At 44.7% G+C, this 144,179-nt stretch overlaps 4 protein-coding genes across 7 annotated transcripts in view; 2 read left to right on the top strand and 2 right to left on the bottom strand.

Moving 5' to 3' along the window:
- slc27a6 (solute carrier family 27 member 6) overlaps positions 1-19,757 on the bottom strand; it is a 21,045-nt gene extending 1,288 nt beyond the window's left edge. The window contains exons 1-10 of the mRNA XM_049018692.1: positions 19,158-19,757; positions 17,226-17,435; positions 15,236-15,394; positions 14,373-14,497; positions 8,161-8,355; positions 3,826-3,916; positions 3,320-3,518; positions 3,100-3,197; positions 2,038-2,168; positions 1-1,380 (exon numbers count right to left, since the gene is read on the bottom strand). The exon at positions 1-1,380 is cut by the window's left edge and continues 1,288 nt beyond it. Coding sequence (XP_048874649.1) covers positions 1,204-1,380; positions 2,038-2,168; positions 3,100-3,197; positions 3,320-3,518; positions 3,826-3,916; positions 8,161-8,355; positions 14,373-14,497; positions 15,236-15,394; positions 17,226-17,435; positions 19,158-19,644 — 1,872 coding nt within the window. The 5' untranslated portion in view covers positions 19,645-19,757 and the 3' untranslated portion in view covers positions 1-1,203. The remainder of the gene's footprint in view (positions 1,381-2,037; positions 2,169-3,099; positions 3,198-3,319; positions 3,519-3,825; positions 3,917-8,160; positions 8,356-14,372; positions 14,498-15,235; positions 15,395-17,225; positions 17,436-19,157) is intronic.
- An 8,620-nt stretch (positions 19,758-28,377) lies between these two features.
- On the top strand, positions 28,378-43,188 carry LOC125745655 (long-chain fatty acid transport protein 6). The gene is made up of 10 exons (XM_049018693.1): positions 28,378-29,036; positions 31,575-31,784; positions 33,575-33,733; positions 34,389-34,513; positions 35,219-35,413; positions 36,000-36,090; positions 36,186-36,384; positions 40,619-40,716; positions 41,193-41,323; positions 42,199-43,188. The coding sequence occupies exons 1-10, from the start codon at positions 28,559-28,561 to the stop codon at positions 42,373-42,375; spliced, it is 1,863 nt and encodes a 620-aa protein (XP_048874650.1). The 5' UTR covers positions 28,378-28,558; the 3' UTR covers positions 42,376-43,188.
- Positions 43,189-49,763: 6,575 nt separating this feature from the next.
- LOC125745653 (fibrillin-2) lies at positions 49,764-133,910 on the top strand. Of its 4 annotated transcripts, none has more exons than XM_049018687.1 (65): positions 49,764-50,331; positions 51,454-51,536; positions 52,405-52,503; positions 54,211-54,306; positions 55,398-55,493; positions 67,548-67,745; positions 74,813-74,938; positions 76,554-76,679; positions 86,492-86,644; positions 88,280-88,462; positions 88,544-88,681; positions 89,026-89,145; positions 90,016-90,141; positions 91,450-91,572; positions 92,213-92,335; positions 92,421-92,573; positions 93,037-93,090; positions 93,273-93,398; positions 96,016-96,141; positions 98,845-98,964; positions 99,280-99,417; positions 100,207-100,257; positions 100,535-100,660; positions 101,328-101,555; positions 102,836-102,961; positions 103,324-103,452; positions 103,979-104,104; positions 104,675-104,800; positions 104,908-105,030; positions 106,335-106,460; positions 107,595-107,720; positions 109,428-109,550; positions 111,299-111,421; positions 111,498-111,623; positions 111,982-112,104; positions 112,665-112,787; positions 113,049-113,210; positions 113,308-113,376; positions 113,652-113,777; positions 114,149-114,274; positions 114,369-114,521; positions 114,991-115,062; positions 115,197-115,322; positions 116,098-116,223; positions 116,941-117,066; positions 117,222-117,338; positions 117,463-117,591; positions 117,678-117,797; positions 118,267-118,389; positions 119,062-119,214; positions 119,333-119,398; positions 119,657-119,782; positions 120,257-120,376; positions 120,838-120,960; positions 121,338-121,469; positions 121,861-121,986; positions 122,455-122,661; positions 122,760-122,885; positions 122,984-123,106; positions 123,678-123,794; positions 124,208-124,336; positions 125,025-125,144; positions 128,862-129,093; positions 129,477-129,663; positions 130,404-133,910. In XM_049018687.1, the coding sequence occupies exons 1-65, from the start codon at positions 50,168-50,170 to the stop codon at positions 130,758-130,760; spliced, it is 8,595 nt and encodes a 2,864-aa protein (XP_048874644.1). In that variant the 5' UTR covers positions 49,764-50,167; the 3' UTR covers positions 130,761-133,910. The 4 variants fall into 4 exon arrangements, with proteins under 4 accessions (XP_048874644.1, XP_048874645.1, XP_048874646.1 ...); XM_049018688.1 differs by lacking the exon at positions 49,764-50,331 and adding an exon at positions 51,166-51,302; XM_049018689.1 differs by lacking the exons at positions 49,764-50,331; positions 51,454-51,536; positions 52,405-52,503; positions 54,211-54,306; positions 55,398-55,493 and adding an exon at positions 65,074-65,252.
- Positions 133,911-139,106: 5,196 nt separating this feature from the next.
- LOC125745792 (solute carrier family 12 member 2) lies at positions 139,107-143,859 on the bottom strand (the record flags this gene model as incomplete). Its single annotated transcript, XM_049018991.1, has 7 exons — positions 139,107-139,517; positions 140,026-140,093; positions 140,619-140,754; positions 141,223-141,309; positions 142,463-142,574; positions 142,885-143,004; positions 143,812-143,859. Coding segments are annotated over 7 exons (707 nt in total), but the record flags the coding sequence as incomplete, so codon positions are not given.
- Between the last annotated feature and the right edge of the window lie 320 nt (positions 143,860-144,179).

The following is a 144,179-nucleotide window of genomic DNA, read 5'->3' as shown; positions in this document are numbered from 1 at the left end:
ACACACAATAGGCAATTTTGGGACACAAGTTCACCTGACTGCATGTCTGCTTTACACTGACTGGAGGAAAACCATGGTATCTCACAAAATACAGGGAGGACATGCAAATTCCACTTAGACACACATGGGGGTAGGATTTACACCCACAGCCCTGGTGGTGTGACATAATAGTGTTACCCAAAGAACCACCATACCAGCTGTGATTCAAAAAAACAGCCATGCATCTTAAGTTGATGTATTTAAAAAATAATAATAATAACTTAATTCAATAAAGCTGATTTCTATGCAAGCAACGTTCTGGTCCAAAAACAACATACATAAGTTTCCATTAATCAATTCCAGTACATAACAGTTACATAATGCTTATTTCTGTCTTATAAATAGTTTTGTTTAAGCATGAAACCTTGCAAATAGTTCAGAATAAATTTTACCTGAAATAGAAGGTGAAACTGTCAGCAAAAAAATTCAGTCAGTTCTAAGATATTCTGCGATATGTTAGTAATGAAATGGTTCTCAAACCTTATTATACCCCATTCTGAGTCTATGCAACAATACAGTAATCATTTCACATCTTTCAACTGAGACCATACGACTTCATGACAAAAGTCACATGTGAAAAACCCAAATCACTGACATGACAATAGCAGGAAATGACAGGTTGTAATAAGTTCACTGGTCCAGAAGTCATAATGCCTGCTGTCCTGGGTCTGTTTCACAACAGGAGCGAGAAAGTACCACTTGGGACATCAGTAATGTAAAAAATATGAATAAATAGCCAAAGCTTTAGCTTTAGCTCAGAGCTTTAGGACTGTGGCTCACTTATGGCTACTATAAACTTCACTCAGTTATCTCCACACACACGTCGGCACAACATTATTATTATACTTTAGTACTTCATTACTCAGAGCAGAGTCTGATAGTGATGGCCAAATGAAGCTTCATGAACCATTTGCTGTATTTTTTTTATCCCACTTGATGGCAGTATTGGTTTGCTTTGAGTCCTTTTTCTGAATAGAGAGCACCATCTAGTGGGGGTCACAAAATACAGCAAATGGTTCATGAAGCTTCATTTGGCCATCACTAGCGTCTGGATATTATTTTGTGTGACCTTAAGCCTAGCATTACAAGTGTCCCACCTTAATAGCTAGTACTTTCTTGAGGAGTGAAATCCAACAAAAGTGTTAAGGTGTGTTTTTGATACTGCTATAGCTTCTGTTGCCCAGACACAATGCGATTATACACTGCATTGGTCAGTACGATGTAGCTCTTATCTACATTGTCCAGGACATAAAGTGGGTCAGAGATCACTGAAGGACTGAAGCCACTATCTACTAGTTTAAACTTCTGTTGCTTGAAGGTTCCAGTCAGCTCCATCGATTCCTGCAAAGTTGAAAAATATATACAAGGAATGTTTGTGAATTACATTTAATTAACAGGATTTTATCTTTGGAAACTTGCTCTTCAAGCTTGATTCTTTGAAACCCCAATGTAATTCTAACTGAACGCTTCAGGGTCCACCCACAGAAAACTGTTCAAAGACAATAATTACATGCGCCACTTTGTTGTTTTTCAAGGATGCTACCGTGTCTTTTCATGTCACACATTCCTTCCATCTCACACCAAACCTGTTCCCATGTCCTTACCCAATAGTGCTGCAACAGTAATTCTTAAAATATTTAGTAATGTTTGGAAGTGTGAATAAAACAGAGAATTTTTCTGGAGAGTATACAAAGTATTTTGTCCTTCTATAAATACTGTGCATTTCCCTCTTTTCATAAATACACCATCTAATCATTAACATTACTGGCACAAAAGACTCGAGATTAGCAAGTTAGACATGAGACAGTAAAACATACACTGAGCTCTGGCAATGAGAAGGGGGTGAGGCACAGCTCAATAATTTAAAAGGTTTATTTTTTAGGGGGGGAGGGTTGGGAATGAAACCAAATTAAATATTTGGGGTACACGTCTCCCCTGACCCCTCAGTTCCTGCACCCCTGACATTTGGAACGAGATACAAGGAGAAACTACAGATACCTGAATTCTAATGAAAATCGGCCGAGCATAGCTTGGTAGGTGATCAAGCACATGATGGAATAGCTTCTTTCCATCAAAGTTGCTCCCAGGTCTGATAATGACTGCTGCCATTCCAGCTCTCCCTTCATGTCCTGCAAACACAGAGTTGCTCCTCATTTAATATCCGACAGCCCCCCCTTGACCTCCCCACCACTGGCAACAAACAAGCAAGAAAACTTATACTAAGTTGACGATACATAAAAATCTTTCCCTTTATTACTTTGTGTCACATAATCCTATATAGCGGATAGCTCAATTAAAGTATTGAATGCTTGGATGTCAGTCACACCATTATCCATTCAGAAATATGAGGTAAATAAGGAAAACTGCAGACTACAGCAGCAGTTAGTAACTATGAAGAAATGAAGGGAGTTAACACACAGTACAGAAAGTGATGATATTAAAGGACTCCAGAGGAGGAAGAGAATCACAGTAAAATACATTTGTTTTCATATTGAATGCAAAAAAAATAGTATATATATATATATACTATTTATATTACTAGTGTATATATATATACCAACCACTGCTCAATGGAAATTGAATATTATGGACATTGATCAATTAAAAGATATCTAATAAGGTTACATTTTTAGGTCAAAAGCCTGATTAATTAGCAGATTTATTTACATCTAGAATGATTAATCATTGCTTCATTGTAATATTTATACATACTATTTTTTTGCATTCGTCTTTATTAATAATTAATAAGTTTCACTATTCTTACTCTTCACTATAAGTTGGCTTTTATCATCTCACCCTAATTCTGGATTACAGTTCATATAAAAAAACCTGGTACTGGGATCTGGTCACTGCCATGTGGCCGTATTACAGTAGCTGGAAGCTAAAACATTTTGTTAACTGGTATCGCTTAGTGGCTGGGGTACTTTGACTTTGCATTTCTGTTAAGAAATTTGTCATGTGATCAGAGGCTTGCTAGTTAAAGTCCAGTGAGGAAGAAACACCATGATTTTTGTGTGGGTTTTGACCATACACTGGGCGGTGCTCATGTTTAGCTCCTACCTGGGACTTCCACACCATAAACATTGGCCTCCTGGATGAAGTTCAGAAGCCCGAGGATTTCAGTCACTTCCGTTGTGGCCACATTCTCCCCCTTCCACCTGACATAAATGCACTCTTTCATGGGCACACTCATGACAGAAATTTTCAGAACTTGTTCTGTGCATTTCATCAAGGATATGATCAACACCGAGATGGAGACTGCTGCAATTCCATGACGTACCTGAAGGTGTCGCCAATTCTGTCCTTGAAGTAGATGAAGTCCTCCTTATCTTCGGCCATCAGGTCGCCCGTGTTGAAATACATGTCCCCTTTGGCGAACACGTCCCGCAGCAGCTTCCTCTCTGTCAGCTGCTTGCTCCCGGCATAGCCGAAGAACGGGGTCTGTGCGTTGACCTTGGACAGGAGCAGACCAGTTTCACCTGGTGAAGGTGGTTGACGAAAAGTGGGTAGAGGTCAGAGGAATGCAGAAGTGCGCAGAATGCAGCCATGACATTTTCTTTGTCTAAAACCTTTGCACAGTATTGTACACCCAGGTATGTATTGGTAAAACTAAACGAGAACCCAATGATAGTGTTTACCACCACTTAAACCATGCATTTGTTTGCTGCCCCCCCTCCCCGAGGTTTGGAGGCCCGCTGATGGCCATAAAATTATAAATGCTTTATTCCTTTTCCAAAACCTAATGTTATCATTATATTACTATCAACACAGTTACTATCTTCTCACCTTTTGCTACAGGTATGCAGAATCCATACTTATTGCGTACAGGTTCATCTCTGACTTTGTCGTACTTCACAAGGACGTATTTAAAAAAAAGCTACAATGGGTGAACAGGAGAAAAATGACCAGTTAGTTCATACAAATTTATAACCAGGCTCTTCCCAAGGTTGCTCTTCTCAGTCCATACAGTTAATGTCCAGATGACAAGAACAGCAGTTTACAAACAAAGAGCAGAAATATTGTTATAATGTCATAAGGCATTACTGATGCCCACTGTGAAACTCTTACAAGTCTGTATGAAATTATTTTAATTATAATTAGGGAGTTGCCTCTAAATATAGGCATTACTAAAACCTGCAAGTATCACTACAAAAATACAATTTCTTTCATTTATAGATAAAATTTCAAGGTAACACTTCACTTAAGGGCATGTTTTTAATAATCCATCCATCCATTCATTTTCTAAACCGCTTATCCTACTGGGTCGCAGGGGGTCCGGAGCCTATCCCGGAAGCAATGGGCACGAGGCAGGGAACAACCCAGGATGGGGGGCCAGCCCATCGCAGGGCACACTCACACACCATTCACTCTCACATGCACACCTACAGGCAATTTAGCAACTCCAATTAGCCTCAGCATGTCTTTGGACAGTGGGGGGAAACCGGAGTACCCAGAGGAAACCCCACGACGACATGGGGAGAACACGCAAACTCCAAACACATGTAACCCAGGTGGAGACTCGAACCCGGGTCCCAGAGGTGTGAGGCAACAGTGCTAACCACTGCACCACCGCCCCTTTTTAATAATTTATAAACAAATTTATAATGCAAAATAATGGATTCCTAAAGCATTATAAACATGGCTATAAATATTTATAAAAAGGCATAACACATTATAGCCATGTTTATTATGCATTATGACTGCCTAACTATTCTATGCATCTGCAGTGCATTATAGATGAGAGCTTCATAAAGCATTCATAATGCATGATACATATAACTATAATGTGTTAAGCCTTTTGATAAATAATCACTTACCAACGAGATACGTTCCAAATCACCGTTTGTAACTTGAAATGTTCATAAGTCATTATTCAGCATCATGTTACAGGTATACGCAGGTACAAAGAACTAGGATGCTGGGAGTACGTACACTACGCTGCTGCGCGGCGGGAGTCATACTCGGCGGAATTGGTGCACAGAAAAAAAAGTTATGTTACAGACAGGAAACGGGAGCCCAATGAACACAATTTGGACTTACAGTCCTCTTCGTTCGTATGTCTGAAAGTTCGTAAGTTGAAAGTTCGTAAGTAGAGGAGCGTCTGTATATAAATTACTAAAAATGTGGCCTTAAGTAAAGTGTTCCTAGTCTCCATCTTTATATGAGTAAAACAACAATTTTTTTCAGAGCTATTATTTACAACTGGCTTTTTTGAATGCAGTACTTCCTTGCCTTGTTAAATATATTTTTTCCTTCCAAAAAAATATATTTTGTTAAAAACAAAACAAGTCAGCTTGGTTTCCCACATGAAAGAAGCCAAAAATGGTGCGTAATGATTCTGGAACCTTCTTCCATTCCATTCTTCATAAGCGAAGCTTCGCAAAGCATCTTTCTCTGTTCATAATAAAATGCAAAGTGCCATCTTTCATCCCTTTCAGTGTGCTCATGCCAAAGTGCCAATGACTTAAAGACAGGAAAGATCTGCCATAATAATGTTAATGCCAACAATAAGGTGGCAGGCAGTAAAAACAATACTAAAAATGTATAAAAGACTTCCTGTAGCTGAAGAGTATTCTGTGCTGATGAATAACTCAACTGTTACTGAGTTTATTAGTAAGTTCGTGGCCTCAGCTGACATGGTACTACCTCAGCTAACACAAAATTGCTAATTAGCGCCTATGAAACTAGCATGGCCACATGCAGAGAGTACAAGTACTAAAGTTTTAGCATCCTGTTGCTAAAAACAATGAATATTTTGACACAGAACTCTGGGCTCTTTAAATCTCTTTCTGGGTCTACAACACGAACAAGGGAACTGTGTTTATGATAAGAAAGTGGTTAAAGAGAAAGAGATTATCCCTTGTAAATCCTTCCAACTGTAATATTGGAGAGGGGTGATTAGACAGAGTACACTGACTGCTGCTAGAAAATTCTGATGAAGTCACTTCCTGTGTTTTCTTGGATTTGTGCACTTCTGTGATGGCTCAAGGGAGACCGTGGCCTAGTTTTTCACTAGGTTTTTCTGCCTGAAACATAATATATTGGACAGCAAGAGCCACACATTTGAAGGGACTCTTATTAGCAGTTCATGAGCAGGAGACCCAGGAGAGGGGACAAAATTCCATGTGGTGGTCTCCCTGCTTTTTACTGCTTCACAGCGACACCACCTGGACACCTATAAGACTGCAGATGGAATTGCACAAATGCTACAGGTACTCTCCAGGTGCGCTCCATAGAAGCCAACAGATAGGCAAGAAGGAACCGGCTAACAGTGTGTGGGAGGGATGCATGCACTAATGTTCACAGCTAATGAGTTGGTGTGAATGTTGTCCTTTAAAGGGAAGACCAGTAAAATCTAATAAATGGTCAACTGGGGAAGAGAAATGATTGCATGGGCTACACCTTGGTTAACAAGTAGAGACTTTAACCTGCAATAAGACATATTCTGCTCTGTTATGCCCATATGAGTCATCGCATGTAGTATCCATTGTATCCATTAAATGAATATAATGTAAACCGGTGATTACCATATATATGTTGCAAATTGAGAATGCAGCAAGTGACAGAAATGTATTAAAATATTATTACTGTAATTCCCACACGAAATGGTACTGGAAATAAAGCAGGGTCTTGGTGCTGGAAGGCTGACAGCCAACGACTCTACCGGCAGCCCTACCTGCTCTGCCAAAAACAACATCCTATGCAATAAAACCCCTTCCTCTGTGATTACAGCGTTCTCCTGATGTATGCTATTGTAAAGTTATGACCACATTGATAAGCTTACATAAGTTATAGTACACAATATATCTATGAAAATAGTTATAGGGCACAATATCTAAGATATCCTCATGTTTAAAATGCGCGTGCACACACACACACACACACACACACACACACACACACACACACACACACACACACACACATATATATTCACAAAAACTTTATTAGCTAAACACTTTCTTTAAATATGTGTTTAAATAGATATATACATGTAGTTATTGTCATTAATGCTTATAGATATATGCATACTGCCTAAGTATTTTGTGTTGCAGAGAGTGTATATCTGCTGGGTCACTCAAAATAGTCCCTGCCTTGCTTTCCTTTGCCATCATGCTGTAAATGGAAATGAATCCTATGTAAACACAAATACAAAGTCAGCAGTGTTGTGGCCCAGTATAGTGCTGTGGCCCAGTATAGTGTTGCACACATGTGCCTCAGGATGCCCACGGTCCCAGTACATGGCAGGACAGTACAGCAGTGCAGGCCTCCACGTTTCAACTTTTCTCTATAATTATGCTAAGCAAGCCAATGGTAATAAATATTAGGATGCAAAATATTATTTTTGTCAAGGCAGCAAAACTGAGGAATACGTAAAAAAAAAAACTATAGCCGTTTTCCACATTTTTTCCGACATGGGAGATAAAAATGTGCATTTTATGTCCGTGCACGGTCCGGCAACCTTTAACTTCTGCTCTTTAAAAATGTCTTAAGAGCTAAAGACTTAAGCACAGGAAACTTCAGCTTCATAGATTTATGTTTGTTACCGTTATACGTTACTCTTCTAAACTGTGCATCTCCTAAACTGTAATAATTGTGGACAAGATATTCTTTGAAGAGCCATGGGAACACAGTGCCCGTGCATTCTGGCCCTTACCGCAGCCTCGCACATACACAAGGCATTCACAGTGCGAGCACGGCACGGGGAATGCGAACGTGCAAAGCTAGCCGAAAAACGTCTTCCATACTTCCATACAGCTGACACCATGTGACCGACGTCTTCTAATAACAGACTCAACAACACTATTTTCAACAAAAAAAAATCTATTTCCTTTTACTTGTTAGTGTCATATATTTAAATGATATTATTATATGCAAAACAATCCCCTTTAATTTAGAAGATGTCCCAGTGCTGAGACTTCATTCATCTTCATTCATCTGTAGCTAACCTCTAATAATATAAATAGTTTGGCTTCAGCACAAACAGTGCAGAGCGCAAACCCAGATATCTTCTGTCCCATTTGTAGATACAGCTGTCTTTTCATCATCCCCCAGCCCAAAGCTGAAACGAGGCGGCTCTTGCGGCCAGAACCATTTGACCGGTGAAGGGTGGGAACTCACCTTGTAGAAGAAGTTGGACCGGCCCACAGCGCCGATCTTGCCCACGTGGTTCATGAAGCAGAGGTTGCCCTCGGTGGAGCCATACAGTTCGCACATGCGGATCTCGCCGAAGCGCCGGTGAAACTCCTGCCACACGTCCTGCCGCAGGCCGTTCCCCACAGCCATGTGCACTTTGTGCTGCCGATCCATCTCTGACTTTAAGAGCGAAAGAGCACATGGATTTGCGGCATCAGGACACAACAAGGACAACTTTGGTTGAATATGCAGAAACTCTGACTTATCAGCTGCAGTAGCTCAACAAGTAAATGTGGGTTTGAATCCTAGGCAGCATGCATAACTCGTAACCACTCCCTCTACTGTAAGTCACATTCAATGAAAGTGTCAGATAAATGTAATTGCCATGGCTCTGCTCATTTTCCCTGTTGCCATGGCTCCTGGCCAGGGTGACTGACTCTGCCCACCTTCCCTGTAACCATGGCTCCTGGCTAGGGTGAATGCCTCTGTCCTGACTCTGCCCACCTTCCCTGTAGCTATGGCTCCTGGTCAAGGTGAATGCCTCTGTGTAGACTCCACCCACTTTCCCTGTTGTCACGGCTTTGGGCCTGAGTGTTTACCTGTCGCAGCTGGCAGCAATCAGGGGCTAATTACAGTCTATTTAAGCTCCTGCAGTTCTTGCGCAGTTCTGAATATTCTCTGCTTGTCACTTAACCCATCCTGTTGTGCCCTCTGTCCTTGCCTCCATTATTTGCTTTTGTTGTCTTGTCTTCGGCCTTCGTTTTTTATTCACGTTTCAGTCCCCTCGTATTGCTTTTCTGTGTACTAGCCTTGTCAGTGTTCCCTTGATTAAACCCCAGCACAGTCACATCTCTGCTCCTGACTCCCTTCCTTGCCATAATGGTAATGTGACAGATGACTCGTCAGGTTCAAGATCTGCAGCCTTCAGGTCTGGAGAGCCGGATGTGTCAAGATTGCCCACAAACTACAGATCAAGAGTGACGACCCATGGATTGGTCACCTGGCATGGCATCCAGCACATCACTGGTTTCAAAAGCAGAAATGACTATCCCCACGCAATGATGCCTCTCTAGCAAAGGACATATATAGTTTAGCCTGCTTCAACAAAAGTAACAGAAACAATGTAATAGAAGCCCCACCGACAGCAAACAATGGAGCATTCATATGCATACACAATGCTAGATCCATGCTGCGTGCCCTGAATGCATGATAGACAGCAGGCCTGGATGGACTGTGCTAATCAGCTAATGCAGGTTTCCACTAGTATCCACTAACATCATCACTCGTTCTCTATCCCTAGTTAGCCATCATTGTACCAGGGTCAAAACTAGGGATGGGCCGATCCACATTTTTTCAGTTCGGATCCGATTCGGATACACTACAGCCCAAGCGGATACAGATTCCAATACGAGAGCTCTTCTAACTTTAATATTTTCATATAATAATGTATATATTTATAATTTATATATGAATATTTTTCAAATAGTAAATACAAATAAAAAAATGTATGTCAAAAAATCTTTTGTTAGGCCAATGGAAGCATATATAACATACTGTCCACCTCATTTGTACACCTTGTTTAAAGCATTGTTTAGGCACTTTGAGTTCTAATAATATACTGTAAACAGTTCTTCCAAGCAAGGATATGCAAGTGGCAAATGCTTAAAATGCTCCACAATTTTCCTCCCACTGGCAAAAGCATCAGTTACACTTCACTGCGATAGCAGCCCCTCGTGTATCACAAGCTCCTGCGAGCGGACAAACAGCCCAGCAACTCACAAATCATAGATTGCATTTTTCATATTACTCTCGTTATCTTGCATAATTGTGTGCACTTTCTTTAGTGGGATTTTGCACTAAACGCTACTCCCACCTCTCAAAACTCAATATGCCCACCAATATTATTATTATTATTATTATTATTATTATTATTAATAATAATAATAATAATAATAATAATAATAATTCTGGTAGTACTTTCCCCAGTGTGTGTTCATGTACTGTCCCCTTAAAAACTACCGCATGCTGTTACATGACTCCGCCCCTGTCCAGTCTGTGACATAGAAGCAACATGGAGAAGATCTCAACAACCAAGCAACTCCAGCGGCTTGTACCAAGGAAAAATACTGCCTATGGCGTTTGGACACATTGTGCCTTTAGGGGATACAGTTTCAGCTACCAAAGGTAATACCACCAATCGGTATCAGCACTAGCAATATTTAAAATGATGTATTTTGTTTGCAAGAAATTAAAAAAAGGATTTTTTTTACATTTTTAGAGAACTTCCTTTTTGCATTAAAACTGAAATGTTTTTCATGAGATGTTTTCATTTCAAGCTGTATTTTCTTCGATTAGTTTAAAATCATGAGGATAAGATATACACTCTTTCATTGAGAAAAAAATCCCAATTTAAATAGTTGAGCACACTGCACTTGTAGTACAGACCTTGTCAGTGAACGATGAGGGGAAAAAAACAAATCATTCATTAATCGCAATCAAGGTAAAATGTTCAATTAATCGTGATACAGATTTGAGATCATATTGCCCGGCCCTACCTACTGGGCATATTTATGGAGGACGCCATCTCCGCTGCCCTTCACACTGCTCCACCCCACCTTAAACACCAGAGGGACATTGGTGAGGATGCTATTCATCAACTACAGCTCTACTTTCAACATGGCCGTCCCGAAAGGAATGGCCTGAAAAATTACTTGACCTGAGCCTCTGCCAGCCCCCTTCGCCGCTGGATTCTTGATTTCCATACTAACTGTCCTCAAAGAGTTAGTGTGTAGGATGCCATCTACCGTCGACCTTGATAATTAACACTAAAATACCCCAAGACTGTTCTCAGCCCTCTCAACTTGTAACTGCACTCTCACCTACACCATAAACACTGTCCTTAAGAGTGTTGATGACATAACTATGATAGGGCCGTTCTCTGGAGGTGATGTGTTGGCTTACACAATGGAGGTCCAGAGCTTATCAAGACAGTGCTTCGAGAACATTCTGACACTCAGGCAAATTATAATCAAGGAGTTCAATAACTGTTCCTGTTACGCACGGCTCGTCCGATCCTCGTGTGTGCCACGCCCCCTGATTATCCACGTGTGCTTCCCCGATCTAGCCCAGCTGTGTCTGATTATTTTCACCCAGTCCTGTCTATTTCAGTTCATGTCTTGCCTTAGTTCTTTGTCCGTCATTGATGTTTGTTAGCGTCAGTAGATCCTGTTCCTGATCTTCGTTGCCCTGATACCTTTAATAAATCCCCGTATTCCGCCTGCCTGCCTGCTCCTTGCCTTCTCGTGTGACCACCCATTTCACCGGCGAACCTAACAGTTCCAGGAAATATAGTAATGAGCTTGCTCCAGTCTACATCAACAGACACTTGGTGTAGAGGGTCTCCAGGTTTCAACATCTAAGATGACCTCTCATGGGAGGCCAGCTTCACCATCATGGGTTAAGAAGCCACAGCAGCAGCTGTCCTTTCTTAAGACACTTACGAACGTCAGCAGCAGCTGCCGATAACCTTCTAAAGCTGCTCGGTTGACGGCAACCTCAACAAAATTACAGGAAACCCAACTCCCTACCCTGAGGGACAACTGCTGCCAGTGCAAGGCCAATCACATCACAAGGACCATCGCAGTCCTGCCAATCATCTCTTTGTACTGATATCATTAGAACGGCACTACAGGACTATTTATACCTGCAGGTCTAGACAGAGGAACAGCTTCTTTCCAGAATTATTACTCACCTGATAAACTCTGTTCATCATTCTCTTTTATCATCAGAATTACTATTACAGCCATTAACATAGTAATATTATTATTATTATTATTAATATGACTACTATTGTATATTAGTGGTAGTCTTGAAGTGCACTATTGTCACTAGTATTATACAGCTGTCATATATATCTGTTGTGGAACATGGTTTTTGCCATACTGAATGACAGTCGGCAAAATCACCTTAGATTTTTAAATGTACATTATATCTGTATATTTTACATGTATTATCCAAGCATTATTCTAACCACTCATGGGGTATCTACTTTATATTTATATTTATATTTTTTATTTCACTTATTTCACCGAATTTCATTGCACTTGCTACCTGTACAATGTATATATTTATAATGATTACAAAGATATTCTATTCTATTCTATTCTATTCTCAAGAAAGTATGGGAGGACACAGAATGCTACCAAGTCTCTTCTCATAACTGGATAATATCAAACTCACCCAGAGAAGATGGTTTTTCCCGTCCAACTTCTTTCACGCTTAATTAATGTACACCTGGGTCCCGATTTTTATTCCTAAGGCTTATAGCCATGAACTACCTTAGCAAAGGGCAGGTGTTAGTAGTTTGATGAGGAAAACTTGTGTGTACAGGCTCTTCTTTTCTGAGGAATACGGCTTGCACGCCTAGATGATAGCTGGTAGGCCACGTTCTTGCATTTGCCTCATTGCAGTCCTGCTAGTGGGTGGATGAAACAAGGCCCGGATATGCTGGAGATCCACAATGAAGCTGTGTGCCTCATGCCCTGTTTATGCACATCGTCCCCTATTCTTATGTGTCATTTGTATGCATCATTGATAGTGTCGCACCACCCCAGCGGGCCAATAGGGTGGTCTGTGCCATGGTGGGGGCCTGAAGGGGGGGGGGGGGGTACTTTGTGAAATGCAAATGTACTGGCAATTCTGATTGGTTTTCACTGGCAAAGATCATTGTAGGAGTTCATTGATTTATATTCACCCAGATCATCTTGGCTAATTTGTTATTAAATAAAATTTCTTCTAAATGCTCAGGGTGTGATCATAATAATTGTCATTGTTATTATGATCCATCCATCCATCCATTTTCCATAATTTGTTCGTTACTGTACCTGGTCAAATTCTGGAGTCTTTCTATAAAAGCACGGGATGCAAGGCAGGGGACATCCTGCACAGGATTCCAGTCCATCAGAAGGCACCATGGGAATTTTGAGAGAACAGCCCTCGTGGGTGTTTCTCAATATGCATACTTAGCCACATTTGTGTTCTCGTGTACCTGTTTTACCTCATCTTTCATGGCCGAAGACCAGTTCCAATACTAAAGAATTAAAGTGCAGAGGAAAATAAAAATTCTCGGATATCGTTCTTGCCTGCCCCAAATATCAAGGGCATATTGGTTGCATCCTGGCCAAACGAGACTAATCCCATGATTCACTGTGACCCAAGTTCATTCTTGAAAGGCAAGTTAGCAAGACCGATCATGCCAAGACCACAAGTATGATCTTTGCCTTCTTGATATTGAGAAACAGCTTTTCATGCATGGGTTCCTCGACATAGAGCCAGCGGCAGAAAATTCCATACGATCCATCGATTGGTGCAATTGCTACAACCAAAGAATCACGCACAGCTGAGTGTTAGTGTGTGAATGTTCTCTTTGACATAATGTGAGTTGAAGGCTAGCATCTCCCAGCCTACGCCATCATGGATGGATAAAAAGGACAAAGAGAGCTTTGATAAACTGTGCTTGTTCAGCAGTGGCCAAAGAATGCCCTTCATTTGGAAATGGGTTCAGCCTGATAAGTGCATCTTAAAAAACTGAAGTGTTTCTCCCAGCTCAACCATGAAATCCTGGCAGAAAACATGTTTCTTGAGTAAAGCTCCAACTATTATTGCAACCATGAGCACAACATACATGTGTATGTAGAAAGTATTATCCTTAAGACCTACTGAGCAATACAGAAATCATAATAATCTAAACCATCTTTTGCTGAAAGTATACCATCCATCCTTCTATCCATCCTTCCATCCATCCTTCAAAGTATCCAGTATAATATCACAATAAGCCTGGGGCCTGTACTAGAACCTTAATTGCCGGGGACACCCAAAATGGGATTCCATCTCATTATAAAAGAACACATAGAATAAAGTGCACAAAGTGTAATTCAGGTCATAGACGTTATTTGAGAACCTGAAATCTACAATTACATAAACACTTGGATATTTTGCCGGATTTTTTGTAGGTACGTAAGTCATAATTAGCAGAGAAACGTAGCCTAAAGGCCATAGCTTGTAATCACATATTTTTTACCACAATGTTGGCAATTAACAGTATTTTATTAAAACTATGAGCTCGTCATTATTTCCAGTTCACCCAGGAATCCCCACAGAACCACAGGTAACCTTAAAATGAATGAGCGATGAATGACCTTGGGCTGACTGCAGAGGTACCGGCAGAGCTCTCCGATGTACTGGATGATGGTCACGTTGTACTTTCGACAGTCATTCCAGAACTGTGAGGCTGAGAACTTCTTCTTCAGAACACAGGTCGCCCCTGTGTTAATAAAACAGAGAAGATAAGGAACAGGGTCCGAGATGCCTTCACTGCCAGCTTCATATGCAGATGACAGCTGAATGTCCCACTAATGATCCATCTTCCAACAGCTTATCCAGCACAAGGTCAATTTACAGGCAGCAGTTCACCTAACCGCATGTCTTTGGACTGCAAGTGGAAACCTTAAACATGAGAAAAACAGACACACACAGAGTAGAGACAGGATTTAAACCCCTAAACTTGGAGATGTTAGGAATTAGTGCCATTCCACCAAACCACCATGTTACCCTGGACTAATGCAGGGTCACGTGGGTCTGTAGTCTGGAATAACCCAAGGTGGGGCACCAGTCCATCACAAGGTACATATATCTCTTCACACTAGACAATTTTGGTAACTCCAATTAGCCTTACCAGGGGAGAAACTGGAGAACCTGGCAGGAACCTCACCACGACATGGGGAGAACATGGGGAGAACATGCAAATTCCACACACATGGAGCCATGGTGGAGACTCGAACCCTGGTCTCCAGAGATGTGTGACGATGCTAACAATAGCATCAATATAGAACCCTACATTAACAATTATGCCTCAAATACCGTTTTTTTAAGCAGTATTCAACATTAACTTGACCTCCACCAACTCATCCAAAGCACCTATCCATACGTATCACACGACTGTACTCTCTCAATTCATTAGCATCATTAGCATATGACTGCAGGAGTGTCAGATGCGTCCTACCCATCTCGATGGTCCCCCCGATGCCAATGAGTGAAGCAGCGCTGTGGTATAGGGGGAGTGGGATGTAGATGATGTCATCCGCATGACCGCCGTATGCCCAGAAGCCCGCGGCCGCCTTCGTGGACTGCATGTGCGTGACCACGGCCGCTTTAGGTAGCCCTAAGGACAGGGTGGAGCGGAACAGGTGTGTGGGTGAGGCTGGGCGACGTGAAATGTTCTACACAAAGTAAATCTGCGCTTCCAAAAACCACAGGTTACCAGGGACTATTCAGTAATATTCAAAGAGCTGACTAATACAAAAACACCAGTTATTGTACAGAATTTTTAAAATTAGAACTGAATTTTCCAAACAAGCTTCTCTGCATCAATATTCTTGCCACAATGCCAACAATGGAAAAAGAATGTTAAGTTGAATATACAGGTGGGCGATACCGGTGTGACTTAGCGCGACGACATGGATCAATCTGGAACACTGCCAGAAATCAACAGCCTAATTATATACCGGCCTATTAATAAACAATAAAGCATTTTTTTTCAAGGCTTCAGTTGAAGTCTGAATACTTGTCTTTATATAGCATATGTAACCAGTTTATCTGCCTTGTGTGAATTTTCTATTAAACACACTCTGATGCTGTGTCCTGATAACAAATTAAAGAATTCAAAATAAACAGATTTTGCGTAATTATACACATTAAACAAAATAACCCGGATACACATATATATAGTATCGAATTAAAAAGTGAAACATATTCGCTAAATCAACATATATATGCGTCGCTGCCTTCATGCAAGGTACGTGATATAAGGCACAACTGCCCAGTGAACAAGTTGTGACGACGTGCCACCTAAGCTAGGTACAGGCTAATAAAGTTAAGGTTTGGAATGAGGAATAAAAAAAGACGACTGAAAATGTCAGAACCGGCCGAGGCGTCGACAGGCGAGGAGACTCTCATTCCAAAAAAGGGGGGCACCTCTATTATCTGGTCCGAAACCAGTTCGATTTTAAATCATCCACCATTGAGCAAACTTAAGTATTACGCAAGCTTTGTCGTGATGGCAAACGGCGGAAATATAAGCAACCTGTTCCATCACTTAAAAACACGCATGTCCGTGTACAACAGCTGATGTATTTTTAACTCCCGTTCCTTATTCACTTAGGTTACTCTGCATGACATGATATTTAAATATTTCCATGGCACGTTTTAGTAGATGTGTGTCCTGATGATTTCATTTCTGCGTGTTTGTGTTCCCTGATGCAATTTGACTCACAGCTACCATGTAACCAAAAGGATGTTCTTCTGGAAAAGCAGGACCGGTCATTCAGTTTTGTTGTAGCACATAAGAGTTAAGCGATCAAGATCTTTATGCTGTTGACTCTCTCTTAAGTCTCTCAACTGAAAATGATAGATAAAAAAACACCATCCAAAAAGTGAAAAACACCGTGATAATAATTTTAGGTCATATCGCCCACCTTTAGTTAAATATATCAATCACTGCATAACAACAGCCAAAAATGAGTGCTGAAGTACATGACAAAGTTAAAATACGATGGTAAAATCATTACAATGCTGAAAAAGAAGAATGCCAAACTAGATAAAGCCCTCATTTTATTTCTCTGTATTGTGCTGATTGATTTACATCTGAGGATAAAGGCTGCGCCGTTTTGTCAGCTTTCAGCTTCCTGGCGTACTGTTTCTGAATAGAGGAATCATTGTGTTTGTCTAAATACGGCCTCTTGGCAACCGTAAATCTCCTAAAAGATGTGCTGCTTTCCACGTTCGTTAAAAAATATTTTTTTTTATACTTGCAAGGGGATTTCAGCAAATATAATAGTTATTTTAATTATAACAGTATTATACAGGATAGAATTTCACCCACAACAAAAAAGCATCCAATTTGCTTAGTTTTAACCAGCACCTTTCTAGCATATGTACCCACAAAACTCCATCATTAAGCTACTAGCTACTGTGTCAGCAGATAAGGAGAGTACCAGTGGTTCCTGACGTATAGATATAGAGAGCGGGGGTCTTGAGGGAGGTGACCACCCTGCGTTCCGCTGGAACAGGCCGGGCAGGGGCCCGCTCCACCTTGTCCAGCAGGGTCTGCACCCCGGGTAGGCAGCTCTCCGCTTTCATAGCCCAAATGCTGATGTTGTCCTCCAGAAGGTTGGGCAGAATGTCCTCCAACATGTCCAGCAAGTCTGACGGGTAACATACATAACAAAATGAGACGCATGCCTCACGGCAAAAGATAGCTCAAGCACAGAGCCCCAGGCGAAACATGATTAGCGTGGTTAGGATTAGCACCCTGGCCTGAGATCTCCAAGGCTGAAGGTTCGATTCACACCCCTGGCCTTGCGTGTGCAGTTTGCATGTTCCTCACATATTCTTCACATCCTAGCATGGGTCTCATCTGGGTACCCTACTTTCCTTCCACAAAGACATAAGGGTTTGGGGTGTTTCTAAATTGCCTATAGTGTGAGTGTGCAGTTGAGGTTGTTCTTTGTTTTGTTTGTGCTTTTGTCTTGCTGATATGTTACAATGTAAAACAGTAATAATCAAAGGCACTGGACAAACAAAGAAAGTTTTATAATGAACATTGCAGAGCAGTTTAAACATTTCAGGTTTGTTTAATTTTCAGTAAATCTGTGGACAATCCTCTTTAACTTTGCCATAAAAGTTACATCCACTTTTAAATGTCAAGTGCAATACTCCTATACTCTGCACGTGACCCCTGATCACTGCAGCCCCTTCATTCTGTTTGAAAGCTCAAACTGTAGCGGTTAGTTCTGTGTACATTCAAATTCCTCAACCGGCACCATTTCAACGATAACAATAATTAATCTCCAATTCATTGTGATCATACTGTGAAGCTTCCACACCTTAAACTTAAGTGCTATTTCTTCAAGCTAAGGTGTTCGTTTGAGGAATGCCAAACTCTGCAGCACCAACATGTTAACATTGTTTCCCTATTTCAGTAGTTCTCCTAGGTCTGATAACAATTTTACAAAATTCTTGGAAATTTAAGAATAAAGGGTCATATTGAATTGATCACTGATATAGTAGCTTATTCCAGTAGCCATTACCAGCTTCCCTGTTACAGTAAAATTACTGTGCAGTGTCATTTTAAAGCTTACTATTTACTTTACCAGTTCATTTTGATCACCAATCACAGGACTGAGCCGAAGTTATCCTAAGGCCCAATTCAGGGAAACGTGAATATCTCCAGGAGTAGCAATCTGACGCTCTGCTGACAAATAGCTAAAGATACGTGGAACAAATGTAATCAAACAAATATAACCCTAAATATAATAAAAATATAAAACTAGTAAAATTACAATCGACACTTTTCCAAGATTTCAAAGTAGTTTATCCTGAAAGGCGTATTTATTTTCTTTTGTATTCTTAAATATAGGCACAAGGTTGCTATTGGAGGGAAGATTGATTACCATTCAATTTGAACTCCGTAATTGAAAATCACTAATTATGAATTTATACTCTTGAAGTACTGAAAGTACCTACAAGTTGCTTTCATAGTTGTAGTGTTAAAATATACTTAACTAAAATCTGGAATAAAATTCAGAATGAATCGGCCCTGATCTGTACTACTTGTTTACTGTTTCAAGCCGCATACCAGGCTGTACAACGTAGGATATGTGGGCGGGTCCTGTCAGACTACAGGCCCTTTCGTTACGTGAAAAAAAGATGTTTTTATGACTTTAAAATAAAATTAAGTTTATATGTGGAACATAAACTTGTATTTCGTTGCCTGATTAAAAAGTAATAAATTTTAACAATGTATTGTCTGAGCGCTGTCATTCTGAGCTACTGCATATGAACTTGGAAATTGATGAAGTGCATTAACGATCGAGCTGAATAATTAGTAATAGAGCAGTTAATAGCGGTAATCGTGACATATTCACCTGCACCGACGATGAGGACTTTGGCTCCGCAGCAGCTGAAACAGTGCAGAAGCGATCTGCCCTTGATGTTGGTGTTGAGGAAAGCCACGGCGCAGCCCAGCTTGCTGAGGCCGAACCAGACGTTGATGAAGTCGGGTTCGTTGTTCATGAGCAGTGCTACAGTGTCGCCCTTCTTCGCTGCCCCGTGCTCCTCAAAGACATGAGCGACTTTATTGCTCCTCTCGTCCACGTCTCGATAAGTGTACGGGACCCCATCATAAATGACAAACGGCTTGCGGGGGATCTGCTCAGCCCGCTGCACGAATCGGTCCAGAACTGTGAAGACCCTGCGTCTCCTCTTGTACAGCTCCAGCCTCACGCCGTACTGGATTACTTTCCATAAGTAGAAGACGTCTTTCCAGAAGTAAGGGAAGCACCGCTTCTGGGCAAAATGGACCGCAATGAGCCCAGCCAATGCAGCGGGCACCCATGCTATCGACACTAGCATCACTGCTCTATATTTATTTGATAATTTTTTTTAACAAAAAAAGTTTTGCAGTTTTTCGGCGAGTGACATTATTAGCGGTAATTCATTGATAAGCCATAGTTTGCAGGCAAATACCCTGCCAATCCTGATCAGACGGGTCTATGGAGCAGAAATGAGACTGAAAACGATCATCTCCTCTTCTTATTTATGAAACTGTACAGCGAGTCACGTGACTGAAGTTGTATAAGTATTGCAAGCCGGGAGCGCCGCTTCGGGCAGCCGCGCTTCCACGGAGTACAATGTGCTGGGCGTGACAACTGAATTGTGACAGGGAAGAATGTAAGTCACATTTGTGCATGTTTGAAAGTGGAAAGATAACACCCAAATAAACTGCTAAACTAAGTTACATATTTTGAATACGATCGCTTGCGTCCAGTAGCCTATTGAAATACAGGATAAATGTATAATTTTCATTCAAATCAAGGCAAGATTCACTTACCCCAGTGTTCTTCATTCCTGTTCATGTAGATCTACCTGCAGAGCTTAGCTTCAGCAGAGATGGCTGTGACACCGAGATACGGCTGAAGGGCCTGATTTATCTCTGTCAGGTTTGTTAACTTGAACAGTCCTGACTTAGACCACGCAACTGTCCTGCATTGCTCAATGGAAGGCGGCCTCACTCGGGATTTGTTAATGGGTGTGATGTACAACATGATATCTTGTCCTGTCATGCTTCTATCTGCATTCACACCTATGCTGAGCTACAGGCTTCATGCCACCTTTCATATATGAATCCTTGAGGGTTTCCCACAGGCCCGTGACTGTTAAATGTGTCTAGTTATCCGAGGTTCCACCCGAATGAAGCAGCCGGAATATCCCACTCAACCAACCCAGATTCCTCTTCAGCACACGATCCTGTATTAAATTCAATAAAATTGTAATTAGCTATTTTTGAAAATGTGACTTGTATTCGTTATATGCATGTGTAATAGTAATTTATTATAAATATACCTATTACCATTTATTTACTTGTTTGTTTATGCATTTATTTTTTATGTAGTTGTTTGTTTATTTATTGGCTCTTCTATCTATCTATCTATCTGTTGCAAATTTACATGTGTAGCTCAGCTTGGCGTAGCCTGTGCTGGATGACTGGTTGGACTCTCTCAACGTACCCTGGGAGAAAAACCTATGCTGTAAAATGATTGTGACTGTGCATGTTTCTGCCAGTTTATGACACCTGACACATTACTGCCTTTAAATTGAATGTTAGTTTCTAGCTCTTCTGCCTTATTAAATCCCAACAGGAGATCTGCTTATAGCAGCCCTTTCCTGCTGCTTTTAAAGATCTGTGTTTTAGGAGAGTCTGATCTGGGGCTGGAATGTATTTATTAGGGAGTGAGTGAGCACAAGCGATTTCCTGATTATGAGATCTTTACCTCATACCGAGAGGGCAGAGGGGCCTCGCGCCAGACATTCAGCTGCTCGGTTTCTTGTCGGAATCGCATATGGTATTTTTGCTGGCTGCTTTACATTCTCCAGTTCCCACTGCCTGCGGATAGCCAGTGTCACCTTTGTTTTTGATCTTGTGTCGATTTTCTTCAGATGCATTCACAGATTTTTGAGCATCAGCAACGTACCATTTTCTTACCTGTCATTCTACACTGCAGATGTCATAAAAGGCAGTAGATATTTTAACTTCGGCTAAATCTGTCCCAGTGCTGCTGTTGGAAGCAATGCATTGTCATGCTTTTCCTTGGATAAATCAGTGGAACTTTTAAGTCATTTGAATTCATTAACATCGCGTGCAGAAACTGGAAACTGGTGCCTTTTCAATTGCCTTGGGGTTACGTTAGGGCATGACACAAGGGATGGTCTGTGGGGCGACTCGGTAACAAAAGGGACAAACAAATCATGAAAGGGATCAGAAGAGGTCTGAGCACAGGCAGGTAGACGAAACAAGAACTGTAATTGAAGCTAAACTAAACACAAGGAAAAAAACTGAATATGTCCGGCAAACCACAAGCAAGAAAAAAATTAATGTTTTATTGATCCTGAAGGCATCCAGTAGCTCAAATACATACAAATACACACTATAGCACACATAACAACACACAGAATAACAGAACAGCACTGAGGATTGCAGAGGTACAGAATGTGTCTATGGATGCCATGCAAATGATCAATATATTGGAGAGTTATATGGATCAAAGTGATTATCAGTGCAAGGATAGTAGTTGCTACTCTATAAATACGTATATTATAAAAAATACGAAAAAAGCAAAACTATAGAATATATAACCTTTATACTATTATATACTGACATGGACAAGTTTGTTGGTAGCCTTCCACAGAAAAGCACAACTTGAAACTGACAAAAGTTTAACAGCATCTCATTGTTTATTCCATATTCAACACAAATCAGACTTTGGTTGTGATTGATTCAGTTGAATATTTTATACAATTGAACAAATTAAAATGGCACAGATAAAAAAGATGGTGCCTTTCAATATTTTGTAGCACCACCTTCTGCAGCAATCACTGCCAACAAGCGGTCTCTGAACTTCACAGTGAGGCGTCTGCATTTGCCAGCAGGTAGTCTGGCCCACTCTTCCTGAGTAACCTGCTCAAGCCGTCTCAGGTTTGAAGGGTGGCGTCTCCACACAATTTTCAGATCTTTCCATAGACGTTCAATAGGATTAAGATTTGGCCTCATGGAGGCCATTTAATAGTCCAGTGTTTTTTCTCAGCCATTCTTGAGTGCATTGAGCTTCGTGTTTTGGGTCATTATCCTGTTGGAGGAGAAAAAACCTTGTACATTTTAATAATACTGGCCGCTGTGGGGGGCAGCATGGTGGTGCAGTGGTTAGCACTGTCGCCTCACACCTCTGGGACCCGGGTTCGAGTCTCCACCTGGGTCACATGTGAGGAGTTTGCATGTTCTCCCCATGTTGTCGTGGGGTTTCCTCCGGTTTCCCACCACGGTCCAAAGACATGCCAAGGCTAATTGGAGTTGCTAAATTGCCCGTAGGTGTGCATGTGTGTTTGAATGGTGTGTGAGTGTGCCCTGCGATGGGCTGGCCTCCCATCCTGGGTTGTTCCCTGCCTCGTGCCCATTGCTTCCAGAACAGGCTCTGGACCCCCCATGACCCAGTAGGATAAGCAGTTTGGAAAATGGATGGATGGATGGATGGATGGCCACTGTGGTCACAGGAACATGAAGATAACCATGTTAAAGGTAAAGGCCATAAAGGCTATCTGTAATCTTCTTTCTGAGCTCCCCAGACAGCTCTCTGCTTTCTCTGGTCCATGTTCAGTATGATGCACACAATGATACCAAACAACAGAGTAGCATGTTCTGTCCCTTTAAATAGGCTGAATGGCTGATGAAAAGCTTGAAGGCACCTGTGGTACTAAGTAAGGTTAAACAATTAGGTTGAAACATGATTTTAATGCAAGGATAAATAGCATCTTTAGGGGCACCGACAAATCTCTCCATACTATTTTATCATATCTTTGTAAAATAAACAACATTGTTTGCACAATTTTATTGGTTTACTCTATCACATATGAAAGGCACATTAGACAACTGCCTTTAACTGAATCACTTTTCAGTAGAAATGAAACATTCTTTCAATGAGCTGTGAGGATACTGATAAATTTGTCCACATTTGTATAATATCTACGATATAAATATATAATACTATAATATAATGTAATATATAAAATACATAAAATGTAAATATATCTGAAAAATATGTAAAACATAAATATACACATGTATAATATGTGCTCTATAAAATATACATGCTCTATAAAGATACATATTATTGAAGATAAAAATAAATAAAACAACAACAATAATAATGATATGTCATGCTCGGCTCGTCCGATCCTCATGTGTGCCACGCCCCCTGATTATCCACGTGTGCTTCCCCAATCATGCCCAGCTGTATCCTGTTATTTCGCCCTGTCTTTGTCTATATCAGTCCACGTCTTTCCCTGTCCGATGTCCGTCATTGGTGTTACTAACGTTGTGGTGTTCTGTCCTGCCCGGAGCCGTCTTCCTCTTAATAAATCCCCAGTTTTCCCTGTATTTCTCCTGTCTGCCTCGTCCTTCCCTGCTTCCTGCCCGCCAGCCTGCCCGTCTTTACCCGCGAAACATGACAATGGTATACGCAAGTAGATTGACTATACAAGATATGAAAAAAGCACATTTGTGGTTTGCAGAGGGGGTTAGCTTGGTGAGAACACAGAAGCAATCTCATGTTTAGAAGCCCAATTCACTTTTCCGTCTCTGTGACGCACTGTAGAGCTGTATGATCTGGGGGACAGAAGACTTCCTCAGTCTGTCTGTCGAGCAGGATAGCGACAGCAGTCGGCCACTAAACAAACCCCTCTGCCTGGAGACTGTGCTGTGCCGGGGGTGACTGTCATTGTCCCTGATGATAGGATGTTTGTTTAGGGTTATTCTCTCTACCACTGATGTTTCTCCAGTCCTGTCATTGAAGTCTTTACCATGTCTTGGTGCCTTGCCTGCAATAAACCCCCGTTTTGGATTTCCGTCTGCCTGACGCTGGTTCCCCGCTCCCTGCTTGCTCGCCCTGCGCACGGTCATTACACTAGGGATGGTGAAAGGATCTAAACACAGAGGGAATGGGATGGCCAGCGCCACCTGCTGGCTAAACAAGGACATGACCAGAGCAAGACTGTACTGATCCTCACCCTAAGTCTTTGTTATTTAGTATTCAAATCACAAATAGGTCACTATAAAATAAAGGTAACTATTATTACACTGTGCATGATGTTCATGAAACAAAAACTGGCCATATTGAATATGTGATTGTAGTTGTCATCTTGGCATCAGTTATTTTTTGCCTGAAGCGCTCCTCTTCTTTTTACGTGAAGTGTTCTTTCAAGAATTGTGTTGCTAAATATTTATTATGAACATGTCGCATCTTGAAAGTAACTTGAAAGAAATCTTTCGCGATGGTTTTCCTAACCAAACGAAACAGCGTATGTTTATAAAGTGAAGAAGTTAAATATATACAAGTCACTGACCTTAAACTTCTTTAAACTGACAATGCAGTGAAATGTTCTCAATTCAAGTTTTTGGGGATTGTTTTATAGTCACCACCTTGTGAAGGCCGACAAAAAAAATCATTTACAAATAAAAATGGTGGGTCGTATTTCTTTGTCGTCTACAAATAGCTGTAGACAGCAAGTCTGTGGAGTGATTTCAGGACTGTGGCAACTCAGTAATCAGATGTGACAGCTCCTGTGAGCTCTACAGTGTCATAATTGACATTTTCTGAAAGTTAGCATAGCTTTCTGCGTGTAGGTTTCTGCACTGCTATTTGTTAAGGTGTCTCTCTGGGTAGAGTATAGTTAACACCAATTCAACCTGTCTGTTGCTTGATTGATTAACCAAATGTATGCATTTTTGGAGCTTGGCTATTGCGTCCCAGTTGATGGTGTATTTCTAGCCTCTCTCCAATGACTGGAAAATCCCCAAGCCACTTTGAATTTATGAGTTCAGGGCAAGCATCCAGGTTTGACTCTCTAACTGACATCCCCATGGAGATGTCATGGTGATTGATGACTGTGCCATCCGTGTCGACAACAAATCTCTGGATTTCCTGCCATTGAAGGGGGTGTGGTCTCAGAGTAGATTGGCGCAGTTCCAGGATGAATATCGGTGAATTCATGTCCATACAGAAGAAGCCTCAGATATCATATTTGGAATGCAGAGCACTGTGACTGGCAGATTAATGCAGATATAATTAGGCTGTAGAGAGTAGCATGATTCAGGACCTAGATTTGTATTAAAATTAAAAGTAAATTAAGTTTCTAGATGTGGCCTACTGCAGTATGTGTAGAACAAATCAGGCATGATTTATTGCTTTTATACAATCCCCTACTTCAAAGATGGGTCATGTGGATTATTGTAAGCATTGCAAGCTATGAACCTGTTGCAGCAAAAAATAATAGCATGGTATGCTATAATTATTTGAAACTACTGCAAGCAGGAGATAAAGAAGGTGAGGAATATGGAGTAGAAAGGAAAAATACCCATGGAGATCATCAGAGGCATATCGAAGGAGACAGCCAGGAAAATCTGTGTGGAACATTCTGCAGGTGTCGAGGAATAGATAGGCTATTCAGCAGCAGAGCAGTATCAGTCAGATCAGCACAGCGATGTTTTCAGGATGTGGCAACCATTAAAAGATCATAAAAATTAAATGATTTTCCGGGGACAAGGTTTTGGAGCAGTTAAGAATAATGACTCAATTGTCAATTCAGGTAATTTTGCTAGTCAGAAGAATGTTTAACTTTCCACATAATACTTAATTTTTCTTAATATTTGTATTAGATTTTACCTTTGACATGGTGTTAACATTCCATTTTAATAATTGTCCTTTAACTACATCAGTGTGTTTCTATTAGAGAACGTGTTGGAAATTTCTAGAATAAATAAATTGAAAAGAAAAGTGTGAATTACTAGTATGCGCTTGGTTCCCAGACAGTACACTACTCTATATTATACTCATACTGTTTCTACAGCCAATCAAATGTCTCGTGTGGGACATTTCTGCATGGATTCCTTTATCCTCCATCTACAGCTTAATTTTTTTCCCCACTTGAAGACCTTGGCTGTTTGGATGGCCACAACATTTCCCTTGTGCTATAGCACAGCCACTAGGTGAAACTAGCTCAATAGTCCATGCAGGCTGTGATATTTTACTTGGAAAAGAAACAGTATTTATTCTTGGTCCATTTCACTGATGCCATATTTTTTTGGTAAATGGGCCCAAACCTTTGTAAGGATCTCCTACATCTCCTGCCTCTTATTTAAATGTAAGAGAAGATGAATATGTTGAGTGAAACAGTGAGGAGACACAGGATTCCATGCACTTTCTCCCACATGTTAGATCTGAATGGGATGCTGCGAGCTTGGAGCCAGACACGGACACCAGGAGGGCTGTGGTTTTGATTCCCAAATGCACCATGCATTTATTGCACCTTAACATGCTGCCAATTTCCTCAAATGACAATGTGGGTTACAAACCTCCATCTACTTCTATACATTTGCATGAAGCCTGGAGCCTCTCCCCAGGAGCAGTATTTACCACCACTCCTTTGTGGCGCGCCCCCCCCCCCAGAGTTTGGGCCCCCCCTATTGGCTACAAATAGTCACTGCACTAAATATTAAATTACATGCTTTATTTGGAATATACTGAAGCAAGCGTGTTCTGCTAGCAAGCAAGCTAGCTACAATCTTCTTACTCTTCTCACTAGTAATTTGTGTAATTTTTTTAAACATGGGGGGTTACTTCTTCAGTGTGGCCCCAGAAACAGCAAACCTTCCCCCGCCTGGAATACATGCTGTTGGACACTTATGGATACTTCAGCTCACCTGTCCTCATCTTTGTGGGACTGCAGAAGCTCTGCACTCCAAACATCATCTCACCATCATATCAAATATATCACTATATTAATATATTAAGGGTTTCTTTGTGTTTATGCATATCAACACACCAAGAGCCAGAGAGCGACATAATTAAGATTAAAAATAAACACAAAACCATTCTTCAGTAAAAACCCATTTTACACCAAATGGAGGCCTACTCACACTTCACTAAAGCAAATATTTTGGCTTCAATATTTTGGCAATCATTCGAAGTAAACACGATAATTTTCCACACATTTTCTGTGTTTGACATGGGGAATAAAACCGATATTCATGTGTTAGGTGGCCACAAAACGCTTTTTCAACAACGGGGGATAACAATATACTGAAAGCACTAGCGGCGTCAGGAGCATTTTAAATGTGGGGGGATGCAAACGAATAATTATGAAATATGAGGGGGATACGTCCCCCTCAGATTTAATGGCGGCGACGCCCATGGCTGAAAGCGAAAGAAATACACTTTGCTGGAATCTAAGTATTATGCGCAATTACAAGCGGTATAGTGGTCTCTTGTGGCCAAAAGGTGTCAGGCTTAAGTATAAAGAAGAAAATTAGTGCTTTACTAACTTTTTCTCAGCTTGACTAACAGAAATATACTCCACGTAGCACCTTATACGTTCAATGTAAATGTTTGCGGTAGTTATCAAATTCGTGTTTCCCAAAAAACTATTGTTACAAAAATAAATATTTCTGAATGTTGATGATTGACTTATTAATTCTGGTTGTAAAGGTTAGAGCCTTTTGCTATCTTTTCCTTCTGTTGTCAACCTTGCCATTTCCAAGGATATTTAAGTCAACTGAATTTTGATAAGATTAAGTGTATTAAATGTAGCATTAATTAAAGGTGCCCCCTAAGCAATTTTGTTTTAATTATAATTAATTCGATGTCCTACATTCTACAGTCTTCCTGCATCATTAACTCCGTAATGGTCAAGGACAACTGCATATAAATTACGAAGATGCAAATTAAATCAATATGCTATATGCAGAATCCATTTCTACTTCCATGGTCCCAGTTTTCCTGGAAATAATTGGAACTTTCCTAATCTTCTTTATTTTTACTTTAAATTGAAGCCTACAAAAACTACTGTTATGGGGATTTTATTACTCGGTTTGCCGTTGAAATGTGGAAAAACCAAAGCCTACAATGAAAAACATGACCTGGAAATTCCATGAGAGAAAGTTGCATTTGGGTTCACGGCAATATTGATATTACCCTCGTGTGTGATTTAGGAAAGCAGACATTTTTAGCCCTGGATTTCTTAACAGGGAACACAGAGTCCTGGGAATGCCCGTTTTGCGGACTGTTCATTGAATGCATATGTGCGGCTGCGGTCGTGGAGCTCTCCCTCCTGGGCATGCGCGGTACATGTACAGGCGTTTAAAAGTTGGGGCAAAGATCTTTCAGCTTTAACTTAAGAATTCTTTCTTCGCAGACAACTTTTCGTGCCATTAGGCTGGACGATGATATCAGTGGTGCTGGCGACGGCGCTCGCCGGATTTGCGGCCGCCCTGGTCTTCCAGAGGATGTTTTACCCCTTCTTTTGGGATGATTTGATTTATTACCTAAAAGTTCGGCAAGTCGGACGACTGATGAGGTTAAGGATGAAGAATGGTGTTGTCACTTTCATCGACTGCTTTGTTCACCAGGCGAGGAAAATCCCCGATAAACCCTTCATCCATTATGAGGGTCAGGTTTTAACATATCGGGAGGTAGACATAAGAAGCAACAAAGTGGCACAGGTATTCAGGGAATATAGTGGCTTGAAAAAAGGAGACATCGTCGCGCTCCTGATGAACAATGAGCCCGATTTCATCTGCGTTTGGTTCGGACTTTCCAAGCTGGGCTGCGAGGTCGCATTTTTGAACTTTAACATCAAATCAAAGTCCACTCTTCATTGCTTCCAGAGCTGCGGTGCAAAAACTCTCATCGTAGGCGCAGGTATTGGAGACCATGTGCGTTGTTCTTCACACTGGCGTTAAGTGTCCTTGTCGCAACATTGTTGCATTGTCGTGAGCTGGAGCGGATCAGCGAAGCTGCAGCAGAGGCGTGCTACGTGCAGCTCTCTGGCTACATGCGGGGGTGTCTGTGGTGCGCACGCGCGGGTCTTTAAATTTGAAGCCGCGTGACATTACTTTGACATGTGTATGAACATGCGTGATGGCATAAGACAATTTCAAAAATGTGATAAGGATTCTGGGAAGTCTATGCGCAGATTGTTATTGACTGTTCTCTCGAATCTAGGGCTGTTTGTATTTTAAATAATAAGCTAACAGCTAAGTAGTAGACAAAATTAGTAATTATAATGTATCTATATCAGAGCTAACAGCAGAAAAGTAACTTGCAAAAAAACAAAGTACGAATTCTTATAAAATATCCATTGATACAAAATAACACGACTATACAGAATTCTATTGAATTTAATTACCATGCCACTTACATTTAATCAACACTGAACAATTTACGAAGCAAAATGTATTGTTTCTATAGATTTTGTCAAACTTCTTACATACGGCCTGGAGCTCATTTTAGTTTTGTTTAGTCTTTTATGTATTTTTTTAAGTAGCGCCAGTGAATGTGAAGCCATTAGTTGACACATTTTCCACTGGAAATTGATAATGTTTAAGAATCTAGCACAGTCCAGGAGCTTGATGTCAGTCTAGAAGTATAAAAAGTACATATACAAAACAATGAAGGATGATTTATTTTACACTGGAGGCACCAATAGTCTCGAGTAGGAAACGTATTTGAACTGATCAGCTGTATTGATTAGCTGTATTGAAGATGATTACCTACAGTGTCCGCACAATGCATATCTGATTGTGGGTCTGAATCTGTCACTTAATCTGCAGTGTTCCACGTGCATGACAAAATGACTACGTGCCATTAAGAAGATGTATCAGTTAAAGGGGCCTCAGTGTTAAAGGTGTTACGCAGGATCCATTTAGTCTATATATCGTGCAGTGCATGCATGCTATGAAATATCATATCTGGGAGCTCACGGTGCATTGTGGGATAGGTTGTGGCTTCAGGTGGTTTGTGGCTGCCGTTTCATCATGGTGTTTCTCTTGGCTGGGGATAATACTTGCTGGCACAAGCCTGGGTGCATTATTTTCCGTATCATGATTCTTAAACTTAACACAGTCCTGGATAAGCTTCCATTTCCCATGGCAAGTTTACTTTGGGATTCTGGCCAATGATATTAAAGCAGGATTTTGCGCATTGGTAAATAACTATACTGCATTTTGTATGGCCTGCTGAAAAATGCTGGGTGTGTATTCTTCACACTGCCCTAATCCTGCTATGCTTTAAATGGCTTTAATTATAAATGTCTATAAGCATTTTCTTTCCGAATGTATTCATTAAAAATATGTTAAGATTAAAACCACAAATTGCTGAAAACAGGGACAGAAAAAAATAAGGTAAAGCAGTTCATTCTGCAGTAGTCAGGTTTTTTTTTTTTTTTTTTTATAAATAAATGTATTCAGTGGCCACCAGGGGGAACCTCTTGCAGAAATGAAATGTGGCTTCTTCCGTTACTGAATTATTTATAAAAGCACCATGTAGCTGTGAAGTGTAAAAATTCAATTCAAAAATGCAACAGTAATAGAGTAATAAAAATACCACGAGAGCCTGAGCCAAAGGAGCTTAAAAATTATTTATATATCTATCTGTAGATTCTTACCTTGAATGTAACAATGTAGATATATTCAAAGACACAAGAAAAAATATGCAAGGATAAAACGCAAAAAAAGGCACGATTTGGAAATGTTTTAACTGATATTACATAAGTCTTGCAAAGTTTAACTCGTCATATTTTATTCTAGAAAGCAAGGGAGACAGTAATAATTATTGAAGCAACCCAGAGAGGAAGCCATGCCTAAGGCCTTTTGAGTCAGTGAGCAAAGCATCCTGGGAGATTCAGTCTGCCAAAGTCATTAGCATGAAAATATCTAAATGATGAATTTGCGAAGCAGTACCCTTTGACAGCCTTAGGGCTAATTTTGCGCCCTTTGATTGAAAAGCAGCATTGCAGGCAATTTGTTTATTAGAATTATTAAGATTAAATTATTAAGGAATAATAAGGGTGCAATATAGAATCATAAAAAACTAAGTCAACCCTGGACTGTTTATCCTTCCCGGCTGTATTCATGAAGCAAGCTTGGGGAAATTCTGTAGCTTTGACCTTGTGTATCTCAGTCCCTGTGGGACAGGAGCAGGAAGCAGCCATTGTGCACAGGCTGTCTGTCCTTTTCAGGCATGTAGGAAGAATATTGAGTTTGGAGAATCCGTCACATTGAATCAGGTCATGTTGAAACAGGCTTTTTTCTCACCTGTCTGTCTGGTTTTGTTTTAGCTGACTGGTCATGGCACAAAGAGGAAACGGATTTCTGAAAATCTCGTTGTGGCTGCGTACACTAATGTTTTAACAGAGTTCGACAATAAATTATTATGTGCTGTGTCCTGTCTTCCCCGCAGATTTGGTCATTTGCCTGGGTGAACTGCTGCCCTCCTTACAGAGCAGTGGGGTTGACTTGTGGGTTGCAGACACCTGCTCGCCTTGCCCGGGCGTGAACACCTTGCTGGACAAGCTGGAATGCGCTTCAGGCGAGCCACTTCCCGCAAAGGGCTTTCCTCCCGCTGACATCATGACCAACTTCCTGTTCATCTTTACCTCAGGAACTACAGGTATACAGTTTATGCTTTTTCTGGGTGGGGTTTAGGTAGGTGCTGTGATCTGCTGCAAGGGATCATTCAGTGAAAACTGTGGCTTTAAATTTGTTTTGGGGTTTTCTGGCCAGTAAAATATTTGCACTTACGAAAGTCAGCTTATACGTTTTTGTCCACTTGATGGATTTTGAATGAATGAATGAAACTTTGTTGTCATCAAACATTCAGTACAATGAAACAAACTGAAATCCAGGGTTAGGGGGTTATAAGTAACCAGAGCTGGCAAATGTTAAATTTGTCATTTTACTGACAAGCCTGTCTGTTACTGTCATGCCATATTTTTTGCTGACACTCTGTTATTACCTCTAAAATGTTTAAAATACTCCCCCTACAGTGCAGAACCCCTCCCTTGGTTGCTATGGTCATACATATTCACATTTGCTTTTTATTCAGTGCAATGGAAACTTTTGTTATCTTTAATTATTGTCTTCACAGTTATTAATTCAAGTTAAATGAATAACTGTCACTGTCCGTACAAGCAAGGAAACTAGCTATTCCTGACTGCCGTGTTCCTGCCCTTGTGATTCATTACTTGTTCCTTCTGTAGTTACTTAGTAGTTCCTTCACTAGTTCCTTCAGTAGGTGACAAAGGTTTACATAATTAACAGATATAGTAACAAATATAGTAACTGCTTGAGATAAAAGATGTGTCACAATTCGTTGATGATGGACGAGCATGTGATCGGTCTTTCACTTATGTTATTCCTTACTTGTTTCTTCAGTAGTTCTTTTGTTAGCTAATTCAGTATTTCGCGAAGGCTCAAATATAGTAATTGCTTGAGATAAAATCTGTCACGATTCGTTAATGAGGAAAGAATGTGAGATCAGTATGCAACTAGGACTTAGTTTGTGGTAAATGAATACATAAGTAATCATAATACTACATTATTTGTGCTCCTTCAAGTAAAGTGTTACCATTTAATTTTTTTATCATGCACTCCCTTCAGCGGTCAAACGCCACTGTGCTTGACGAGAGTGATGACATAGACCTATAGAAAATGCTTCACTTACTGAAAAGAGGGAATGCTGCATAGATTCAGCAATTTAAGCTACATGTTATGTGCCATAATATAACTTTCTTGGTATTCAGATATACACAAAGTCTTACAATGTTTTTGTAGGTTTTACACACAGTATTTTTTTTTACAGATTTACAGATAGGGTGAATTTAATACATTTTATTACCGACGTTCCATAAATTTACAAATGTTGGCAACCAAATAAGTGACCCTCCACTTCCTGCCTTTCTTATCCTGTGTTTGATGTCTAAGGATGGAATCAGGCTTTAATAACCACCAATGGATGGAATTTCTTTTGTACTGTATCTATGGTGTAAAAAGTTCCCATGGTAATTGGTGTCCATTTTCGGGACATTCGCCTCGCATCTATGTCCACTTAAATGTCACAATACGAAGAATAGCTGCAGTAGTTATGTGTTACAAGGTGGTAGATGTGTTGTACAGAACATACAGTGATTGGTGGAAACCAAAAGCACTGCAATAACTGGAGTGTCATGTATCTCCACAGTGTATGAACAGTAGGGTTGTAAAGGGGCGGAACATTTCTGGAAACTTTCCAGAAACATTCCATTCAATGGGAAGTTGAGCTGGGGAATTTTGGAAATATTCCAAGTTGGAAATTGAAATATTCCAATAGTAATATGTGGAAATCAGCATTTTGCAACCCTAATTAACACTGTGGACAGAAATGGCTTCTATTTACCCTGAAATACCTGCGCTTCTTTTCAGGCCTGCCCAAGGCGGTGCGTATCGGGCACCTCAAAGCTGTCATGTGCCAGTACTTTCTGAAGATATGCGGGGCCGTCGCCAGCGACAATGTGTACATCGTTCTCCCACTGTACCACATGTCGGCCTCCCTGCTGGGAATCGGCGGCTGCATCGAGCTGGGTAGGGGGCGCCGGTCGTGCGAGTAGCTCACATCCCACCACTCGTGTTGTTTTTGTTTGATCTGGTTAAGATGACCTTCCACCTGACAGCCATACAAATTAGGGTCCCTGGTAATGATCCTGGTGATCTAAAGCCTATAACTACAGCACACCTAGGAGAGGGATTCACATTTACATAATTAACAGACACCTTTATCCAAAGTAACATAGAATTGAGAAAGCAGGGTTTGCCAGCGTCTGGAGCAGTTGGAGTTAAGGGGCCTCACTGAAGGGCCCAACAGCTGTGCGGCACAACAACATGGATGGACCCTTGAAAAGTTCTACCAGTTGGACCACCTTCCTTCTCCGGACCAAAGATGCCATTTTCCACACTGACTGTCTTCCCCTTTCTCTCCCTCATGGTCGGGCCTACCCAGTGTGAAATCCCTCTGCTGAGAATGGGATTTGAAACGGCAACCTTCTGATCACAGGCACAGGGTCATAACTCACGAGACACACTCCACCCAAAAGAAAAGGGATGCCCATGACTCACATATATATATACTGTACATCAATAGCCAGCAGTTTTCAAACACCAATAAATCTAGTCATTGTAGCAATTGCCCAGGCAAACAGCATTTGGCCCATTTCATTCCAGAACCTTGTTTTTGCCTCAGGAGCCGCATGTGTTTTGAAAAAGAAGTTCTCTGCAAGCCAGTTTTGGAAGGACTGTCGGCAGTACCATGTGACTGTGTTTCAGTACATCGGGGAGCTCTGTCGCTATCTCGTTACCCAACCCAAGGTAAGTCGGCTCCTCGCGTTGGCGCCGCGCGGGAAGCTGCCCGCCCCCCCGTCATTAAGAGCTGTCAGTTAAAAATAAACAGTGAGACCTTCTAAGTGGCCATTAATGGCCCTTTTTCAGAGTGAATAATGGGGGCCACTCATGCGAGAGGCAGCTTTGGAAAAGCCTGGCAAATCAAGCAGTTTATTTAATCTCGCAATTAATTTAATATGGCGGGATTACAGATGGTTTCCACATGGTGCCCTTGTGCTATAGTCTTATAAAGGCCATTTGTTACAGCGCCACCATGTGGTTTGCTATAATGTAACTATTACAGTTAATGATAAATAAAGGCGAGGGTGAGTTTGTTGTTTCTGGGGTCCCACTCGAAAAGTAATTTCGAGACCCCGCCCCCAGACGTTTAAAAAATAAAATAAATAGCTAGTGAGTCAAGTCAGAGAATTGTTGCTAGCTAGCTGGTGAGCAAAAGCATGCTGCGTCAGCATCCCCTAGATAATGAATACATTTATTTAATTTTTAGCATAGTTACTATTGGCAAATGGCAGTAAACACTACTGCAGCAGAAAGGCGAAGCCTGTTTCACTGCTTAGTCTCACTGGATTTTAGTGTGAATCATCACGTCAAACTGGGGGGGGGGGGGGGGTAAAATCATGCCGTCTCACAGTTGCAGTGAATCATGGATCCGGGGGGTGGGCCTGTTGGCAGGGTGTTGAGGAGACAGCTCACAGCGTGCGACTCGCGATCGGGAGCGGACTGCGGCCGGATGTCTGGAAGGAGTTTGCCAGGCGTTTCGGGAAGATTCGCATTTACGAATCGTATGGCTTGACCGAGACCAGCATCGGCTTTGTCAACTACACCCGGGAGATCGGGCCCATTGGCCGCGCTGGATACTTCAACAAGGTCAGATCTTACCACAACATCGATGCGTTTTAACATCTAAATAGAATTATTTCATATAACCAGTTTGGAAATGTTGGATTTGAACCCTTTTCAGCTGATCAAATATGCCACTACTGCCAGTAAAGGGTATCAGTAGTTAACACTTGTTTTATTCGCTTTGATGTCATCCCATTAAACATATATGTCACGAGTGTTAATGAAGCATGCCAGTGGTCAAGAGGAAATCAAGCAACAATGTTGCCCATGGGGAGTTTTACTTAGACAAAAATGTTCTGAGGGCAGAATGAAAAATGACTGGTTCAGAGAGATAACCAATCAGGTTGTAGAGGACCAACTTCCTCGACAATCCATTTGGTTAGTTCTCTTAACCAATCATTTGTCCTTCTGCCCTCCCATGAGCATCAATGTCTCCTGCACCTTACTTTGAACTCTAATCGCGCAATTTTAAAACAGATGTTATTTGTTCTTGTCTTTAATGTCTTATTATTGTGTCATATAGCACCAAAGAACCTACTGTCATATTTCTTTCTGTGTTGTGCAAAATACACTGAAATTGATTTGGACTTTCATGACATTTATTTTACAGAGGAATTTGCCCTTTGAATTCCTGAAATATGACCCTTTGACGTACGAGCCGATCCGAACAGACATGGGGCGCTGCGTGAGAGCTAATAAAGGTTAGGTCTATGACACTCAAATCCATTTTTTCGATGTTTGCCATTGTTGGTTCTGTCCATGCACCTTCAAAACGGTGTTCTGTTGGGTTTTGAAGGAGAGACGGGCATTTTGGTCGCCCCCTTGTCGGCCACCAACCCCTTCCTGGGCTATGCGGGCAGCGAGACGCAGTCAGAGAAGAAGCGACTCCGGCATGTCTTCCAGGAGGGCGACCTCTATTTCAACACTGGGGACCTCATGGTCCAGGACCACTGGGATTTTGTGTATTTCCAGGATCGGATAGGAGACACCTTCAGGTACCACAATCAAACTTATGTAACCCTCCTTTGTTTTTTCAACTTTTGTGAAAGGAAATTGTAAAGGATTGGGTTGAACAGGGTCAGTAGTTGAACAAACTTTTAATAGACTTCAGCAACTATCCCCAGTTACAAGTGCCTCCACTTCAGCTTGCTTAAGGCCCCTAGCAACAACTCTGATGCGTATGAAACACAGTACACCAAAAGCACACAGATTAATGAGTAAATAGGTGCCAGATTTGATTCAAATTGTCTCCAGTCTACTTGGCTGATATTTATTGAGTTTTAGGGGAAAGGCTTCCATGAATGTTCTTTAACTCCATGCACTGCTTACCGACCAATTCTGCAGTGGGAATATATTTCTACGATGGGTCATTTTGATGTTCCTTGTTTCTGGTCTTCCAATCAGCGTGTTTGCTAGGTCCAGTGAAGTCTCGAGGGGAACACCGGTCCCTTATCCTCAAGACCACAGTGTGTGAGCCACCTTTTTGTTGGAGCAGAAGCTGGGACCCATTCAGACAGGGGGACAAGGGGGGAGGGTATCTATGAAAGCCTCCGCGGGAAGAAAGGAGACCATTTCCCATTCACAGCAGCCCGGGTGACGCGGGACCTGCTCCGGTGACGGCCTGTCAGTGACAATGCAAGCGCTTCAATGGCGAGCTAATGTGCTCACGGCAGAGCCGGACACATGTATGTGAGGGCCGGGCGGGAAAGGCCGAGCGCGACTGAAAGCCGTTGCCACGGAGGGGAGCGTAGCCAATGGGGCTTTCCATTGAGGGTGTGCCAGCAGGTCAAACGCTTGTGCACCGGGAGATGTCTGACAGTGGCCAGGGTCATAATACAGACAGTGTGCAGGCAGTAAGTACTTCATTACTGCTGTGTAGCACCACACTGTGGCCTTTGGAAGACGCACGGCTCAGCTCGCCATATTTTCCCACCTGGCATTTGTAACATTGAATTAAACACGGGAAGAAATACATTTACATTTTCATTTATTTTTGTTAAGTGGATGCTTGAGTCCAAAGCACTGTGCAAGTGAGGTGATTAGCACAAGGTGCCATCAAGGAGCCGACTAGATATAAGTGCAGCTAGGCCGAGCATCTAGTGAACGTCCAGGCACAAGTGTAAGCAGTATTGGGGTAGGAGCTACACAACGACATACAGACAAAACAATAATCTAAGAAGACAACTATTCAGATCAGCAGAAAGTGAAGAATTAAGAACATTCAGGGAACAGGTGGCTCTTGAGCTGTTTCTTGATAGAATCTGATTCTAACTGTGTTTCTCAGTCCAGTACTCAGGGAGCCCCAGTCGGTCCATGTTTTTGCTCCCTCCCAAATCCCTGCCAGACAGTCCACATTTTTGCTCCCTGGGACTGTCTGGAAGTCCCCAAGGATCGGGTTGAGAAATACTGAAATAAGACGTATGCGTTCCCTTCAGATTGCTTCTCTTTTAAGGGTTTAAATTACAGTGAGCCTTAAAATACAAAATCAGCAATTTAAAAGACCTAGGAGGAAGGAAGGACAGTAACCCCTTCAAATTCGCAAACTCAACATTGTGGTTTTAGTTAGTTGCAAGTTGGCTGTGGACAATTAAATGGGAATAGGTTTGGCGCTTATTGAAAGACCGCAGAAACTTGCAGACGATGCTTAAGCCAAAACCAATACTGAAAATGATTGGGATCATATAAAATCACATGATATATGTGCATCATATTAATGATACACATTTGTTAGTGTAAGTGCATACTAGGCCTATATCTTTAGTATTAAATGGTTTGTCTTGGGCAAACCATGCATTTTTGTCTCATCAGTTAGCTACATTCACGCGTTAGCTGCCTTTGCCACTGTGGAATCTTGCATTTCTCGCAGTAGCTCTTAAACTTTTCAGTGCCATTAATATAGCATTTTTAATAATGGGTCCAAAACTTAGTGCTCCCAGTGCATACAGTAGTAACTTTGTACATACAAGGGCATAACTTACGGTACTGAGTCTTAGGCACTCAAAAGAAATGTTTAACGCTATTTATCTGGGTAGTAAGTACACATTTTCTTAGAACAAAAAAATATAATTTACATAAGAACATATGAAAATTACGAGTAACAAAATAAAAACTAGTAAAAATGTCTTCTGTTCTCCAAAAGGTTACTGATATCTACTTATAGCTAGATGAACACCACTTCAGTTCCCAAACTTCTCCTCAGTGGCACCCAAGCCATTCTATGTATTTATGAAATTTCACCACCAGCTTGTTTAATTGATTAACTTAATTAGTTAACAAAGTGAACAAGATATTGAATAGATATATGAGGTGGGCTAGTGGTCAGGTCACAAAACACACGGGTGTGTTGTATGGTTGCTGGAAATAACAGGGTTATTTTAGCAGAGGTTTTGAAATGGCTGAGCTGACACACTTTGCTAGGCGTAACAGCATAGTTTTACACCAACATGACAGTTATTTAAACATTTTTTTTTTGGCTGCCTAAAACTTTTGCACAGTACTGTAGATGTTTGTGTATTATGCAAAAAGGTCTAGATAGGAAATGACAAGGCAATTTAACATGCAAGGTGTACAGTACTGTTTGTTTAAAAGTTGGCAACAAATAGACTTATGTTATTGTTCAGGATAGCAGACTGTTATGGTTTGAGATTGGGGGGGGGGCCAAGTATGATTCCTGAATTGTCGTGTTCGCGGGGATCTTCCACCTCTAACCCTTGCTCATGTGAAGGCATTACTGTATTACTTCGCATTTTTGTTTATGTATCAGACGCTTTTATCCAAAGCAGCACCCTTTCTTGTAAGAATAATTGGGTCAAAACAGATTTTGAACAACTGAGGGTTAAGGGCCTTGCTCAGGGGCCCAACAATGGAAAAACAGTGAAAGCACTCTTTCGATGCTGGGATTCGAACCAGCAACCTTCCGGTTACATTATGAATGTTACAGCCTTTGGTGATGTGTCGTTTCCTTCCATACAGGGACATGTATACAATGGCAGCACCAGGTTTTGGCTCATGAGTCTTAAGTCCTGAATGTTTTTTAGACATGTTTTGTTTGTTATATGTTTAATATATAATGTGTTTTTTTGTGTAGATTCAAAGCCGCAATGGAGACGGAACTAATGTATTAATGAGGAAAAGACAGACAAAATTTTATCCTTTTTGAATCTTGAATTCTGACTCATCGGCATGGTTCTGGGTTAAGCCTCAGAACCTTCCCTTCCCTTTGTTCACATTTCCATTTCCTTCATCAGTAAACCCAGTGGATTGTGAGGGTTCGGTGTTTCCCTGACAACCAGGTGTTTGCTTTTCATGCTCGTCTGAGCAGCTGGTGTCCTGCTGAATAACTCCACAATCGCAACAGTATCCGTTTACACAATCCAGCTCCCAAACAAGGGATTGATCTTTGAACACCCATGTAACTATCCCATGACATCCAAACTGTTCGGACATGTGAGTCCGTTATCCTGGAGCCTGCATTAATACCCATCCAACACCCCCAAAAATTTGCTGTATTTAAGAAGCGAGCAGGGAATGACCTACCTGCCTACTGTCAATGTGATTATGCCTAACAGAGTTTATTGCAGTTCCTTGCACAGTCCTTTGTTTCATATGCAAACCAGTAGTGCCATCTAGTGTTCAGTTTGTGACCTGTTCTTAGAAACACAGTCGGGAATGGGAAAACCGGCCTTCCTCCGCGGTCTCGGTGATGTACGTTCTCTGCTCCAACGAAGCTTTGAAAAACCCATTCGCGACTGGGCCACACAAGCTATTCAAATACAAAACGGAGAGAGGATTTTCAAAAGTCATTACCTCACTCAAGAAATGAAATAAGATACAAAAAAATATACTGTTTTATTTAATGCTAATCCCAGAGATTGTCAGATCCGATTTGATTGATCTCTTATTGTACACAAATGTGACATAAATGCCCCAAAAATACTATATAACTGTAGAGGATGATGCCGTAAAATGGGAAAATGCTTTAGCTTTCTGAGTCCCTTATGATAACAGCAACTGCTAAGAAGAAAAATGATATAGATCATGTATTTTTAGGGATTGTATTGAATTGGAGCTAAACGCTCAACATTCCTATTGACTGTATGGATGGTCATCAAGTTCAGGACGTAGCCTGTGTTACCTCGGATAGGCTGTAGGCTTATTCTGTCTGACTAGGATAACAGATGGATGGATGGATGGATGGATGTATTGATGGTTGTTTTACTTTGCTTTCAGGTGGAAGGGAGAGAACGTGGCTACGACAGAGGTGTCGGAGGTCCTGGGTGACGTGGATTTCTTGCAGGAAGCAAACGTGTACGGCGTGACTATTCCAGGTGACCACAGTCATTACGAATTTTGTCATTCGGTGGAAAAACGTGCTACAGCAATGGATTAAAGGAACTTTTTAGCCAGAGAATAAACCACAGAAGTGTTAATTGTAAAGTCTGTGTTTTCCCCTTTCCTTCATTGCTTGTTTTGGTTGCCAGTCTCAAGTTGTGTTTTGTACTCTGGTAACTGTGACATCTGCCTGTGAATTCATCCTCCATCAATACGAGCCACGCTGAAGACTGTTTGCCTCACAGCATCTCACGAAGAGGCTAGAAGTAACTAGTACATTTAAGCATTTAAAATGGCTGTAGGGGCTATACGACATTTCGCATGGAAGATCAGCACTTGCCTTACATGATTTTACGCTAAATCAGACACAATAAAATCGTTCCCTTGTAGCCGGTTAGCTATAGCTAGCAGGATTACGCGGTATAGCTTGAGCCAAGCAAAACCTGTTATGATGTTCTTTCCTGGGGCCCAGGATACGAAGGCAGAGCTGGAATGGCAGCGGTTGTCTTAAAATCCGACCAGTCGCTGGATGGGAAGAAGCTATACAGTCACTTGTCGGAAAGGCTGCCGGCATACGCCTGGCCGCGGTTTCTGCGGGTTCAGGTAAGCGTGTTGTCGGGGGGGGGGGGCATCATAGTCCCATAAAACGCAAACCAGGCTATTTCTCTGCTGAAGAAAAAGATACTTTTAGAGAAATTTTGACTCTTCAAAACTCAAGACTCGTAATGGAAGGCCAAACATCAAACCACACTGTGGTCTTTGATGACACTTTTCTGCTTTCTGCAGATCCATAGTATCTATTCACATAACAATACAGTGACCGGTTATGCTATCTGTCTATTATTTCTCAATAGACAGGGATGAATTTCATAATGCTATTTTTGTACCAGTCTGATAGAATAGGTACATCATTCCAGTTACTAAACCATGGCCATATATTCCATCAGATGGCAAACATTCGGCTCATCTTTTCTTCTCCCCCAAACATCTGGGAGACATCTGTGCATCCCTCGTTGCAGTTGTAGCGGACGAAATGAAGGAGACTAGGCTAATGCCGGCTGGAGCGTCCGGCTATGGAGAGCAGAATGTCAGTGCTTCTTGCTCGCCAAGTATTCGCGCTTCTATTTAGGAAGGAGCTTGACGAAAACCGGAGCGATTCGAGCCAGATGTCTGACTTGGTGTTTCAGAGTTGTTAGGGGTCTGTGTGGTTAATGGTAAGAGGCACGCAACCCAGGCCGCTCAGCTCTGTGTCCTGACCCACATGAACTAATAGCAGCCTGACTAAGCTGTGTTTTAATCTTCAAAATAAAGACTGATGCTCTTGGTCGATGTTCATAGTGTGTGAGATCAAGAGTATTTATCTCCAGTGCTGAACCAAAGTCTATTAGCAGGGGGCACTGTACTGTTAGCTCATATTTTTCCAACTTTTTTGATGGGGAAAATTAAAACGTTCCCCCTGTTTTCCCTCTGCTCCTCAGGTATCCCTGGATGTGACAGAAACGTTTAAACAACAGAAAGCAAAACTGGTCCAAGAGGGTTTCTCTCCATCCATCGTTCAGAAGCCCCTGTATTTCCTGGACACGTCCAAAAAAGATTACATTCCTCTCACCGAGACCGTGTATGACAGCATCATAAGTGGAAAAATAAGACTGTAAAACAAGCTGTAAAAGAATATAGCTAAAAAAAACAGGGATCCATTTATGAATGAGTAACTTTCTCAACTTATAATTGATTTTGATAATAATTATATAAGATATTGTCTTATATAAATTGAATTTAGCAACTGAATGACTTTCCTAGTAAATAAAATTAGCTTATAGAAATTGGTTTTCTTTTTTTAATGGATTTTATCTCAGCATGCATTTGAGTTGCTCTAGCACTTTTTAAGTTTATAATTATATTGTTACTAACAGTCCCAACTTGTGCTGCAGATGAACGGATTGGTGTTTCTCCATCTCATTTTCGGTGAAAGACAACAGATCACATGTAATTCAGGGACCTTTGTAACTCAGAGAGGCAGACGTCTCTTCCAGCAGATCTTTAAGCCGCTGACATATTGTAGAGACGTGTTCACATATAGATAGGATATATACTATACACACACATGTGAAATGCGTCAGTTGGAGAAGCATTTCACTACATTCCATCAAATCTTCCGCGTGAAGTATAGCTTAGCAGGGAACGCCGAGCTGGAATTCGTTTGGTGGATGATTTGTCTGAGTTTTTTTTTTTCCTGGGGCTGCATGTGTATCTGCTTTAGGCTCAACTAAAAACCTTATATTTTAACTCTTTAGTATGTCTCCATTCACACTACTTGCAAGTTTTTAAATGACTGTTAAAAAAAAACGTTTAAATTCTGGTGAAATAGTTGTAATTCATCTAAATTTTGTAAACTTGGTTACGCATTTTTCCACCTGTATTTTGCTAAATAAAGGACAGTACAAGAAGTACGATTATGAATTTCTTGACCACTGTTTTGATGCCTCCTTTTTAAATACAAGCCATTTGTGACCTATTTATCTAATAGCATATCTCAAAACAGAATTGTGAAACATGTTGTTCCTGTTTTACTTGGTCACTAAGCTTAATGTGTCCTTTTACTGCTGTGATCTTTTTTGAAAACCAGAACAAAAAACAGTCTTAGTTTACTTACATAAATGTGTTCACTAAAAATGTTTATTGTTCACTGTGACCCTTCAAGTCCTCACATAGATGTAGTTGTATACTTGGGTGAACTGCACTTATGTTTGACCTCAGTCACCTTTTTCTTATAGACTCACATGACCTCCACAGGGCACTAGAGGATCATGGGAGTTTGGTTCTGCATACACCCAAGTTCCCTGTTCAAGGCACCCTGTGCCACGTACCCTTAACATCTCAAGAAGTCTGCTCCCTTCCATCATAGACAGAGTCGGCCGCGGTAGGGTAACGTGTTTATTTAAATCCACAGCATGTTAACTTTGATGCTGTGTTTTGCATATGGAGACAACGATGATTTTTAGGAAGTTTAGCCATCTTCTGAGGGTATAGGTGCAATAGGGGTGATGAGAATCTCCATGTGCCGCTGTGGCAGTCTAGCAGTCGTGGTCTGTTCAGGGACCCCCTCGAGCGTCATTTATATCTCATGCTCACCTCATGCAGTAGCATTTGCACCAGTCAGTTGCTCTAAATTTACAGACTGTGGTGTGCTGAGTGCGTTCTGTTGGCTCCAGTCAGTAAGTTACCAGGCAGATATTCTCCCCAGAGACCTGAGTCAAAAGCAATTACTGTGACACTGCATAAGTTCTGTGAAATATAATTACAGTTTGCAAATCTTCTCTTGGTAGAATATATTCTGTGTGTATATATATATACACTAACGAAATCTAATCCAATGATTATGAGATCCACTAGGTGCCAGTGAAACGGTATCTTTTCCATTGTCGCGATGTACAGCTGAGGAATCTCCAACAGAGAGGAAGAATGTTGTGCAAACATTTTATTTTTTCCTTCATATGTGGTGCCAAGCTGGAGGAGCTGGTATTAAGTGATGCCCTTCTACATGAATGAAGATCACATATCTTTGCCAAAGAATTACTACTTTGGGACTACAGTGATCCTGACTTTTCAAAGCCAAATCCAGACCTCCGTAGCTCACTGCAGCTACTCATCCCAAAGGACAGAGATGATTCTTTCGCACACAGCTCACCTACGGGGTCGTCGGCACCCCTTCTCTGTTTTGTATGAATTTTTGTTCATCTGCAAATGCAAAGGATGAAGGAATTTGCATTGAGACTGAGTTTAAAGGTACAGTATGCGGTGAATCCGTCCCAAGAAACCTTTCCCGTGATGCTCGACACCAAGCCACTGCAGAGAGAGGGCTCCAGCAGATTTTTTAAGCACAGGCTCCAGCAGATTTGCTCGGCCTTTTTAATCAGTACAGCTGGGCCCTATATTAGCCTGTGAGTTACTGGAAAATACTTAAATGCAACTGTTCTCAGCTTCTGTTTATTTTTAAAATATTCATTCATAATTTATATCAAAAGTTACATTTTTAAACTGTGCTACTGCAATCCACCCTATACTGCTAAAACAAATATTACAGTTCACTAGATTTTTTCACCAACCTAAAATTTAACAGTCCCTCTCTTTTCGGGGATAATAGTCCTAAAACATATATACGGGCCGCATAGATTCGATCACCTATCGTATGTATGCATGTGCGTGTGCCAAGCATATTGAAGACACATTTAGCACAATCTAGGCATCTATTTGCATATGCACTTTTTTTTCTCTCTCCGAAGAATACAATGGGATGTCCTGCAGGCAGCATCCGTGAATCGTACCCACATCTGCAAGGCATTACATGGCCATACCTCGATGGGATTTCGCTCTTTGCCTCTGTCATTATCCTCTTCATTTAGCCAAGCAGTAACTGTGTGACATGAAACTTGCCTGAGCCGACAGAGCGACCCAGAGAGCAAAAAACTAATTTTAAATAGCTTTTATAATTGGTCTACAAGAACATTTCAAGTATTTTCTTCTGCTTGATGACTAGGTTCTCCACGTATTGTCTTCCAATAATCTTCTTGATATTCAGTATGAATTTAAGAAGCAAATATAAGCCTACTGTGTTTCTCAATGTACTGTGTTGAATGTATGCAGCATTTTCTTTCAGTAATTTCCCATCTTCTTTCTCCTGGCACAGTTACCAAAAAATTTAACCAGATTTATGGTAGTGTAAAGTAATTCACTCCTGAGTATGAGAAAGATTACTGGATCATATGAAAGGTTCAGAGCTGGTCTTAGCAGGTTCACAGTTGATTTCTTTACAACACAGTCTGTCCCATTACAACGTAACTGATGCATTCCGGAAAAAACTATAGTTCACTAAAATCGTATACTAAAATATACATATCCAATGGGAAAATGCGGGTATTATAATACATCAGTAAATTACAGTGTATCATAAACATCTCCTATGGGTCTTATGAGTCTCAAGAGAATTGCGTAGTAAAAGCGTCGACCAAAGCTGCCAAATTAACTAATTTGTCGATTGCAATGGCCAAAACAATGCTTCATGAACCACTTGCTGTATTTTCCGACCCCACTAGGTGGCACTTTATGTTAAAAAAGTCAGAAGTAGTGAGCCGCAGCCGTGCAGCTGGACATGCACACTGCACAAAAAAGCGGATTATGGCATGTGAAGGGGCACCGAAGGCAGCACGGCTACAGTCAGTCTACGAAAGTAAATGTAAGTTCGAAGGAAAGTTTCGTTCAAGAATTGGACATCACTGTCGTTCATTTGGAAAGCTGTGGATTTCCATGCAAGCAGTGTTCCTCATAAAGACCATATCGCTTTGTAGTTGGCATAGTGCTTTTCTCTCCAACTGAAAATCAATTAATACACATGCGATTTAGTGTTATTCTGAACCTGGATACTAATACATTAATCGTGTTGGAACAGTTTTGCAGTGTGATATCACACATAGTGGCAGGACTGACTGCAAAACCGAAAAGAAGACGCATCAAACAGGACATCCAGCTACAAAATGCTGTAGTTCCTACAGTTTCAATTGCCTCAATGTTAGTCTTTTTCATTTAGCGGTAAGATGTAATAAATTAAAACTAACAGAAGTTAAAATAGTATTTTGCAACATACGGGCCAGATTATGACAGTAAAAATGCACGGTAGTATTGAGAGCCAAATATATCCCTGCCGTGTTGTTTGGAAAACCTCGTGTATCAAAACTCATCAAGGCTTTGTGTGAAGGCTACCTTTGATAATCAACTAACATAGGCCTAGTTTAAAATACAGGAAAAGCAATGTAGGCAGCAATCCTTGTGTCTGATCAAGTACTCAGACAATTTAAAAGTTTTAAATTTGTGTTTAACACCATGGTTTAAAATCTGCTCAAGGTGTTTGTATTTCTCATTATTATAATTACAACTGTAGGTATTCCACTAAATACAGCAAATATTATTTACTAAACTCTGTGATACGTCACATTGTGCCAACCCTTCAGTCATATAACCATCTTCAGAAGGAGTTTTCCTCCAACACTGAAGGAGCATTCCTCTGGAAAATCTCCATGTGCGCTTCACACTAAAGACTGGATTCCAGTTACAGCAAATCAATGAAATCTAGCTGAAACTTTTTACAATTTAGACAAGCTCACGCTCAAAAGAGCAATTTAGCATCACCAATTTAGCTGAGCGACATTATTCACCTCCCAGTAGCAGTACTGGGGGAGTGCTGTGTGGGTTTATGGGGGCAGGGGGGTCGGGGCTGATTTGCTCTCTACTGGTACGTGAACTGGGGGTGGTCTCTCTTGCATGAACAATTTACTATACCTCCCTTCTGAGTCCTGAGTAAGGTGAGTATTGTAAAATTGGGATACCGGGCACAATGGGACAGTTAAAGTTTTCAGTTAATATATGTGTTTTCTCTAATTTTCTCTTCTATATAGTGTTCAAGGGGCAATAATGTCTTTAGAATGGTATCAAATTGGGATTCAACACACTGAGATGATTTTTCCAGAAAGCAAATTTTTAGAAAGTGTCTCATTTTAACCATATTCACCCTACACCTTTTCGAATTTTACCGATGGGGATCATGTAGGTCAGCAAATCATACCGAGTGCCCAGTGTCCATCACTGACGATCATGCAAATTTGAGGGGACCCTGTTCTGGTTGACAAATTTAGCAAGTGCCAGTTTTTGAGAACAAGTGATTTACGCTAATTTTACCAAAGAGATCTGTCCTGATTGGCAAATTTTACTACTTGAGCACTTGCCCCTTGAGAAGACTCTGCACAGTCCTGTTACCTGATAATGCTGAAACAAATCCTAAGCCCTTGTAACAATTCAAAAGTACTGTAAACATGCACAATGCGATGAACTGGAATCCCAACCGGGATGCCCCCTGCTCCACATTCACTACAGCTGTGTCGGTCTCCTGGACAAAAGGCTATGGAAGATCGATGGATGGAAGAATTGTTGGGAAAAAGAAAACATGCAGAACTTAGCATAAGAACATAAGAAATTTACAAATGAGAGGAGGCCATTCGGCCCATCAAGCTCATTTAGGGAGAACTTAACTAATAGCTCACAGTTGTTAAAATCTTATCTAGCTCTGATTTAAAGGAACCCAAGGTTTTAGCTTGCGCTACACTAGCAAGAAGACTATTCCATACTCTAACTACATGCTATGTAAAGAAGTGCTTCCTCAAATTCGTTTTAAAACTAATTTCCACTTATGGCCACGAGTGCTAGTATTTAAACTAATATTGGAATAGCCTATTGGAATAGGCTTAACAGCATCCTGACCTGTTAGAATCTTATATACCTGGATCATGTCCCCCCTTATTCTCCTTTGCTCGAGGCTAAACAGATTCGGCTCAGCTAACCTCTCCTCATAAGACATTCCCCTAAGACCAGGAATCATTCTCGTAGCCCTACGTTGCAATGCAATGCAATTTGCAATGCAAACCTGCTCACAATATTCTAGGTGGGATCTTACCAAGGAATTATATAATCATAGCATCACCTCCCTTGACTCCACACACCTGGAGATGTAACCCAACATCCTATTGGCCTTTTTTTATTGCTTCCCCACACTGGCGAGAGTAGGACATGGAAGCATCAACATACACACCGAGAACTTTCTCATAATCAGCTACCTTTATTTCAGTGGAACCCATAAAATATATGCACGTTATATTTCTTCTCCCTGCATCTGCCAGGTATCAGCCCAGTCGCTAATTAAATCAAAATCCCACTGTAGCCTTTTTGCTGCTAGATCAGTATCTTCTGACCAGTTTACTGTATGTATTGGTGTCAATATCATTAATGTAAATTAGGAACAATAGTGGTCCTAAAATTGAACCATGTGGTACCACACTATGACCCACTGTTACATTGTGCCTCTAATAACTACTCGCTGCTTCCTGTCTGTTAACCAGTCTTCGATCCAAGCTGCTACAGTTCCTAAAATCCCTGCAGCTTGGAGCTTAAGCAAGAGCTGTTTGTGGGGGACAACATCAAAGGCCTTCTGGAAATCTAAGTAAATCATATCTTAGGTCAGGAAAATCAGGAAATCAGGATCAGGCAATGGAGATTCAGGAACATGGGGTTTATTAGGTAGACAAGGCAAAACATGGCACACACCGTCAATGATGGAACTGGGGATACATACTCTGACGTGGAATTAATTACATGGGACTTAATGAAGCAGCAAGAAACAGCTGATAACATCAGGATTTCACATGAGGTTAATGAGGGGGCGTGGCACATGGAAGGATCGGATGGTTGGGTGTGACAGTAGGCCTTTTTGGGATCAATTTCTCTTCTAGCTTCCTCAAAGAACTCAGATTAGTTAATCAGGATCCACCTCTCCTGCTTTAAATCCATGTTGGCTATCCCTCAGAATGTTATATGAATCCAGGTAATCTACCATTTTCACTTGGATTATAGCTTCCATTCCATTCCATGTGTCTGCATGTTGACTATCTAGAATATATCAGTAAACTAAAAAAATCCAGGAGGCTACTTTTTCTAGCCAAAAACCAAAATGGCAGTCAAATGAAAAGTTTAAGGGTAAATATGCACAATTTTAAATTTGATTATGCTAAGTGACATATGACAGAAGACAGCATTCTGTTTCTGTCTTGCAATATTTCTTTTTGTCAGTCAACAGCAAATCAGGTATTCGGGGTCAGTAGGCATAGGGTTATTATAGGGTTGACTTGCGAAGTTATTTTACAGATTTGTTCGTTACTTTTTTGTCTTAGATTGTCCCATTTGTTGATCACTAGTTTTTTGTTAATCGTTTAATTTTATGCATTTGGAACTAGTGCAACGCAATGTTGGACCGTAAAACTCTCAGTAATTCCCAGGACTGTAATTCCCCTCGAAGTACACGAGCTGAAAGCCGGCTGAAGACGTGTGCGGGCCGTCGCTTAGGGGTTGCACGGTAATAACTGGTCGAATAATCCCGTATCCCGTCCCCTTCCTTCGCCGGAACCACACACGTGTGTAGCGGAGAATTTGATTTGCGGCCACTGACTGGCAGCAGCGGCAGAAGCTCGGAGCGCGTCTGTGCGCGGCTCTCCCAGCGCTGCTCCCCTTCTGCTTTTTCTCTCTCAGTATTTAATTCCGTACGACCTCGGGGTGCTTCTTCAAGCCACTTAATCACTCCATTGGTTCTCTGCTGTTTACGATGACAGCAGAGTCCTTTAATTCCTGCAGGGAATGAAAGTTCCGTTTCCGTAAATATTTATGTCTTTGATGTATGCAGTTATATTTTTTTTCCAAATTGGGGAATTCCGATTGTAGACCCAGACTTCGCAAAATGCACTGCTTTTGACAAACTGTGAAGCTTGTTTTCCAGGGATAAATATATATGTATATATAAATTCATCTAAGAAAGGTGAACAGAGGAAGTTGTTCACTGGAAGCCTTCTCAGGATGGCCACATCGTGGATTTTTCATTGTTTGGTTGCATACACGATGTTTTCAGGAGTTATTGTAGAAAATGCCGCGGGACAGATTCCGGTAAACCATGCGAATGAGGGGTCGCAAGGCACTTCAGGCAGAGCGCGGAGACGCGGACGGCAGGAGGATCTCAGAGGGTAAGGGGACCGCAATTTTATTTGTGTCTCTTGCTTGGTCTACTTGATGAAACGTCCCCACAAACATTTATTTCTTCTCATTTCTACTGCGACAAACCTATTAGATGTTTATCACCCAAATCACGTATTTGTTCAGGTAGCCTAAAAAAGTTAAAACCTACAATGGAAGAAAAATACTACCGTATATATGTTGCCATTTACTGTCATGCAACATTGCTTTCCTTTTTGAAAAAAAAAACTTTGAAGCGTGAGAAAACTATTAGCCTGAAGATAACACAGATCAAGTAGAGTCTAAAATTTGAAAAAGTAACTATCCATTACTTTTTTATTTTTAATGTAGTCATGTAGTAATGAAACAACATCCGTTCTATGTATCCATTGACTTTCTCAAACGTAAGATTAACAGGTTACGCTATATTTCGTCGGGGGATTTTTTTGCATAACAATTCACCCAGGACTGCCATTAACTGTTTAGTGATCTAAGTCCCGAGCATCAGACCTCTTCGGGTGTTTTGTTTGGCTGTATGACTGGTGTGTAACTTATTCATCTAAAATACTATAATTGGCTGCTAGAAAAATGCAGGATTAAAGGTGGAAGCCAGAGCTAACGAATACTCTTGCCAGATCACATGTGGAATGTATTCACAAACCTGTTTACAAAGACATCTAGCGTTTCCTCTGTATTACAAAAATAATGGATCATGTCCGACCGAATATGCTTCCTCACAATTAATCACATAGTTTCTCGTGTTTAGCGGGCGTCTAAGATGCTTTCAGTCGTTTGTTTTTTCGAAATTATTCAGCACCAATTTTTTACTCCGGCAAGGCTGGATTATGCGTACGAAGAAAAAATGTTTATCTGCTAGTTTTAGGGGGCTGTTAATACACCACCACGCTATCCAGTCAGGCTTTAATTAACACAGTTTCTTATATGTTTCCGATTGTGGCTTTCCTGGATCTTACTTTCTAACGTAAGTATGGTATTTGCATTTGGCCAATTTTGCATGGTTAACCCCCTATTAAAACCATTCGTTTTTAACGACCGTTTTCGAAATGAGGGCTAGTCCTTTGTGTATGAATGTCATCAAATAACAACCGTATGTTTCCCTAACTGCCGTGCAGGCCAAACGTGTGCGGATCGCGGTTTCATTCTTATTGCTGCCCGGGATGGAAAACGCTGCCAGGAGGCAACCAGTGCATCGTGCGTAAGTATACTTACAGATTCTGGCAGGAGAGCGCCGCCCTTTTGAGGAAAATGTTAGATCACCACCAGTGGGCACCAGTCCTTACTGTGGAAGAGATTCATATAAAGCGATTAAAATACATTCCCCTCGCAACTATTTACCTAGCTGGGGAAAGAATAAGATAAAAAATCCTATGCTTTTCCCTTCTAAACTCTTGATTGAAATGGTATCATATAAATCAGGATAATGAATTGCTGTTTATATGAAATAGATTCTTCATGTTGGTCGAAACAGATGAGCCCCCCCCCCCCCCCAGGCTTGTTTAATTGTACTGGGTATAAAAACACGCTTCCGCCGTTGAGGCCATGGGTCTGAGTGAAGGCAGCTGCTGGTGAGTCGGGTGACAGTCGCGGCCTAAGTGCGCAGGCGTTGTGGAGCGTCGGCTTTTGTCCTGCTCCTGTAATGATAAACTAGAACTATTGACGTACGTCTCAAACCGTTAATCACTGTGCAATTTGCATGAAGCGGGAGTCGGGGTCCATGTCAATTAATCTGCACTTTTGGCGTCCCAGTTTAAGTTGTTATGATGCCTGGCTAAGGTTGCAACCAAGTCTGGAAAAGCACTGAAAGTGGCGATATGAAATATTCCTCGGGCACCCCCGCAGCGCTGTGGAGCTCGCAGTGGAATCAGCAGAGGCTCGCTAACTCGTAAATTACCGCGCGCTCTGGATGCGCTCCAAAACGCTGCAGGTCTAGCGCGTTAAGCACGAGACACTCTCGTCTGTTTTGCCGCGTGGAGGATGGAGGTGGGTAGCAGTAAAGTTCACATCGTACAGCAGGTGACTCACACATACCCCTACTTCTCACATGTATTTCTTTTTATTTGCAGCGATTTGTCGCCACAGTTGCGGCGACGGATTTTGCTCTCGCCCCAATATGTGCACGTGCTCCAACGGGCAGATAGCGCCGACTTGTGGGGCAAAATCCGGTGGGTTACCCCCGTCTCCGTACCGTAGGCTAATAAGCGGCTGACTCAGACATGTTAAAACCGACAATGTTCGTCATCTTAACGTTAATGCCACATGACAGCCAAGCTTTAACCGAAAGTACGCAATTCTTCATTTTTATTGATTAATTTTTATTGTTAGTCAGCACAACTGCATAATATCCACTGTTGGTAATTGTTAGTAAGGTAGTAATGAGTAACTAAAACAAATGTGACAGGGTCACGGAAATAATAATTAATTATTCATTCAATTATTGGAGTAGTTTTAACTGGAGACTTTGGAATGTTTCTTTTGATAGTTAAATGATGTTAGCTGTTAGACACCTTTTTTGTTTGGGGATGGGATATGAATGGTTTTCTTTTCGATCCGATTTCAATCGAAAAATACCGACGTTAAGATAATAATGATAATTTTCATCCATCCATATTCCAAACCGCTTATCCTACTGGGTTGTGGGGTGTCCAGAGCCTATCCTGGAAGCAGTGGGCATGAGGCAGGGAACAACCCAGATGGGGGGCCAGCCCATTGCAGGGCACACACACACATGCACTCCTATGGACAATTTAGCAACTCCAATTAGCCTCAGCATGTCTTTGGACTGTGGAGGGAAACCGGAGTACCCGGAGAAAACCATGGAGAGAACATGCAAACTCCACACATGTGACCCAGGCGGAGACTAGAACCCAGGTCCCAGAGGTGTGAGGCAACTGTGCTAACCACTGCACCACCATGCCACCCCCTACTGATAGTCTAAATGTTCAAATTACTGCAGGGAGCATAACATGTGCTACTGCTTCCCTCCATAAGGGGGAGGAGAGGGGCAGGGGTCTGGACACTTGGGAAATGGAACATTAACTTATTTTTGCAGAACACAGAAGCAAATTAGTCAAGCTTCAAGAACCAAAAAAAAAAAATAATGGAGAAAAGGACTTGTCCCACACATTTGTAAAATATGACAAACATGCATGCAGTTAAGGTAATAATAAGGTAATGCAGAAGCCAATGAATATAAAACTGAATCCTTTATGAAAAAAAGAAAGTTCTTCAAGTATATGTTTTAAGTAACCTGAAGTAAGTGCATGGGCAATTCCAAATGTTTTAGGGGTCTAAGCATGCAGTGCTGGAATCCTATTGTTTTTACATTTGTTTTAGTTTTTCCAAAATTGATGAATCTGTCATCTCCACGGATATGTAAACCTTACCGTGAATGCACTTGTCACCAATTAACAAGATCAACACACCATAACACCAGTCCAACCCCAACAATTATATATATATATATATATATATATATATATATATATATATATATATATATATATATATATTTTTTTTTTTTTTTGGTCAAGCCTGGGGGGGACTAAGGGTACTGGCAGATAGACCATTCCATTTCTCTAGTGTCTGGCAGTTTCTCCCCCTGCATGGATGGAGGCAGCAGTTCATGTCCTGCTCCCTGCAGTAATTTGGATATGTAAATTACTAGGTAAAATCAATACTTTTACTTTAAGCAGTTTTGAATATGAAACCATCCAGTTACAAAGAATCAATATTTCAGTATCAATTTGTATATCCCTATTGTGGTGTCCTGATGAGTGAAATGCTTTTATCAGGGTCAGACAGATGATGGCCGGTGAAGGTGGTTTATCATGGTGTTACAGCCACTCTTTGTGTGTGAATGTGCCCCACAGGCCTGCAGTGTAAAGTCCAGTGCATGAACGGGGGAATCTGTGCTGAGGATCGCTGCCAGTGTCTGAAGGGCTACACGGGAGCCTTCTGCGCCCAGTGTGAGTCAGCCTCGCCGCTGCCTCTTCCAGTGCGTAACCTGTTTGCCCTATCTTGGCATGGAAGGGTCTGAAAGCTGACACTGGTTCACACTTCGGTTTGTGTCTCTCTGGGGGAATTTTTGACTGAGGATCTTCATAAACTCCATCCATCTATTTTCTGTGATCACTTGTCCTATTCAGGGACAGAACCCATGGGTGCAAGAGCCTATGGCTTCAAGGCAGGGAACAACTTAGGATGGGGCACCAAGCCCATCACAAGGCACAAACACACACATGCACATGCAATTTGGTTACTCCAGTTAACCTCAGCATTCTCGGCATTTCTGGACTCTGTGGGGGGGACTAGAGTACCCCAAAAAAAACCACGACAACATGGGAGAACATGCAAACTCGACAGACAAGGAACCATGGCGGGGAGTTCAACCCAGGTCCCAGGGGGGTGAGGCGACTATGCTGACCAGTGTCACACCATTCCTCCCCATTCACAACGTCCATTAATCGGAATTCCATGATGTATTTTGCTTTCCAGACATGGGAAGAGCCACTCTCTGGAAGTTGCAATCTGCTCTATTGTGGCCTGTAAGGGTAAAGAGAGCTGAGTTTGGAAATCATTTGGTCAGTGGAGGGATGGTCATCTTAGTACCTGCAGGAGACACTGGTGGTGTTGTACCTGAGCCCAGCAGGCGTTAAAGCCACATGCAGAGAAGAATTTGAGTCTTGCTTTGAAGGTGGTGGGAGTGGGGTAGGGGGAGGCTGGGCAGTTTGCTGAGGGACACAGGAAACTCAAGGCCAGGGTGCTTTGAAAGGGTGGCGACCACAGTATGGAAACATGGTGTGGTTGCCTGAGCAGCTGGAGGACGCCCCTTTCAGCTTGGTGGACCTCCAAGGCCCTCCCTGTGGCACATGGTGTCACCCAGAGCCAAAATCTCATTAAGTTTTCCGCTCTCTCGGCTTGTTTTAATTAGCTTATGGATGGTTCCTTTCATCTACACTGGGCTTGTCGTGCGGGGACTACTTCAGGAGCTGTGATGCTGATAGCAGTGAGGTGGACCTCACTGCCGGCCCTCACTGGCTGTCCTCTTTCTTTGCAGCGGTGTGCGAGACGGCCTGTCAGAATGGCGGCCGCTGCGTGGGGCCAAACCGCTGTGCCTGCGTCTACGGCTTCACGGGACCCCACTGCGAGAGAGGTAGGGCGGGAGATGCCCCCACCCGCACTCTGACCACCCGCACTCTGACCCCGTGACCTCACCACTTACTGTGTTTCTTCGGATGGGACTAAACACAGAAATAAGTTGAACTCAGGTTTAGGGTGATTTTTTTGTCCATCAAATTTGGATAAACAACTGAAATACAGTTACTTTAGGAACGTGGTGTAATGCTTGCTGTAGACAGACGGTAAGGGCTGGAAACAAAAAATGACCACACTGAGGCCTCATCTGCTAGCTGTGTGAGAAGTTAGTAGAAGCACACCCACTGTGCCCACGGTATCTGTAATTAAAAAATGTTGGAACACCCCACCCTTAATTTCGTTACGCATCCCTGCCACGAGTCTGGCTTATCATCCTTTCCTTCTTATTGCCTTGGACCGTTTCAGTTTGGCTGCAGTGTAATTGAGTTATTAAACAGATACCAGGCTGTTGAACCGCAGCACGTTCTCCACATTGTAATGCACCACAAGCTTTTGATTCTCTATGGGAGGATTGTGTTTTTAGGTATTTCTTTTCAGCAGGTTCCAATATGCTGATTTGATCTGACTTTCCGTGGGCTGCTATATATGTTTGAGAACAGGATGTAAAGTGACACAGCTTCCATTTAGTTAACAGTAACAAAAACATCATCGTATATGTAGCTGTGTTTTTTTTTTTTTTTTTTAAATAACCCGGCGCATGATATACATTAAGACATCTGCTTGACAGATGATAGTCGGTGAACCTGAGATTTCATCACAGCTTGGGAGGATGTTGAGGAAGGACAGATGTGACCTATCCTGTGTGACTGGTGACAGGCAGGTCCTGTAATGACTTCGGGAAGAGATTCTACATTCTAGACATTGTTGTCATTTTATGGATATATTTGTCCCTCCTTTCGTTTTTCAGCCAGTTCCCCCCTCTTCCACCGACGCACTGATTTCCTTCCTGCTGATCTCGTCTTGGTTCTGTCCTCAGGAGACAGGCTTTCTGGGGTTGCGCCCTTATACCCAAATGTACCCATCGCTCCCTCAGCCTGTCATCAGATCCACCTTAATCAGAGGGGGCGGAAATGCCTTTTTGGTGCTCCCTCTGAGCTGACTGAAATGCTGAGGCCACTTGATACTGGCCCAGCATCACTGGCGTCCAGCTTTGTGAATGACTTTCTCTGTCACGACGGGTGGCTGTTGGAAGATATTCCTGCGGTCTTATTTCAGGAGAGGAACATGCGTCCCCCCAACTCCGCCGGTGTCGTCTGTGTGATTTAAGAAAGAGGATGTGTTCGTTCGCAGTGGTATGGGACTGTGAGCACTGGGGCTGGGATATTTTATATAATATATTTTTATATTTTTCATTAGGGTAGCAGCAGTCCCTCTCTGGTGAGTTATTGTCAAGGAACCATGCAGAACATCATCTTTGCCGCTTCCAAGTAGCCGGAGGTCTATGCTGATTCTGGTCTGTTAAAATCAGTCTGGCCTGAGTGTAATTTAAAAGCAGTCTGGTGTTTTCTTTCGCATCTGTGAAAGTGGCCACAGTCTGTAGATTGTTCTTTCTGAATCCCTGGCCTGTTTTTTTTTTTTTTTTTATAAAACTACCCCAATCATCTAGTCCAAACCGCCCACCGTGTTCAGACAAATTCTGTAGTCCTCTGTGCTTTTTGACAATGGCGGGTGTTTATTTGCCTGGGTTAAATGTTGTACGATTGTTAATTTTTTGCAGCTTGAAGTGAAATAAGCTGATGAACAAATGAATACATTTCACATGTATCTGTTTGTGATCAGATTAATCGACTGTTTCCAGGCATCACGTACATTGGATTGGAGGGGTGAAGTTTAGTTTAACTAAGAACAGAGGCAGAACATATTGAAAAGAAACGTGTTGCCCAGTAATGTCATTCCCTGTCTAATCTCATTAGTGTTTATGTATTCAGTGTTTGTCTCAAAGCAGTACAGCACAACTGTGGTTGCACAATGCATTGAATCAGAAGATTCCCCATGTAATATATTCCTATTACAGTCGAACCTCGTTACTACGTACAAGACGGGATATCAAAAACATGTACGTTATAAGCATAGAACGTTGTAACCACTTAGTGCAAGATGGATGAAAGAACTCACGAAATATCCATGTAAATGATAAAACTTTAATAGAACAGACCCTTAAATTGACTACAAAACAAACGAACACAATATTACTTGTTAAATAATTCGACAAAGCTCATTTGGATCCTTGAAATTTTCCTTAAATTACTCACGATTACTTAGTGCTGGCCGGCGATAAACGGCAACGAAAATACACAACGGCTGGTCAAAATGGATTTTTAAAATAAACATTCGCATCCAAATTGGCATTTGGCCTGAAAATATTAATGAAATATTGGTCAAATTAAATCATAAAATCCTTTACTTCCATTATTATTCTGAATTCACAAATACCGGCATGACCGGTATTTCTCAAGGTTTAATAAACAAAGAATACGCACACAACACTTAACAAGCCATTACTACGCAGTCCAGTAACGATCGGCCAAGGCAACTCATTTAACGCCAAGCAACGCAATAGACAAATGTGCATTGTCGGGCGAAGATCAGGTAGATACAGGTAGATGTAGCGACACAAGTTGTGGTGGGCGGGGAGAGCGCTGTACGTTGTAACGATGGTTAGTTTTCGTATTTTCTCTAGATATTTGGATGTTGTATCGAAGTTTACGCTGTAAGGGTGTATGCTGTAAACAATGGCTGCTATTGGAATAATACATAGGCTAAAAACGGGAATTAGAAACCTGTACGTTGAAAAGGTGAAAACGTTGTATCCGGGGTACGTAGTAACGAGGTTCGACTGTATTAATTATTATTCCTGTTTATTAATTCCATATCTCACTTCCTCAAGAATCAGTCTGTCTTTACAGAAACCCGGTGACACCAAATGTGCATGAATCGGTTCCTAATAATCAGCTCAGGCTCCATTCATCCGTCTATCCATTCATCCATCCATCTTTCAGCCTCTTATTCAGTATAGTGTTACAGGGAGGTTGATAACACAGAACGTAAGAACTCAGTGGTGTGATGCATTTCTCATTAATTACACATGTACCCTAGTGTCCTCCCCCAAGCAGGCCTGGATGTGTTTGGATTTATGGGATGCTGACGTACATTCACATTCTCCACAGTGTAGGTCGGATGAAAGATCCTTAGCTATGGAAAGCGATACCCATGGACGAATCCTGGGCTTTGATCCCTGTGGAACACTTGAGGGTCATTGTTGTACAATGGAGGTGTAGTGTGGTTAAGTCGTTTCTGCTACCTGCCAATAATACCCTCCATTCATAAAACACACTTCTGCCACAATGTCGGGAGATTAGCTGTTAGGGTTTGCGATTGGTGATAGGATCAGACACCATGCGGATAAGCATATGCACTCTCTGGAGTACCAGCAAGGACAAACTAAACCAAACCATGTGACACAGGCAGATCAGAACCAGATCCAAACTCAAAACCAGGCTGGTATCCAACTGGTTCCTCTTTTTAGGACAGCTAAAAATCCGGATATTTCATAAACGCAGAAGGGTCAGTTTGCCAAGACTGAATAGTCAGGCATTGCACTCTACACTCTATTTCTGGGTGCTCAAGTTACCTGTGGAGCCACTAGGGATAGGTGTAACAAATAAGTACATGTAGATAGACTCTTCATCCCTTCCTCCTCTTCTCCAAAACTCCATTTGTGACACTAATGTTTCTAGTGTAAAACATCCCCATTATTTTGGAGCAGACCAGCAACAAAAGGCTGTCAGGGCAAATGGGTTGGGATGAGGAGGTTGTGATTCAAAACTGGTTACCAACACAGGGAAAATCATAACAAAATAGGCAGTGAAGATTTTTTTAAAAAAAGATGAGTTACTGGGAAGAATTTAATGACTTTTATGACTAGCCAGTCTGGCACTGTGATTTTCTTTATGAATTCAAATTCTTCATAAAGTAATCAGTAACCACATGACTGCTTATTTTGTCAGATTATGAATTAGTATCACTTTACTGAAAGTATTAAGTCAGTCATATGTTTGAGCAGGTGGCTGGCATGCATAATGTAATGTACCTGTAATACATTAGGCACTTATATCCAAGGAAATTTACAGTTTAGTAAGCAGGGACAACCTATCCTTGCAGCATTTAGGGTTAAAGGCCTTGTTCAAGAGCTCAAATAATGAAATCAGTCTGCTGACCAAAGGGTACGAACCAGTGGCCTTCTAAGTGTAAACACGGTGTTTGAACCCATAGAGTGCCGTACCATAAAATGCACATGCAGAATATGCTCTGAAAGTTTAGCTGGAGGTCTTGTTGGATTAGGAACATGTAGAGACCCAACATACTATTTATTTGCTACCATTATTTGCTAGTATTTTTCCATCTGATATTTAGCCAAGTGGTCCTTGGTTCCTGAGATGCTCCTGTAGGTGGCTTTGGACATACCTCTGCCGGCAGAAACCGTGAGTGTAATTCAAAGTAATGAGAAGCACATGTGCCGTTTAGCTGGAATGGACCACGGAGGGACTTGGGCCGCAGTAGGAAACGGAGGCTTGGACTAGCCATTCCAATAGACTCCAGCAAACTTAGGACCAAGACTTGGGACGTAAAGAATTACATTGCTGTAACACTCATCGAATTCTCAGGGATACGTTGTGTATCAGCTTGGAAAAAGTGAGTAACGCTGAAGACGGCAGCGTGCCAGAGGTGAACTGGGGCATGAAACCCATTGGAGGAAGACTATTAAGAACTTGTGCTTTTGATTAAGCTGTACATAATACAGATGACGCAAAACTGGTAGCTTCTTTGTCGCTAATGCTGTAGCTGGATTTAGTTAAATAATGGATGTGTTTACTGTTGTTTTCTTGTCTTACTGGATGGAGATACATGGAAAACTAGTAAAACCCTCTATGTAGCTATTAGGAAAATGTTTTTGTTTACAGTTAAACCATCTTACTGGAAAGCTAGTATAGGGTCATACCATATAACTCATTTCAAGGGCGAGAAATCAGATATTATTATATGCTGACTGATCTCTTAGGACAAGCTGAATTGCTTGCATATGTCTGGCGTGTGTTAAGCTGGCAATGGCTTGAAACGTGAAAATGAGTAAATGGTGGTGTTTTCACATATTTGCAGAATATATATACAATTTTTCATACATGAAATACTATGGCTTGTCTCAGTATTGTAAGTAAACCAAGCCATTCCTTGATTCTTCCCATCAATAAAACGTTCAAAGCTCATTGAAGAATATCCTATAATATCGACTTGGATTATGAACCTTTTAAACCTTTTCAATGGGAGTATGAGAGCTGGTCAACAGGTTTCAAGAGCCTCTTGAAACGTGATTAATTCCCTCTCCTTGCCAAGGGCTGGTAAGTGAACCACAGTAAAAGCTTATTCCAGTCGGTTTAATCATTGCCTTAAAAATGCCTCCAAGATCAATTATCAGTAATATTGTGGGTAATGAGCAACTGCTGGACAATGTGGGTGTAGTTTGAGGGAAGCGGAATGTGAACCTGGACACCATGCGCGTCCGGGCCGTTATGGGATGCATCCGTGAGGAGGCTGCACTGAGAATGCGCAGATATGTGGCACAGTTTACGAACAAACAAAAAGACCATTGTGCTTGCAGCATTGACCGGATGCCTGTGCAGAGACCCAGCCGGGCCTGCAGACAGCCGCTAAGGTTTAGCTTTTGTTCTGGACTTTGCATTGATTTCATTGAACAGTGATGAATCAGACGGTTGATTAAGTTGCTGGTTTAAAAGTAGCTAAGTAACTTGCGTAGATGTAGACTCGTGTGTGTCATGTCATCCAATGGAAGTTACTTTCACAAATATCACCATCACACCTAAAATGTGGGGATTAAAGCTTATTAAAGCCAGCGTGGGAGTAAAGTTTTTGGAATCCATTTTACTGCTTTTTTTTGGAAATTGTTCAATGTCCCAAAGAAAGTTTATTTAACAAACCGCATCTTTGAAACAATCTTGCTGCATGTATTAATATCAGTTTCTCCTTATGTCCAAACAGCAATTAAAGCGTCAGTCAAAAGGACTGTTCAGCTTAAGACTCATGAATGTTGCCTTACAGCCTGATATAGGTGAACCTGGCCATTTTGACAGTTTTGATTTCATAAATCCCTGTGGAAATCTGTCTGATGCTTGTGCTATTGTTTACGGAGCTAATTAAATGCGTAACTTTTATGTTGATGTTTACAGTAGGACGCATAAGCAGTTATGTTAACCCACGATTGACAAGTTGTTCCAGCACCCTTCTGTGAATTATCATGGAGACAATGCAGATGATCTTTAGACCCTGGGCCCTCAACTTTGACAAAGGGCCTTCTAGCCAGAATGCCCGTCCTTCCTGTTTCCTGTTTTATACGATTTATAAGATATCCCTGTTTGTAAGGTGAACCTTAAGGATTAGCCAGTGCTGCCTTCTGGCCACTCATTACAGGTACAACCCTTAATGGTGCAGTAATTTGGTACAGAGGAGCATAAATCCTACAGGCAAATTAGAACTAACCTTGGCAAAAAAGTCAGAAGTCATTGACTGACCACAGCTTGTCTCTCCAGGAATGGAAACCTTAGCCTGAGAAGATGAAAATTTCATTAGTATTATATTGGTTTCTCCATATGAAAAGCACACAGATTAAATTAAAATGATAATCTAGTTTATAAAAATCTGTTGACACGGCAGTGAACTCTTCTTATGGTGGCCTGTTAGGATTGAGGTGCATGACTTTATCGCACCAATAGAACGCCAGTCCTCTGTACCATCATTTCATGTGGTTGGCAGATACAATACATTCCTTTATAAATTTCCATTCACAGACACGTGGTTCAAAATTTGATGGACTGGAAGATTATTCAAAGTCATTGTGGATCAATTATAGCGTATGACGTTATCCAATTGGTGCAGGTCATCATCAGAAAAGACCATTTGTTGCTTGCTGCTTCCCACTGGCATAGAACTCACTGACAAACCGTTTTAGCTTAACAGTGAGCTGGTAATTTTCTCAGCGTTTTAGGAATAGTATGAGTCTGAACTTTGATCATGATGATTTACATTTTTCATTATAAAAATTTGGTAACCTGGCCACATGGTAGTTCTAAGGATTTAAGCACTGATGTTTTAGATTGCATACCATATTTTGTGATGAAGATTGTTTATCTTCTAAATTGCTAATTGGTTTGAAATCAAAGACACATTTGAAGCTTTCCCAGACTTACCAGCAGTGCATTGCGTGCATCCATGCTTTCCTGTTAGTCTCTTTGCACGAGAGACCGTGGGTTTCATGAAAAGGGTAGAAACCTGCTTTTCAGCCCCATTGTTACTGACACGCCATTATTCTTTGCCTGTCTCTGTGTATGGGTACATGTGTGTTGGAGCCTGGTGGCTTTACACGAATTTCTCTTTTTGGGGTAGACAGTGGTGGATGTCAGGTTTCCAGACCCTCTTCTAAAGCTCCTCGATGTCGCTCATCATCACTTTGACCACACTGTAGGCAAGAAAGAAATATGATTAAGGCTCAATTACTGCATGACGATGACCTTCTGTTACTTTACCAGAAAGATCTTTTCTGTGCACTAGGGTATAGGAGAGAAACTGGGCTGGTTTGTCTGCTATTTACATGATTCACTCGTGATTGGCTGTTTGGAGGAGCGAGCTGTTTGTGTTAATGACCTGATGTACCTAATGCACTGGCCACTGAGTATATATATGCGCATTCATCTTCAATACCACGTACACTGCATTTGTGTGGGAGGAAACCTGCATGAACAATGGAAGGAGTGCAAACTCCATGCCCACAGATACAGGAGCTGAACCCACTCCCTTGGAGGTGTGAGGCTGCAGCACTAAGCAATAATCTGTCATGCCTTCCCATATATGATTTTGGACCAGTTAGCTGTCACGATCACCAGGGAACGGAACGGTGATCATGCGGGCAGGAAGGCAAGGAACAAGCAAGAAGGCGAATATCAGGGAAAACTAGGGGTTTATTGCGGGGCTAGGGCAGGAAAGGACACCTACGCACAGCAACATCAATGACAGACGCAGAACTAAGGTAAGACACGGACTGAAATAGACAAGACTGATCAAAATAATCGGACACAGCTGAGGACGATCAGGGAAGCACACGTGGGTAATCAGGGGGCGTGGCACACACGAGGAGCGTACGAGCTGGGCATGACAGAACCCCCCCCCCCCCCCCCCAAAGGCGCGCTTCTCCGGGGTGACGGACGGGACGAGGGAAACGGGACCTGGAACAGAAGAACAAAACTGTTAACGGGGCACAGGAAACAGGACCGAGATACGAAACATGGCCAACGACAGGACGTAGGACAGGATCTGACTAAGGACTGGGAAGCCGGATAGACAGACCAGAAAGGGTGAAACAGAGGGAACAGGCGGGACAAAAGGACCAGGAGTGCTAGGAGGGAAGGGGACGAGGGAGCTGGAGGGGACCCTGGTGAGGGCAAGGAGAGGGGGGGAGCCGCAGTAGGCGGCGACGTCCTCCGACACACAGGAGTGGGAGGACCCGCAGGCGACAGAGGAGCCGGCCACCGGAGTGGGGAGCGAGGCAAGGTGACGAGGCCGCGGAGGGGGACCCTCAGGCGACAGCTGACCCGGAGGGCCAGGACCCGCAGACGCCGACCAAGCCCCAGCGCAGGCGAGGGAGGGCGAGCCAGGGGGCAGGGTGGGTGGGACCCCAGCCCTGCGTCTATGTCCTCTCCCCTTCCGGGACACAGACATTACGACCCTTGGTCGGGGTCGGGCTCGCCGGGACGAGGGCAGAGGAGTCGTCAGAAGGTTCCCCGAGGGGTCCCATTCAAGTTCCTCCACCTCCGAGGAAGGCGGAGGCGGCCGCTCAGGATGCGCAGGCGGCTGCTTGGAAGCTGGAGCTGCAGGCAGAGGCGGCTGCTCGGGCGGCGGATCCGCTGGCAGGGGCAGCTGCTTGGGCGCTGGAGCCGCAGGCAGAGGCGGCTGCACGAGCACGGGAGCCGAAGCTTTCCGGAGCTGGATTAGCCTCTTCAGGTCCTCTGCCAGTCTCTCGAGGTTACCTCGATGAGAGGTGGGAGAGAACGCGTCGAAATCCCTCCCCAGCCGCACTGTGAGCTGTTCCGTCTCCGGGCTACACGGAGCGGCTGAATCCTCACAGTACAGTCCCTGGAGGGCGAAGAACTGATTGGTGAGGGACACCGTCGCTTCAGGCAGAGGCGAGGGGAGTGCCTCTGGGTTGGCTGCCGCAGGTGGCGGGACTGGCAAGTCCTGTGCGGATGAGACGGCCGCGGCCCTTTTAGGGTTGCGGGGCACACGGGGAATGGCGTCTCGCACCGCTCGAATCCCTCCCCAATTGGCCAGCCGCTTGGGCCGGAACAAATACTGCTTGAGGGGCAGCAGTTGCTCCGCGGGGATAGGCCTCGGGTCCGGGAACAGGAAGGGGTCCTCTTCCTCGTCCTCACTCGGGAGCCAAAGCCGGGAGAGCGAGCAAGCTCCCAGGCGGATCATAGATTCCTCCAGGATCCTCTTTCTCTGCTGCTTCTTCTTCCTTTTGGGGTCCGTCATTCTGTCACGATCACCAGGGAACGGAACGGTGATCATGCGGGCAGGAAGGCAAGGAACAAGCAAGAAGGCGAATATCAGGGCAAACTAGGGGTTTATTGCGGGGCTAGGGCAGGACAGGACACCTACGCACAGCACCATCAATGACAGACACGGAACTAAGGTAAGACACGGACTGAAATAGACAAGACTGATCAAAATAATCGGACACAGCTGAGGATGATCAGGGAAGCACACGTGGGTAATCAGGGGGCGTGGCACACACGAGGAGCGTACGAGCCGGGCATGACATTAGCATTGTGACATTGTAACATTGTAACATTATTTACTATCTACAATGAAGTATTTGTTTAGACTGTTTTTTTGGTGTGACAGATGCCTCCCATCCCACACTAAGCCATGAAACATGGGCCATGAAACCCATTTGAGCGTCATGTTAACATAAATGTTTAGAAGATTCTTTCACATGACATCCAACAGTGAAACAATTTGAAGTTAAGCAGGGACCATTAAGCTTTTCTGCGTTAGTTTGCATCAGATAGACAATGTAAATAAAGACTGGCAGCACATTGTGGAAAGTACTATTACTAATTTAATCTTCTGTAAAGAAATGTGAAAATCGAAGTAACACAGTTTGGAGAAATAGTCGTCTACCTGCCTGTGTAAGGTCTCTTGTGACTGTTTAAATTTTTTTTAATCCCTTGTTTATACTGTTTACATTTCAGTCGGACCAAACTAAACTGTTTATCATGCAGAAAACCAACATCTGACATAATCCCTAAAACAATACTTAATCCTCTGCTTTACTTAGCTGTTATATCGGCAAGAGCTACAAGTCGGCATGCCAGCATTTGTAATATTAGGTTACTATGTTTACTGAAATAAATATTAAACCGTGTGCAATCTTGCGACGGGAGCCCCAAGGTCAATGGAAGCTTTTGTTTGGACTGAACCTCGTGTCCATTTGTGACTTTAACCCATAAGGGCTACATAGATAATAATTTTCGAGTTTATTCATGAAGCATTAAATTGCTTTATTTACGTAATGCATGATAAGTTATTTATGCATGCAGATCAACATATATTTTAGTGAATAATAATATAATGTACCCTACGTAAGGGGTGGCATGGTGGTGCAGTGGTTAGCACTGTTGCCTCACACCTCTGGGACCCGGGTTCGAGTCTCCGCCTGGGTCACATGTGTGTGGAGTTTGCATGTTCTCCCCATGTTGTTGTGGGGTTTCCTCCAGGTACTCCGGTTTCCCCCCACAGTCCAAAAACATGCTGAGGCTAATTGGAGTCGCTAAATTGCCCATAGGTGTGCATGTGTGAGTGAATGGTGTGTGAGTGTGCCCTGCGATGGGCTGGCCCCCCGTCCTGGGTTGTTCCCTGCCTCGTGCCCATTGCTTCCGGGATAGGCTCCGGACCCCCCGCGACCCAATAGGATCAGTGGTTTGGAAAATGGATGGATGGATGGATGGATGGATGGATGGATGTACCCTACATATTATAAATAACATTTACGTTCATGTGGAATACAGTGGTAATTTTTTTTGTTTAGACAAAACTAAAATAATTTTTTTAATAAATAGTCCTTCTACTGCTGTTGTATCGCCGATATTTTAGAACTGGAGTGTGAGAGTCCAAAGGATTGTGTAATTAAATTAAACAATAAACTAAATTTGCTTTGCAAAAATGTCCCATAAAACGTACCATCAAAGGAAAATCCAGCCAGAGAATTAAGTCCCTTATTTTAAGTCCTTTCATTTTGCCATGACATAATTATGAAAAGTGTTTTAGGCGGAGATCAGTTGCTTTGTTTGATGTGAATATGAATTTCTTGTTCATTTCCCATATTACATATTCAATATGGCATACAATGGTGTTAAATCAACATATCCTGCTAGGTATCTTTACTTTGTGTATTGTAGGTTTGTTTTTTATCAAAGTAGGTTTTTAAAATACTTAGACAACATTAATAATGGTGATTTCGATTGTGCTTAAAAATAGACTTATTCTCAGGTGTTGGAACTGGTACTTTTAAATATTGTTTAGTCTACTTAATCTTGTTTTCCTGATGTAAATAAATGTTATCCTTACAGCCATCGTCCATATTCAGCCTGTCCAGTGCTGGGTTACATAGACCCTGGAGTCTGTCCCCGACACAGGGCAGGGGACACCCTGGGGTGGGATGCCCACTGATCACAGGGCACACGGTCACATATGATCACACACTAAGGGCCAATCGGAGACCCTGAGCCGTGTAAACCACATTGTGTGAGGACATGCGTGTCCCCACCGAATATGGGAGGGAAAACATGGAAGCCATGCAAGCTCCTCACACACAGGGCCAGGAGTGGGGAAGCAAGCTTTATATAGAAATACATTTTAAGAGTGATCATTTCTGTTGGTTAGGGACGAACACGTGGCCCTCTAACGTGACGTTTCTGTCTCCCAGACTACAGGACGGGGCCCTGCTTCTTGCAGGTCACCAACCAGATGTGCCAGGGCCAGGTGAGCGGCATCATGTGCACCAAGTCGCTGTGCTGTGCCACCGTGGGCCGAGCCTGGGGCCACCCCTGCGAGATGTGCCCCGCCCAGCCGCAGCCCTGCCGCCGCGGCCTTGTGGCCAGCGCCCGCACTGGAGCCTGCCAGGGTGAGCCCCACCCTCACTAATTCCATTGGTAGAGATATAGCAATGAGATTGTAGTGAATAAATAATCACTATATGCAATGAGGATAACAATGTAAATAAACCTACTAAAAGATATATTAATGAAGCGGAATTTGAAAAATGTGCTGTGCAGTGCAGTATAGTGTGGGGTCAGATGCAGGTCACCAGTTGGACAGGGGAAAGAAAGTGGCTCAGAAGTTCTCATCCACAATGCACCTGGGCTAGGGTGTATGACGTTGTTAGACCTGAAACACCCTATGAACCCAGGCAATGTCAGGATATACCTTTCACCTTCATAATGCATTATAATTTTCAGTGCATTATAGATCTTCATAGAGCTTCATAGAATATTTATAATGCTTAATAAACATGGCTATAATGTGTTATGCCTTTTTATAAATAGTTATAGCTGTGTTTGTAATACTCTATGAATGCATTATAATGCATTATGAAGATATCTACAATGCATTATACAAGAGTGCTTTAAGTAAAGTGTTACTGGGATTTTTTTCCCAGTGCTTTTGAGATGGGCATCACTGGGGTTGCTTAGCACATAATACAGACATAATAAGGCCAGGTTTAAGTCATGATCCATGTCCAGGAGCATTTTTTAAATTGAAAGATTTTATTGCCAGTCTTGTGATGGCCGTAGCAGATGTGCAGTGGGGGGGAAATGCAAAGGTAAGCAAGGCCGTTAAAAAGGTCACGTCACATGGTCCCTCAGGGTTGTCTTTGTCTCAGACCGCATTTGTTTATGGACTGCAGGTTTAAATGCAGGCGAAGGAAGGAGCCAGCTGTGGTGATCGGATGTGCCGTTTCCAGCAGCTGTGTGTGTGTGTGTGTGTGTGTGTGTGTGTGTGTGTGTGTGTGTGTGTGTGTGTGTGCGCATGTCGCTGTTTTATTTAACAAACTGCAGTCCACTGTTGCTGACAATGGAGCGTGTCACTAGAGCAGTACATTCATATGTATCTATCAGGTAGGGTTTGCAGAATTCAAAAGTTGTACAGTTGTCATTTGTAGAACTGCAATTAAATAATTGTTTATGTGTCTCCCAGACTCAAACAACATATCACAATAAAGAACAATAAAAAGCAAATAACGTAGGTTGACATATATCCAGCTCCAGGAAATGATTTTAACTGTGTTGTTTGGGCCTGGTTTTTAATGACCCCCCAAAGGACAGTAAATATTATAAAGTGACACCTGTTGACAGCAGAGTTAATTGCACCAAAGCTGCAGGATGCATTTTGTTGAGAGTGAAATACCGAGTGTTAGAGACTGACAGGAAATAATGCAGCGCTGTCCGGTGTCACGATCGTGGTAAGCGAGCGCGGCAATCGTGCGGGTAAGGAGCAGGCAGGCAAGCGGGATACGGGAAAAACGGGGTTTTATTCAAGATATCCGGGGCAGGGAACACTGGACGGCAACAGACATCAGGAAACATCAATGACGGACAAAGGACTCGGGTAAGACACGGACTGAAATACACAGGACTGAGCAAATAAACTAGATACAGCTGGGTACAATCGGGAGAAAACACGTGGGTAATCAGGGGGCGTGGCACACAGGAGGAGCGGACGAGCCGGGCATGACAGAACCCCCCCCCAAAGGCGCGCTTCTCCGGGCGCGCCAAGGAAGGGGGCGACGGACGGGACAAGGCAAAACAGGACCTGAAAAACAAGAACAGAATCAACGCAGGACAGGGAACAGGACCGAAGCACAAAACACAGCGAGGGACAAGACAAAGGACAAAACCTGACAGAGGGTCGGGAAAGCAGACAGGCAGACGAGAAAGGGCGAAACAGAGGGCACAGGCGGGACACAAGGGCCAGGAGTGAACTGAGGGAACACAGAAGGACGAGGAGCAGAGACGGGAGGAACAAAGCAAGGGGGAGCAGAGACAGGCGGGACAAAGATGGAAGGAGGACAGGGGAACGAAGGGACGAAGGCAGGAGCGAAGGGAGACAAGGAGGGGGACGAGAGGGGAGCCCGAGGGAGACCCAGCGGGCGACGGGCGGCAGCCGGAGGGGCTGCAGGCGGCCGGGAGGCCGAAGCCGGAGGGGACCCCGGAGGGGCCGAGGAAACAGGGCGAGGGACCCGCGGAGGGGCCAGGGAGGGAGCAGGAGGGAGCACCAGGGAAGGGGACGAGGGAGCTGGAAGGGGCCAGGGCGAAGGCAAGGCGAGGGGGGGAGCCGCAGCAGGCGGCGACGTCCTCTGACGGGCCGCAGGTAGGGGCCCCGCAGGCGACCGAGGAGCCGCCGTCGGGGAACCCCCAGGCGACCGACCAGGCACCGGAGGGGGGAGCGAGGCAGGGCGACGAGGCACCGGAGAGGGACCCGCAGGCGACAGCCGACCCGGAGGGCCAGGACCCGCAGGCGCCAACCGAGCCCCAGCGCAGGCGAGGCAGGGCGAACCAGGGGGCAGGGCGGGCGGGACCCCAGCCCTGCGTCTGTGTCCCCTCCCTTTACGGGACACAGACATGACCCCAGGTCGGGGTCGAGTTCGCCGGGGCGAGGGAGAAACCGTCACCGGGGGAGAAGGGACAGGAGCGCGGTCAGGACTTGGAGCGCGGTCAGGACTTGGAGCGCGGTCAGGACTTGGAGCGCGGTCAGGAACAGGAGGTGGCTGCAGTGGGGGCGCCGGCCCGGGAGCTGCAGGTGGCTGCAGTGGGGGCGCCGGCCCGGGAGCTGCAGACGGCGGCCGTGGGGGCGCCGGCCCGGGAGCTGCAGACGGCGGCCGTGGGGGCGCCGGCCCGGGAGCTGCAGGTTGCTGCAGTGGGGGCGCCGGCCCGGGAGCTGCAGGTGGCTGCAGAGGGGGCGCCGGCCCGGGAGCTGCAGGTGGCTGCAGAGGGGGCGCCGGCCCGGGAGCTGCAGGTGGCTGCAGAGGGGGGCGCCGGCCCGGGAGCTGCAGCAGGCTGCGCAGGCGGCGGCAGCGGCGAAGGCGGCTGCGCAGGCGGCGGCAGCGGCGAAGGCGGCTGCACGGGAGCGGGGTCCGCCGGCAATGGCGGCTGCACGGGAGCGGGGTCCGCCGGCAATGGCGGCTGCACGGGAGCGGGGTCCGCCGGCAATGGCGGCTGCACGGGAGCGGGGTCCGCCGGCAATGGCGGCTGTTCCAGCGCGGGGACCGACGCGCTCTGGAGCAGGAGCAGCTGTCGGAGGTCCTCCGCCAAGCCCTCGAGTACTTCCGGACCAGAGGCGGGCGTAAACGCGTCAAAGCCTCGCCTCAAACGCGCAACGAGAGCCTCAATCCTCCGGTCTCCTGGGGCTGTCGGCCGTTCCATTACCCTTATAAATAAACCCTGGAGGGTAAAAAACTGGTTCGCCAGGGCAGCCTTCCTCCCTGGGAGAGGCGTGGTGTACGCCTCCGGGGTGGCTGCCACTGGACATGGGGCAGGATCGTCCGGTTCAGGCATGATGGAGGTGGCCCTAGCCGGCATGCGGGGCACACGCGAGATGGCGTCTCTACCCTTCCGGATTCCCCCCCAATTGTCCAGGCGTTCCGGCCGATAATAGTACTGCTCTAGGGGTGGTAGGAGGACTGGTCTTCTCCGGGCGTAGTCCACGAGAAGGAGGGGTGCCTCCTCTTCGTCCTCAGACGGGAGCCATAGCCTGGCTAGCGTGCAGGCTCCAAGCTGGATCTCCGGCTCTTTCCGAAGCCTTCTTGCCCGCTTGCTTTTCTTGCGGTCCGTCATTCTGTCACGATCGTGGTAAGCGAGCGCGGCGATCGTGCGGGTAAGGAGCAGGCAGGCAAGCGGGATACGGGAAAAACGGGGTTTTATTCAAGATATCCGGGGCAGGGAACACTGGACGGCAACAGACATCAGGAAACATCAATGACGGACAAAGGACTCGGGTAAGACACGGACTGAAATACACAGGACTGAGCAAATAAACTAGATACAGCTGGGTACAATCGGGAGAAAACACGTGGGTAATCAGGGGGCGTGGCACACAGGAGGAGCGGACGAGCCGGGCATGACATCCGGCCTCTGTGAGTGTTCTTAGGCTGGTATTCGGTCCTGGTGTGAGGACCAGTCTTTATATTTTATTGAGTTCCCAGTGATAAGCGATGAATTAAGGCCTGTTCTTTGCTGTCCATCAGTATGCCTGTTATCATGGATCTCGTTTGATAATTGGAAAAATATGAACTCTACCCCCCAACCATAAACCCAGAAAGCATGGTCCTCTGAAAACTGGAATCATACAACCCTGTTGGCCGTTACCCCAATGCCCACCCCCTTGCCCACACCCTTATGAGCAACACTGGGAAGCTACTTTGCTTTAATTGACAGCACAATCACCAAACTGACAAATCGCTTTTTAAATCATAAAATCACTTAGACTCAAATTTCCCATCTCAGAACATACAGAAAGAATGAGAGACTGTTTATCCCGCATTTCTTTGAAATGGTGTCAACATATTGGTGCAAATTTTTTATTGTACACATTGCACATGTTAACTGCACATACAGAGCTCCCCTATAAGCGTGCCACCATCTTGTACAGCCCTGATGTTTTTCAGTTAGCCGCTGGTGATGATGGTTCATGACCTTTCAGTGGCACAGCGCTTTAAGAGCGATCTTCCTTGGACTTCCATGTGCCTGCTGTACCATCTCCCTCTCCCTAATATTCCTCGTATCTCGCCCGGAGACAGGATTCCATCCTTTCGGTATGAGCTCACCTTTCTGGCTCTCGGGGGGAATGAAGCACCCCTTTGTTGCCTCCGCACAGTTGGCACTCGCTCCTGCTCCACTCCCTCCCGACACCCCCTTCATCTTCCTCCCGTTCCCCACCTTCAGGGACGAGCTGACACCTCCCCGCCAAGTCTGCGCTTTCCTCGCCCCGTCGCGACCGGCACGTTCTTAGACGTGGTCCAGTTTCAGTTGTTTTTAGGGGGGGTGGGCCGCGGCAGATGTTACATCGACATAAATGCCTACTCTGTTTCGCCGGATGCTGCGGTCCATGTCCTCTTCGGGCCCGAGCTGATGGGATTTTTAGTTTATGTGTTCCCCAGAGAGGGTCGATTGGGTAACAGGGAAGTCGACCTCACCATAGGGGAGGCGTCTGGTGTTATCGGGGCCACCCCTCAGGGGTTTACCCTTTGGCAAGAGGAAACCAAAAAATGTGCAGGCAACTCTGAAAAACATCCTGAATTAAGCTGATGGTTTTAAAGTAATGTCATTGTCTCCATCACCTGCTTAGTAATCCTTTCTTATTTGTGAAAGTTGATGTTCATGTACCCATAAGGAATGTGATTTTTCTCCTCTCATCTTTACTCTCCTCTTTGGGCACCCATGGCGGGCTGAACGTGAAGGATGGGGTCTGAGTACAGAGTCAGTTGTCCATGCAGCACTCCTAGAGCATTTTTTTTGGGGGGGGGGTGGTTATGGAATTTGTTCAATGGCCTAGTGGACAAAGATTTTGAACTGGCAGCCATCTCATCATGGTACAGAGGCCTAATGAGGTGATGAATAAGAATATTCTTACAATGTAATAATATTATCAAAACAGGCTTCTGAGGAAATAATTTGTCTGGCTGGACTTGATACAGTGATAGCAGCAGTTGATACAGTGTACATATAAATGTGTGATTGGTATCTTTTTACATATTTTATTATATCCATTTTAGGGGCGATTCTTTTTTAAGGGGGATTTTTTTAAGCTGGGGGGCATAAAAGCAACCATAATTCATATGGAGGAGGCAGCCTTATCATTAGCCAATGATATGTTTTAAATTGCTGAATGACAGGAGGGAGGGGTACTCCAGGGACCAGTCAGCTTTCAATTCCTCTATGCCCCCACCCCTGTATACAGTCCTGATTCATTCTTTTTAAGTACAGTAAAACCTCGGATTGCGAACATAATTCGTTCTGGAAACGTGCTTGTAATCCAAAGCACTCGTATATCAAAGCGAATACCGACTCAAATGATAGTAAAAATACATAAAACAAATTAACCTGCACTTTACCTTTGAAAAGAATCGTGGATGGTGTGAGGGAGAGGAGAGAGAAGAGAAGAGGAGTGTTATTTTGTAGGATGACTTTCACTATAACTAACGGAATCACTGCTATCTGTTGGCTCACTGGAATCCTTTTCTTTTTGTGCAACTGTAACAAGGAATCTATCCAATGACAGCTGCTTTTGCCTCCTTTTCAATTTTGTGGCAATGTGAGGGACACCGACTAAGACCGAGCATAGTAAAAGATTACCCACAATCCCGCAGCGACAGAGAGAGAAGAAACGGCTCAGTTGTGATTATGTGACGCTAGGAAGACAAAGCATATACGTAATACTCGTATTGCAAGACCTCGCTCCTTTATCAAGTTCAAATTTTTTGCTCGTCTTGCTCAACACTCACAAACCAAGTTACTCGCAATCCAAGGTTTTCCTGCACCCATGTGGGCTTTATAAATGGGTATGACTCTGCATGTCCCAGTGGCTTTGATGTAAGATGATACACGTAAGTTGGGGGGCTTTCTGCTGCATGTCTGACAGAAAGGATATACTCCAGGGGTCCTCGGGGGGGGGGGGGGGGGGGTGGTAATGAAGCCAGGCCACATGGATGATTTCATTCTGTCTGCTTCTGAAGACATGATACCAAACAACATGCCGTGCATGTCTGTAAGACTTGATCCGGGCTGGGGAATAGGAGCGTATAAGAGAAGAGGTGTGGAGATGGGTTTGACAAAAGCAGCAGGGATGAGGGAAAAGGCGGGCGTTCTGGCGCCAGCACGGGAAGAACGTGATTTTATGGAAAGGACTAGACAGGCTGGGCTCCGGGGTTTGAAAAATAAATGGCAGACGTGTGTAATGACTGGGAATACGAAGCAGGGGAACTCACCAGGATAAGTGGTTAAAGGATAGATGGATGGATGAACCAAATAAGTTAGCTTGTTACCTGGCTTTGCCTTGCTCCTTAACCAAGCCCCCAATATACAAAATACCAAATAAAAAATCACAGAAGAAGATTTTTCAGCTACAGATTGCAGGGGTGTGTTTTTTATGCATTAAGGGTGACATGTCGCTTGAACTGGCGTCCTTGTCCTCCAGACGTGGATGAGTGCCAGGTCATGCCAGCGCTGTGCCAGAAGGGAAGGTGTGTCAACACGGTGGGCTCCTATGAGTGCAGATGCCCCGCTGGACACCGGCAGAACGAGGCCACACACAAGTGCGAAGGTGAGTGTGGAGAATGGCCCTCTACCTTCATCCTCCTGAATACTGAGAACTTTAATCTTCTGGTTTATTTCCCCTTTATATTCTGTGTATATCAGTCACTGTATCTGTGGTTCAGAGAACCAGAACAATAGAGAACAAGGAAAAGTTTGTGGTAACTTCTATGACAATGAACACACTTTACTGGCCTGTTAACTTGTTACAAAGTAATAATGCTACTGATAATATTGATACCATTTTCACATCCCTACCTTTGCAGTTGCAATCTGTTTGCATTTTAGCGGTTTGAATTGCATGGAAAACAGCAATTTGGCTGTTATCACCATTGAATAAAAAAGGTTGTTTTTTTTTGGAAAATCTCTACAATCAGCTTGATTCTGTTCCGACTTAAGTCATAGTAAAAAATGTTCATTGAAATATTTATATGCTTTTTTGTTCTTTGCTTTTTGGCTCGATGCCTGCAGAAGGGCCCCAGGATGTGTCTGAGGTACTGACACCTGTTATTAAAGGAGGAAATGCGTTACATGCCAGGAAGTCGCTGACATGGTCACATGACTTCATGGCAGCAGTTGATTTTTTTTAAAAGCAGCCCTTGTCACGGCAGAAGTGTTGCTAACACAGTATATATCACTATGAGGGCACTTCATTCTGAATACATTTTAAAGAGACGGGCCATTAAGTCAGTTTTCACCGATGTCTACTTTACATCTGTATATTTTTAATACTGCCCTAGACAACCTTGATTCTGAAGGCCTCTGTATGATGTCATAGGAAATGTACCTTAAATCAATTAAATTAGATGTTTGTAGAACCTTCCAAGCTCTTGAGGTCTTACTGAGGCAGTCTGTGTGAGTCACATTCCTCCTCCAGAATTTTACCTGGTGTTTTAAATCATTCTTTCTCCTTGGACGTATTGCTCTGTTTAAATGATTTACTGACTGATTGAAAACATCAGTCTCTCTAGTCTTTAGTAACAGTATTAAAAATATATATCAAGGTATAACGTTTGGAACTAGTGTTATATACATATATATATAAAATGTTTTGCTTTCACAAATTCTTTTTAGGTATGTGAGTGCCTAGAATTTATTTGAGATTCCTTACACTGTACATTTCAATGAAGTTGATGGGAAAACAACTGGGGTTCAGGCAAATGGGGCATTTAGAAAACCGTGAAGCTCTCAGCTGCATTGTTCTGCTAGGGGAGTAGCTACATTGTAACAAGCTGACGTATTTGGTTTGCCATACAATGTTTATATATAGATATAATGAGTTAAGATAATGTCAGCAACAGGCACTATCGCACAGGAGGAAGCAGCAAATGAGCGACATGAGGTTGTCGTGAGGTTGTGGAAATAAAGCGAGTAGAGAGAGAGAGAGCGTGCCGGTAGAGAGTGTGGTAGAACAAAGCCATTTAATGTTCGGCCCCTGAATATGGCCCTTAACCCCCAGTGGCCCCAGGGACTGTCTGACCCTGCTTTCTCAAAGAAATATGTGTAATAAAGTGTCTGCTGAATAAATATAAGCCACGGCTTTAGGTGGGAGCCTATCACAAAAGGCTTCAGTGCTGCAGAGGGGCCTTCTGACAGACGGGTATCTGCCATGCTTCACTTCACAGATGTGGACGAGTGCGCGACCGCTCCACACCTGTGTGGTGGGGGGATGTGCTCCAACACGCCTGGCAGCTACACCTGCGTGTGCCCGGCCGGATTCACACTCTCTGCCGACAGGACGCGCTGCTTGGGTGAGTCAGTCTTCAGAGATATAACTCAGACTTACCACTAGGGTCCTTTCCGGCAGACAGATCGTATGTGAATGTGGACGTATGTCAGAAAAGGATAATCACACTCATTCTCACTACGTAGAGCAGCGCTTCCGAGCATATGACCGCCCAGAATTGCATACCTTTCTTACACTCGACATATAATGACTTTATATATATATATATATATATATATATCAATTTGTACAAGTTGTCATACGTTCCACAGGTTGTAAGTTAGAGACAGTCTCTATATATATCTGCAAGATTTTGTTTGGATGAATGGATAATATAGCGACAGTAATAATAATAATAGTAATAATGGCATTTTTGAATGTAACACCTCCTGAATGAGCTTGCTACTGGACATGAAATGAACACTATGCCATGAACACATCAAACGATGCATAGGAGTTGTGAAATAATAGGAACTCAAGGGAAAATGCAGCGGTGAAAAACCATAAAACATCGCATGTTGATTTATGTAAAAATGGCCTTGGGACCGTGGCCTGTGGCGGAATTGTTTCTGTGGCAATAATGCAGTATTCAGACCCACAGCGCAGCCAGGATGGCGGAGGTGAGGAGTGTAGTATTCCTCTGCCGATTACAGGGCAAACATGGCAGGCGTTTCAGGGAAGGGGCTGGCAGTGACATCGGAGTGGTTATTGGGGCTTTAGCCTGAAATCCATCTCAGGCTACTTTTCCAAGTTATTGCTGCGGCATTCCATTGAAGTCTAATCATCTGGCCATTTCCGGTGGCCGTGGGTACGGTAGGCACTCAGTCTGCTGGCATTGGCTCCATCTGCTCCACGTGTCGCTCTGTCCACCGCTGTTGTTTCAGGTGCGACATTCACTGTCACGTATCTGCATCTTGCTGGCTGCTAGCTGCTTGATACTTCCTTTCTGTTCTGTTAAACTGAACGATTTATTGTTTTGGCTACTGCAGGGGCTTTTCAGACCAACATTAAATTGTCTTTCTCATGGAATAGTTTGTCTCTCTTGCCAAAAACTTCACTGCAAGTAATTTGAGTAATTACATAAATTCATTTTGAAACTTATTTTAAGTTTGCCATTTATGTAAGGATGGCATTGGAAGTTATAATTAAGTATTTTCCCCAGTTAAACACAATAGGAAATATTTTTGTATATGTGGCACATTCTTGCTAAATATATGGGTTTAATTACATGTTGCCTATCAAGCATCACAAATCAGTTTAAATTAGGTAAGATCAAACAGCAAGCTACACTTAAAAATTTATATTAATGTTAGGAAAGCTGAGTGAATGAAAGTAGAGCCAGTTCTGTCTTCCAAGTCTTGATCATCATTCCTAAGAAGGCAGGTTCAGTGAATCGCTGGAGATCTGAGGAATGACAGACAAAATTGCAGGATCTCTTGTTAGACATTGGGAGGTCTTGCTCCCCTATAACCAAGTTTCCTGCTACACTCGGGGCATTATTGCCATCATCTCGAGCTTTCCCATGCACCCCTTTTTCATCACGCGTCGTATTAACGACGTGGCCTCATCCTCGTGTCATCACCACCCTCCCTTCCTCCAGGACCTTCTGCTTCAGTTCTTAGTACAATTAGAAGCCTGGAGAGCGCTGTCTCTTCTGGCTGTGCAGCAATTACAGGCCTATTTTATTACCCGCCAGGTGATTTTGTTGAAAACAATCTCCCCTCTGCCGACTCCTTCCCGACCTCCGAACGTGTCGAAACGCGCGCAGAATGCCAGCGGCGCAGTGGCTTCCCGACCTCTCAGGGGAGCCCAGGAGATCATGATTTCCAGTTCCCATGTGGTGCCAGTGGCTGGACTTAACCTGCAATTACCTTGCAAAGGCCAGCATTAACATCGCATTCCAGGTGTGAATACATCTCTCAGAAGGACAGGGTGGGATTACGGTTCCTTCCATCCCCAAGGCCAGGGTAATTGGCTTCCCACTGCTAATCCACTTTTCATTTTGCTTTGTTGTTTTGATGAATTGTATCAATGAACTGCTGTTACAGATTTGATGGTTTTATCCTTTTGTAGTTGTCGAATCAGTGAAACCAGACAGAAGGGTACAAAATTAGCTAAGTGTGAATACACAACGTGTATGTGTCAGGCGGCCTAGGACAGAAAGACAAGGGTCCAGGGTTGCAAACCAGCGTCTGGTTTAATTGCTCTGGTGAAGCACAAGTAAGATAGGGGACGTTCAAGAAGAGAAGTCGGTGGACGGGCGAGAAGGTCAGTAGCGGGTGGTCAGTCCTACACAGAAGCACGAGACGGGACCACACAGGGGAGTGGGGACGAAACGTGCCGGGCTCAGCGGGACAAGCGGGTCAGGATCGGGAATGGGCCTGGAACGGAAAAGGAAGGAGGTTAAGGAATGGACAAAAGGTAAACAGAGAGGGTTCGGTAGTAAGGGAAGACTTAGGACAAGAAAACGCTTAGTATGGCTTGTAAACATTGGCTCAATGCTTCGCAAGGATGAGGGGTTGTTTGACCGTTTATATGTTCCTGGTCGTCACACTTAATGCCTTGCATCTGGTGGTGTGGGCGTGACAGTACCCCCCCCTTGACGGCCGCCACCTGGAGGCCGGGGCCGCTTGCGGGGACGCCCCCGCGGACGAGGAGCGGGACGGGCAGGGTGGGCGAGGTGAAAGGCGGCTACGAGCTCCGGGTCGGGAATGGCATTGGCGGGCAGCCAGCTGCATTCTTCCGCCGTCCCACCTTCCCAGTCGGCGAGATAGTACAGGCGACCCCTACGTCGGCGGGAGTCAAGAAGGGAGTGAATACGGTCGGAGGGACCCTCTTCCGGCACGGACAGAGGGGGTTCCACCACTAGCGGAGCTTCTGGACGCAGGGGACTGTACTTGACTGGCTTCAGGAGAGACACATGGAAGGTGGGGCAGATACGATATACCTTAGGCAGCTGGAGACGGAACGCCACTGGTCCCACCTGACGCAAGATGTGGAAGGGACCGATGAAACGAGCAGTTAGCTTCCGACACCCAGGTATGCGGAGGTTCCTCGTAGAGAGCCACACCAGTTGGCCCACCCGATAGGTGGGTCCAGAGCGACGTCTTCGGTCCGCTTGAGTCTTTCGTTGTTTAGCCTGCTCCTGCAGGGCGCATTGGACTCGTCTCCACGTCTGGCGACTCCGATGGTACCAATCTTCCACTGCAGGGACTGGCCCCTCCGGAGAGTCCCACGGGAACAGCCTGGGTTGGTGCCCTAGGACACACTGGAAGGGTGAGAGGTGAGACACTGAACTCACCCGAGTGTTGAGGGCGTATTCCGCCCAAACGAGGTGAGTTGCCCATTCGGAGGGGTTGGTCCGGCACATCAGACGTAGGGCCTTAGCCACCTCTTGGTTTGTCCGTTCGGCTAAGCCGTTTGACTGAGGATGGTATGCTGAGGAGAGGCTAAGGGTGATGTTAAGCTTACGACATATTTCTTTAAACACTCGAGAGTTAAACTGGGGTCCCCTGTCACTAACGATGTCCTTGGGGAGCCCGTAGTACCTAAAGAGGTTCTCTATGATGATCTCCGCTAGTTCTGTGGCCGTGGGAAGCTTTGGGAGCGAGACCAGCCGGCACATTTTAGAGAAGCGGTCTACTATGGTTAGGATAGTAGTTTTTCCAGCCGACCGGGGGAGGTCCGTAATAAAGTCCATGGCAATGTGGGACCACGGACGAGCTGGGGTCGGCAAGGGAACTAGTAGACCAGCTGGTGCTTGGGGTAGCGTCTTTGCTTGGGCGCACTCGGGGCAGGACTCCACAAACTCCTGCACCTGCTGTCTCCAACGAGGCCACCAGTATCGGCGTGAGACCAACTGCTGGGTCGCTGCCACTCCCGGGTGTCCCGTTCCTCGCTGGGAGTGCAGCCAGAGGAGTAGTGCACTGCGATACTCACGAGTGACGAATTGGACCCCCGGCGGACAGCCGGGGGGAGGGGTCCTCCCCTCGTTCTCCCGACGGATGTTCTCCTCTAGATCCCAGGTTATAGTGGCCGCAAAACATGAGGGACTCAGGATGGGGTCGGTCCTTTCCGGGCAGGAAGGGGGATCGAACTGACGTGAGAGAGCATCTGCTTTGATGTTTCGGCTCCCTGGTAGATACTGGACCTGAAACGAAAACCGTGAAAACCACTGTGCCCAACGGGATTGACGAGCTGAGAGGCGTTTAGCTGACTGGAGGTACTCCAGATTACGATGGTCTGTGAGCACTAAGAAGGGGTGGCGTGCTCCCTCCAGCCAGTGCCTCCATTCCTCTAGGGCTAGACGGATAGCCAGTAACTCCCTCTCCCCCACGGGGTAGTTGTGTTCTGCTGCGGTCAGCTTCTTAGAGAAGTAGGCGCAAGGGTGCCGTTTCCCTGTCTGGGGGTTCTTTTGTATTAGGACAGCCCCTACCCCAGCTTCGGAAGCATCCACTTCCACCTCAAAAGGGAGGTTGGGTTGAGGCTGGGCGAGAACAGGAGCTGAACAGAATGCCTCTTTTAGCTTCACGAAGGCGGCTTCTGCCTCCGGCGACCAGGACAGCCGTGCAGGGGGACCCCGGGTTAGGGCCGTTAGTGGAGCTGCTACTTGGCTGAAGTTGCGTATGAAGCGACGATAGAAATTCGCAAACCCCAAGAACCGCTGTAGTTCTTTGAGAGTACGAGGTCTTAACCAATCGCGGATAGCAGCTACTTTCCGTTCTTCCATGGCTACGGTCCCCTGGCCTATGACGAAGCCCAAGAACTGGACTCGGGGTTGGTGAAATTCACATTTCTCCCCCTTGGCGAACAGGTAGTGCTCCCGTAGTCGCTGCAGCACCTGGCGGACATGCTGGATGTGGGATTCCTTATCTGGAGAGTAGATCAGGATATCATCAACATAGACAACTAAAAAACGATGAATGAGGTCCCTAAACACCTGATTCATAAAAGCCTGGAAAATAGAGGGGCTATTAGCTAGCCCATAGGGCATCACGCGGTACTCATATTGCCCCTTACTAGTAACGAAGGAGGTCTTCCACTCGTCCCCCCGCTTAATTCTAATCAGATTATAAGCACTTCGAAGGTCGAGTTTAGTGAAGATCCTAGCCTCGCGCAGCTGTTCGAGGGAGGAAGGGATCAAGGGTAGAGGCTCTCTCCTCTTTACAGTGATGGCGTTCAGGCCCCTGTAATCTATACACGGCCGTAGTCCCCCATCCTTCTTCTTTATAAAGAAAAACCCGGACGTCATTGGAGAGGTGGATGGCCGGATGATCCCCTGCTTGAGCCCTTCCTGGATGTAATCGTCCAATGATTGCTCCTCCTGTAGGGAGATGGGGTATAATCGTCCCTTGGTAGGTGTAGCCCCCTCCTGGATCTCGATGGCACAATCACAGTCTCGGTGTGGAGGAAGCGTGAAGGCCTGGGCCTTGCTGAACACATCCCCGTAATCCTGATACTCTTCTGGAATTCGACTAGGATCCTCCGGTTCGGGGCTCTCCACACTGGAGGTCCGACAAGGCACCGTCATGCATGAGGCCATGCATGTGGAGGACCATGAGGTAAGCTCCCCTGTTCTCCAGTCTAGTGTGGGATTATGGCGCACCAACCAAGGGTACCCCAGAATTAGTGGGTCCTTAGCTTGAGGGAGGACATACACAGCAATCTCTTCTGTGTGCAGGGCTCCAACGCGCAGTGTGAAAGGATACGTGCAGAAACGAACTGTTCCCTCTTTAATCCTTTCTCCCGTCACTCCCAGGACTGAGATCGGTCTGGCTAGCTTTCGCAGCGGTAACCCGAGTTGCCGAGCGAGGGCCCGATCTATAAAACTCCTCGCTGCCCCGCTATCCACCAGTGCTTGGATACAGATCCCTCTCCCCTGAGATCCCATAATCACCGGAACCGTGAGCTGTCACCGAGCGGATTGAACAATCGGCGGTTCACCTACCGGTGGAGTCTCCTCCTCTCGTTGTGGACGGACGGGGCAGAATCGGATGGTGTGCCCGGCATTGCCGCAATAGAGGCAGAGCCCTCCCTGGGTCCTCCTTCGGCGTTCGGTTGCGGAAAGAGGGGATCTTCCGAGTTGCATAGGCTCCGTCGGCTCGGGGCTCTGACTTGGGGGCATTCGGCGAGCTTCCGCATTATGTCGGCGGTGACGGCGATCCCTGACGGTGTTGTCCAATCGGACTGCTAGCCGGACGAACTCGTCAAAGGAGAGAGCTTCCCCTCGCGAGGCGAGCTCATCTTGCAAATCCTGGTTTAACCCCCGGCGGAATATTGTCAGGAACGTGTCGTCCGTCCAGGCGAGCCCCGCGGCGATGGTGCGGAATTCCAACGAGTAATCCGCTGCGGACCGATTTCCCTGACGGCAGTCGAGGAGGCGATCGCCCGGCCGACACCCCACTGCCGGGTGATCAGACACTTCCACCAGCGCCCGGTGAAAGTCTCGGGTGGATTCGATAATGGGGCTTTGGTTGGCCCACAGCGCGGTCGCCCACTCCCGTGCGCGCCCAGTTAGAAGGGAGATGACGAATCGAACCTCAGCCGATTGGGTGTGAAACATCTCTGGATGCTCCTCCACGTAGATGCCACACTGCATCAAAAACCCCCTGCACTGGTCAGGGTTTCTGTCGTACCGTTCCGGTACAGCAATAGGAGCGACGGCCGCCGAGCGAGGTGGAGATACCGGCAGGGGGGTTTGAGCAGCCTGGGCCGCAAGGAGCTGTTCCACGTTGGACAGGCGCTCCTCCAGAGCAGCGCGGCTCGCTGGATCCATTTCTGCCAGGCGAAGTATTCTGTCAGGCGGCCTAGGACAGAAAGACAAGGGTCCAGGGTTGCAAACCAGCGTCTGGTTTAATTGCTCTGGTGAAGCACAAGTAAGATAGGGGACGTTCAAGAAGAGAAGTCGGTGGACGGGCGAGAAGGTCAGTAGCTGGGTGGTCAGTCCTACACAGAAGCACGAGACGGGACCACACAGGGGAGTGGGGACGAAACGTGCCGGGCTCAGCGGGACAAGCGGGTCAGGATCGGGAATGGGCCTGGAACGGAAAAGGAATGGACAAAAGGTAAACAGAGAGGGTTCGGTAGTAAGGGAAGACTTAGGACAAGAAAACGCTTAGTATGGCTTGTAAACATTAGCTCAATGCTTCGCAAGGATGAGGGGTTGTTTGACCGTTTATATGTTCCTGGTCGTCACACTTAATGCCTTGCATCTGGTGGTGTGGGCGTGACAGTATGTACATGGTACAGTTAAAAAATAGGACTGATGAACTAGTTGAACCCACATACTTATTAAGGTATCCAGGTGACATTGTTACAAGGTTAGCATTTCCTGAAGGTGCGAGCAGCTGTTTTGCCCTCTGACCTCCATCCTATCAGGTTACTATTCCTCTCCCCTGCTCTGTTCTGGACATTTCTGCTGTGTGCATGCATGTGCACCTGTCAAGCACCTTGTTGGGGAAGGATGTTTTATAAAACTAAAAAAATCTATTTGGAAATAATTGATTCACTTTTATAAGGGGGATTTTTAATTAGCATATCTTTTGAGATGCTTTTAACTTTTCATTTTATTAAGAAAATAAATCGTATTAAGAAAGACGTATTTGTGTAAAACCTAAGGAGAGTAAGCCACACCCACACCACGGTCTAGGTATGATTTACATACTTACTGTATTTTGTTTGAATTCATTTTGTCCAGTGAAGCAGGGAGAGAAAAAGGAAAAATGGAGGGGATGGGTGCAGCAGAGGGGAGGGAAATCTGGCTCAGGTAAACAGCTCCGGCTGCGAGTCCACAGTCCAGACGCTGAGCATGTGCAGGGCTCTGCGTCCGCTTCCTCTAACCGTCTCCAGGCCGGCCATTACGCCGTGCTAACAAGCTCCAGATACGGCCACCGCCGGGCCTGGGCGCCCTGCAGGAAGCCGCTGAGAGGCTCATGGTCCATCGTGACAGTGGACGGATCGTTCTTGGGGGCTCTCAGCCAGTGAAGAGCACTTGCATACCTTTCGTAAGCTTTTCATAATATTGATTTATTTTTATATGATATATATATATATATATATATATATATCCATCCATCCATCCATTTTCCAAACCACTTATCCTACTGGGTCGCGGGGGTCCGGAACTTATCCCGTAAGCAATGGGGGGGCCAGCCCATCGCAATATATATATATTGGTGTGTGTGTGTGTGTGTGTGTGTACATTATGTTTATATTACATTGTGGGGACCAAATCTCACCCACAATGTAATAAAAACCTGTTTTTTTATGTTGTGGGGACCATTTTCCAGGTTCCCACAAAGATCTGTGAATGCAATCAAAACCGTAAAAATGCCTCGTATTTTGTTTGGTTATTTAAGGTTTAGGGCTGGGTAGGGATTGAGGTTGTCAAGTTGAAGTAGAGTAGAGTTTTCCCCATAGAAATGAATGGAGAGTCCCCACAAAGATATAATTACAAACCTGTGTGTGTGTGTGTGTGTTCTTGTAAAAGCAAATAAATAGGTTAGCTGGCAGACTGAATCGGTGCGTTTTCCATTGCCTCTTGGCTCCTTGAGTTACGCCAGAACCCAAAGTTTTAGGTGACCAAGAGCTTCCATCCTCCAGGTGAGCAAAGCCTGACTCAGCCATGATGTGATGTGATGAGTGGGCGTTGCACGCCTACGTGAGCCCAACAGGAGAAGCACTGCTCTCCTTCGGAGCCTCCCCCCTCACCCTCCCTAGGAAGCACATGTGCAAACATGACTCCGTGTGGGTCTGCAGAACTCTGGCGGGTCGCTGCTGAAGTTCCCTGACCTACATATGGTGCTGAGATCTCAAACAAATGCTTTTTTCACGCCATACTGTCAAAACTATGAGCCCATCAAGGTTTCGCATTTGAAGGGAATAAAATTCCCCGCCTTCGAACTCTGCCGCTTTCGAACTTTCTTATCAGCTGTAACTGGTACTGAAGTTCCGTGGGGGTTGTATATCAGCCAGTGAGGGCTAGGCTTTCTGGTCCGACTGGCACCAAATGCTTTTTTCCCCCCAAGATGTCGATCCCGTCCAGAGCCTCTGGCTTCTCAGTCCCAGTGGCAGCTGGCTGTAAGAATTCGCAAGTTCCACGGCATCACCTCCTGGGGGAGAGACGGTATTAAAGCGGCAGCCTGGACTTTTCGCAAAAAAATGTTAAGGAGTATGCAAGGCCATGTGATCACTAGCTGAAATTAGGCCACAGGGGGATCATGGGATTTATTAGGAAGCTTGGACATTATGAACCCGAGAGCAGAGAGGCTTTTCACAGCATTTCACGCAAAAAGGTAATCCTTTACTTGAGTGGGGACAGATAATGTATTAGTACACTCTTACACACTTAATGTTTAGATTAATAATAATAATAATTATTATTATTATTATTATTATTATTATAATGATTCCATATTTTATATCCCATAGCTTGTAAAGGGTACATACAACAATAAAATCAAAAACACAATAAAAAGTTAACTAAATTAACCAGAATCTAAGTGTTAGTTATGTAGGTATTCCATGTTCGTTCATCATTAGTCAATTATAACACTTCATTTTATGCAGTTACTATATTTGTTTATGATTTATACTTGAGTAGTAATTAGTTAATTTGTTATTTGTGCCCCCTCAAGTAATCAGGCAGTATGCAAATCAAGTAAATAAAAGGCCAAGGTTTTTAACAATGGAACAATGGGTAAGGAGAATGATGTGATGTAATAATGCACTAGACTGTGATGTAACAATGTCTCCTGTGCACTAGACTGTGATGTAATGATGTTTCCTGTGCACTAGACTATGATGTGATAATGATGTCCTCTGTCATGTATGCCTCAGACCAGCGAGTGGGGTCCTGCTACGGGAGCCTGCTGAACGGGCGCTGTGCACAGGAGCTGTCGAGTCACTTTACCAAGGTGCAGTGCTGCTGTGACTCGGGTCGGTGCTGGACGAGGGGTACCCTGCCTGAGATGTGCCCTGTCCGTGGGTCTGGTAAGACAGAACTGTACTGGCTCCCCAAAGGTCCCAAAAAAGTCCCAGACTTGAATATAATAGCACACTGGCCCTACTGAACACTAAGCCTTTATGTCACACAACATATGACCCTCTTTCTGGTTATTTTAGTCAATATAACCAACAGTCATCCAAACTACTCATGAATTTTCTGCATAGGGGTATTGTTGTTCATTATTTATGGGTATATTTTTTAATGGTATAATAAACAATATACAAAGTACTTGTGCATCTCCTCTGTAAAACAATGAACCCTGATCTTTGGGCATCTACCGGTTTTAGACTTTATATAAAAAAAACTGCTGTTTGAACACTAGCACATTTTGCGGCATTCAAGAATCACACCTGGCTGACTTTCGTATTGAGCTGTCATCTGGAATTATATCTTGGATCTTAGTATTCATTAAGTAATGTAATAAAAAATTCACAATATGAAAAAAGTAAGGGGAAATGGGGGGTGCGGGGGGAGGGCAGAAATTTTCCTCTGTCCTCCATTAATATTTTATCTACATGGCGACACAAATAGGAACTCGGTTAATAATTCACAAATCCCAGCAGCCCTGCTTGCCAAACAGTGTTACTCGTACTCACACTTTCGCATTTCCAGTCTCACATTGCGGGTGTCTAAGGCCCCACTCCGGAGTGCCAGTTTTGAGGCTCACATTGTCGCCCATAATCCACACGTTACCACTAAAATAAAGGAAGCATCGGAATAAAGTCAATCCAGCATGGCCACTCTGACACACTCTGGCATGCACTGTAGTGTCCGGGCTGATACTGTGAGGGGATGTGACATCATTCCTCCAGTGATTCCATCGTAATTCAGTATTTTACTGCCAGTGGTGCAATATAATATCGCTGGCGTCAATCCAGAATCCGGTGTAACTGTTCTTTTGGATCGGGATGTTCAGCAAACCCGGCGGTGAGCATTTGTGCTCCATGGATGGGGGGCTTTTCAGGATAGAAATGCTTTGTCGCAGGATGGATGGCTGCGCGTTGTTGGAAATTACCTCTGAGGGGTTGGCTGCACATAAACCATGTCAGGAAAGTGCACTCGGCACCATCACAGAGCTGCCAGAACGCTTCACCCTGGGAAACAAACACTGGAGGCTGCGGGCTTCCTTTGGCGTCCGCCCCACGTGTAACTCGGACCTTACTTGACAACAGCGTGAATGGTGACTCATTTGACCATGCCTTTTTTCCAGTGCTCAGTAGACTATGCCCTGTGCTATTTCTACTACTTTAATCACAAAAAAATGTCAGTATTCCACCCTGTGATGCTCAATGGGTCAAACCAAGGTTGAGAACTCAGTTTATCCCGTTTCCCTTGGATGATGATGTTCCTCCCCTCAGACTTCCATGCCTTCACTGGCAACTTCTTGAGAGCTCCTCCTCCAAGCATGGTGGCTAAAGCAATGGGCAACAGGTCCCATCCAACATGTTTTTACATTATTTTCAGTATGTTGGGATACTACTTACTTAAGTATCGACAACTATGTGGAAGCACCCTTAATCTACTAGAGATCCCTTTATTTTAATGGTTACTTCCATATTGTTCACCCTTTAATAGTTTGGTACTGGCCTAATGTGGTTCTGCCTTTTTTGTGCACGCAGAGGAGTTTCACCAGCTATGCATCGAGGGGGTCCCCGGCAGGTTCCCAATTGCGGACCCCGGAATCGTTGGTGGCCGAATCCCCGCAGATCCCCGTGATCCAGCTGAATACGACCCAATGCTTAATGGTCGAGGGGTTCCCTCCACCAATGGGAATGGACCCAGAATCCACTATCCTGATTACGGTAAGTGAGGGGTGGGGTTTGAAACTCAGAACTGTGTTTTATTATTAACAGCAAGGCACAGTAAAGCATCTACTTTCCCAGCTACCCTGAACCAGACAGTGGATATCTGTCAGAAGCTGCCCAACCTGTGCCTGAATGGCCGGTGCGTGCCAGTTCGGTCCAGTTACTACTGCGAGTGCAACGTGGGCTTCACACAGGACGCCCGAGGAGACTGCGCGGGTAATGCAGCGTTGCAGCGTAGGCGTGAAACAGTCAGCCAGAGCATGCATGCACATTATTCCAGGGAACTGTGTACCACTAATGAGCCTCACACTGTACATATTGTACCATTTTACAGTGGATTATTTAATTTGGGGGGAATTGCAGACTTTAAATTGGATTTACTTCTACAGCTGGATACTTTTAAAGCCAATTAGGATACCTTCCTCCATGTTACAATGGCAGTTCTCAGGATTAGAAAATGTTACCTTTGGGTCTCCTTCCTGTATGGCTACACCTCGCATAGTCATTGGAGAAGTGAAGGCCTCTGACACAGACTGCTGCCCTTGGCTTACTCCAAACAGATGTGGACGAGTGCGCCTCCGACCCCTGTGCGAATGGGGAGTGCGTCAACACACTGGACTCCTACTACTGCAGGTGCCACTCTGGGTTCCAGCGGACACCTGCCAGACAAGCGTGCATCGGTAAGGCACATTGCCTTGGAGAATCTCACATCCTGCCTAGAGATGCACTGATTGTATTGGCCATTTATCGGTATCGGCCGATATAGCTACAGTCTGCCGTTAGGCAATGGTTAAAAATGAACCGAAGTTTACCGCTGATAATTTCCTCTAAAATGGTGACTCATATTACCTTGCACACAGGCGTACTAAACAGTTAGAAAAATATCTGCTGTGTGGGATTATTGATGAGGCTGTCTGTAAGTGTGACATAGACCCCCTGTCATTGGACGAGGCTGTCTGTAAGTGTGACATAGACTCCCTGTCATTGGACGAGGCTGTCTGTAAGTGTGACATAGACCCCCTGTCGTTGGATGAGGCTGTCTGTAACTGTGACGTAGACTCCCTGTTGTTGGACGAGGGTATCTGTAAGTGTGACATAGTCGCCCTGTCGTTGGATGATGCTGTCTGTAACTGTGACGTAGACCCCCTGTCGTTGGATGATGCTGTCTGTAACTGTGACGTAGACTCCCTGTTGTTGGATGAGGCTGTCTGTAAGTGTGACATAGACCCCCTGTCATTGGACGAGGCTGTCTGTAAGTGTGACATAGTCGCCCTGTCGTTGGACAAGGCTGTCTGTAAGTGTGACATAGACCCCCTGTCGTTGGATGAGGCTGTCTGTAACTGTGACGTAGACTCCCTGTTGTTGGATGAGGGTATCTGTAAGTGTGACATAGTCACCCTGTCGTTGGACAAAGCTGTCTATAAGTGTAACATAGACCCCCTGTCATCAAACGCATCTTATATATAACATAGAGCCACTGATAGAGAACCACCAGATGGGGACTCGTTCTGGTACCCAGCATGGCCCGTGACATTCTGTCTGCTTCCCAGACATCGACGAGTGCCTGCAGAACGGCATGCTCTGTAGCAACGGCCGCTGTCTCAACACAGACGGAAGCTTCCGCTGCATCTGCAACGCGGGCTTCCAGCTGACGCCTGATGGAAGGAGCTGTGTGGGTGAGGCTTCTCTGTAGGCCTTGGCATTAGCAAAATGGCGTGTGTGAAAAGCATCTATTCATCTGGCTTCCTTAGCCGCTTATCCAGTTCAGGGACATGGTGACCCTGGAGTTTCTCACAGGAAATGTAAGGTATAAGGCAAGGGGGTGGGGACCCTCAACAGGAAGTCTGGGGTATTAGGCAGGGGGTGGGGCCTCGGACAGGAAGTATGGGGTATAAGACGGGGGGGAAGGCGAAACCCTGGACAGAAAGTGTGGGGTGTAAGGCAGGGGGGCGAGACCCTGGACAGGAAGTGTGGGGTGTAAGGCAGGGGCAGGCGAGACCCTGGACAGGAAGTGTGGGGTGTAAGGTGGGGCAGGCGAGACCCTGGACAGGAAGTGTGGGGTGTAAGGCGGGGCGGGCGAGACCCTGGACAGGAAGTGTGGGGTGTAAGGCGGGGCGGGCGAGACCCTGGACAGGAATTGTGTGGTGTAAGGCGGGGCGGGCGAGACCCTGGACAGGAAGTGTGGGGTGTAAGGCGGGGCGGGCGAGACCCTGGACAGGAAGTGTGGGGTGTAAGGTGGGGCAGGCGAGACCCTGGACAGGAAGTGTGGGGTGTAAGGCGGGGCGGGCGAGACCCTGGACAGGAAGTGTGGGGTGTAAGGCGGGGCGGGCGAGACCCTGGACAGGAAGTGTGGGGTGTAAGGCGGGGCGGGCGAGACCCTGGACAGGAAGTGTGGGGTGTAAGGCGGGGCAGGCGAGACCCTGGACAGGAAGTGTGGGGTAAAAGGTGGAGGGAGGGGGGGGTGGGACCTGGGGAAGTTGACCTGATAGTGAATGGCAATAGTCACTTGATTAAATTTTTATAGGAGCCTTCTACATGGTTAGGTCTTATTTTCTATGTTAAATTCATAGATAGAAAGAAGCTTGGATTGGGTAACCTTAGACTTACAGGTGTCCATTCTTTTGTTCTGAATTGGGACCTCAGTTGAAGAATAATAACCTCAATTGGATAACTTGAGGACTGAATGAGTTTTGGTTCCCAATGTTACAGATGTATTGAGGAGGTCTGACTTTAGATCATTGGCAGTCTCATCTGAAAAACAACAACAAATGGACTGTGTGAGTTTCGGATAATTGTTCTTCAATTGAGATTTTCATTAATTTCATATGATCAAGCTAAAGATTCAGGTGTTTACTCAGGGTGGAAAATACCGCTCTGTGTGACTGGACTGGCACAGCTTCTCCCTGTGTGCTGACTCTCTGTGACATGTCACCTTTGGCCTTACAAAATGTCTGCGTCCCTGTCCCGCGACCTGGCACTGCCAGACCACGACGAGTGTGCCATGACCAACATGTGCCTGAATGGCATGTGCATTAACGAGGACGGCAGCTTCCGGTGTGTCTGCAAGCCCGGCTTCACGTTGGCTCCTAGTGGGCGCTATTGCATTGGTGAGTACAGGGGCAAATTTTTACTGTATCTTTTTGTTCTTTAGCCCAAAGCCATGTTAGATACTAATAATGGATGTAATATTTTATTGCCTAGAATAGAATAAACAGCTGGTTTCTATGAAATAAAATGTGTAAGAAATGCATCTTCGTACCAAGATGTTGCGCAAATTCGCTCAAAGTTTTGTCTGTTGTTGCCCCAAACTGTAGAATTCAGCTGTAATCAACTGCACATACTAAAAGGAAAACAGACTTTGATTTTAATTGATTTTAGTTTACAGTGATGTGCTCTAGGTCTTAATTAGCCGTGGTTTCTATTTGACATGTGTTTAATTCCTGTCGGCGTCACCACGAATGTCAAAGGCAAAGGGTGACAGATGCGTTTGGACATTCCGGGTCGGACCCCTGCACAGTCTCTTTGCCCCAGTAACCGCCTGTATGTTTCCTTGAACCCGTGGCAGGCCTGGAATGGGTCCCGGCATCTGTACTGTACATGCGTCTGTCGCACATGCGGAGCGAAGGCGCCACAGCAGCCGTCAGCTGTATCTCATCGGGGTTCAGCGAGCGTCCCTGTCATCACCGATCCCTTCTGCCGTCACTCATTTGGACTCTTGTGCATCCCACACCCCCCCACCCCGAGCAGATGTTGACGAGTGCCTGACGCCCGGGATCTGCATGAATGGACGTTGCATCAACACAGACGGCTCCTTCCGCTGTGAATGCCTGGCGGGGTTGGCAGTCAGCATGGATGGCCGCTTCTGCGGAGGTAACCCCCCCTCCCCCCCCCCAGAGGCCAGCTTGACCCCAAGACTCAGAAGTGAATGGAAACCGATTATCACTCTCTGTTTCAGACACGCACATACGCAGTACCTGCTACGGGGCCATTAAGAAGGGCGTGTGCACGCGGGCATTCCAGGGCGCCGTCACAAAGTCAGAATGCTGCTGCGCCAATCCCAACTACAGCTTCGGAGAGCCCTGCCACCCGTGCCCAGGCAGGAATTCAGGTGTGACCCCGGAATCTCGCCTGGTACGGGGAGTACCATCTTAGATATTTCCAGGCTTACAGCTGGAATTTCAGCATTAATTAATTATGTTCATAATAAACTTACCTGGAACTTAGAAGTCACAGGATCCGGAATATGAACTGTGCAAAAAAGTGTAATGATACTTGGCTTACCGAGGTCTTGGAGGGCAGGGAGAAATGAAACACAGACCAGTCACAGTGCAGCAAGAGAGCAGCGACCTGTTATCTGTGTTTCCTACTGTAGACCCGTGATCGCTCCTGTTTTGGCACCTTTTAATGTATGAACTCCTTACCAGTACCTTTACATCAAATTCCAGATGTGATCAGAAGTGGTCCAAAGGCTGCAGAGGTTGTTTACTATCATAAATACTCAGTTTAATAAGTCACACGGTTCTGTTCATTTTCAGGATTTTGAATTCCCTGTTTTTTTTCTTCTCTTTCAGCCGAGTTCCAGGCCTTGTGTGGAAGTGGTGTTGGGTTCTCTGTGGATGGGACAGGTAACTGTACAGTGTGCAGTAACTTGTGTCATTTTGTGGGCTTTCTCCCTGGTGATCTTCTGTTTCTCCATCACATTGCTGTCTCTTTACATGTCCACCACGAGGTGTCACGCGGTCCCTAGATGAATGCCTGTCTATTATGCTTAAATGTCCCTGTGTCCCTCTCCCTCTGTGCTGGCCAGACATTAACGAGTGCGCGCTGGACCCAGATATCTGTCCCAATGGCGCGTGTGAGAATCTGCGGGGAAGTTACCGCTGTGTCTGCAACGTGGGTTATGAGTCCGATCTGACCAGGAAAAGTTGCAATGGTGAGTTAAGTGTGAACAAACAGACATTAAGTAACCCATCTGCTGCATCATATGCTCATTTCTTAAGCTTTAATCCTTGAGTGTGACTGCTTGTCTAGGAACCGCTCTGCAGGGGGCGCTGTTTATCACTTACAGTAGTGGTAGATGCTTACTGTGGAGGTGGGCGCTGTAATTCGATCCTGTGGAAGCCATACTCAAACAATGGCCCAAGCGGATTGCTGTATTTACTTAACCTGAGTCTCCAGACCATTTTCAGAAAGTTCCCGCTCAACAAGGAAACCAAACTGGCATTAAAAAACAGAAAACGAGCTTTATTGGGTTCCTGGTCTTACGCCATAACCATAGTGTGAAACTGAAGAAAAAAAAATGTCCATTGAACATATCTTATGTATAATCTGGTGCCCTTTTGTGTGATGGAAGCTGAGACCTACAATAAGGATTTCCAAAGGCAGCCTAATTTAGTGTAACCATAGCAGGAATTACGTCATGATTAATATTGTCTTTATCAGGAAAGGGGCTCTTTCAGGCCAGGTTACAGACAAGCCAAATAAGAGGGCCTTGAGTGTTTGTTTGAGGAACAGTGGATGTTGATGCTGTACCTACTGAAAATCAGCATCAGATCACCTCATCGCTTACAGAAGAGGGAAAGCTTGACGCTTCGCTCAGTTAATGCTGTTCTGAGCTTATCCATACCTCGTAACAGACTATGTTTCAGGACTTAAGCAAGCTCTTTTAAACTATCATTTGTCTCACCGAAAATCGTATCCTGCTGTAATGACCTTTGCATGGTTTTGTGAAATAAACCTGGCGTAGCTGCAAGCTCATAAAGATGTTTTCACGTGGGTTTGTAAACCTCTCAGGCTGCCCCGAAGCCTTTTGCTCCCGCACTTGTTCTGGCGTTTAATTATCTATTTCAGAGGCACTAATCTTTTAATGTTTTTACACATTTATTGTCCAGCAAAAGCTTACAGATATGTAATAAAACGTAGTGGAAACATTATCCATATTGTAAATGCCACATAATAGAAATATCGATTTACTGATTGTTTTTTTTTTTATTAGATTTTTGTTGAATGCATAAACAATCCTCATCCATTCTTACTGGTTTTTTTCTTTTCCCAGTCTTTTCCAAGGATTAGTGTGTAGCTCAGTGGGTTTGGGCTCCTTGCGCACACATTGGATGGCTGCTGAGTTCAAGTCCCATGGCCGACCAAGTTACTTAACCTCAGTTTCTCCAGTGCCATTAAAATGTGTGAAAATCGCTACCTTTTGAGATTTTTTTTCACAAAAAACAGTGTGATTACCATCCATTCTTCCCATGTGTATCCTGTCAAAACAGAAAAGTTTTGAAACCATATTACTATGTATATTCCCCCTCCCACCTGAATGCATGGAATTTACCCCCCCCATCTTTAATTATAAATACCAAAGAGGTGTTTTCTGCAGGAGAGGTGAGTCAAGCATTGAAGTGTGGAATTAGTGTGAAATTTCACAGCTCCTGGGCTTTCGGGAGAACTGCCTTCCTCACACCCAGGATGTTACATATTTATGCTTTTATAAAAGCCAGACTTAAAAATCTGTCACAACCACATGGCTATAGGTGACCGTGAAAATAGGTACAATTTAATTGTCAGTTTTGTTGAAAGCTTCTGCTCTGGTATCATGAAGTGCAGTTAGCAGAGACAGACAGGAAGGATCCAACGCTTGGCAGTAGACATTTACCAAGCAGCCGTAGAGGATCCCTGAATGTCCAAATGAGAGAGTCGCCTTCTTGTTCTCAGAACAGTTCCTGCAGGTCATTGGAAGTCTCTGAAGAAAGCGTGTATTATGTTAGACCTCAATCTTCTGGAGCAGATAGGTAAACAGTTGATTATCAGGCCGCCCTCCTTATCAGAGCTTGTGATTAATCCACGGGCTGTACGGCAGCCTGGCTTTTTAGTAGTACTCTCCATCTAAGGCATAGTGAGTCATTCATTCTGACCTGCTTTTCTTGGAATTCCAAGCAGCACGTTCATCACAGCAGCACTATCCTTCCTGCTCCATATGTTTTGTTGAAGAGCGTCACGGGAAATTATTTTAACAGCGCGGTTACGTCTGATATATTTGGGCTCCATGTTCTGTAAGGTTTTTATTAATGTCAGTCAAACTGTTTGGGGAAGGAAAACTCACAGATAGTAAAGTGTGGTGAAGAAAGCATTGTTGGCAGAAAATATGGTTATTTAGGTTAAAATACATCTGTTGAAATATGGACAGGCTTCTTTTGGTCAATGACTTGGTCAATGCATGATCAGTTTGTTTGTATGAGTTTCAGTCGTTGGGGCAGAGTGAGCTGGCTTTCATCTTTGTTTTATGCCGTATGCTGTGACCATTTCTGTTTCTATGTTTTTTACTAATTCCTGATTGTGTCTAACAAGCTTGCTCGCCTCAGAGCATCACCGAGTGCTTCCATATGTTCGCTTTTTAGATACTGATGAATGTCAGGTGAACAATCTGTCCTGTTTACATCAGCGTTTCAGATCTCAAACACTGATAAAAGATAGTTTTTGTCTTTCCCATGCGGCTTTAGAAATCAGTGCAGATGACAGGCAGACAACTGTATTCTCGTTTACCTTTTTAGACATCGACGAGTGCCTGGTGAACCGGCTTCTCTGTGACCACGGCCTTTGCCGGAACATTCCGGGAAGCTACAGCTGCAGCTGCCCCAAGGGATACGTCTTCAGGCAGGACTCGGAGACGTGTGAAGGTGAGGCGTGATGTCCTCGATGCACCACGATACGATAACAAAAACAAAATGGACCCCAAGACCCAACGGCGAAGACACAAACCAGGATATATTCTTGCTCAGCTCATTATTTTGAGGTCATGTGAATTATTTACACTGATTTAAAATGGCTTGGCTTAAAGTTATACAATGGATCAGACTCGAAACCCGTTAAAAGCACAGTATCTGCGTGTATGAAGGATGTCATGCAGTTTAATGAAGTGAGAAGCTTTGAGAAGAATTTATGTTTAATCTGGTATCTGTTTGATCAAAACCTTGACCCAAACGTCGAACGTGCTGTGCGTTCATATCTTAAACCAGATGATTTTAAAAGCCATCTTCAACAAAGTTTTTTCCACCCATGTCAAAAATAAAAATACTATATGTTTTGTAAAATGTGAACTACACCGAACATTATTTAATGGAGTTTATCAGGGCCATGCTGTCGGCTTTGATGCATATTTAAGTTTCCCTTTCTGTCACCCATCCCAAATGTCTTGCTCTTATACAAAACGGGGGGGAAATCTAGTGTGTCTTAAAAGCCGAGTTACGGTTTCATGGCTAAGACCCCTTTTAACTTTCGTTTAGAAAACGTGCCCCTCTGTAAACAAAGCCATTATTACCGTGAGTCGTGATCATCACTGATTCCAGTAAACTTCATAGTTATCAACAGGGATGCATATGACTGGTATGCAAGTAAGTATTTGCCTTTAAAAGTGATATATGCAGCAATCAGTTGTTGTAAAAGAGCAAATGTGTACGTATTTTATGTGCAGTTGCGCTCAATCGATTGCTGCATGTATTGCTTTTAAAGGTGAATGCATCCTTGCATACTAGTTATATGCATCCTTGATTTTAACACTACAAAACGGTAGAAGCTACTTGTATAACTTGACTGGCTTGCTTGATACCATAATTAAATGTGACTGAGTACAGTTACCTTTGTCTGCTGGAACAAGCTGTTTTCTGTGCGTTTACGCATCCCTCAGGGGACATGACCCTTGGAGAGGAGACCTGCTACGGCGTCTAATTGCCCATGAAAGAAGCACGTCCTCACCGGCCTCACGCTGGCAGCCTGGAAGCTCAGTCTCCTTCCAGCTGCCGTTCCCAAAAACTCCTGCTCGGCTGCCACCGAAGAGAGCCGGAATTTATTTATTTATTTTCGAGCTGAGTGTTTTTTTGGACGAGCTACAGTCATTCTTCCACAGCCGCCCACCCCATCGGTGATATCAGCTGCTAAATTAGGGTCATGCCATCCTGCTTTTTGGATCTCGGACTGGGCCTGGCTGGTCCTGGTTGATTTTCGGTTGACCACACAACAGGATGTTGCTTGGCCTGGAGTGCATCCAAGAGGTAGTGCTTATGGGGCAGTGGCAGGTTTCCAGAACCACAGCCGTTTGATGTTTGGGACCCGAAGTGGCTCTGGATGACATGGCAGCCTGGGCCATCACTGTTATCCTATAAAGCACTCTGTCAGGATTCTCACTCCCTGATCCCGCTGCATTCCATCCGTTGCAGATCTGTCAGATGATCTCAGATCCTACTGTCCCAATTTTTCCAGGGCATCTGAACCATATGAGTTTTCACAACAGCCTGCTTTCAGAGTCACAGGCCATGGCTCAAAATAGAGAACGTGATTGACAATGCTTTTCTCCTTCCTTACTATGTTGTCCATCAGTCAGGGTCTTTTACAGGATCTTTAAGTCAAGTAACCGTCATGAATATATTAAATTGGGAGAAGTATGGTAACTACCCTCTTCAGTATTACAATGGATGAGCAAATATGAATGAAAATGCTGTAAAGTATTTTGGTACAGTACTAATGGGGGTGTGGTACATGCTATCTCTTCCCTCATTTTATATATCAGTGTGTCTGAAGACAGGTACTGTACAAATGGGGGTGTGGTACATGCTATCTCTTCCCTCTTATTTCAGATATCAGTGTGTGTGAAGATGGGTACTGTACTATTGGGGGTGTGGTACATGCTGTCTCTTCCCTCTTATTTCAGATATCAGTGTGTGTGTGAAGATGGGTACTGTACTATTGGGGGTGTGGTACATGCTGTCTCTTCCCTCTTATTTCAGATATCAGTGTGTGTGTGAAGATGGGTACTGTACTATTGGGGGTGTGGTACATGCTATCTCTTCCCTCTTATTTCAGATATCAGTGTGTGTGTGAAGATGGGTACTGTACTATTGGGGGTGTGGTACATGCTATCTCTTCCCACTTATTTGATGTCAGTGTGTGTGTGAAGATGGGTACTGTACTATTGGGGGTGTGGTACATGCTGTCTCTTCCCTCTTATTTCAGATATCAGTGTGTGTGTGAAGATGGGTACTGTACTATTGGGGTGTGGTACATGCTATCTCTTCCCTCTTATTTCAGATATCAGTGTGTATGTGAAGGTGGGTACTGTACTATTGGGGGTGTGGTACATGCTATCTCTTCCCTCTTATTTCAGATATCAGTGTGTGTGTGAAGATGGGTACTGTACTATTGGGAGTGTGGTACATGCTATCTCTTCCCACTTATTTTAGATATCAGTGTGTGTGAAGACAGGTACTGTACTAATGGGGTGTGTTACATGCTGCTTCGTCCCCCGCTTGTTTTAGATATCAATGTGTGAATACAGCTTCTGTGCTAAAGGGTGTGTTACATGCTATTTCGTCCCCCTATCATTTTAGATATCAATGAGTGCGAGAGCAGCCCCTGTGTTAATGGGGAATGTAAGAACAGTGCTGGTTCCTTCATCTGCGAGTGCTCTCCCAGCAGCAAGTTGGACAGCACAGGTCTTATCTGCGTTGGTAAGTATCTGAGTTGGTGGCCATTGCTTACTGATTGCTAACTATAGAGGCCTACAGGGTACAGAATAGTACTTGTTCTAGATAAGGAGAAATGGCAGATAAATCAGCATCGGTGTCAGTGTTACATAAACACAGCATGGGCACAGATCCGTGACCTACTGGGTCACACAGGGCCTAAGAATAGAAGAGTTTGTTTAGTAGAAATGTTTAGTGTAATACGTCTGACTAAAATAATTTATTATTATTTTGATCGGCTCTCTACTTAAACACCACCCTTGCTGTTCCTTTCCACAATCCTCTGCTCCCTGATCGCAGACAGCCTGAAGGGGACCTGCTGGCTGAACGTGCAGGACGGCCGCTGCGAGGTCAATCTGCATGGGGGCACACTGAGGTCGGAGTGCTGTGCCACACTAGGAGCGGCCTGGGGCAGTCCGTGCCAGCCGTGCGAGATTGGTATGGTGCCCCACGCTACTGCCACTGCTCAGTGCTTTGACAGTGGCGGCCACAAGACAACTCACCTTTATCCTTGTGGTTTTTTTGCACGGGGAATGGAAATCAGGGATGTTCGTATAATTCCCCGTTCCCTGCATTTAGTTTTGTCTAATTGCCTGATATTGTCCAGCTGCCTTTCTGAGGAATATTTGGCATCTGGCTCGTTAAATCTCAATTTTCAGTTTATACTATTTAGCCTGCGTATTGCTAAGGCCAAGACCTCCTCTAGCCTTTCCTGTGGTCTGACCCCCAGCCTCCACACCCCGCCGTCTTGCCGTTTCATAATTGCAGCTACCTCTTGTGTTCTGGCCAGGTTCTTTGTGGTTTCGGGGGTCGTGCACATTCTAGCTATATGATCTTTGCCAGCACTGCTGACTCCAGTCCAAGGTGCATTTATCTCTGGCAAAGTAACAGCAGAAGGGAGAAAAAACACAATTACATCCTTTGCTACGTACAGTTACATTATAACACTTTTCACTCTAATCTCATTGGCAGATATTGATATTTGCATGGCTCCTAAATTTGTTGTAGCTCATGGGAATTTTTTTTTTCTAGTCTAACCTAAGCTTCAAACTTTAGTTAAGCTTCACTAATATCATGTCATAATTGTTTATATAAAGCAGTTTTTCTTACATAATTGAATGTAAATGTTACTCCTTTCAACTGTTGTGTGTATATTCTAAAACCCTAGCACTCTGCTTGGATGTGGGTCACTATATCTATATGTATATTTTATGTATCTTTTTGCAGACCCCTTCTGTTCCAGAGGGTACGCACGGCCAAGGGGACTTTCATGTGAAGGTACAGAACTCACTCTTTGACCTCTTGACCATGACCTTTGACACGCTGTGATCTTTCTCCATTTGCGGTTCAGTCCTGCCACTTCCCCCAGCCTCTAAGGACCCTTCATCATGTGTCAGGATCCCTGTTTCCATAGATAAGCCCAAACACGTCTATTGTCCAGACTGATCTTCACTGTACTCTGCCCCTGTGTCATTTATAGTTAATATAGGATCTCCCCTGGATAAGAGTCTTCCTAGCAAGGGCTCTATCTGTGATGTAACTTCCTGTGTCACAGACGTGAACGAGTGCTTGGTGTTTCCCGGGGTCTGCACCAACGGCCGCTGCGTCAACACCAAGGGCTCCTTCCGGTGCCTTTGTCCCGAAGGACTGACGCTGGATGGCACGGGCCGCCTCTGCGTTGGTGAGTGTGTCTGCTTTCGCAGGGGGCCCGGGTTTCACCTGTATCACTGAGTTCACTGCAACTGTAGGTGCAAGGAATAAGAATTTAAGCTATTGAGGTATAAAGGAATGTGTTCTTTCACATTTCCCGTCTTACTATCCTTTTAAATTTTTTTTGAAGACTTACACACATATAGGGGTGAGAGCAGAGCTTGGGGTCTGAGCGCAGAGCCAGCTGTCTATCTGGTGCCCCAGGAGCATTTTTCAGGGGTTTAAAGGCCTTGCTCACTTCACTTCGCTTCACTTCACTTCAATTTGTATAGCGCGTTTCACAACGTTACTTTGTCTGAAAGCACTTCACATTATCCCTGCCCAAGCTAGAGGCAACAGTGACAAGAAAAAACACCCCCTAGATGGAAGAAACCTTTGGAGGAACCAGACTGAAAGGGGAAGCAGGTGTTGGTGATTCTTCAAGGACCCAGTGAAGATGCAGCTTACTCTACTGAGCACTAGATTCAAACCAGTGACCTCCCAGTCATAGGCAGAGACCTAACCCGCTGAGCCCCACACGCAAAACCATGTTTATACATTTCAGTTTGCTTGTATTGTAGCATTTGCAGTATGAATTAGCTTTAATGCCACTGGCCAGCCTGGATGTTGACCGTGGGCCTGTCCACTTGCTCCTCCAGACGTGCGCTCGGAGCTTTGCTACCTGACCTGGGAGGAGGATGCCTGCGCCCAGCCCGTGGCCAGCCGCCTCCGCTTGGATGCGTGCTGCTGCACCGTGGGCGCAGCCTGGGGCACTGACTGCGAGGCCTGTCCCCGGCCCGGCAGCCGCGACTATGAAGAGCTGTGTCCCCGCGGGCCAGGCTTTACCAACAGAGGCGACGTGCTCAGCATCCGGCCCTTCTACAAGGGTAAGGGGCCAGGAAATACCCACCTGCAGGCAGACTGATTTTGGCACTGGGATCTGCTCTGCAAGCTCAGGAACATTATTTTTTACTGGGATTCCTGATTACCTCCAGTTCACTGTCTGTGATTCTCTTTAGAAAATATGGCAAGAAAACACAGATTTTTTTCTCTAGGTAATGAAGAATACTTTTATTGTACACAATAGATAAAACAAAAGTTTGAACACACTTCCCATAGAAAGGTGTAGTTGTACCATTCTCTATATTTTAGAATTATTATAAAGACATCAAACTATAAAATAACATACATGCAATTATGTATTGACCGAAAAAGTATTAAACAAAAACACAGAGGGTGGGGGCAGCTCCATGAATTGGGAAAAGGTTGCTGATTCATATCCCTGGGTCAGCAGATTGATCCCACCATTGGGCCCTTGAGTGTGACCCTTAACCCCAATCGCTCCAGGGACTGGCTGACCCTAATGTCTCCTCTATGCCAGTTTCATGAGGTGGCCTCCTGGGATGCTTGTCCAGCTGTCCTGAAGGAGGTCTCACATATATACTGAGCTCTCATTGGCCGCTTTTCTTTCACTCTCTGGTCAAACTCCTCAAAAACCACTTCTGCTGTGTTTAGGTCAGGTGAGCAGGTCATATGATGTGATTCTATCACCCTCATTTGTAGGCGGCTTGATGTGTCCAAACTTTTGACTGGCACTGAATCTTGACTAAAGTTAAATATGTATGTAGGTGGGGTGGCATGGTGGTTAGCACTGTTGCCTCACATGTCTGTGACTCAGGTTCGAGTCTCCGCCTACAAATGTGGATGCGTGTGATGCATGTTATCCCCATGTCATCGTGGGGTTTCATCCGGGTACTCCGGTTTCTCCCCACAGTCCAAAAACATGCTGAGGATGATTGGACTTGCTAAATTGCCGGTAGGTGTGCATGTGTGAGTGAATGGTGTGTGAGTGTGCCCTGCGATGGGCTGGCCCCCCATCCTAGGTTGTTCCCTGCCTCGTGCCCATTGCTTCCATGAGAGGCTCCTGCGACCCAGTAGGATAAGCGGTTTGGAAAATGGATGGATGTATGTAGGTCTCAGGTGTTTTTCCAGCTCTCTGAAATTTTAAGGCAATTCCCAAAAAAAATAAATAAAATAAGGCTATTCCCGATGGGACTTTCAGAGAATCCTTGAATAATATAGATTGATCGCAGCTGAGTCTCTGCTGGCCGGGGGTCGAGCTCATCCATTCACCATTTTTGCCATTTTCTTTGGTCACCCGTTGCAGAGGTCAACGAGTGTAAGATGTTCCCCAGTCTCTGCACGCATGGGAAGTGCCGCAACACCATCGGCAGTTTCAGGTGCCGCTGTGACGGTGGTTTTGTCCTGGACGCCGAGGAGCGAAACTGCACGGGTGAGATGGCTGACGTGCACCTCAGTGAGGGTTACAGATAAGAAGTAACAGGGTACACACAGGAAGTAACAGGATACAGACAGGAAGTTACAGGGTACACACAGAAAGTAACAGGATACAGACAGGAAGTAACAGGGTACACACAGGAAGTAACAGGGTACATACAGGAAGTAACAGGATACAGACAGGAAGTTACAGGGTACACACAGAAAGTAACAGGATACAGACAGGAAGTAACAGGGTACACACAGGAAGTAACAGGGTACATACAGGTACCCTGGACACACGTCATCTTTAGTTTGACAGCCCAGGGTGTGACGGCCAATGTTCTTTTATTTTCTCCATCCGACGGTCCCTCTCAGACATCGATGAATGCCACATCTCCCCTGACGTGTGTGGGAGGGGCACCTGTGTGAACATGCCTGGCAGCTTCGAGTGTGACTGCTTCCAGGGCTACGAGAGTGGCTTCATGATGATGAAGAATTGCATGGGTGAGCCCCCCCCCCTTTTGGCTGAAGCCACATACAAAAAATAGTTTGGAGCAAAAAAAGTAGTAAAATCTGCCCTGAACAATGTTTTTTTTTCTTGTTTTTCCCCTCCTATATTTAAAGTGTCTTTGACACCTTTCCATTAAACTTGTTTAACTGACATACAGTCAAAACATATGAGATATTTTACTGGAAAAGTTCAGATCAAGTACTGAGCTGCCTTGCAGCTGGATCTTTCCTGCTTCTTGAACCTGCAACGTGGCTACAGCCTTTACCATTTTGCTGTCTGTTGCCCTGCGTTTGACCTGCCCTTTGCATAATGTCTCAGTGGTTGTCATCTGAGAGTCAGCATTTGACAGCATGACCCCTCTGGCTACCCATGATGGAATGAATGCAATAAAACCACGTTTTTTGGTTTCCTGGTAAAATACTACCTGCAGTTTTGCAGCGTTAGATGAATGACCTGCATAATGTTGTTGCCAGTTATTCTGCCGTTAAAGGCCTCTCTTGTATTTTGTGTTCCTGTTAGATATTGATGAGTGTGAGCGGGACCCTGGTCTTTGCCTGGGGGGCTCCTGTGAGAACACAGAGGGCAGCTACAAGTGCATTTGCCCCCCTGGCTACCAGCTCTCTCCAGATGGTGATGCCTGCACCGGTAAGTGGCCAATCAGTGGCCTTTGAATATACAGTAGTTCTGTGGTTGCTAGGGTGATCCATCACCCCTTGTTACACTCTGACATCATTAACATCATCATCATCATAGAGAAAGCTCTCGGAAAATAAGCCGCACCGTTTTCTAGAAGGATCACATGACCTACAGCCAGATCTGGTAATTACAACCATATAAGGGGATTACTGTTCTCATGAGAGTATACCTACAGCCTTTTGGACATAAAATCCACCCCGCTCAAAGCAGACAGCTGATGATAAATTCCTTCTAACGATGTCATGTGTTTATAAGAAGAATCAAACGGCATTTCCTCTGCCGTTCCTTCTTAGCGTGACCTAAACACCTGTGATTCTAGCAGCCTCTTTTCTGTCCCAGACTAAAGACCTGTGTCTTTAGATAGAATCTCTTTCCACAAAATGAGAAGTTATAACATGTGAGCATTTTGCCATGCCAGCCGTGATTACCAACCACCCCCACGGTACGCGTTATGTGTCCATAGCCAGCTCTTGGAGTCAGCGCCCTCACTAATGTCGCTAACGTTTGTCTGCACTGCAGACGTGGACGAGTGCAGGCTCAGCCACCGGCTCTGTCGGCACGGGCGGTGCATCAACGTGGCCGGCAGCTACCGCTGTTCTTGTGACTCTGGCTACCAGGCCACGCCGGACCGCCAGGCCTGCGTGGGTACGAGTTGCCCTCTGTCTCATTCTTTGATGCCTTCTAAGACACAGTGAGTGATGCGTGCTAATTGGCAGTCATGTGTTGTGTCCTGTCCTTGCTGGCCCTCTCAGATATCGACGAGTGCGCCATTCAGAATGGGGGCTGTGACTTCCACTGCACCAACTCAGATGGGAGCTACGAGTGCAGCTGCAGCAGCGGGTACACGCTGATGCCGGACCAACGGAGCTGCACGGGTGAGCAGGCCGCTTCTCTGCTCGACCCCACTTAAACCCATCTCATCAAATATAGTCTATGCTTTAATTCATCAAAAACATTAGCTTTAATTCCCCTCATTTTAAACACCAGCATTTATACCAGTGTCCAGAAGGTTGTGGGTTTGAATCCCATAGCCAGCAGAGTAATATCACTGCTGGATGTTGGCAGACCCTGCCTTCTCCACCTAAGCATCCCTCCATTGTACGTCACTCAGGTACACTTACGCATGATAAACATTAACCCTCTGGTGTCTAAGGGTAGGGAACTGACTGGGGCATGGTCACACATTTCATTCAATATCATAAACTTAATTCATGGCAGATAAATTATTTCTTATATATTTGTTTTGGCATTACACTCATCTTTATTTTAATGTACTTTGTAAATATGTCAGATTTATGTGAAGTTTGTAAATTGACATCAAAGAATAGACATTGCAAAATGCAGTTTGGAACACTTGCATAAACATTATAAAAGCACATAGTACACAATGGTGGAAGTTTGGTCTGATCCCAGATATCTGATCACCAAAGTCTTGGCTACATGAAGATGACAAAATGTTGTAGTTGCAGCATTCAGTTTCATACGTAAATAAGAAAAACTCGTCACTATTTCTGATCTCCTTTCATTGAATATGTAGCAACTTTCATGTGTCTGCATGAGCCATTCACACCTGGCTACATCCCCCGCCCCTATTATGGCACTGATGAGGATGTATCTGGATCACGTTTCACCATTGCGTTGTTCATCAAATTATCATGCAAATGCGATTTGAATATGAGGAAATGCGGCTATTTAGAATGCGAATAGCGATCTTCAGGTGTGAGCGGCATTACACGCCCCCGATGCAGGTAAAACAAAGGTGACATCCTTTACTTTTTTGCCGATTTAAACTATTTTTAAAAACTTTAATACTTCCGATAATTGGCGTTTTGAAAAGAAGACATTACGGCTTTTTTCATGTTTCTACAATACGATTTCAGCGAGTTATGAATTGAATTACACGAGAAAGATACGCGGCATCGCCGACAAGGCAGTCGACTCCAGAGTGTTAAAAGGGATTAAACACTGAGGTCCCATCCCTCACTTGACATTAGCTACGCAAATAGGAAAGGCCCACATCTTCCCTGGCATGTATCTACCCTGATTGCGACATGGACAGCTGAGCAGCCCAGAGATATCCAGGCTGCACAGCTGATGGAAAGATGGCAGATGTTTGATCTCCTGGAGCCTAAAGCAGGCTAGCAAGTCTCAGGCTCTCAGCTCTTTCGTCTGCTTGCAGATGTGGACGAATGTGAAGAGGAGCCAGATATTTGCCATGGCGGACAGTGCAGCAACATCCCCGGGGAGTACCGCTGCCTTTGTTTCGATGGATTTATGTCCTCTATGGACATGAGGACCTGTACAGGTACTTCATCTCATATGAGGTCACAGGATACTGTAAACCTCATCTGACAGCTGCCTCGATTGGCTTTTTATGTTTGTGTCAAATTTTTAAGTTTTGCCTATAGTTGTATATAAGTTTTGCCTATAGTTGTATATAAGTTTTGCCTATAGTTGTAATGTTTTGTTTATATTAATGACTAGTGAGGTCATACAGGTACGCAGAAAGTGAACGCTTTAGCTTGTAGATATTTCTGAACTCCCTTAAATAATTGGCACAAAACTTAAAGTAGTTTCAGGCACTCATGCTGAAAATTGGGGCACACAAAGTTTTTATGCGTCTTATTGATGGGACAGCCGTAGAAGGGTCGAAACATTCTTTACAGTGAAGTTGTAACTCACCTAGACGATGTGTGACAGCTAATCTGCATTATACTGCTCTCCAGTTGTCAAGTGCCACATGGGTAAGGCAAAAAGCAAAAAAGGATTAGTGTGTGTGTGGGGGGGGGTGTTTATGGCCCCATAATGTGATAAAAACCTGTAATTTTGACATTGTGGGGACATTTTTTCAGTCCCCACACGGATAACCTCAATTTTTAGAAAATCTGGGACCGCAATCAAAAAACTAAAAATGCAGTATTTTGTTTGGTTAATTATGGTTAAGGTTAGGGCTGGGTAGGGGTTAAGGTTGGCATGTTGCGATTAGAGTTCTCCACATAGAAATGAATGGAGAGTCCCCACAAAGATATACTGACAAACCTGTGTTTGTGTGTCTCTTTGTGTGTGTGTGTGTGTGAGAGAGAGAGAGAGAGAGAGAGAGAGAGAGAGAGAGAGAATGAAAGATCGGCTTCTGGGCTAGTTGATTGGGTGAAGCAGTGACCATTCCATAATCTCATGGCCTCCTAGTTCTCTGTGTTAAAATACAAAGAGTATGTACTCAATACACATCCTTACATCCTTGAAAGCTGATGTGTCGCCCACAACCAGTCCATTACTTTGTGCTCCACTTAGGATCCATGTGGGCATAGCAGAGGGAGTTGCTGAGGGTGTGATATGTGTGGAGGAGCTCCCACATTAGTGCCAGGCACTGCCTCCACCTGATTCCTGCCCCACATGTCAGCAGGGTCCACGCTGTGAAATCATGTTTCTCTCATTCCAGATGTGGATGAGTGTGACCTCAATCCCAACATCTGTTTGTCTGGAGAGTGTGAGAACAGCAAGGGATCCTTCATCTGCCACTGTCACAAGGGCTACTCAGTCAAGAAGGGCTCGACAGGCTGTACAGGTGAGACCTGCACAGCTGTGCCCCGGGGGAACCGGTTATAAACCAGTACAAACCTAATGAGGATGTTGTAAAGGGATTCAAACAAGATCCAACAGAAACAGAGTAGTTTCTGTTGGATCTTCATGCGTTTCTCTATTTTCTTAGGGATTTGTATATCTAAGCCTGTTGCTAAGGGATTAAACCAATTTTAGCCAATTGAAACTGATTCTGGTTTATGCCAGATTGATTTGGATTTGACTGGTTTCATATGGTTCAAAAGATCAAAACGTATGTTTTCACGGTTGCTGCATCAAAGCTTTACATCAGATATAATTATTTTAAATGAAACAAAATGGTCCAACAGTAACAAACTAAACAAGTCTAAATTATCTTAAACTTGGGTATATCAGATGAATGACGGCATAATTTCACAGATTATATGTGTATGTAGCGTTTTCAATTTCTAATTTATATATTTTTATAATTAAAACGATTGAAGTCCAAAACCTGTGTGTGTGTATGTGTGTATATATATATATATATATCAGAGCATGTGAGCAGAGTGGCTGTTGGCTCCGCCTGTTCCTCCGCATTAATTCGCACTAAGGCGCTCCGCTCAACACCGCTCCTCATGCCACTAAAATTTCCTCCCACTCGTCAAATCGCTCCATGCTCACTCCACTAGAAAAAGAGGGGCAAATAATCTCTATGCCTAACAACTGTCACCTTAAACCGAAGCCTTATATCATAAAGAAATATGAGAAACAGCAACATTGTCACTCAGAACAAAAAATATTTATCTTTAAACAACATATAGGCAACAACGGACAGGTTTGGCAATGGCATTCCACACAAAAACACTTAAAAATGAAGTAATCAGTGGGCTTAGCAGCCTAAAAAACATACAGGCTAATCATCCACGTTTTAAATTCCTCAATTTTTTTTCCTGTTGATGCTGCTGCTGCGTCTCTCTCTCTATAAAATAAAATTTCACTGACAGCGTTACGTGAATTAAAAAAATCCTGTTAGACTTACTTTGAATGACAAAACTAATTTATTTGATTACCAATATTTACTTTACGGGCTTTTATACTTTTATTTACTTTATAGACTTGATATGCTCCAACCATATAAAACTTGCTCACATTTTGCTCTAGCCTCTGTGTGTTCGCGTAGCGCACTCTCATGTTTCTGAGAAAGTCTTTTTACATTCTAAAGTGAATCTTTACTTGCTGAAACAGTTTCACCACATTGTTGTTCTTGCTCTACATTATTGTGATCTATACGTTTGATAAGAATAGCACACTTGTATGACCTATCAGTTTCCTTTGTGAAATACTTTGCGAATTCCATCTCGGCCAGTTTGTGTAACAGTCTTGATAATTGTACAGATGAATTCTGTACAAATTCAGCCGGCTCCATTCACATGCTCTGATATATATATATATATATATATCAAAAATAGCTAAATTATATTGAAATTATTCTATATGTTTAAATCATTCCATACCTGATCAAACCAGTTCAGAGAAGTTTAAAGCAGTGTAAACTGGATTAAATCACTCCAAACCAGACTAAACCCTTATTTCCATAAATCAGATACCAAACAAACAGCCAACATCTGAAATTAATGGTATTTTCTCCTATAATAAAATGCCAGTATAGTTTGTTAGCTTGTGGAATATTAGTTCTGTAAAGTGAACATAGTGAAACATCCCCCTCTTTTAGATGTGGACGAATGTGAAATGGGGGCCCACAACTGCGACATCAATGCTGCCTGTGTGAACACCCCAGGGGCCTTCCGCTGCTCCTGCCAGGAGGGCTGGCTGGGCAGCGGGGTCGCCTGTGCAGGTAAGCCGTGTTTCCTGCCTCTCTCTTCCAGACTCTCACTATACGTTTGTATTGTAGCTCCGGAGAGATGGCTCAGAGTAGCGGAAGCCAGTTAGCATTTCCCCGCATGTTCGCGAGCCTTGTACATAGCCCCTCTGTGTGTCTTGTTTTAAATAGCTGGTTTGTGGATCCGACTGTCACGTGTGCCCTTACCTGTGTTTGTACTTGCCATCGTGTAAATGACCTACCGTGTGTGTGCCTTAGTATCTGGTGTCCAGCCTCCCTGTGTTTCCTCATTAGGTTTTGCCGGAGATTTGTTGCCGGTTGTTGTTTGTGTGCGGTCCATTTAAGGGCTGACATTAAAAAGTATGTTGTCTTTCAAACAAGTGTAGTCTTTGTCCTTCCTGCTGCTGTAATGCTTAGGTTTGCCGGTTATTACAGTATGTTATGAATGAGGACAGGTTAATTACTAATGAATTAACGCATGAACCTCTGCCTTTAAACCTTAGTGCCCGGTAGCAGCTGTGGGTGGATAGTTTCTGAACGTCCTGCACCTTTGTCCTTTTTGACTTTTGTACTACTACAGCCATTTTGGAACCAAAATGGACAGCCTGATATTTTATTTGGCCCCCCTGTTTAGACTGCGGGTTTTAGACCCCATTCCCCTCGCTCACTCCAGTCAGGGATGTCTCACTCGCTCGGGACTATCTGACTATCCCGCTCACGAGGGGTGTGGATGCTAAAACTGCAGGCAGCACTGGCCACACTCTTATCGGGAAATGGATGGGGGAGGCAGCAGGAAGGCCGTCAATGGCACTTGCAGACAAAGGGGGCGCAGGCTGAATGGACAAGGAGAGCTAAAATGGCATCTGAAATGAAAGGGTTAGGGTTAGGGTTAGGGTTAGGGTTAGGGTTAGGTTTAGGGTTAGGTTTAGGGTTAGGGTTAGGGTTAGGGTTAGGGTTAGGTTTAGGGTTAGGGTTAGGGTTAGGGTTAGGTTTAGGGTTAGGGTTAGGGTTAGGTTTAGGGTTAGGGTTAGGGTTAGGGTTAGGGTTAGGTTTAGGGTTAGGGTTAGGGTTAGGTTTAGGGTTAGGGTTAGGGTTAGGGTTAGGTTTAGGGTTAGGGTTAGGGTTAGGTTTAGGGTTAGGGTTAGGGTTAGGGTTAGGGTTAGGGTTAGCCCCAGGGAAATGCTGATAATGTGCCTGTAAATCAGACTGTGCTGTGCCGCCTTCTCAAAGGTCCTATGATGGTGCCCTGCGCAGTATTGTGGTTTCCAGGGAAAATTCCTGCCTTTAAGGTTTGCGCTACAAAATGATTGCAGCAGAAACAGGGGAGTTTTTGAATGCTTTAGCTCAGCATTGATCTACATCTGTGTGTCTGTCTGTGTTTCGGTTTTTGTCATTTATTTGTCATTTTTTTGTTTGATTTATTAGGGGCATTGTGTTGCTCCTGGGGTTTGAGATCTGTACCTGCATCCAGAAGGTTATTGGTTAGAATCCTGTGCCCGGTAGGGCAAGGCGCTAAACCCCAGCTGCTCCAGTTGGCCAACTGTGCTCTCTGAGCCCAAAAACTTGCTCTCATCTGTGCATCCATGTGTGTCTGTGTCTTTCACGGAGAGCAAGATGGGATGTGTGGAAACCATCCAGACAAAACAGATTACCGCTGTGCTATTCCGGAACATTGCCACTCTGCGCAACCAGAGCATTCCAGGCAGTCTGCGACTGCGGAGCTGATCTGACCGTGCAGCCACCTGCTCTCTCTTGCTGTGCAGATGTGGACGAGTGCAGCCGCGGGACACACCGGTGCGGCACCAGTGCCGAATGTCAGAACACGGCAGGCTCTTACCGCTGCTCATGTACTGAGGGCTTCACTGGGGATGGCTACAGCTGCACGGGTAAGGCTGGCATGCCGAGGGAAACGGGATCCAACAAAGGATTGCGGTGCTGACCCCGCCCCCACGTGTCCTGCAGACGTTGACGAGTGTGCGGACAACGTGGACCTTTGCGAGAATGGCCAGTGCCTCAACACGCCAGGGGGATACCGCTGTGACTGTGACATGGGCTTCACCCCCACCCCCGACAGCAGATCCTGCCAAGGTTGGAGCAGGCCTGTAGCTCCGCCCTCTGCATCAGCATGTGATAGGTTCACATATTATACCGTTCCTTTACTAGCTAACTAGCCCAGGAACACTGCGCTTTTACCGAAAGGCCAGCCAATACAGTGTAACTCCCAGTTCATGATGTCAAATCTCCCTAAACTTGTTGCCAGGATTCCATAGAGCAATTTCTTTTGTTAATGTTACAATCCAAGAGCTTTTTTTCACAGCTATTTTACATTTGTAAATACAAGTAATGCATAATATGTCATACATGTGAAGTACATAAATCATCCCACGTGCAAAACATTGCACAAAACCAGTTTATGCTTCTGTATCCTCTCCATGACTTCTGGCAGACATTGATGAGTGCTCCTTCCCAAATGTTTGCGTGTTTGGCACGTGCAAGAATATCCCCGGCATGTTCCAGTGTTTCTGTGATGAAGGGTACGAGCTGAACAGGTCCTCGGGTAACTGCACGGGTAGGTGGCCCCCATCTGTTCACAGTATCACCAGTGGACCCTCTCCTATATATCTTGACCCTTCCTCTTTGATCTGCACTACATGTGCATGGCTGGCTCATGTTAAACGGGCTGTAAAGTGCAGACCAGGGTGGAAATAAGGTCATTTTAAGGCAGGATCTCCAAGTTTGAAGGCACAGTAGAATCTGTTTGTGATCTTACACACTTCGTCTTTCACACACCCTACCATTCCCTCTCTCTTTCTATTACTTCAGAACATGACAAATGAACTTTGTTTTAATGTCACCAATAATACCTGGCAGAAAAAAAAATGTTTGTCGCAATCACAGGTATTTAAGTATTTATAGTGATTATGCTCCACTAAGTGTTGGTCTGGCTTATGTGAAAACAGATTCATTTTGTATAATGAATTTTGTGAATGTGTCATGTTTTTTTAAGCAATCACTGCTGTTCAGTTAATTACATTAATTAACATATCCATCAGAACTACTGACCGAGGGAGAGTCAATAAAACTACGCCCTCATTAAAAAAATGACACTTTGTTGTTGTTATGCCGCAGATGTTGACGAATGCCTAGACCCCATCAACTGCGTGAATGGACTGTGCGTCAACACCGCCGGGTCCTACGAATGCAACTGCCCGCCAGACTTTCATCTGAACCCCTCCGGTGTGGGCTGTGTCGGTATGTCTGGGCACCCAGCGTCATGTGCCTTTCACAGAGGATGTGACAGTGTCTGTGAATGTGTGTAATAGTACAGCTCAGTATCTGAGGAATTTCCCCTGTTCATCCATGGTTTAAAGGCAGCATTGATAAAACAGACTTCCAGAAATATGTGTCCTTCTGTAGCAGGTGTTTGTTGGCTATCAGAGAAGTTGACCTTTGCAAAGATGTAATTCAGAATGTGTTTGAAATTTGTCCCCTCCCACACCCTGTACTGGGCAGATACTCGAGCGGGAAACTGCTACCTGGAGTTTGGTTACCGGGGCCAGGGGAACCTGGTCTGCAGTGTGGAGCTGGGCGTCAGGGTCAGCCGGTCCTCCTGCTGCTGCTCCCTGGGACGTGCCTGGGGAAACCCCTGTGAGCTCTGTCCTGTCCTCAACTCCAGTAAGACCCCGTTGGTTTCCACGGAGACACGCAATATGCCTGGTAGTACTGCTATAACATCCATCACCTGACCTGTCATGACTTGATGCCCTTACAGCGGATTACAACACCCTTTGTCCCGGAGGGGAGGGTTTCAGACCCAATCCTGTTACTATTATATTGGAAGGTAAATCCATTGCTTCCTTGACTGTGTAATATTTCTTCCATTGTTCCTTACTCCAGAGCTATATTCTGGGGTGGGGTCACAGGGGCACTGGCCAAAGTTGAATGCCGATTGGCCCTCAGAGTGCCTCCTCCCCTGTAACTCAATTATCTAAAACATGTCATTGGCTAATGACAGAGGGGCCAACCTTACATGAATTACGGCCTCTGTAATGCCCCCCATCTTAAATAATCCTAGACTCTTAGTGTCCTCATGGGCTGCCGTACCTCCCAATGCAGACATCGATGAGTGTCAGGAGCTGCCAGGGCTGTGCCAGGGTGGTGACTGCATCAACACATTCGGCAGCTTCGAATGCGAGTGTCCGAAAGGATATTACCTCAACGAGGGTAGTCGTGTCTGTGAGGGTGAGTCATCAGCTCAGGGAGGGAATCTGTGCATGTGATGACAAGTCTTGATCCTGGTCAAAGTCTTATCTGCAAGGCTGGATCACAGAGACAAACTATTTAGATGAATGTTTCTGTCTTATTCCATCAAAAATAAAATTGACATTTCATCAAAAAAGAGTAATGTTGCCTAGGTGAAAAATGACTTTCCCCCCCTGTCTTTTTACATATTAATGAAAAGTGGTACCAGCTAATTTCGTTACCATCTACAAAATATATGCATCTACAAATTAAATGCAAATAGTGATGAAACTATGCAGTAATGGAAATTTTCCAAGGAAGTAATTTATTTTCATGATTGTCACACTAATCTGCTTTACATCCCGTTCAAGATATTGACGAATGTGTGTTCAACCCTGGAATATGCGGACCAGGCAGCTGCTACAACACTCTAGGTAACTATACCTGTGTGTGTCCCCAAGATTACATGCAAGTCAACGGGGGAAACAACTGCATGGGTGAGTCACATTTATAATTTGTAATAATACCTTTTGAGATTGGGGACTGAGGACTGAGCCATGAGGTACACCTGTCCTATGTCTGTTTCTCCAGACATGAGAAAAAGTGTTTGCTACAGAAACCACAATGACACAGCATGTACCAATGAGCTGACCTTCAACATAACCCGGAGGCTGTGCTGCTGTTCCTACAATGTGGGCAAGGCCTGGAACAAGCCCTGCGAGGCCTGCCCTGCCCCTGGCACTGGTCAGTACCAGAGATATTGAAACAATTAAAATAATCACCTGTTGTGGGGCCATTTTGAAAACTTGCTTCCTACAGCATCAAACTGGATGATTATGACATCAGACACGCATCAGTGTTGTTTGTAATTCAACCTACAATTCTAATGGGTTATTTTTCTTTCTATGTACTAGTTTCATGTACTGTACTGGCATTTAACTTACTTAGCAGATGCTTTTATCCAAAATGGTGTACAATTGAGAAAGCAGTGTCAGACAGTCTCTGAAGCAAGTGGGGTTAAGGACCGACCCAAGGGCCCAACGATGACATCATTCTGCCAGCCAAGGGATTTAATTTAGTGGCCTTCTGATGACAGGCACAGCTTTCTAACCTGCCGTGCTACACACCACCCCCATATTTCAATAATTGATTAAAAGTAGAAACTGAGAGCAAGCAGGATAGAAAAGGTTTTCACAATTGATGATTTTCCCAGGTGGCTACCGTACTCTGTGTGGAAACATTGTCCCTGGCTTCAGATTAGACATCGAGACAGGGAAGGCCGTGGGTGAGTAAGGCAGCACATCTGAATTCTGGCTGTCCAGGTTGGTGGCTTGATTCTTATCCAGATGGACACTTCTCCAGATGGACTGTTGCCGTCTGGCTAATGATTAAATCTAAAGCCTTTGCCGGCGCTTGCAGACATCGACGAATGCCGAGAGATCCCAGGGATATGTGCTAGCGGCGTGTGCATCAATCAGATTGGGAGCTTCCGTTGCGAGTGCCCCATGGGCTTCAGCTACAGCGACCTGCTGATCATCTGCGAGGGTGAGCTGGGCGAGACTCCTTTACTTTTCCTTATCTTACTTGCAGTGGAAAAAGTCCCTGCAATGTGGAACGACGTTTCAAAATACTTCGAGCGTCAAGGAGGGGACTTGGATGCCTTCACCTTTGATGGCAGCCCCTGGATATGCAGCTTTAATTAGCTTGGGTGAATCCTTGGGGTCACTGGGCCAGGAAACACCCCAGACAGGGAGATGGGGCCATGTTATGTTTTATCTCTGCGGCCTTTTTGGTGTTGCTCTCTTCATCTTTCAAAATATTAACCCACTGTACGTCTCGCTCTGTTCTGAGCATCCCCAGTGCCTCGTGCAGTGTGGTTCCACAGTCAGGCTGGGGGGGAAGGGGTGGATAGAGTGAGGCGGGGGCAACATAATCTCTCCCCTTGGCCTTGCAGCTGTCAGACTGCGGTCGGCTTTGAATCATGTAGGAACGTGACCAATCTTTTGAACTGGTCCAGTTTGAAATAAGGCCAGTGTGGGAGCAGAGTGAGGGGTCGGGAGGGGTCAGGGGCAGACACTTGTAACGCCACAACAGTGGGTTTTGCTCCTGGAGAAGGCTGTCTCCAAGTGAACCGAAGATGAGTCTCTCGTAGAGCTCATCTGCGCCTCACTCCATAGAGAAACAGAATATAAACAGCCGACAGAATTAGTTTGCGTCTGTATATTAGAATGACAACTAGGGGCCCTTTTAAATGAATCAATTGAGTCGTTGCATTAAGCAGGCCTTCCCATCACCCCAGCATGTGTATCACTCTCTGCAGATATAGATGAGTGCAGCGGCAGAGAGGGCCTGTGCCAGCGAGACGCCGACTGCATCAACATCCCGGGCAGCTACCGCTGCGAGTGCTCAGACGGATTCAGCGTCTCGCCCAGCGGCGCCTGCTTGGGTGAGCCGACCCCCTTAAAGGCTGCAATCTACACTGTCGCTAGCCCTGTAGCCACGTACCCAACACTGCCGCTGATGCCTGTAGTTACATTTCCGGGGAGGTGTGTGTCAAGAGTGTGTGGTACGGCGTAGGTCCTACACAGAAGTATAAATCAGCCTTTAAGTAGCACACACCGCTTAAGGGATGTGTATTGTACTTCAGCAGGGCGCAAACTCCTCAGTAATTGTATTATATTATACTATATTATATTATATTATATTGTATTCCTAGTTCTATATTCTCTCAGCACTGATGAACCCATGTACCACCTAGTACACTGGAGACATTGCTCTTGCTATATTGTTTTTTCTCCAAACAGAAAGTGATATACTTCTAATTTTAGTAATAGCTGGCCTTGGCATCCCTCTTGGACCCTTAAATTATCACTCCTGGGGTCTTATTGTATCAACAACCCTGCCCTCTATCTGACTATCCCCATTGGTGATTGAGTGGCCATGGCGAGGGCAGCACATCCCACGTCGGTGTTTGTGCTCCAGTCCAGAATGGCTGGTGTATTCATTGGCAGCTGTTTGTTTTCTTATTATGGGTCATTATGAATACAGGCCCCCCATAGTGTGCCCTTAGAGGGGGGAGGGAGATGCTTTCACAGACTAGGGGAGGAAAGGCAGCTCTCTCACCCCATCGAGTGACTCTCTTGTTTTCCTCTCCGACGGCAAGACCGCGACGAGTGTTTAGAGATCCCCAACGTGTGCAGCCATGGGGAGTGCGTGAACGTCCAGGGGGGGTACCACTGCCTCTGTCACCATGGGTACAGGGCCAGCTCCAATCAGAGGATGTGCATGGGTACAGCTTTCGTCTCTTTTTTCTGTTTCCTGTAGTGTTGATGTCACAGTTTATGAGCCAATTAGAGCACACGCTCCTCATTTTACGATGGCATTTTTTCCTTTATATTCCTTTGTGTCATTAGTGTGAATAAAGCTGTGTCCTTTCCCCTAAAGATGTGGATGAATGTGCACGGCAGCCATGCGGAAACGGGACATGCAGAAACACGGTGGGTTCATACAACTGTGTCTGCCACCCTGGCTTCGAGATCACGCACAATAACGACTGTACGGGTGAGTCCCCCTGCTGGACGGTTGAGGTATAGCGAAATGCACTCTGCAGCAGACATAAAAGACCAGTCCAGCAATCCAGCCAGTAATTATCCCAGTGCTTGTGTCCGTGGTTGATGTTGTGCAGACATTGACGAGTGCAGGACGCCGTATGGTGCAATATGCAGGAACGGTCAGTGCCTCAACCATGCGGGATCCTTTGATTGCCTGTGTCACCTGGGTTACAAGCTCACTCCAGACGGAAAGAACTGCATTGGTAGGTGTACCGGCACACCGAGCGCTGCCTCACCGGGATGGCCGGACGCCAGCACGTTTAACCGCTCCCCTGCTTCCGCAAAACAGACGTGAACGAGTGCACAATATTTCCTGGAACCTGTGCCCCCGGAACATGCCAGAACACAGACGGCTCGTTCCGCTGCTTTTGCCCGGCAGGTTACGTCAAACAGGACGAACACTGTGAAGGTAAGGGCCGCTTTCTGGGCCTTTCTGTCAGAACGATCCATCAGACCCAATGAAACCGATACATATTGAAGGTTTTCATGTGGTAACTTTGGAAAATGAAGCCCTGGGCAGGATTTAAATGTCACAGTTCTCGTCATAAATGTTGTAGGAAAGCACTTTTCAGTTTTACAAAAGTGAATAAAATCTGTTCCAAGTGGACATTCTATAAATTTATCCACAAGACCTCAGACAGTAGTATTTGGTTGTTTAATGTTTTTCCTAAATATACAGTGACAATTGATGTAGCAGCTCTTCAGCAGAGCCCAGTCCTGACATCACCCCAGCGCTGGCTCCACAAAGAGGCTTTGTAAATCAGGGGGCCTTTTCTGGGCCCAGACTCAGAGCTCTGGCACGTTAACGTTCCCCGTCGTCAGAAACAGACAAGTGACGTATTACAGTTAGGAGTGAAAGTTCTGCCTCTGCTTCACAGATTTCAACGAGTGCGAAGATCCTAACATCTGCCTCTTTGGCTCCTGCCTCAACAGTCCCGGCAGCTTCGTGTGTGTCTGCGGGCCCGGCTTCGTCCTCTCAGAGAACGGCCGCAGGTGCTTGGGTAAGCCGGCCCGCCCCCAAACCCAAAGCAGCCAATCAGGAATGTGAAAGATTTTTACCGCTGGTTGCTATGGGTTACTTTTTACTGTTTATGCAGCTGCATATCACAATACTGCTTATTTTTAATCTTGAGCTCTTTAACATTGTTACATTCAACACTGCTAAATCAGTTATAAGATTGCACTTTTGTTCACTATTCAGCCATATATATCAATATTATATTTGTATTTTATTTAACATAATATGTAGCATTGGTATTGGTATCTTGTTATGTTTTACTAGAACAAACACTGGCTAAGTACCATGTGTCCTTAACTGCAAAGTTACTTGGCGCCCGATAAAAGGATAACAATTTCATCTGAGTAGTTAATTATAATAATTATGTTGTGAGTCTTTAAGTCCCTGGGTCTCCCTCAGAGCCATTTCTGGATTATGTGCTAAATTCAACCCTGCTGCCCATAAATCTTTCAGGAGATTTAAATGCGCCCATATGCTAAATATATATTTTTTTTAGAGTTGGTCATGGCCTACCACTGCGATTATTTGGGTGGATGATATATACGCAGTAATATTAGCTGCACTGGCTGTTCCTCCGGCGGTGACCCGCTTCGAGGAGAATGCTACCACAGTGACTGGCACGCGTTCGATCAGGGGGCCTCCGCTCTTCTCACAGAGACCCGCACAGGCTTCTGCTTCAGCAAGTTCACCAACGGGATGTGTGCCGTGCCACAGGCCTTCAACAGCACCAAGGCCACCTGCTGCTGCAGCACCATGCCCAAGGAGGGTTGGGGGGACCCCTGTGAGCTCTGTCCCAAGGAGCAGGACGGTAAACCCTCTGTTTTACTGATGTTTTTACCTTTTTATTATGAGTCCTTGGCTCTCAAAGCCCGTCTGGCGACCTTCAGTTGGAGTCACTAACTGTGCCATTGTCATCTCCATGACAGCGGGATTTCAGGAGCTGTGTCCCTTTGGTCACGGGCTCATCCCTGGGATTGGAGAAGCGCCAATAGGTACCACGTCTGGATAACGTTCCTCACTCTCCCATTTTTGGCAAAAAAATAAACGTGAAAATGCTACTTTCATTTGTGCTCTTGCTAACTGAGGAGATGTTCATGGTGCTTTTGATATAGAAAGTGAACAGCAATGAGGGAAACCGGTTTTGGCACAGGATATTTTTTTGTTTGTCCTTAAACTAGAAATGTACAGGCTTTTAATGATTTAAAGAGTGTGACTGAACTGGACCCTCACCTTTCTGTGCTGGCGTGCAGACGTGAATGAATGCGCAGAGAACCCGGGCATCTGCTACAACGGACGCTGCGTCAACATGGACGGCTCCTTCCGGTGCGAGTGCGCCATGGGCTACGCGCTGAACCACACTGGGTTGCATTGCATGGGTGAGAAACCCTCTTCCATCCTCAACGGCAGCCGAAGGCAGCACCTAGCTACCTTTCCACAAGCTCGAGTAATTTTCGTATATTTCTCAGAAGCTTTATCTTTAAATTTCTGTAGTAGAGTTGTCTTCAAATGAACATTATGCATGAGTTTATGAAGCTCGGAATGAATTCAGTCGTCTTTTGTTTTTAATGCCCAACCATTCGGAAAGTAACTGCACTGTTTAATGTATTCAGGTACACTTACATCTTTCCTGCCCTGAAAATTAATACAGTGGACCATTTGCAAGCTAGTCAGAGATTCCACAAGACATTGGACAAGAACATGACTTACAGTCACAATAAGTAATTGAAGGGAAACTGGCTGTTTTTTTTTAGTTGAGAGACATGGTTCAGGAACAGTGAATTAGCACGGCTCAGTGACTGGATGACTGCAATGCCAGATTGCATAGGTGCCATGTTCTGGTTCCTCGGCAGACATCGATGAGTGCGCCATGGGGAACCCGTGTGGAAACGGAACCTGCACCAATGTGATTGGGGCCTTCGAGTGCACCTGCGAGGAGGGGTTTGAGCCCGGCCCCATGATGACCTGTGAGGGTAGGTGCACTGCAGGGGTTATAAAAAACCAGGCCTGCAGTTTGGGAGGCGATTGCCAGTCCGGTGCCTTTGAGATTCTGCACTCTCTCCTGTTTAGTCACACACGTCGTTTTTGAGTGAATATCACGAAAGCCCATTAATAGCCGAGGAGGTTTTCATGAGAAGACCAGTGTGAAACTTCAGACGCTCACTGCAGTCAGGATGCTTGTGTAACTTGTCATTTTTGTTCTGTACAAATGTCTGCATCTTTCTGCAAAGAGCACATTTAAAATAAATCTTAAGATACATCATAAAACCTTACAGACAAGCAGAATGTTGCAGCCATTCAGTAATCGTCTTTATTTATCATTGTGCAAGTAGGTCACAATAAATCTAATTTTTACGTGTGCCGTAAATGTGTAAAGATGCATTCCGGTGAAAATTGGGGTTGCCTCAGCGGTGCTCCGATGTTCCCCGTGCAGATATCAACGAGTGTAGCCAGAACGCCCTGCTCTGCGCCTTCCGCTGCGTCAACACGTTCGGCGGCTACGAGTGCACCTGTCCCGCAGGCTACACTCTGCGGGAGGATGGCAGGATGTGTCAGGGTGAGCTGGCCGCTTTCTCTGCATGTCGTATATTTGTCATGGAATGTTTGTTACCATGACGATCTCGCACTTGTTTCTGGAAGCTCAGCCCAGCAGCACCTGTACCTAATTGGGCTCCTTGACAGCCAGATGTTCGATATGTATTATCTACCTTGCCAGTATACCATTTTGGAAATAAATTTCAGCACATTAATGTTAACGTTCTCATGGGGAAGCCCTGATGGGCGATAGCCTTGGCAACCTTTACTGGAGATTCTGCATGAAGCGGGTCATTTCTCAGGGGATCTGTTTTTCCCGGTTACTACGGCACAGTCGCGGTGTGCTGGTACACGCCTGACAATCCCGCACCACTCGCCCGGTTTCCCCCACCTCCGCAGACCTGGACGAATGCGCACAGGGGCTCCACGACTGCGAGTCCATGGGAATGGAGTGCAAGAACCTGATTGGTACTTTCATGTGCCTGTGTCCCGTGGGGATGGTGAGGACACCCAATGGCGAGATGTGTCAGGGTAAGAAGCCACGTCCCCCCACTACACCTTGGGGATCCAGTGTAGATGCATGGATGGATGGATGGATGCTGGAAGTGAGTGCTTATAGTACTATAGACTGGGGGTGCCCAGCCCCCTGTCTCCACCAGCAGTACTCCGGGCTGCGTGGGGGTAGAGTTGCCAACTGTACTGACAAACAAAATGCCATGATCTAGGAAAATACACTGTTTGTCTCATATTTTTGTATACATTTTGTATCCCCTGTTCAGTTAATTTTATCGTACAATCCTCACCCCCCTGTTCTGGTCAGTTTGCTTTTGACAGAATACATAAAACGCTGCACTAATTTCTCACAGCTGTGTCACGCCAACAGTTTGTAGCCCATAAAACTTTGACCTGGTGTCCCTTCCAGATGAGAACGAATGCCGCACCAGGCCGGGGATTTGTGAGAGCGGCCACTGTGTGAACACCGTCGGCAGCTACATGTGTGAATGTAACAATGGCTTCCAAGCAGATCCTACACGCACCAATTGCCTGGGTGAGCAGTTTATGCTCCTCTATCCTCCTTCCACTGGGCCATAGGTCAGTGTGGCCCCGCGGCTGCCATTGGTCACTGTGGCCTAACCCCAGGGGTTGAACATTCTCTTGTCATCAAAAACCATCTTAAATTACTGCCTTAAATTACTCAAATTAATATTTCATATTTTATAGCTGACTAAGATTATTTTGTAGCCACCTTTGTTCTGATTAGCATTTCAGTTTCCCTAAAGTCAAGGATGGCTTTTTTAACACAAGGTAGTCCTCTTGATGAGCTCACTGATTATATTCTCTCCACCACTAAGAGCTCATCATGGGAGCCTTTCAGAAGTACAACAGACAGGAACAGTGTAATATCTATAGAGGGCAAGGAATGGAACTGTCCGCCTCAAGGTTCCGTGGATTTCACAGAGGGGTTGTCCAACTCCCTTGGGCTTCCATAGCATGTGCCTCTCCGCCGCCTTCCCAGATTTCCGCCAGGGCTTCTGCTTCACCGAGGTCCTGCAGACCATGTGTCAGATGTCCTCCAGCGGCCAGAAACCCGTGACCAAGTCTGAGTGCTGCTGCAATGGAGGGCGCGGCTGGGGCAACCAGTGCGAGCTCTGCCCACTGCACGGGAGCACCCAGTACAGGAAGCTGTGTCCCAATGGGCCTGGCTACAGCACCGACGGCACGGGTACATCATTTACAGAAGCTAACCCTTCCTCGTCATATTTATGGGTGGCCCTCCAGACCTCCCATTTCATTGCCTGATTCCAAATTCCCATTCTGCAGATGTAGACGAGTGCAAGGTCCTGCCCGACCTGTGCCAGAATGGCCAGTGCATCAACACCATGGGCTCATTTCAGTGCCACTGCAATCCTGGGTACACCACAGACATTGCCGGCACCGCCTGCGTGGGTAAGCCCCATCTCCCCCCACAGCACCGCACTCAAACCCTAGATGGATGCCTCCCTTCCCCTAATTCCGATGAGCTCCCTGTCTCCATCGGCCCACAGACGCGGACGAGTGTGTCATGTCGCCGAAGCCATGCAACTTCATTTGCAAAAACACGGAGGGCAGCTACGCCTGTTCCTGCCCCCGGGGCTACCTGCTGCAGGAGGATGGCAGGGCGTGTAAAGGTGATGCCACCCTCTCCGGCCCGGTTAAATGTCTCCATATCCTCATGCAATACACCGTTTACATAGATTATATCAGTAACTGCATTTCCAGTGCTGGGTTGCAGTGATTCTGAGGCAGGGGTGGGTTTGTTGTTTCTGGGACTCAACTCAAAAAGTCACTTTGCGGCCACCCCTTGTGTAGTGGCTGTTTGTGGCCAATAGGGGGCTCGCAAACCCCAGCTGGTCTGAGGTCTATCCCGGGGAGGGCTGTACTCACACCCACAGCCACAAACAGACCAATCCACCTAACTCACACATGAGAGGAAACCCAAAAGAAAATAACAAGGACCATGCCAGCTCAACATGGAGTCGTCGAACACGCAACACTGGAGGCGTGAGGCCACATTGTTAACTACTAAGCCACTACACCATAGGGGGTGCCATAGGCTTAATGTTGGACAAATAAGATTTAAGATAGCATTAGAACAGTACCTCCCGCAGTGGCCGTGACACTTGTCCTGTGAGCACGGGATGCAGAATCACAGCAGGTTGTTGGGTCACGTTCACCAGTGTCACTTCTGTCTGACCTCAGACCTGGACGAGTGCCTGACGAAAAGGCACAACTGCCAGTTCCTGTGCAGCAACACCATTGGGGGCTTCACCTGCAGGTGCCCCCCCGGCTTCTCCCAGCACCACACCGCCTGCATCGGTGAGTCAGCCAGACTTTGTGGCACAACCCGTGGGGATCAGCACTGTACCACTGTATCTGACTCACTGGCGTTCACAAGGTTTACACTGACCACTTCAAGCAGGCAAAATGCGCTACAGTTTCCAGTCTAATTATGATGTAAACAATGTGCATATTGGTCTCTTCAGTAGTTTCACCCATATGGTTCTGTGGTATAAACCTTCAGTCACGGGTCACATTCACTGTATCGCCAGTATTACCATTTCCGTGTCAACCGGGACGTCACACTAAACGATCTCATCCCATCTCCCGGTTAAACGCTGTCGTCAGCCAGCCGTTAGGTGTAATGGGCCGTGAAGTGGTGATTAAGTGGCTCACTTCACTGTGGTTTTGGGGGGGTGGGGTTGGTTCCTGTGCTGTGTTCTCCCGCCCAGACAACAACGAGTGTGCAGTGAAGCCCAACCTGTGCGGCGCCAATGGGGCATGCGAGAATTCGCCTGGAAGCTTCAGCTGTGAGTGTCAGCAGGGGTACAGCCCGGACCCCAGCGGATTGCGCTGTCACGGTACGACTCTACCCTGGCACCCCCGACACTTTGTCACTCTGGGGGGGGGGGGGGGGGGCATTCCGATTAAACCCACCCCAAGAATAGTAAGGATGTGAAAATGCTCCTTTCTAATGTGTGTCGACCTTACTGACGTTTCATGTGCACCAGAGACCATGGATACAGTTCATACTGCCGGTATCTGCTGCTAGTTTTATAAACCGTAAATGAGAGGATGGAGGGAGGTATCCAGGGCTGTGTCGGGATTCCCCATAGGGACACTCTTTCTCTCAGGTCATTTTACCTGGATCCCATTAGCAGGAACCCAGTAGTATGGAACCGGCTGTAGAATATAGATGCACACTGGGCTAAAATAGACCAGTAACAGTAAAACCCAAAATGGGCCCTTTTCCATTTTTATTAGAGCCCGTATTAGAAACAGCTGTGCATTGGGGCTGCCAGTTCAGTTCACTGCAGCTGCAGTTATAAATCGTGGATTCCTCAGGTGGGTCACTGGTAGTACGCTGATGAGGAGGGGGTGTCTCCGGGGAAGCAGCCCAGGGTCGGGACTGGTGCCCCTCTGATAATCATGTCCCCCACCCAGAGGCATCTCTGCCCAGAGGAAATATCCTCATCAATTCATCAGCCAAGAGCACACCAACACTTTCAAAAGGGTGTCATTTTTTCTCCCAACCCTCACGCCCAGCAGATGTCGACGAATGCAAGGGTAGCCACCGGTGCCAACATGGCTGCCAGAACACACCTGGGGGCTACCGCTGCACCTGCCCCCAGGGCTACATCCAGCACTACCAGTGGAACCAGTGTGTGGGTAAGTTAGCATTGCTGCTTGAGTCGGTTTGGGTACGTTAGCATACAGCTGCCATTAGGGCCTAAATCTGCACAACTAATAATGAAACACTACTTACTGTACACTACATTAGCACAGATGGGCTACAGAGGAGCCCCATGTGTAATTAATACACAGTGTGTACATATGATAAACATATAGCAAAAACATATAATTCCATAAGCATTATAATAAAAGTACATGTTTTCCAGTGGAGCTGGAAATTCAGCTTGGGTATTTGATTTTGATGTATTTCGTGGAATACATTTCATGTCTCATAATAGTCTATTTTTAACTAAGAAACTCATAATTCACTTTAATACCTGGCATCCATGTGTGAATCTGTGGTGTGTGCTCACACGCAGTGTGTTGTCATATAGCACTTAGCCTGGTAGGGTTGCGGAGCACCTGTGTGTCCATCTGATTGGACAGCTGATATAAGCCTGGACGTACAGAGGAATGAAAGAAAGATAAACATAATCATTTAGCAGATGATTTTATCCATAGTGACTAGGGGTGAGAGAAAAAATCGATGCATCTTTTTTCTTTCTCTAACGATTCAAAATCGATTCTCAAAGATTCAGAATCGATTCTGTGTTCTATCAAATTGCGAGTGTGCCCTGGAAAAATAAACATTACAACGCTCGCCTCTTACATATGCTGCTCTTCATTTGAACAATGGACAAACTACATCCTGCACCATCAAATTTAAAATCGACTGTGTGGCAACATTTTGGATTTTGTGAAGACAAAGAGAAAGGGGTCGTTGATAAAAGCCATACTGTGTGCAAAGTCTGTCGCGCCAAATTTAAGTATTTCGGGAACACTACTAATATGAAGAAGCATATAACACGGTTCCACTCAGAGCTGCAGGAACGGACTTCGGTCCCCATTGCGTCCAGCGCCGGTTTCACTCAAAGGACCCTTGAGCAAGTAGCAAAGCTTCCATCCAATTCTGAAAAAGCAAAACGAATTACACGGTCAGTGGCGGGTTTCATTGCCAAAGATTTGGCCTTTCTCTGTAATGGAGAACGAAGGATTTCGCTCAATGTTACAGGTGCTTCAGCCAAGAAATAGTGTGCAGTCACGACGTTATTTCAGTGACACTGCAATACCCGCACTCTACAGGGAGACTAAAGCTCAAATTTTAGAATCAATAAGTAATACGGACAGGATTGCAATAACATGCGATGCATGGACATGAATTTCAACAGACTCGTATGTCACCATTACGGCTCACTACATCATGGATGAGTTTAAGCTCGCGGCTGAAGATAATTCTAAAGGTTCTAAACAAAAATAAATAAAAGACATTCCTTCCTTTGTTAAAAGGTTCTAAACAAACTGAAAACAACACATTTGTTGATTTGTTGTTACAATTGTTCTTAGTAATTGTTCATCCTGATATAATTTTGTTAAAATAAAATCAATAAAAGTCTTTATTTCACTTTGTCATTTTAAAAATTGAAATACTGTCAAACAGAGATTCTAAGTATGAACAAAAAACATATAATTTAAATTTTAAATTAAGCATATTTGCAAAAAAATGTATATGAAGAATCGTTTTGGAATCGGATCGTGGATCCCAGAATCGTAATTGGATCGGATCGCGAAGTACCTAAAGATTCCCACCCCTAATAGTGACATCTAAGACAGGATCAGAGAGCAAGATCACCCTGTTGAGAGCAGGCTGTTGAGGTTTCAGGGACCTAAGGGTGATATGATGATTATGACAGCCACAGGATTAAAACCTACAACCAACCAGACATGGGCACAGATCCCTAACCTACCGAGCCACATCAGCACCAAACAATTACATGTATAATTGCTGTGTTTATGTTATAAGTGTCTTATGTTATATGTCTTAAAAGAGCATCAAAAGCGTCCATTCAACCATCACTGTAACCACTTAATCCCAATTGGGGTTACGGGGGGGACCGGAGCCTATCCCGGGAGCAACAGGTGCAGGCAGGAACAAACCCTGGGCAGGTGCCAACACTCACAGGGCGCACACACTCACACAATTATGGGGCCAGTTAACCTATCCTGCACACTTTTGGACTGTGGGAGGAAACCGGAGCCTCCGGCAGAAACCCACACGAACACGGGGAGAGCATGCAAACTGCACACAGAAAGGTCCTACAGGGGCCCGGGGATAACCTTGAAAACCGGCTTCTGTGCTTGGCAGCTCACACCCATTATGCGGTAGATATGTGTCCCAGCCCTCTATAGCCGTTTCCTAATGGACGCTGGTGTTATGCCAAAGCTAATGTAGCTTTACTGGTGCTTCAAAAAAAAACAATCAACATTGACAGCAGAGCCTGCTTTCACACACACACACACACACACACACACAAAGAATAGGTATCTATGCTTTTGAGGGGACCGTCCAATCATTTCTATGGGCATAATCCTAATCCCACCCATGACAACCTTAACCCCTACCCAGTCCTAACCTTAAAGTAACCAAACAAAATACAAGATTTATGGCATTTTTAGTTTTTTTTATTGCATTCACAGATTTATAAAATTGAGGTTCCCTTTGTAGTGACTGAAAAAAAAATGTCTCTACAAAGTAAAATTAACTGGATTTTATCATGTCCCCACAATGTAACACACACACACACACAATCAGGCCAGGAGAGCAGGGTCACAGTGTCCCCTGGTGGCCAACCCCACGTGCACATAGAGGGCACTGGCATCTGCAAAATAAATTCATCTCTTCAATCATATCTAAACACTAGATCACAATATGACCTGGGGAGACACTGTGTGCCATGACCTTTCACTGATTTTACACCTATTAATTTCCAATTGACGGAGAAAACCTTTAAAATGGTTCTAGCACTGTCAATCTGTTCCATTAATTCAGGTGGGGGGAGGGGCTCTCACCCCCACAAATATACAGCATGGCCCATTCCAGATTGCTGTAATGACAGTAGGAGTCCTGTATTATCAGGACTTCTGGTTACGGTCCCACGACACTTCGCCACAGCGGGGGCATTCCGATTAAACCCACCCCACGAATAGTTAGGATGCTAGAGGCAAAACTCTGAGTAGAATTAATCCATGCAAATAATATGAGTAATTTTTGCATGAAAAAGGCATGGCGGTGGTAGCAAAGCGTTGAGGAGTGATTTATAATCTGTGGTGTGTGCCTGTGCTCGGAAGGTCACTGGTTCAAATCCCACGGCTGGCATGGTAAGGTTACCATTGGGCCCGTGAGCAAGGCCCGTAACCCCCAGTTACTTTAGGGATTGCCTGACTCTGCTTTCAGTCTCACTTTGCTATAAATAAAAGTCTCTGCTTAAGTAATAGTACTGCACCTCTAACTGTAGGTTTTATAGTTTTCATGAACACTGATAATGCATTTAAACCCTGTTGTTAAACAGCCCTTAGAAATCTATGGCCTGCAGTGACAGATCGCTGTAGTACACGCTGAAAATTACGCACAAATTACAGTTAATCTGCAAATGGGGCGGGACCACAGGGGCACTGAGCCTAGCTGAACACTGATTGCACCCCTGTAACTCATCAATTCAGAGATTATTATTGGCTAATGATCTGCTATCCCCCACTATATGGACCTTAAAAAACTCTAGAATCACCCCAGACAGCAAGAAAATATGGCTGCAGAACACTGGGCCGCAATCATACAACCTCCATAACAGGCCCCTCCTCTGTGCTCCCCTCTGGCAGATGAAAACGAGTGCTCGAACTCAGGCAGCTGTGGCTCGGCATCCTGCTACAACACCCTGGGCAGCTTCCGGTGCGGCTGCCCATCTGGCTTCGCCTTCGACCAGCTGCGCAGCCGCTGTGAGGACATTGACGAGTGCGCCTCCTTCCGCAACCCCTGCAGCTACGGCTGCGCCAACACGGAGGGTGGCTACCTCTGCGGCTGCCCGCCAGGGTACTACCGAGTGGGCCAGGGGTGAGCCAGCCTATCGTGTGGGGGCACCCTGACATACCTCATCTTTTTATCCTTTTTTGTTTTTACATCTGTACTCTTTATTTTATATTTGGTATTTTCATCTTTCTGTTTTGTTTTAGTCCTGCAAGCCGAGACCTCCTCCTTGGCACAATAATGTCCCTCAAGATGAACACAGTTTTATTTAGACTAATTTAATGCCACCTTTATGTTGGTTCATTTTAAGGAACAATGTTGCTGAACCTGAACTATAAAAACTTTTCGTCATCGATCCGTATTTGAGTCAAAAATATTGGAGTATGTGGCATTTTCAGAATTTGTGCAGCCATAAACTTTTAGTATTACTAAGTAATATTACTATTCATGTGTAACGCTGTATTGTGTAGGCACTGCGTGTCTGGCATGCTGGTTGGCAAAGGTCAGTTTGCCCCCCGGGGGGCAGAGGGGGAGGAGGAAGGTAACAACCTGTCTGCGGAGGCCTGCCACGACTGCAAGGTCAGCAGCAGCAGCAGCAGCTACCGCAAGACGAGTGGCAGGCAGCCGCGCGGCGCTGGCAGAACCCAGCCACTGCAGGTAACCCGCTGGGCTTGGGGGGCTTCTTACCAGGCGGCATCCATCCTCATCGTCCCCAGTGACGGTGCACGGTTATTTCTCAGAAATTTGTGGTTAAATGAGGCAACGGAGTGTGTAGCAGTGACGAATGTGGATCTGTATTGTAAGTTCACACGCCTTTCACACCTGTAGGTATACAGCTCTAGAAAAAATTGAGACCACAGCAAAATTTTTTGTTTCTCTCATTTTTTAATTTATGGGTGTGCTTCTGTGTAAAATATACATTTTTTTGTGAACTCCAGTCTGGTTCTTCTCCTTTTCTCAGTAATGAAGGGCTTCTTCCTTGCTTTATGGAACTTCAGCTTCTAGGAGCCTGATACAAACTGTCCTAGGGGTGCACTTCACGTTTCCCATTCCTTTTGAAGGTCACTTGATGTCATCCTCCGATTCCACTGTTGGATAAGTTGACGGTCATCTCTGGCATTGGAAAGTCGCTTCTGCTTTCTGCCTGACTGGTTTTTGGTCATTCCCAGTGTCTCCTGCTTCACATTGTTTTTGTGTATTGTGGAAATTTTACACATAGAAGCAACCTGCTGCTCAGTGTAACCTTCTGCCAGCAGATCCAGGATTAAACCAGGATTTAATAATGCAGATTCTCAAAAAATATGGAGGGGTCTCGGTTTTTTCCAGAACTGTATATGAGGTTCACACAGAAAATGAAAGCTTAGTCTGCATTGGCTTGCTCTCATTCTCCAATGCAGGAGTCGTCGGTCAGCCTGGCCAGCTTGGACATGGAGGTCCCCTTGAATCTGGTGATGAACATCTCCGAGCTGGACCCCAAGCAGCACATCCTGGAGCTGGTGCCGGCGCTGAAGCACCTCGCTGACCGCATGCAGTACGTCATCTCCTCCGGCAACCGGAACGCGGCCTTCCGCATCCAGCAGCGGTGGGGCCTCAGCTACCTGCACGCCGCCCGGCACACTGCCTCACCTGGCACCTACATGCTGGAGGTCAGCAGCCTGCCGCTCCATGCCGACGGCCAGCTCGAGCACAAGGACACCCAGGCCGGGCAGCCGGGCAAGAGGCTGCGCATGCGGCTGCGCATTCAGCTGCAGTAGTCGCCAGAATCTACACCACCAGCCAGGTGGGATGTGGGGACTATCTGGCCAGCATTCGGCCAAATCTCACAGAAACGGACGCATGTATCAGGATGGGAACGTCAGCGAAGCCAACGCAGGGCGGCCGCACAGCCTCAGTCACAGCACAACACCAAAAGGTCACAGCAAGCTGCACGTAGGACAGTGACCAATGACACATCACAGCTCATCAGGGTGTCAGCTGGGAAAGAGCAGCCAAACATGCCACGATCAGGTGACCTGGGCTGAGGTGCAGCTGGAAATAATAAAAGAGGAAAAACAGGGATAGTTTATAGAAAATATTATTAATTGGCACCAATACCCGAAACTTTAGCTGTTATCTTACCGGATCCAGCTGGGTCACAGCTGGGCGATTCTCTCCGCTCAAGGAAACCCAGCCAGGCATCTGGAGTTTGTGGCCCAGAGTCTTTCAGGAAAGCTTCTTCATAATGTAAAGCACAATGATCCTTATCGGTCATGATTAAACTTTCCTGATACCGATGCAGATTCCAGCTTTGACGTTGCCTACACGGATATTGACACATCCATCTTTGTTTATGTATAAATAAATATGAATATCAGTATTAACTTGACGCAAGCAGCCCTTAAATGCTATTATGCCATGTAAATAATCAGAATTACAATTTCAAAAAAACTGTTAGATCTTAATGTATTATTTATTTTCACAGGAACAGTGTGTGTGTTGCGTAACATTTATATGCAGACTTAATAGGTTTTATGGATTAAGAGGGAGCTGGAGAATTCAGAGATTGAAGGTGTAGTAGGTGCCAGTGTACTTCAGGTAACAGCAGTCTAAACGTGATAAAGTTTTAGCTCCAGCCAATTCTCAAAGCAAAAAGAATCTTGTTATTGGTGGAACCTTAACCTTCAAGCTTTATAGATAGATGTTTTGCAGGCCATCTTGCGAACTTCAGGTTACAAGCTCGTGTCTGTCATCACAGCATCGGCTGGTGCCGGCATGCAGCCGCTGCCCCAGCCGAGTCACATCCTGTCCGGTCAGCGATGGCTTTGCCGTCTTCACGTCTCAGGGCTGGCAAGTGGCCAACAGCCATGAAGACCACCGCTACATTTCACTGGCTGGAGGCAGAAATTGCAACTTTCTCCATTGGAGAAACACTAATTAGCTAAAACAAAAAATATTTAGAACTTTTACCCTGCTGCCTTCTATTATATAACAGTATAAGAATGCATGTACAATGAATTATTATAATATAATGCTAATTATAATCATCACAACATCTGTCATTGTTCTGCTCATCCTTGTGAGGATAGCGGTAATGACTTATTTTGTTAAAGATACAACTTATAACTCATTTACAAAAATATTTGCTGCATTCTTCCTATGTCCAAATTAAACAGAAGGCTTTTACGTGCTTCTTAGGTTTGTGTCGACATTTTGACAAATTAGCCTAATGACCAAAAGCGATCGCTTCATCTGGGCTGTTTTGTGCGATTGTTTTGAAGTGCATCTTGCCCAAGTGTTGAGAAACTATGCAGAGCCAGATACTCCAGCCCCTCTGTGCTCTCATCGTGATGCTTAACGAGACCAGTAGGGAGGTCTGCTGTCATTTACAGAAAGACTGGAGCCATTCGGGACTGGAAATCGCTGGTGTCGAAGGCAGAATCCCTGTATAAGTGCAACAGATTTCCAAGCCCAGCTTGCGACCCATGAAGGATTTCTGGGACAAACTCAGAAAATGACTTATTTCATTTTACAGCTATGGTTGCCAAAGTACTATTGTCATTTTGGATCTTGAATTACCGCAGTCTAACCATTGAGATATTCATATTTTATATAAACACACAATTTATGGGGGGAGGGGGGGGGGGTTGAGTATTTAATGTGTTTTATTTTAAATCCATTTTGTACGGGTGTTGTAGTGATTGGATTAGATTTATTTGCATATACAACCTAGTCTTTCCTATAAAAAAGAGCTTTGGATACAATTCAAAATCTGATAAAGAATTCAGAGGCCTTAAGCAACCCTGCAACAAGAGTTTGTTCTGTTCAGTTAATTTATCTTGTCTATGTCAAATTTCTTTCCACATGAATATTGTGCATATTTTGTCTTTTAAAAAGCAATTTGTCATATTTCCACTAAAGGAGAATATCAAGTGTTAGAACTGTGAAATGACCCCAGTCATTTAGTACTGTACCTTATAACCAAACACCTCAATCTGCCAAACTCAGCTCTGGTCAGTTACATTCTTTCACCATTTTTAACTTTTTTTGTCAAACGCTTTCCACGTAACATTACTGTACATCTGCAATATTTGTCTTTAATAGTATTCTGTTAGGAAATGTGTTTACGGTCAATGCCTCATAACCATCAGTGTATTTCAAGGAATGGTGCTTTGTAACTAATTCTAACAGCAAGGTGCTACACTGGGTATTAAAAACAGATTTACTTGTAAAATGGAAACTGAAGAATCTGTACCTAAACTAGGTGCATCTTACTAGGGAAAAGTACTACCCCTGTTAAATAAAATGGCACAAAACAGCCTTTACAGTAATATAATACCCTAACCTTTTGTCCCTGTGTCCATGGGTTCAGCCACCCGGAATTTGCGTTTCTTTGGAAGTGTAGCAAAATTGTCATATATACATGAATGTTAGATAAGGACTCTGCGTTTCATTTAATCACATTACTGTTCAAAAACATTACAACTAACCCAATATTCCTGGTTACTATCTGATCCTGAACTGCATATATATTGTAAAATCAACCCATTAGGACACAGGGATTTGGTTTGCATCTTATACTTGGTTATTATTTAAGACTTAACTACTTTGGCATGAAGAAAGGTGATTAGTTAAACATTTGGCTGTTTTTATAAATTAGTAATCTTGCAGTGCTCCAAGTTTTGACAGCTGAGTGACACTCCAGGCGGGATTCCAGTCCACAGCAGGACACAAATCCAAGCAATCAATCACACTATGGACTACTCCGAAAACACCAACTCGTCTAGCTGCACGTCGTACGACGAGAGGAAACTGGCGGATACCCAGCACACACACAGCAGGGCAGGATTCAAACTCACAACCTGGAGGTGTGACACTGCCCCCATACAGAGGAACATTCTTTAATAAAATACATTTTCCAAACTGAACTAATCTGGCTTTCTCGAGATGTTTACTACCAGATTAAAACAAGCAGCAAACTGGCCAAACAATATACAATTAAGAAACATCATTTAAAACTTATAGATGCAGTTGTTCATTTCTTTTTATACAAAATGGAAATATGACAGGTTAAACATAACGAAGAAAAACAAAATCCACTGGCAGTAATTTCTACTAAAAAAGAGACATTTTAAATTTTTACGTTGAATTTGATTGACAGTTTCCATCATATATCTATCTATTGTGGTCGTCCCAGAAGTAGGCACCGGCTGGTATAAGCGTATAATATACATAGAATACATTTTACGTAAATTGGGTAGGCATATATGGATAACTTTTTTATCCAATTAGAACGCGAAATAAAAGTAGCATACAGCGAGGTAGCAGTAGTTAACCACAAGGCGGCAGCATTAAACAAAAAAATATATATACACACGATAAACAATAGGGACCCGTAATTAAAAATAAACCAGAGTCATCCATTAGTGCAGTACCTGGAGTGGACAGTGATGAAAAGCAGGCAGCGGGAAGTGGCCTGAGCACCGGACCGGCAGCTTGCAGGATGCCAGTGCATGTGACCAGATGAGGGACACAAGAACGGGGGAGTTTAAAATACAAACGGACTAGGACCAGAAAAGGCTGTAAGATTCAGAATAAACTGTGGCGAGCGGGAGAGACAAAGCAGACTCATGGGGGGGGGGGGGGGGGGGGGGTTCAGACGCAAGGCTCAGACAATAAGAACAAGGAGGATCATGCTTGGATGTTCAAGAAAACATTATAAAAGCGAATCAACAAGGCTGTCAGCTTGGGATCACTTTGATCAACAAGAAGAAATGAAAACCTGACAAATAAGCTCCGTTCAAACAAGTTGGGAGATACCACTTTCTGTCATTTTTTCCATTGTTTTTCTTTAAAGCCAACGTGAAGAACAAGAGAACAATTAGATTTCTATCTAAGCAAAAAACTCGTGGGTTAAAGTGACAGATGTACGATGCGTGAGCTTCAGTAAATACAGTGACCATGAACATTTTGGTCCCAACGTAACATATAGAGCATTTATTTTGCGATCTTACTGATAAAACGAAGGTTGTCAAAATAAATATCTACGTACCAAAAATTTAAATCTACCTACCTAATAATGACTGAAATCTTTCATTATTGACGTTTCTCAGACGTCTGCGTGCAATTTAGCCCTGTACACGAGGACGAATTGAGCAAATAACCTGTAAATTTATATACAAATATCAAAACATGCAATAGTAATAAAATAATGTATCACAAATAAACATGAGAATAAAAAACATGTATTCTAACATTTATAACGCGCTAAAAACGCGAAGGTTTTACATTACAGATAATGTAATTCGAAGCTATCCATATTCATGCGAGGAACAGCTTCCATGTCTACACATTGCGGCGGTCTTCCCAGGGGCAATAAATCTGACAAAGATTGCATAAGCATATACAATTCATGTAAGAAAACTGGGCTGTTTTCCGATCTGAAAGAGAAATACAAATAGTATATAGCAACAAAAACAAACTGGTCTGTGAATCGCCTGATTGTTGCAAGGCGGGTTGTTGTTGCGTCTCTCAGACCCCGATCTCACGACGAACAGGATTCGCGACTTAGGTTTGCAAGTTGCCATAATGATCCGTAATGCGGTGTCAAATACAGGGCCACGTGTGCGCCACCCATTATCCACATGATCGTGCATGAACACGCATAGAGCTGACCACCCTACAGGTCGGCCATGGTCCTGTAATAGTATCGGGATGCGCAAGCCTGACAGCTCCCATTAACGTGCATGTGGGTGGGGACCGGGTCGGTGCACAATTTTCTTCCGCTTTCCGTTCAAATGGGAGACATGTCGTGACACCCAGATTGCAAAAACAATATCGCATCTGTCAGTGTTTGGATTTGCGGGCAAAAGATGCTTCGGTTCGGGTAAATGGCTTCGGTTCGATTTCACGTGTAGGTACCAGCTGAGGGTGCTCACTGCCGAAAAGCAGATCGACTGATTTTACAGAAAGGGTGCTATTAGTCATATTGATTGGACTGCACAAGATATTTGCCCTTTGTTTTTGCAAAAGACTACAGTAGGCTACGTTCACAATGAGGTCCTGCAACGGTTCTCTCCCCTTCCCCTGGAGCACCCAAATATTCACCGAGAGGCAAATACTTAAACAGCATGAGCAATTCAATAATGAAAACAAAGCAATAATTTAGTCATTTTTATTTATTGCAATTAAAATGTACAAAGTATTGATAACCTTTAATGTTAAAATGTTAGAAAAAAAAGCATTTGTGACAGTTAACAGGACAGTATTTCAAAACATTACTGTTTCAACCGCGCAGGCAGATTATATCTACCACGCCGGAGGAAAACTAAATAAAAAAAATAATAAAAAAAAGCTTTAAAACCGCTTGTCAATAAAGCTTCTCTTTAAAGATATATAAAAAGATAGAAATGTACAGACTAAAAAAGGGAATAAAGGCTAAATTTAAGGATGGATAAACGAAATTAACATGTAATGTGATTTAAAACCAAAATAAAATTACAGGAGAAGTCTATATTAAAATAAATATTTTTTCCTTCTCCATTTTAAGATTTGCCTTTAATGTTCCACTCCCTTAATTTGTCTGGTTATGTACAGGCAAGAAAAAAAAATAGAGTTAAACAGTTGTAATTATAAGAATGACGGTTGCTATGAAGAATGGCTAACGGAGCAGGCAAACGCTTGTATGTGATGCGGGGTTTGATAAATGAGCACAGAGAGACGATAACATGGCAAAGCCGCAGACTTTGGACAAGGATGCCAGCACCAACAACTTCGTAATCACACCACATGGGCTGTGTATGTATGTACAGTGAACACACTCAACACACATCGTTTGGTTTACATAAATACCCACATAGCAAGTAACGAAAGATAAACCCCGTATTCTCTCTCTATATATATTCATATATAGATTATATAAAATCTATTAATTGCAGGTGGTATTTACTTCAAAATCTGACATTGGTTGTTAGGGGTTGTGTGCTGTACAGTTATACAGTAGAGACCTTAAGCAAAAATTGTAGCAGATTTGACTATGTAGAGTTAAAAACCACCTTCAAAATGTAGGCTATACGTCACTCTTCCTTTAAAATAACCTATTCTACACATTGGCATATAAGTTCGTATTTGTATAAATATTGGTATTTGTTCAAACTTAAAGCTGACATGCTGTATTCATCATAGTAAAAAGGGTTTCAGTTTCAGGGGTGATGATTATGAACTACGACCATGTCCTGAAAGCTTTGAGAACGACAGCAGCCCTGAAAACTTATGAATCATTCGTTTGGGCATCCGAAAAATAATAGACCTCTTCTAGTGTTGTGTACATTCAGTTCACATTTCCCTGCGCCGAACGCTACATTCAGTCAGGACCAAGAAATGCATACGGTAAAAATGCAGGAAGTTCGCCACTGGGACCTACGTGCAGTTTGCTGGGAGGCACTATTGGGCTCCTCGGAAGAGCTCGGCCTCTCCAACTGCAAGCCGACCAGTCTGAGCAGGGGACTCGCGTCATTTATACGTGGACGATCATATCTGAAATGTGCGCCTTTATGCTGGATTGACGGATATCCTACGTCAATGACAACGGAGGGATGGGCGGGATCGATCTGGAATTCTCTAATTAAAGGCGGTCAGACCAATTTCTCGGTAAACAGAAAAAACATTTAATGTTCTGCAAGAAGCGAACTTCAGGTACAAATTCGTCAAACATGCATAGAGGTATCTATCAGAAAGGCCAGGCGGTTCGGACGATTTCTAATCCTCCGAAATTCATGAACAGCCAAACCATCATCTGAGCAACGCGCACAGCAGACAGATTAGCGACCAGTCCTTAAAACTTAGATGGGTCATCGACGTCTCCTTCCAGAGAAGGTTACACTCTGATCAAATGGAAACACTCCATGCAGGGTGTGTGGACGATCTACGCTCTGTACGTCAGTGGATTTGCGACTTCCCTGGCCGGTAGGTATTTGAGATATATATGTATATATACGCGCGCACCGCATCTACAGAAAACCCGTATGGACTTCCGGCACGTTCTTAAAAGCTGCTCCCGCCCGTCGCTCGACTCCAGGCTGTTGTGAGCGAACTCGTCCTGTGTGACGGAATGTGGGCAGTGAACTCGCCGCTCGAAGCAGGTGTGGGAAAGGAAAACAGTATATGTACAGTACATAAGTTATAAATACTGCCTAAAGATTTTACAATATCACCTATCTACACATCTTCCGACACAAATAATCGTCTAAATTCATTAACCCAAGTTTCTACCAGTTGGCCATTATGGCTTAAGAGGACCAATACAATAGTAATATAATTACTCTAATTAAGGCAAAGTCCTATTCCGTTTTGGGATGATACTACACCAGTCTCAAAAATAACGGTACTTTTTTGGTTTACACTTTTGATAGATTTAATGTCCTTTCAGCTGCAAGACAATTCAAGCAACTCGTCCTTCGCTTATGAAAATCCCGAATGAGGCAGATTTCCTTACACTGCGCATGTGTCCGGGACTGAGGGATATTGGCTGTTAATGTTCTTCCATGGGATTAAACAGGGTGATGGAAGAATGCCAGACAGAAGCAGATTCCCCATCAGAAATAAAACCAGCAGAACATCTGGGCCATACAATAGTTTCATAAAACTGACGTTCAGCCTATCACGACATCTGTAAGTGAGGGGGCGGGAGGGCATGGTTAGGGGGGGAAAAATAGCTTTTATAGCTTGAAGGAAGACTGGAAAAAAACACGAGGACCCTTTATGCAGCAAAAATGATCCATGTTTTCCTTAAATCCACTCGCAGAAAAAAAAAAAAAAGCTAATTTTACATTCAAAATGTTCAAATTCTCAGGAAGGTAAGGGACCCTCCCCCTTTCCATAATGAGGATCAGCCGTGTGCAGTGGCACGGAAATTTTGTCGATTCGTGTGGAAGGCACATCCATATAGCTGTGAAAGGTGCAGTGGGACATTCAGCTTCGTCTTCCCTGCAGAGGTCACGGAAAGACCCGGAGCATCACTGCTGCTCTAGTGAGCAAAATCAGAGTGAACTAATGAGGGCGACAGCGACAACAGCAAGGTGGCATGCGCTGGTGCGGGATGGGGTGGGGTAGGATAGGATGGGGGCGGGGGGGGGGGGGGGGTTTGATTTTAAGTTTCTCTCTTCCTTTTTCAGTCTGTACCAAGAGGAAAATTGGGGCGTAGCGTCATAATGCTCGCCGGACTCTTGTGCCTTTTCAGGAGTGCAGACATCACCCACGGAGCAGGCAGCTCCCTCACACTGGAGACGCACTCTGTGACTCACTTTATCAGTATTAATATCAGTTGCTAATTGTTTAACCTCGTTAAAAATTGAAGTCTGGCAAGAGAGAGAGTGCAGTGGTCCAGGAGGCGGCAGGCGCTTTAGGAGTAGAAGGTGAGGACGCTCTGGTGATTGCCACGGACCAGGAGAAGGGGGGGCAGGTCCTTGGAGAGGGTTTCCAACCAGGACATGTAGAGGGCGCTGGACACTGCCCCTTTCCTTGCCAGGGGCATGCTCCTATTGGACAGAAAAGAATGAATGACAGGAAATTTAAAACAGGGACAAGGTTTCCGGGTGGAATTCTAAGATGGAATTAATGTTAATATCTGTGAATTCAATCTGGTAGATATGAAATCACTTGAAACTTCCATTTTAAATTCGAAATTCATCTACCAAATCGGTAAAGCACTTTACGTCGGAAATGTCAGTAGGCACTACGAAACCACGCATGCTGATCTTATCTAGCCATGCAAAATCCATTTCAAGGAAGTGATCTTTTCATATGCATTTATTCATACGGATTCACTGAAAAGCCACCCTGATAATGTGAAGCTGAAAACCCACTTTAGTCCAAAGCACAACAGGGCATCTAGAATTATAGAGCTACGTCAGGACAGAGGGAGGGGGGTCAAGGAGGCCAATGGCGGGAAGAACCGACTGCAAGAGATAGTTAACTGGGTACTCGCGCTTAAAACCCAGGAGCTGACTGGCTGTGGACTGTGGCTGGAGGCGGGGCATGACTCACATGACAATGAGGTTGGCTGTGCTTGAGTGCTCCTTCAGAAGCTCGTTCAATCGGATCTGGCGATTGGTCTGAGATGAGGAGACGAAACACGCGAGCGGCATGTTAGGGAAACACCTGCTTCCTGCAACTGACAGATGACAGGCTGGGCTCCTTTAAAAGTGCTTTTAAAAATAATAGCACTGCAGGCTGAAGGTCCCCCCAACCTTAACCAGGTTGGTAGATTGATAGATGGAATAAGAGTTATTATATCTAAGCTACTGAAGATTGGTTGTTTCCATATGGGGAGATGGTGTCAGAGTAGAGAATGTGTCCATCACCACAGATCATGTACTTGTTCTGTTACTGGACATGTCTGGTCCTTCCTTACAGCCATCCCCCTTAACCTTGACAAGACTCATCTACTTGGGTAACTGGTAGCACAGTAGCTGCACAGCCATGAACTGAGGCACAAATGATCTTCAGTCATGACCTGAAGGGCTTTCTGGTCCACCGCAGATGGGCAGATTCGTCTCAATGAACTGCTAAGTTAATGATCGCGATGTTGCCCAGTGGGTGATGACCCGGGGGACACAAATAGCTACACCCCTCCCTACCTTGGCTTTGTACAGCTCCAGCTCGTTGTCTGTGATCCTCCACGGCTCCTCGGCCTTCAGCTTCTCGGCTGCCTCCTGCTCCATATCATCCTCCTTCAGCTTGTAGGGCTCGATCAACTCCTCGAAGGTTGCCACGCTGCGGGAAGAGGTGAAGGCCCAGGTCAGTGGTGGATATGAACCGTGAACATCTCAAGCGGAGGCCAAGACAGACCGTCCTGGTCAGGCTCATTAACACGGTATAAATTCACGCATGGTCTGCAACCCTAACACCAGCACCTCTAGCTAGAAAAGACGACATTTGCCTAATGCTCTATTATTTAAAAAAAAATTAAATGAATAAAAGGGTTCATCTAATTGAGATGTTGAACTGTTAAGTCGTTTTCACACATCAGCCCAGAATGTTGGGCGCGACGATGGCGTTGACGGCACATTTTCAGACAAATAAGCGAACGGTACATTCGTTTCACAGAGACGAGGCGCGAACTTCTCAAGAATCTCCACATCTCATGACTCATTCAGGAAGAGGATGAAAGGCGTCTTTGGAGAGCATCAGAATGTGCAGATGTCGTCTATACGCGAGCCGGGAGCCTTGATGGAGTCTTACTTCTCCTTCTTTGGCTTTGTGTTGATGTCCCCGAGGACTGTTATGTCGGAGAAGTCTATCCTGAACTTGCTGAGCAGTGCGGCCATTCTGTGTGAAGAAGAGGCGAGAGAGAAACTTCAGAACACAGGGTGGGGTTACGTTCTTGCATCAGATATCAAAAAAGGACAATTGCAAGGCCGGGCGTGAGGCAATGAGGACCTGGCAGTGGGATTCAAAACACCTTTGAAATACAGAATGTGCTGTTTTCCCCCCCCTTCCCAAAATAGGACACAGCCAAGGGGAATGGATTTTGAAGAAACAGCAGATGAAGTTTTGAATTCCTGGGGCTCAAGCGGTGTCCAAGCCGCAATTTTGAATCAAAGGGCCTCGTCAATCCTCGGATTTGTGGACCTTTATTAAAATTAGATACCGAATATGTACAGGGAAGTGCATTCGCACACATACGTACAAACGCACACACCTTTCAAGAGGCTGCCGGTTAACATATATTAGTGAAATCAAAAGGAAAAAAAAACAATCCATAAACAAAGGTGGAATTTAATTTGGAAATTCCTGAAAGCCAAACATTAGAATTTCCCAACAAAACATGTAGAATGACAGACAGACCGACCTGAAACCGGCTGTGTATTTTCACGCAATGGAGGCACACTCATAGCCCCCAGGGCTTCAGACAGAGATAAAAGGCTCCGTTTTGGCATGGTGCTAATTTTAGCCAAGAGAAGCAGCGGACAGCTGCTGGGGACAACGAGCGACATTCATGCCGAACAATACAGCCACGTGGCCCCCGGCTCAGAGCCGGATGGCCCCTGTGTGCACATGACAGACAGCTCGATAAAAAGGTTGATATTTTTTCTTTTTTAAAAAAGCAATGTCAGCATTAAAGTGTAATTAGGGTTTAAAGGGGGCTGTTTTTTCGGACAAAGGCGCTCCAGATATGATGACAAACCCCAGCTGGGGAGGAAATGACATCCCTGCCGTACTTCAGTTAAGTGGCAAGGATCACAGGCCTCTCTTACTTGTTCAACTGGGGTTTCATATGGGGTGAACAGAACAAGATGCTGAATCATCAGTACAACCATGGTGGGGGGGGGGTTCTGTTACAGAACAATGAGTTTAACACCCAAGATTAAAATGTCATTTAAGGGAATGAGAAATGGCTCAGTAACAAACTCTCACATCTGACCGTTTCGCAAGTAAAACACAGATTTTATATTTAGATGGACGGCGGGTAAACACTCACGCTCTGCGGTCGTGGTCGATGCGGTTGATCTTGCCGCCGATGAACACACGAATCTTACAGTCCTTCCACTTCTTCTTGTTGATCAGGAGGTACGGGATCAACAGGGTCAAGCCTGCAGGAACGAAAACCACAATCCAAAACGTGCTGGCGAAGGCGTCTCCCCTGGGCTACAAGCCATAGGCTCTGGATTTAGCGACCAAAACAGCCCTCCCAGGCCTGCTGACATCCCTCGGGGGGCTTCACGGCCCCGCTGAACAGAGGAACAGCATGTACCCTGAGAGCGGAGCTACCTGCCTCGTTAAGTGTAATCATTAATCCTATTAGGTGACCTGAGCGGTCGGCACGGAAAGGAAAGTGGGCGTGTCTGCAGACTCCCGTTAACAGGCCTGTGGGAAGGGAGGAGGCGGGGCTGCGCCACTCACCACCGTCGTCAAACAGCCACCACACGTCCACGGTGCCCTTGCCCTGCTTCTTCTGGAACTGCTGGCTGGCCTCCAGGAGGCGCTGGTCAGCTACATTTAGTGGGATGGTGGGGCTCTTGTCTGCAAGACACGCACAGTGTGTGAGGTTCAGGCCGGGGGCTCATTCATCACCACAGGCGAATGTAAGCACAGCCGACGGCTCCGCTGAAAGTATTAATAGATACAGATATACTGCTCGTCTGATCTGGAAGCTTCTCTATACACAACACAGCGGAAAAGTAGAAGCTATGAAGTGGGTATTTGGGAAGGCAAACAGAGGCTGGACCGGCACTCTTGGATATTTCAGCTGCTATTTGTGCCCTAATACCTGACCAGACCCTAGGAAGTAAACTATGCTATAAAAAAGTACATTTAAAAAATTATATTACTGAGAACACATTACAATGTAAAAACTACAATGAGTCATTACTATTTTAGACAAACTACAGCAAATCTATCGCTATAACAATAATAATGTTAGTAGAAGTGAATAAAAGAAGAACTTATTATGATCATCATTATTATTGAAAGGGATCACATACATGCTGCTGGGACCAGGTGCAAGAGCTCCCCTAAAGACAGACACCTGTAAACATGAAAGGCGTGAGAAGAGATCTCCAAGAGAGATCTTCGAGGAAGGAAGAAAAAGAGAAGGCATGGAATCTGAGTGAAGGACGAGCAGAGGAGGGACAGGACCAGACGGACTCCCCCCCCCCCTAGCGGAGCACGGACAGACACAGGCTAGAAGCTCCAGAGACTGGAGGAGGCTGCATGAAGCCAGCGAGCGTTAAGCCGAAACGAGGGAGAGGTGGCATCCGATATGAAGGGGCTTATTTCCCAGAGAGCCAGGCGGAAAGGACAGAGGACGGCGGGAAGATGGGTTCCTGCCTTTTTTCAACAGCGGCTGCGTGGGGGCCTTGCTGTCCTCGTCATCGTCTGGGCGACGTTAAACAGAGAAGGGAAACAGGATGTTAATGCCCACTGCCACGGCAAGGGGAGAACAGGCGATGGGTGCCGGGGGTTACAATGAGAGCTCCGGAACTGCTGCGTTGTGAAACGCTGTACGAGCCACTAGCCACAGGTGATGACTTGGGCGGGAACCAGGGCCAATGAGATCCAGGAGAACCTGTGGTATTGCAGCCCAATCCAACTTTCAGAGGACTTCAGGCATTATGCTGACAGACTGAGGAAGGCCCACAATGAAAGTTCACACTGAGAAAAACGCCACTATCAGGATTTAACCAATAAAAATGACG

The sequence above is a fragment of the Brienomyrus brachyistius genome, chromosome 7 (assembly GCF_023856365.1).
Source record: "Brienomyrus brachyistius isolate T26 chromosome 7, BBRACH_0.4, whole genome shotgun sequence".
In the NCBI taxonomy this organism is placed as follows: Eukaryota; Metazoa; Chordata; class Actinopteri; order Osteoglossiformes; family Mormyridae; genus Brienomyrus; species Brienomyrus brachyistius.
The sequence above is the reverse complement of the archived record's forward strand: the minus strand, read 5'-3'. Positions and strand labels throughout refer to the sequence as shown.

What these genes read in the sequence shown, in the direction of transcription:
- LOC125745655 (XM_049018693.1), top strand. Translation starts at nt 28,559, where the DNA reads ATGATATCAGTGGTGCTGGCGACGGCGCTCGCCGGATTTGCGGCCGCC. An exon ending in CGGCGGCTGCATCGAGCTGG is followed by an intron (nt 33,734 to 34,388) that starts GTAGGGGGCGCC and finishes TTTTTGCCTCAG; the next exon opens with GAGCCGCATGTGTTTTGAAA. An exon ending in CGCGGTTTCTGCGGGTTCAG is followed by an intron (nt 41,324 to 42,198) that starts GTAAGCGTGTTG and finishes TCTGCTCCTCAG; the next exon opens with GTATCCCTGGATGTGACAGA.
- LOC125745653 (XM_049018687.1), top strand. Translation starts at nt 50,168, where the DNA reads ATGGCCACATCGTGGATTTTTCATTGTTTGGTTGCATACACGATGTTT. An exon ending in CCAGTGGAACCAGTGTGTGG is followed by an intron (nt 125,145 to 128,861) that starts GTAAGTTAGCAT and finishes CCCCTCTGGCAG; the next exon opens with ATGAAAACGAGTGCTCGAAC. An exon ending in GCAGAACCCAGCCACTGCAG is followed by an intron (nt 129,664 to 130,403) that starts GTAACCCGCTGG and finishes TCTCCAATGCAG; the next exon opens with GAGTCGTCGGTCAGCCTGGC.